Source organism: Panthera onca, chromosome B2, assembly GCF_046562875.1.
Source record: "Panthera onca isolate mPanOnc1 chromosome B2, mPanOnc1 haplotype 2, whole genome shotgun sequence".
In the NCBI taxonomy this organism is placed as follows: Eukaryota; Metazoa; Chordata; class Mammalia; order Carnivora; family Felidae; genus Panthera; species Panthera onca.
In genome coordinates, this window is record NC_138343.1 from 73,526,146 (window position 1) to 73,670,324 (window position 144,179).

Genomic DNA, 144,179 nt, shown 5'->3' on the forward strand with positions numbered 1-144,179 from the left:
TGCCTGAATGAAACTCGTCCTTGTTCTCAGCCATGTGTCATCAGAAGTAGAAATCTGGAGGTGGATGTGATCCATGTGCTGGCTCTTCGGAAATAATGCAGCTAGAGAGGCTACATACAAAAGATGTTGTATTTCAAGTCCCTTAAGTGGCTTTATGCAAAACAAGTCATGTTACACTGCCTAAAAGAAGACAAACCCAGCAGCAGAGTGTTCACAAAACAATAATCCATGCTCTTTCCTCCTCTACATGGTCTTTATAATAGTCAAATTAGCTTACATTATTTTGTTAGCTAAAACCTATAATAAAGATGTAGTAAGAACCTCTCACTAACTTATAACTAGAAATCATAGCTAATCACCTTGAAACATCAGTGTTTCAAATTGATCTTATTATAAAACTGACCAGAAGAATGGAATATGACACTTTCTTCTTCATCTAGGCTATTAAGAATATGCATTTTAGTTATAGCTTTGGATAAGTGTTATAAATTTCATTTCCAACTTTTCACAGCACCAGAGAACTAGAGGAAATTTAAAGAAAAAAGAAAAGGCCAGGGCTGTGTCAACAAAGAGCACAAATACAAGCTAATGTGACTATAGCAAATAGGTACTCCATGTTGGAGGGGAAATAGTATATATGTCATTGGCTTGTAAATATTTTGAATGGCAAGTTTTAAATTTCCTTTTTATAAAACCAGCTTTAAGAGAATCTGAATATAGTTGCCTAAACCTTAAACTGATAGTAAAAGAAATGCCTACCTCCATCATCACCTCCAACCCCATTTATGCACAACAAACTTACAAAACAGTTATAAAGCATCCCTTTAACTTAACAGATAAAAAATTCACTATGAAGAGTTTTTGCAACTTCCAGACTATAAAAGGTCATTTCCCAAGAGCCTAAAAAAATTTCTGCCTGCTGAGAAGTAATGATCACATGTTTGGCCACACTCTTTCCCTGTGTCCTGACAGATGATGCTCTGATGCTCACTTAATACTCAGCTCAGAAAATCGAACAGGGGCTTCTCCATCTTCTAATCACAAATCCCCACATCTGCTTTTATCCGTGCTTATGTACTGTGCTCTCCCCTTTGACAAGAAAAGGAATGTTGCTGCCCCTATGAAGCATCTCCCCTCACTCTCTGGCACCCAGTGCCTTCACCTGTACAAGGAATTGCTTTTGCCATTTTTCTTCTTTCCTGCAGCCTCTATGTATTCTTCTCTGAATGGTTCCATCCAAACATGGACAAGCTCGTGGTTTTCAAGCTCAAAAAATGAATGGCAGTGGCAACTAAGACAAACTCTCCTAATCCCACAGCACCCCGTTTCTGACTCCCTGTTCTCCTCTTCACAGCAAAACTTGAAACATGAATCCTTTCACCATCTTCACACCCTCACTCCCTTTTCCTCTGGTCTATTCTGTCTTTCTCCCTCCCCTCCACTGGCTGATCTTGCTAGGGCCACTGACAAGCTGTGTGGTGCCATTTCCAAGGGTCACATATCTGCCCTCATGTTACCTGGACTCCCAGGAACTCTCAAAGGGGTAACCACTCCCTCATCCGTCAAGCACTTTGCTTTCTTTTTCTTTTGTCAGTGACCCCACACTTTAGTCATTCTCTTTCTACCTTCTGTCAGTTTCTCCTCTCCCTTTTATGTTCCTCTTCTTGGCCCAATCTCTAAGGTTTGAATGCCCCAGGATTCAGTCTTTCCTCTCTACATTTTCTACCTGGGCTTACATACTAGTTATGTGCTAATGACTCAGGAGTCACGAGTTAGGACTCAAACTGCAAATAACCAAAAATCAAACTGTCCTAAGTAATAAAGGGGGGAGGGACTCATTGGCTGACATGACTGAAAAGTCCAGAGGCAAGGTAGGCTTCATGGTTCAATGATGTCATCAGCGAACCAGTTTCTTTCTAATTCTCTGTCCTGCCTTCCATGTTATTAGCTTTATCCTCAAGCCAGTGTGTCCCTTATGTTGACAAAATAGCTATGGCAGTTCCAGACTTTACATCCACAAATCATGCTGTCTGAAATAAGAAACAGGATTGTTTCATAGTAGGTTTCTCAATGCTCTCAGAAAGAGAAGAAACATTCTTTCTTAAAAGATCCCCCAAAATGTGGGGTGCCTGGGTGGCTCTGTTGGTTAAGCATCTGACTCTTGATTTTGACTCAGGTCATGATCTCACAGTCATGGGATCAAGCCCCAGTCTCCTTCTACCTTTCCCTCCCTGCTTCCATTCATGCTCATGCTCGCTTGCTCTCTCTCTCTCTCTCTCTCTTTCTCTCTCTCTCAAAAAAAAAAAAAAAAAAAAAAAAAAAAGATTCTCCCAAAATGAAACCCTGCATTTGCCCAAATTTTTCACAGACCTACTTCAGATCTGATTCTTTTCCATAGGGTAATGCCATGTACAGGATGGCTTAAATCCAAGTTTCCTGAATCAGTTACAATGTGAGAGAGGTATGCAAAAGGCCTCTATAAGCTTATTAATACATTTCTTCTCCATCTATGTTGAACTTAGGCCAATTACATTAAGATATATGTCCCTTATTCTTAATTCTTTGTATAGCCTTGCAACTTTCCTGTACAAAATTTTCATATTCTACATATTTGAAACCTCTATCCTGAAGGGGCTGCTGATTCTCTATTATTGTGCCTTGATTTTTATAACAATGTATCAATTGGAGAGGCTTGGAAAGAAATAGGATTTAATTCTATTTGGTTATGTTTTGGTTGAGATGTGAGAGTAAGATTGGACCAAATGGCTTTTGGATATAGGTCTGGAGCTTAATTTTACCAGTTTTTGTTGCTATCTATAGTAAGTGATATGAATGACTGGATTTAGGAAGGTTTGTGCTTCTATCATGTAGACCTTTCTCTTTCTTTGCATCCTAGAAAGAATTTTTGGCTGAATAAGTTTTATAACTAAAATTAGAATCTTTTTGTGTATACGCATTAATAGTGACTCCAAGAAATAATTGCCTATAAGGAGATGAATAGATTTTTTTAAATATAAATTTTCTCAAAAAGTGTACATCAGAAATTATAGTTCTTAAATTTAGACTTAAATAAATACAGAACAAGTGTCTTCAAATTATCTTGAACTCAGAAAGAATGGAAGTATGAATGTATTAATGGAGTGAATAAAGAACAAGAGTTGAGGGGCACCTGGGTGGCTCAGTCGGTTAAGCGTCCGACTTCGGCTCAGGTCACAATCTCGCGGTCCGAGAGTTCGAGCCCCGCGTCGGGCTCTGTGCTGACAGCTCAGAGCCTGGAGCCTGTTTCAGATTCTGTGTCTCCCTCTCTCTCTGACCCTCCCCCGTTCATGCTCGGTCTCTCCCTGTCTCAAAAATAAATAAACGTTAAAAAAAAAATTAAAAAAAAAAAAAAGAACAAGAGTTGAATCCTGGGCATTTACATGGAAACTAGGTTAATTTTGTAAAGCTGCATTATGTTTTAATACTTCACATATTTGCCTTTTAAGAAATATGTACATAAATTCAGAAATCCCTTGAGACATCTTGGACTGTTCAGAAACGGAGTAATTTACAGTCATATTACTTAAAACTTCTTGATTGCTAAACTACTTGGTGAAAAGTTAATCACATGACTGACTAGAAATCATTTTGGCTTACTGTATTTGAGGTAGGGTCACCTTAGAAAACAATCTTTATATTAATTAGAATTGAAATTACAACTAAACAGATGAAATGTGTTTTGAGTTCTTATCCAGAGAGTTTATAGATACTTTGAAGTAAACAAAATCTTAACAAAATGTTATAGTCAAGAAAGGAATAAGAAAAAAATGGCTCTGACCCTTTGTGTTGTCTCTATGCTGAATTCTGAGTTGGGAGATTTATTCAGTCTTTCTTGTCTTTCTGGCAGAACTATCCCCAGATGGATATCCTCCTATGGCAAATAGAGGTGCCATAGGATTTGCACATTGAGGGTCTCCTTATTGATGGCTAAAGAGGGATTCACGGGAAGAATTTGGGCTGAGGGGAAATGGGAGTGGAGAGAGGAAAAGAGAGAAGGAGAGAAGCTCATAAAATGTAGACATAAACCACACTAGATGGGAAAAAATTATACCCTGTCCAAAGTTACATGATATCATTTTGTCTTCTTTTTCCCTGCCAAGGAGAGATCTCACGTACATAATATAGGCCACTGGTGACTGTAGAAGGGTGTGGAATTGGAAAAGAAGAGGGTACCAGATATTGTGATGTGCCGGGAGCCCCAAGGCCTCATAATCCACACTTTGATGTTAGTTTCCTATTTTTGTTTTAAAAGGAGAAAAGAACTGTGATTATTCCATTAAAACATGAGTGGAGTTCATCTTTTATTTTGTGTGGAGATACAGAAAAGGAATGTCTTTGGGTTATTTTGGAAGTAGATTGACAGTTGGGGTAACAGCAGAAAAACAAAAACAAAAAAACACAAGAAGTTCTCTGAAGTTTTTTCTTTTGAGTAACTGAATGGATGTTGGATGCTACTGACTTAGAAAAACGGTTAAGACTGATTATCCTATATTGACATATTATTTTCACCTAGAGTCCATAGTTTATATTAGAGTTCATCTATTGTATGGGTTTAGATAAATGTATCCACCATGGCTTCAATTAAAAAAAAAAAGTTACAGAGAGGGAGGGAAGCAAACCATAAGAGACCCTTAAGGGCTGAGAACAAACTGAGGGTTGATGTGGGGTGGGGGAGGGGAGAAAGTGACTAATGGGCATGGAGGAGGGCACTTGTTGGGATGAGCACTGGGTGTTGTATGGAAAACAATCTGACAATAAATTATATTTAAAATAAAATAAAAAAGAGGCCTCATGCAAATGAAAAAAAAAAAAAAAAAGAAAAACGGTTAAGAAATAGGATTGGGGATGAGGATTGAAAATGAAGAGTTCTAATTTGGCCATGTTGACTTTGCAGTGTCTTCAGTAGTCCAAGTGAATTGCAGACATCACAAGTTCCATTGCTGCACTTAGAATGACCTATTCCTCTTTCACTGGGATGACACCCCCATCCACCCTGTCTCCCGAGGGTAAAGCCTGAATGTCATCAGAGACCAGGCCTTCCCTTCCCCTGCCAGCCATCACTAAGCTCTGCATTTCACCACCTTATTATATCTGAACTTCATGTCCAGCCCCACCTCTATGATCCAGTTCCCACTACTCTGTGCCTCTTCCAGTCATTAGGACCAAAAGAGTATTGTGTGTAACTGTAGTTGGGTGGTACCCATCATCACTTAAGACACAACTCAACAGATGATACAGATTTGGTGATCTGGAGTATTGTGCATTTTGTAAGTTTCTTTTTTGTATCTTCCTCAGGCACCCTAGTGCCAGCACTGCTCTCTGTATATTACAGTAATAATTAGGTGTTATCTGCCTTGCTGACATTTAGTTTCCTTGACCAGGAAAATGGGAAATGACAATAGGTAATGTTACCAGGGCGCCCGCCACATTCTGGTTGACCAGAGCTCCAGTTAAGGCATCCAGACTGGTTCCAAAGTCTGAAAAATGTCAGCATCACCCCGTTCAGCCCAGAGTTTCCAGGTGTGTCCAGCTCAAGAGCTCCAGCTGAACCTAGTATTTCCTTGTCTCTTTCAAGTTATAAAGCAAGAAGGAGGGAAGGAAAAGAGGAAGAGAGAGGAGAAGAAAAAAAGCTGTGTGTCTGTCATCTCGTGTCCACCCTCTCAAACATTATCATCATTCTAATATAGTATGATATTTGGATCATTTTCCTGTTTCAAGGAATGGATCTCCAGTGAATGCCAGAGTCTGCTGTATATATAACCAGTGTTGCTTATGGAATACAAAGAGAAGAGGTGATCATAAGTGATTAAAAATTGTTTCAATTCAATTTCTTCAGAAAAAGTTCTTGGGATGGGAGGGTCTGCCTTGGTATTGATGGGAGAAACAGAGATACCAGGCATGGCGGAAAGGAAGACAGAAATTATTCTGATTAGGGAAAATGGGGTAAAACCAGTCAGTTTAGAGGCAGCTCGTGAGGAAGTATGCATCAAGAGATGGGAACATACACATGAGACTGGTGTCGGCATTTAGCGGAGGTTAGTAGAGCCCATGTGCAGGAATCCGAATTTCATGCCTGAGGTAACAGAGAAATTCTCAGAGCAAATTTGACCAATTATCTGCAACCCCACTGCAGCAGCCATGGTTAGAAGCACACTTCCCTTCTGTTTTCCAGACCCCACCTCCATAAGAAGTTAATTTGTGTTGCACAACCCAGTCTTCTGGCTTAGACAGAAACATTTCAGTTTTTTTAGAAATTACCAAAAATATTTATAGCTTGACTAAGCTAATTTAAAACACATAGCAGAAGCATGCCGTGCCTTACGCTCTCTGGGCTGCAGCTGTGGGAGCGGCCCCGCGCCTCTCAGCCAGGGGTGGCTCCATCAGTGGGGACACCGTTAGCAGCACTCTGCATTCCTCAGGAACACTGCATAGATTACATAGGACCTCTTTGCTCACTAGGTAACTAACTGTTTGGCATGGATGCAACCGTTTCCTGTCACATTTCCTTCAGAACCTAAACTTTCGAGGCATTGGAGACTTGAGTAAGACTCTGCGCTGGTCTCAGGGTGAGGTATTTTGTGTCCTGACCCAGCAAAATATTTTACAATCTGTTTCCTAATCCTGGAAAAGCTGAGTCTTACCCTTGTATAAGTCTAAAATGTGCCCTAAAAAATGAAAGCAATTAAATAAAACAATGGGGAAAAGATTTCCTTTGTTCTGCTGAGAAGATTCAACATTTGCCCCAGGGCCACACCCAGCCCCGCTATCAGGAGTCTCCACTGAGTAAAGGCAGCCAAGGGAGCCCCGAGCACCTGAACCAGACACCAGACATTCTGCACCTTCCCCCTCGTCCTTAAATGGAAGCACTGATTATTCTTAGCTTCTGTAATATTAAGAGACACACCAAAAGTTCTCCAATCTCCATAAAACATAAAGTTGATCAGTTATAAGTATACCGGACAGACTCTTATTTTTCTGATTAAACTAGTAACGCTTCCTCTGGAAAAACTGTTTTGCCATATATTAGGGCACGGAAGGAGAAATAATTTTTTTTATTTTTGCTCCAAAATGTACATGGAGAAAAGGAAAATGGAAGAAGGGACGGGAGGGGAGGCCACTAGGAAGTGGGAATGACCACCAGCCACTTTTGTGCTGAAAACGAAGCAGATATTGGTTTCAACAGTGCATTCGATACATATATGCCTCCTGATAAAAGCAAAGGGAACAAAATTGCAAAGGCCAACATTATCATTGCTGTCAAGCGATATGCAAATTGTGGTCTTAAAATAACCCCGGCAGAGGCCTGGGCTTCACCCACACGAAGGCGACCTCTTTGCTAGGCTGCTCTTATTGTTTATACTAATCTCTGGTAAAGTGACCGTGGAGTTTCTATGAAGCGCAGTGTTGTGATTCATGACATTAAACAGATGAGAAAGGGCCCTCTCCAGAAATGAGCCTCTCGGCTGAGGCTGGGCAGAAAATAGCCTGAAATGAGTCACACCACATAAGACGGTACAAAAGATGATTCACTGGGTCCCAAGGAAAATAAATAGGAGTGAATGGCTAGTGTACCCAGGGAAACCCAGTCTCAGCGGGCAGAATTTATTGGTCTGCCTCACATTGAGCCCAGTCACTGAGGCTGGTGGGATGAGGTGCTGGCACTGAAAACGTGAAGGGTGGCAGTGAGGGGACAGCTGTTTTTGAGGTGGCAGCGCCACAGCGGCCACTTGCTTTCAGTTAAGGATCTTTGTGGCTGAGCGATACATCTGCCCTAAATGCTGTGAAGTATATGACGTGAAATGGTTTATCCAGAAGGCTGCACAGCTGGCATCGGATAAAACATTTGGAATCATTTTAGATGTACATTACCTAGAGGCAGCATTCCCTCCCCAGTGCTAAATTTAAACCATTCCTGTCATTTCAGACTCTCTAATGAAATCTGTTTCTCATATGATGTCTGTCTTGGAAATAGCATGCAACTCCGCACCATAAAATGGAAGAGAATTTGAAACCTACAAATCACCCATTCTTCTACCTTCCTCTCCCATGCGCATGCTTGTGCACACACACACACACACACACACACACACACACCCCTACCTCTCTCTTTTAATAATTTCACAACAGTAAAAGGGATGCATGGAAGTGATAAAGATGAGCTCCCCAGGATGGCGGAAGGAGAGGGAGGAGGTGACTGATGCCGGCCAATAACTCTCAAACAGCGGCACTGAATGACTCATGCAAAGGCCCAGAGGGATCATCGGTTCCCTCAGTCGCCCTTTAGAAGAGAGACAGAAAACGTGATATTATAAATGTTCCCACAGAATCACAGCTTTACTGGATCCAAGAGAACCACAGGCTTACGCTGCTGCTCACTATGCTGCGGGGTAAATAAGCTGATGTGCCCTACATAACTAGAAACCCAGCAGAAAACATTCAACACACACACGGTTCAATATCCAATGGGAAAGTTTATGTAGTCCGATTGAGTCTATCCTATTCTATTCTTGAATATTAAAGTAAGTTTTAAAACTTTCCAATATTTCCTCAATTTAAAGGCAAAATCAATATGTGAATGTTAATGTCCTTATCTCAACTGTAGATTCCAAAACTATTTTAAGAAAATTAAAAACCAACTTTAAGCAGAACCCAGAAAGAGTTCCACTTTGAAGCCTAAACACAAATGCTCTTTGCTATTCATAAAGAGGGGACTTGCTCACATCACTGATGATTAAAACACACAGTCATAGGAACACCACATCTTTAACTTTTCCCATATGTCTTGGTTTTGCATGATGATGATGCTACTGCTTACCATAGTTCTTCACCTCATCTGGAATTAGTTAGCCAAGGAATTGGATGCTATTGCAAGGGGGCCAGGAAAGATGCCTAGGATCCTGTCCAATGTGTAGCAGTGCTCATAAATGTCTATAAGTGTAAAAAAAAAAGGGGGGTTGGCAAGCCTTGTTTTGTCTGAATAACCTCCCTCCCTTCAGTGTGGCTCAGAGAGAGGTTTCTATGGCCCTCTTTCAAGCTGAGCAGACAGACAGGATACCAGCAGCCCTTATCAACAATGGTTCATGAAGAACTGGAAAAAGTCTTTGTAGGATGCCAAGGCAGTAGATCCTCTGAACACTACCTTAGAGTCCAAACAATCTGGGTTTCTGGATCTCTTGAATTTTCAGGTTTTTCTATCAAAGCAGTTGGCCAAACCTGTTGTGGCCACCACGCATTGTGACATTACATTGCTCAAATAGTTTATGTAGCTGAAAGCGTCCACTCGACATTTCAAGGAATGTGCATAAAGCCACTGGGGAAGAAAGTGGTTCTCCATAGGAAGTCCTTAAGTCTGACGTCAAACATCACTTCAGGTGTGAGAATGTCCTCTTTTTAAGCCATATCATCAATACTTCTAGCCTTAATTAATGCAAGGAAAACCACCTGCCATCTTCACTACCGCAGCTAAGAGCTTTAGCCTTCCTGAGATTCTACCATGTTTTTTCATCCATATTAAGTATTGCTGAAACACCCAGTCCCCTCACACATTTCTTGATGTGGGACTTGCCATCAAAAGTATAAAAGTCAATCCATTATTGACAAGTAGTGTATATCAGTATATACTGATGAATGCAAATTACTTTTGTATCACTTATCATATTACCTTGTGATGAAAGATCTGTGAACTCACAAGATCAATTGCAAAGTCATCTACAGAAAATATCTGCCTCTATTGCGACCAGATGATATTGCTATATTATCAAGCCGAAATATCCTATACTGGCTCTGTCCTACAAATTGGACTGCTAATTATAAATACCTTCTAGATGGAGTCAGCCCAAAGTAAAAGTTACCTCAGTGAAGGTATGTTAATGAAGGTCAGTTCATTCCCACTTGTTACTAAAATCTTTACTCAGTGCTCAGAACAAAGTTTGATCAATTGTCTATTGACTTTCAGAATGTACACAGAATCCATATTTTCTCTTTGATTAAAGCATGCAGTGATTAGCAGAGCAATATATACATACTCAGTCACTTAAATCTTTTTTGAAAGTATCACAAGATGCTTCAGAGCCAAGAGTCATGAAACCAAGACAAATTGTCAAACATAAACCAAGGCACAATTCTTAGGCATGTTCCTTTTCTAAGGAATTCCTTTTCTAATAGCAGTTTATAATACTGGCTGTCCCTTCAGGGTTTCCAGTGTTCCTGGTCAAGGCTGGGCTGTGCTTTCTACAGAGTAATCAGGGTAACCTGACGGCCACTGCCAATGTGTAAGGGGGACTCTGAGCTATTCCCTAGGGCATAGGTCCAGAATTCCACGTTCTGTTTTCCCAAGCAGCGAATAGCCTATTTTAGAACAGAAAATGAAAGGTGATTCCTACTTAGGTCAGAGAAGCTCAAAGAGCTTTGTGTTTTTTAAAAAAACAACTTTGATGGCAACCCACTGAGATAAGGATCAGGTGTCAACCAGATTCTCATTGGGAGATAGCAATCGTAGGCAGGGAAGGGCATGGTATGCCAACAAGCAGGCTAGAGTACAGCCAAACATTGGGGGTTAAAAGTCTGTACTTGGCTTCCTGCCGAAGTATCACTTCATGCTTTCATGCCACACATTTTATTCAATATGTGAAGCTAAATTCAGAATCATCTTCTTGTTAGTGTACGAAACTTCTGATAATTGAAGCCCTGACCATTAGAGCCAGTACTGTCTTTGTTAAAATATAGCCATTGTTATGTTTGGTACTACTTGGAATTATATTTTGATGGAAAAATCTGTATAAAATAAATACCAAATTTAAGTCATTAGGGCTACTAAGCAAGTTATTTTATCACCAAAACTATTATTCACAATTTCTTCAGTGTTTTTTTTTATTCCGTATGTTCTGTTAAATTGAGAGCATGCATTTAAATAGTATCCTGCACTAATCAGAGGTTTTGAAGCCCTTATTCAGTAGCCAGTGTAAAATAATTCACTATCGAATTGATTTTTTAAAATGTGTTCTGTGCAGATCCAGGCATCCTTAATACCTTTAGAAACCAAATTAGGTCCTAAGAAAGCATTTGAAGTGTGTGCCCGGTACCCAACATTTCTAACATTAAAATAGGATTAAGTTACATCTGTATACGGGCATAAAGAGCATGGAAGTAGTTCTATATAAAACATTCTTCTCAAGAATGGGGTGGAAAGGCAGGGGCTCTGAATAAGACATCAGCATTTACTCACATGACCATTCACAATGGGAACAAGAACTAAGCCTATTGGTGTAGTCCCATTATACTGGGGTGTAGGGATAGAAGAAAAAACAGAAAATAACTTGCCTTTTGCCTATCTTGGAAAGTGAATAGGAGTGCTGTTCAGTCAGGGAATTTTAAGCCTCAATACTTAAATGTATTGACATAGCTTTGGGGGGCGGGGAAAGGGGATTTCATTGAGGTTATTTTAAAAGTTCTTCCTTCTGTTCAAAGAAAAAAGCAGGGACAGTGTCCGTAAAGTACATTGCCATTCAGAACCACCACCACAACCACCCCACCACCCCCGCAAAGAAACAGAATGACTTCAGTCACCATATGTGGTTTGATTCCATCTAAGTATAACCTTAACAATTCTTGCTAATCAGTGTTCTAGTTCTATAAAAAGAAGTATAGTACTTTGCAGTCATTTCCTAATTAAAACCATGTGCAAGAAATGCAATGGTAAAGGAAAGGAGGTCAAATGTAGAATTCCTTGGAAGAGGAAAGTGCCTATTTTCTCTTTATGCTTTGACCTTTGCTTGATTTCCACTGTCTACATTCTCTAGCTCCTCACCATGATGTCCCTTGAGAGCTCAGGCCTGTCCTAGTTCCAGAAGTCTTTCAACAGTCTGTGCACTTTACCTGCCTCTGAATCCAACACTGTTGGATTTGGTGATGAGTCACACCGCCAGCACAAGACCCACTGGCTCAGATTCCCCCGTTGCCAAAACTCCCAAGGTTTGTCTAAACCCCACTTTGCCCATTCCCTTCTCCAGTTTGGCCTCATTTTCAAGATTGTGTCTCTGCCCAAGTTTCCCTCTATTTTTTGGCAGTTAGTTGCCCTGTCTAGTAGACTCTTTACCCTCAGAGACAAGCACTACATCCTGAGCCTGAGTTAATGGAAATTGAGCCCTGATGGTTCTCACCAACCCATAGCTCTTGCCTCCTGTCCTCTTAACCAAATAGGGGAAGATCATCTGGGATCATGACTTTTGTTTGCTGACTCCTAGATCCCAAGTTCTCAGTTTCTGTGTCACTATTTACTCACTTAGCTGGAGGATTGTGCAACTTTTCTCCAAGATGGTGAAGATAATCCCTCCTATCCTGCGTGCACTTTTTTTTTTAACTTGCATTTTGAAATAATTATAGGCTGACAGCAAGTTGCAAAAATGGTACAGAGTCCCATGTAGGCTCAACCAACTTCCTAAAATGGTGGTATCAAATATATAGCTAGGGGTGCCTTGGTGGCTTAGTTGGTTAAGCGCCAGACTTCGACTCAGGGCATGACCTCGTGGTTCGTGGGTTCGAGCCCCACGTCGGGTTCTGTGCTGACAGCTAGAGCCTGGAGCCTGCTTCAGATTCTGTCTCTCTCTCTCTCTCTCTCTCTCTGCCCCTTCTTGGCTCACTCTCTCTCTCTCTCAAAAATAAACATTAAAAAAATTAAAAAATACATGGCTACGGCTTATTGGACAATATATAGTGATCTAGCACACTATCAAAACCAGGAAATTGACATTAGTATATTGCTAACTAAAGACCTTTACATCATTTTTATTTTTTTAATTTTTTTTTTTAACGTTTATTTATTTTTGAGACAGAGACAGAGCATGAACAGGGGAGGGGCAGAGAGAGAGGGAGACACAGAATCCGAAACAGGCTCCAGGCTCTGAGCTGTCAGCACAGAGCCTGACGTGGGGTTCAAACTCACGGACCGTGAGATCATGACCTGAGCCGAAGTCGGACGCTCAACCAACTGAGCCACCCAGGCACCCCAAGACCTTTACATCATTTTTAAACCTTTATTTGTGTGTGCATACAGTTCTATGCAATGTTATACCATGTATAGATTTGTGTAACAACCACCACAATCAAGATACAGAACTATTCTAGCACCACAAAAGAACTCCTTCAGGCTGTCTCATTGTATCTGTGTTCATCCTCTCCCAGTCACACCATCAACTCTAGTCTCTGTCCTTTGCCAACCACTAATTTGTTCTCTATCTATATACTTTTCTCATTTGAGAATGTTATATAAATGAAATCTTACAGTATGTAATCTTTCAAGATTACATACTTTTTTCACTAAGCATAAGATCCTTGTCTATCCTGGCTGTTGCTTATATCAACAGTTCATTCCTTTTATTGTAGTGTAGCATTGTTTGGATGTACAAGTTTGTTCAATTGAATGTGGGATAAGGAGGGATTATGGCTGCCATCTTGGAGACAGGTTACATAATTCTGCAGCTAACTGCATAAATACTGGCACAAAGACTGAGAACTTTTCACACACATGTAGGAGACTGGGTTTGAAGATTTAAGTTGCTTCCAGTATTTTGCTATCGTAATTAAAGTTACTATGAGGGGCGCCTGGGTGGCGCAGTCGGTTAAGCGTCCGACTTCAGCCAGGTCACGATCTCACGGTCCGTGAGTTCGAGCCCCGCGTCAGGCTCTGAGCCCCGCGTCAGGCGCTGGGCTGATGGCTCGGAGCCTGGAGCCTGTTTCCGATTCTGTGTCTCCCTCTCTCTCTCTGCCCCTCCCCCGTTCATGCTCTGTCTCTCTCTGTCCCAAAAATAAATAAAAAACGTTGGAAAAAAAAAAAATTTAAAGTTACTATGAATATTTGTATACAGGTTTTGTGTGAACATAAGTTTTCATTTCTCTAGGATAAATGCCCAAAAGCGCAACTGGTGGGTCATATCTTAAGTGCATGTTTAGTTTTACAAGAAACTGCTACACTATCTTCCAGAGTGGCTGAACTATTTTGACATGTTCAACCAGCAAATGAGACCCAGTTTCTTCATATCCTCCCAGACTAGTAATTGGCATTATCACTAGTTTTCATTTTAGCTGTTGTAGTAGGTGTATAATGATCTCTCACTGTGGGTTTAATTGGCACTTTTCTAATGGTTAATGCTGTTGAATGTAGTTTCATGTGCTTATTTGCCATTTGCATCTTCTGTATGGTGAAAAATCTGTTTATATCTTTTGCATATTTTATAATTCTTTTTTTAGATGTGGTTCCTTATTTTAGATATAGTCTGTAGCTTGTTTTTCATCCTCTTAACAAGGTCTTTCATAGCACAGAAGTTTTAAAATATGTGAATTTTTTTTAATGAATCATGCTTTTGATGTCCTAGAACTTTACACTTACAGGAGAAACTAAGAACATATATTTGTATGTGCTTGAATCTGTGTAAAGGGGCTGAAAAAACACCTAATCTAATGAAAATGTGGGGCATCTGAAAGCAGGAACCAGAGGATGGGGGAGAGGTAGATGTGACTTTTCATCTTTTTATATTCAAGTTTTTAACAATATACATATATTAATTTTAAAAATGGAGCATGGGGGTGCCTGGGTGGCTCAGTCAGTTAAGCATCCCACTTCAACTCAGGTAATGATCTTGTGGTTTGTGAGTTCGAGCCCCATATTGAGCTCCTCGCTGGCAGTGCAAAGCCTACTTTGGATCCTCACTCTCTCCTCTTCCTTTGCCCCTCCCCTGCTCACACTTTCTCTAACTGGAGTTAGATCAGTTTTTTTTAATGTTTATTTTTGAGAGAGAGAGAAAAGGGGGAGGGGCTTAGAGAGAGGGAGACACAGAATCTGAAGCAGGCTCTAGGCTCTGAGCTGTCAGTACAGAGCCAGACAGGGGGCTGGAACTCATGAGCCACCAGATCATTACCTGAGCTGAAGTCGGACACTTAATTGACTGAGCCACCCAGTCACCCCTTCTTTCTTTCCTTTCTTTTCTCTTTTCTTTCCCTTTCCCCCTTCCTCTCCCCCTCCCTCCCTTTCTTTCCTTTTCCTTTCCTTTCGTTCTTTCCGATCAGTTTCAATACTGGCTCCACAGACTAGTTAGAGCTTGGGAAGGTTATTTTAGTTTTGTCATCTATAAAATTAAATGTAAAAATAGACATAGTATCAGCCGTTTTTATGAAGATTAAAGAAGATTATGTGAAAATTAATAGTGAACTAATTATGGATTGAATTATGAATCATAAACCAAAGTAAACTTTATATTTTAATATAAAATAGTTCAAATTTTTTTCTGTTGCTTCATAGTTATCTTTGGTGACATACTGCTCAGTTTTTCTAGGCTTTGTACTTTCTGAGAAATTACAGTGGCTATGTTTGTGGATTCTGCTCCTCTAATTAATGTTGTTTTGATATGTAAGAATTTTTTATTTGTGCTTATAATAAGATATATTCTTTGTGCTTATAATAAGCTATATTCTTTACATGAACTAGCAATCTCTAGTAGCAATTATTCTTAATGTATCAGTGAAAACCCAGGGCTCAGAGAGGTAAAGTGCCTTGGTGGTTTGTCTAATTCCAGAGCTTCGTATTTAATTTTGATGCCAGTGTAATCCAGAATATTCTCCATAGAACTCCAGTTCCTTAGGGGTATTGCTCAAAATAATAAAATAATAATAATAATAAAGTTCACTGGTTAAATGAATTTAGTATAAATTTTAAAATAAAGCACGTTGGAAAGGGCCCTTCTTGCGAGTCTGCAATGCAGAATCTGAGGAATACTATAGTCTTGAACCCAGCATTTCCCAAATTAAGTTTACCACAGGGGTTTTAAGAAATACACAGCACTATTAGAATCACTCAGAATTAGCATTCTATTGAAACATTTTAGGGGGGGCGCCTGGGTGGCTCAGTCGGTTAAGCATCTGACTTCGGCTCAGGTCATGATCTCCTGGTTCGTGAGCTCAAGCCCCACGTCAGGCTCTGTGCTGACAGCTCAGAGCCTGGAGCCTGTTTCAGATTCTGTGTCTCCCTCTCTCTCTCTGACTCTCCCCCGTTCATGCTCTGTCTCTCTCTGTCTCAAAAATAAATAAACGTTAAAAAATTAAAAAAAAAAAAAAAAAAAAAATAAAGAAACATTTTAGGGAGCCCTGCATTTAGCATATATTCTGCCCTATTTTCAAATACTTGATATTTCTGTAAACTAATTCTAATATAGCTTCACAAGAACTCCAGATAGTTCATTTACATGGCATTATAGCATCTTACTGATGAAAGTAATCCTGTGGCAAACTTAATAAATGTGCTTTAGATTTATGAAAACCCCAGAGGAGTAACAAGTTTTACACCAACAACTCTGAGGACAAATGGTGTTAAAGAGAACATAAATGTCCTTTCTGATAAGCCTGCAACTTTTCACCTTTAATCGTGTACTATCCTGAAAAGTTGAAGATAAGGTCTTGTTGTGGGGGCTGTATCTAACTAATGCAAAATAATTGTTTAACATACATACAAAGAATCAAATCTCAGTCACAACCTTTAATTCTAGTACTTTTTACCTATCTCTTCTTATATAAAGCTCTTAGAAACGTAAAACATTACATTATTTTCTGCCACCTTCAGCTCAAATGTCACTCCCTATATAGAAGAGAATGTACTCGCTAGTCCGTGTCCTTGAATTTTACCTTCTATGCAGTAGCTATTTAAATAAATGCTCGGTGATGAGTGTGGTGTTGATGATGAAGGCTTTAGACACATAGTTATGGACATGTATCTAACATAAAATAATACTAAATGGCTCTTTTTCTAAAAGTTTTCACGTCTAATGATTGCAAAATGAGTCAAACACACTATTTTATTGCTTATTAGACTAGTCACTGCTACGTTATTCTTCTTAAAAGGTAAAAGAAAATTCATCTTTTCATTTCAGCCTACTGTTATTTCCATTTCACTGGGATTGGAAATAAAAGGAATACTAGAGTTCTAAAACTTGCATGTTTTTCTATTTTTATTGATAAATGCAGTTAGTAATTTGTTTCAAAAACTTTAGGTTTTTTTAAAGAAACGTTAGAAACAATAGAGGATTTAAATGAAACCAGTGACATAGATAACAAATAGAACTTTAGAGATAAATAGCTATAAACTAATTTTCTCTAAAAAATTAATTGAAATTAAAATAACAGTAAGTTTTAGGGGCTCCTGGATGGCTCAGTCGGTTAAGAGGCCAACTCTTGATTTCGGCTGAAGTCATGATCTCATGGTTCATGGGATTGGGCCCCACGTCAGGCTCTATGCTGTCAGCACAGAGCCTTCTTGGAATTCTCTCCCTCTTTCTTGTCCCTCCCTCACTCGTGCTCTCTCTTTCTCCAAATAAACTTTAAAAATAAAATGACAATGTTTTATATCCTCTAAATATTATGGAAGGAATGAAGAATTGAGTTACAATGACACAATAATTATTTTTAATAGAACCATCTGTAATTTCTACCAATAGAATACTTCAAAAACGTTTAAAATAAGACATTCAATAGTGTCAGGCATAAGTTGTTATGAATTGAACTTAATTATGCTTTTATTTTCTATCTTATTAAATGACTTTTTTCAGTGAGGGTGGATATTACTACTTCCTTTGTCATAAAGTATACAAAATACACTTTTGTAATATTCCAGAACATGTTCCACAGAATTTTAAGACTTACTCATTAAAGTTATACACTATATTGGAGCAAAATTTAGCTTGATTTGATGTTTATGACTTGATGTAAAAAAATTTTTATTTTGCCTTCTAATTTTAAACTTGCTTATTTGGCACACAATAAAATGAAAACAGAAAAATAAAACTGATGAATGTACTTTGTGTAATTCTGTTTAAACATTTATCTATGTTTAAACATTATCCACCTACCAACTGTAGGTATGTTCATACAGAATGCAAAAAACGCTTACCCTTCCAATTCTTAAGCTAAAAATTTTGATACAATTCACAACTAAAAATTCTAAACTAATACGCCATCTGTTTCTATGAATCTGAAAGACAGTGCTTCATTTGAAGACTTTTATTAAACATTAAAATTTGGACTTTTGAACTCCTGGTCACCTGCAAAAAAGCTCTAATTTCTAATTTTAGAACACTTTTAAGATTCACATGTTCTTAAAACACAAACTTCAAAATGATTCCAAAGAAGAATCTTAGCCTGAAACGGTACACAAAACTGAAACCAATTTTTAAAATGCGTAGCTTTAATAGAAACCAACCCAGGTACTGATAAACTTTACCTGATTTTGTTAACTTCCTGCTTCATTTAGAGTTACTTTCTTTACCGACTCATATACCATATAGGAACACCCAGCAATTAATATGTTTATTAGAAAAGGGTCTAGGGGCACCTGGGTGGGCCAGTTGGTTAAGCGTCTGACTCTTGAACTCAGGTCATGATCTCGCAGTTTGTGGGTTCGAGTCCCATGCTGGGCACTGTGCTGGCAGCGAGGAGCCTGCTTGGGATTCTCTCTCCCTCCTCTCTCTCTGCCCCTCCACCGCTATCTCTACTTCAAAATAAATAAACTTAAAAAAAAAGAGAAAAGGGTCTATTCAAATATGCTTATCTACTGCTGTAACTTTATGGTATATTTTGGTAATTTATCAGAATACACAGTTATCTCTATATCATTTATACATCACAGTAGGATTCAAAAGTCTTTAACAAGTCTAAAAAATAGGGCTATGAAACAATTTTAATATATGCAAATAATCTAAATGCTTATGTTATATTCCATCACAGATTTTTGTCTTAAAATATTTGATAGCTATAGCAAATGAAGATGGAGGCTTTATACTTGTGCATCTTTGGAGACTGGGGCTTCTTTTATGAAGGAAACTTGGCTGAATAATTAGAGCTTTCATATTAACCAGGTTCAGTGTACTTGTTTTACAGTCTCAGATTTTAAGATCAAACACAAGTTAAATCAGTATTTATATTGAGCAAGAATTGTCTTTCTTTTCTATAAAGCTATCTACTTATTGTAGTTTTTAGTTTATAGTTAATTTTACAATTTTTAAATTATTGTAAAATAATCAGAAAAGCTTATAAGTCAATCCCTGCTAAAAAAGACTTGTACCAAAATAGTTGCTCTTTGACCCCAGCTCAAAGGCGATCATGTTCAGCTCTTTCAACCTATTTCTTCTTTATTTCAATGAGTTTTTAAACCACTTTATTGAGATGACTAACATGTAAAAAGCTTTACATATTTAATGTATACAACTTGATAAGTCTGGTAATGTGAAACCATCACCACCTTTACCACCTTCAAGGTCATAGACATATCCATCACCTCCCAAAGTTTCCTCCTTCCCTCTGTAGCAGCAGCAGCAATAGTCATTGTCATCGTTGTAGTGTGTGGGGGGTGGGGGGGGGGGGGCGCGGTAACAGAAGATCTACTGTCTTGGCAAATTTTAAGTATAAGATCACTACTGTTTGCTATAGATGGTATGCAGTAAAGTAGGTCTCCAGAACTTATGTATACAAAATGTTCTGGGCTAACTAGGAAAGGTACACACACACAAAATCAGGAAGCGAGACCATGCTTTGTGGACTGCAACATAGGGGTGACTAGTAGGACTGATGAGCTGATGAGATGCTATTGTGAGGTAAGCCTGATGATACTGAATTGGCTTGGGCCACAAGAACAAAGTACTGTGCTGAAGTCTGCTAAAAGCTGAAGTTGTCAGTTAATCCATGGTTCCTGAAACTCCTCAGTATAGATAACCAAATCTACTCTGAGAAATGAGAAAATTCTAAAAAACCAGGATACATGTGTTGGACCCAAAAGAGGTCAAACCGGAACCAGGCAAAGAGGAAAATCTGCAAGAACTAGAGCTTTTCTGTAGTTCCAGTCAAGTAATAAGTGGAGGCCATTCTGCTTTAAGTTTGATGGGATTCATACACATTTTGTCATCTTATACTGAGATTCAGTCTTAAGGATAACCCCCGGTTTGATCAAAGGTGAAGCTTGTATTTACTTCTTTTTCTTGTTATTCAGAGGTGATTTTCAAGAGGAGGCTGAAGATGTCTTTCCTCTGTCATCTTAAAACTGGAAGTCCTACTGCACACTAAATTGTGCCTTGAAAGTGTCTGTAAGTAAAAAAAACTTACACCGCTTCCAAATCTTTCTTTTATCATCTCATATGCACATGAAAGGATTGCAGGTTCCCTTAATATTTTAGCCTAACTTTAAAAGAATACTATATATATATTTGCCATCTATTTCAAATGCCATCTATTTTAAAAGGAGTGTATTTATAGGATTTTATTTAGGAGCTCCAAATGCATCCTAAACCAAGCTCCATATCTAAAGACGTTTGTAAATATTTTGAAAAATACTTGTATTATATAAACTCATATTCACAACTTAAAAATGTATCCAGTTCTGGGGCACCAGGGTGGCTCAGTCTGTTAAGCATCTGACTCTTTCAGCTCATGATCTCATGATGGTGAGATTGAGTCCCATGTGGTGTTCTGCACTGGGTGTGGAGCCTGCTTAAGATTCTCTCTCTCTAAAAAAAAAAAAAAAAAAAAGTATCCAGTTCATTTTTTGTGCAAATTAAACTCAAAAGTTCATATGCACATAATTAGTGTATAAAAGACACATAAAGGGAGAGCTTATAGCACAAAATACCTGATTACTTAGGAAATGATCTGTCTTGGATATCTGAAAATGAGTTTGGCCTTGTAATTTTTCCCCACACAGTTTCAGTATATACCATTTAACTTTTATTTTCTAACAGAGAATGTAACTAGGAAAAATTTTCTCATTGAGGTATAATTGACTTACGTTAGTTTCAGGTGTACAACATAATAATTCATTATTTGCATATATTGCAAAATTATCACTGCAGTAGGTCTAGTTAATATCCATCACCATGTATCATTGCAAAATTTTTTTCTACACACAATATGTGTGTGTGAACCACAATTTTTTAGTCATTCATCCATCAATGGACACGGGCTATTTCCATATTTTGGCTACTATAAAAATTCTATAAAAGATTTTTATTTTTCGTTTTGTTAATGTGATATATCACATTGTTTTACAGATATTGAACCATCCCTGTAATAAGTCCCACATGATCATGGCACATGATCCTTTTAATGTATCGTCAAATATGACTTGCTAGTATTTTGTTGAAGGTTTTGTATCAATGTTCACTGGGGATATAGGCCTGTAATTTTAGTTTTTTTGTGTGTGGTGTCCTTGCTGGTTTTGGTATTAGGGTGATGCTGACCTTGTAAAATGAGTTTGGAAGTGGTCCCTCTTATTTTTCAGAAGAGTTTGATAAGGACTAGTGTTAATTCTCCCTTAAATGTTTGGTAGAATTCACCAGTAAAGCTGTCTGGTCCTGGAGTTTTGTTTGTTGGGAGGTTTTTTGTTTTTTTTTTTAATTTTTGAAAAAGACAGAGTGTGAGCAGGGGAGGGCCACAGAGAGAGAGAGAGACACAATATCTGAAGCAGGCTCCAGGCTCTGAACTGTCAGCACAGAGCCCAACGTGGGCTGGAACTCACCAACCTCGAGATCATAACCTGAGCTGAAGTCGGACGCTTACCCAACTGAGCCACCCAGGCTCCCCTGTTGCGAGGTTTTTGATTGCCAATTCAATCTTCTGAATAATCAGTTTGTTCAGATTATCTATTTATGATTCAGTCTTACATGTTTCTAGGTATTTATCCATGTCTTACAGGCTTTCCAAATTGTTGGTATGTGTAACTTAGGTGATCCTTTGTATTTTTGTGGTATTAGTTATAATGTCTCCTCTAATTTTGTGTGCTTTTTCCCTTGCAAAGTCTTGCTAAAGGTTTGTCATATTTATCTTTTCAAAAATCAGCTTACTCTCATTGATATTTTCAATGGTCTTTTTAGTTTCTATTTATTTCCATTCCGATCTTTCTTTCCTACTACTAATTTTGGACTTCATTTGTTCTTTCTCTAGGTGTTGAGGGGTAAAGTTAGGTTGTTTGGAATTTTTTCCTTGTTTCTTGATATAGGCATTTATTGCTATGAACTTTAATCTTAGAACTGCCTTCGCTGCATCCTCTAAGTTTTATTATTTTGTATTATCATTTTCCCCAAGGTATTTTTTGATGTCTCTTTTGACTTTTTTGACCCATTGGTTGTTCAGTAGCATATTGTTTAATCTCCACATATTTCTGAATTTTCTAGCTTTCTTCCTGTGATTGACTTCTAGTTTATACCATTGTGGTCAGAAACGATGCTTGATATGATTTCAATCTTCTTAAATTTATTAAGACTTGCTTAGTGGCCTAACATGATCTATCCTGGAAAATGTTCCATGTACACTTGAGAAAAATGTATATTCTGTTGTTTCTGGATGGAATGCTCAGTATATCTTATTTTTTTAACGGTTATTCATTTTTGAGAGACAGACTGCATGAGCGGGGGAGGGGCTGAGGGGGAGAGAGAGAGAGAATCTGAAGCAGGCTTCAGGCTCTGAGCTGTCAGCACAGAACCTGACACAGGGCTTGACATGAACTGTGAGATCATGACCTGAGCCAAAGTTGGGTGCTTAACCAACTAAGCCACCTGGGTACCCCTGGAATGTTTAGTATATTAACTGTTAAGTCCGTTGGTTTAACATGTCATTTAAGGCCATTATTTCTTTGATTTCCTGTCTGGATGATCTTTGGAAAAAATTTATTTTCTTTATGGCAAGTTATAATTAGGACTAGTGAGTGGATTTTAGGGCACTTAAGAAAATTCAAAATCTTTTTTTAAAGTGTACTAAATATTTGAAATTAAAAGGGAATTGTAAGCAATTTACACATATTCCCCTCTTGCTATCAATTAGTAAAAAGCCCTCCATTTGGTGATAAACAAAATTTAAGCTTTTAAGTTTCTATAGCAAGTATGTTTGCCACTCTCTTCCAGTTACCAGCCTTCTTTGTACTATGAAAAATAACTCTATAGATTATCAAGCTAAGCATATCTTTCCTTTTCTTTCACCTCAAAATGGCCCCTATACTGTGGTTTTTTTAAACTTTAGCATGCATCAGCATCCCCTGGAAAGCCTGTTAAAACACAGATTGCAGGGTTCCACTCCAAGTTTCAGATTCAGTAGAACTGGAGTAGAGCTCAATAATTTGCATTTCTTACAAGTTCCCAGTAGTTTTGATACTGCTGATCTGGAGATCAAATGGAGAACCACTGCCCTATGATTATACTAAATTTTCCCCCTCAGTTTAAGAGAAAAATAAATAACATTTCTCTCCAATAAATTTTACTTTGTACTCAATTCCCTCTTCATCTCCATTCTGCAATTATTTCCTCTACCCCCAGCATCTCCAATCTCTGTATGCACTGACTTCTTCCTTTTGCCTTCTTGATGAGTAAAGCTCTGTTTTTAAAAACACAAAACAAGTGTGCCATCTACCATTTTTCTCATGCATTTACTTATTCACTGCCAAATTTCTAGATAATATATCCTTGCACCAAAACCTCTACATGCTTTTCATTACTGAATCATCTCTGAATTGAGTCCCAACAGGGAACAGGTAGCATTCTCAACTTGGGCAAATTATTAATAAACTATAAAAGTATGGGCAGGATGTAGAAAAACTACAATGCACGCTATAGTAATGTGACCATCAGAGATGGTCCTTTGGAGTTCCTAAATCTGAATCAGTAACAGGAAACCCCTCCTCCCAGAATTTGGAGAGAGACTGCCCCATTGGAGCAAGCTGCCTCATGGCAGCTATGACATTCTGGTGAGGAGCGTAACCCATAGCAACACCATGGAGGTAGAGACAGGAAAAAAAAATAAAGGTTCATTCTCTTTCCTCTTGTCAATATGCCAATATTATATTGGTGCTCCAAACTGCCTAAAGTTATCAAAATCCAGAAGGAAAATGAGCTGGTTGATAAAGTTCTAGACTTCAACCTCGTAAGAGAGAATAGCAGAGAGAAGAACAGAGAATGGATCTGAGGTGCAAATAGATAATATCCAGCACAGTCCAAACCTTTTGATCTTCACCTATTCTTGTCCTTTATTTAGGTAACAATTTCATTCTTCAACATAGAAAACAAAGTTCTGTAAACTGCCATTTCATAAGATGTTGGTATCAATTCAGTCATATCCTTCTCATTAACACATGGAATAATCTCCAAGATTCTACACGTGTTAGATGATAAAATACATTTCAACAAATTTAAAAGGTTTGAAACAATACAAAATAGGTTCTCCAAATTTAACAAAACTATAGAGAAATTCTCAAATATTTTGAAATTAATATACTTTTAAATAATCCATGGCTCAAAAAAATCAAAAGGAAATTAGAAAATATTTTGAACTGAATGAAAATACAACATATAAAAATCTATGGAATGTAGGTTAAACAGTGCTAAATGGTAAATTTATAGCTCTAAATGCCTATATTTGGAAAAAAGATATTAAATCAATAAGCTAGGCTTAAACATCTAGAAAAATAGCAGTAAATTAAAGCTAAAGCAAGCAGAAAAAGTGAAAAAATGAAGACCAGGGTTAAAACCAATGGAAAAAAACACAGGAAAAGATCAATGAATCCCAAAGTTGATTCTTTGAATAGATTGACAAAATTAGTATGATCAAGGAAAAAAAGAAAACACAGACTACCAAAATTGAGAATGAAAATGGAGACCTCACCAGCAACCTTACAGAAATTAAAAGGATTAAAATACTGTGAAGAACTTTGTGCCAACAAACTAGATTTAGATAAAGTCCTAGAGACATAAATTATTGAAACCTACTCAAGATTTAAATAAAAATCTCAGTAGGCCTGTAGAGAAATAGAAACTCAATCAATAATTAAAGATCTTCCCACAAAGAAAAGCGTACATCCAGTTAACTTCACTTGTTAATTCTAGCAAAGATTTAAGTAAGAAATACCAATCATTTATAAACAGTTCCAGAAAACAGAGGAAGGAATACTTCTCAACTTATTTTATGAGGCCATTATTACATGGATTCTAAAGCCAGAATAAGATAACAAAAGAAATGAAAACCACAGACCAATATCCCTCATGAATTACAGAAGCAAAAAACCTCAATCAAGTATTAGTAAACCAAATCCAATGCCTCTTTTGAGGTGCTGTTAATGGTGCATTTCTTGACTACTGGTAAATCACTGAGCTGAATATTTTTGTGTTGTGCACTTATCTGTGTTACGGTTCAAGATTTTAAATAAAATACACACAAGAAAGAAAAGAATGCCTAGTCTGTGCCTTCAAAGCATAAGTAGTTTAGTGAAAGATAAAGACTAATAGACAAAAATAATGGCAAAATATGGCAAATACCCTAAAAAGTATAAAGTGTTAAAAGGAAATGGGAACACAGTTAATCCATGTATATACTATCTTTTGTTTTTCTTTTGGTGGAGTATGGGGAGGAAAAAAAAACAGGAAAAAGTTTATAAAGAAGCAGAATCTGGGTTGTGTTAATCATGGATAAAGAGAATTTCAACAGGTGAAGAGAAAGAAAAATTTAGGCAGAGATCTGCATGAACAAAGCAAAATCTATTTGGGAGAAATATCAGGTCAAGTTTGGCTCTACCACCACATGTAGAGATTGGGGAAAAAAAACATCACTGGAAGGCCAAACCGAGGAAATATGCATTTACTTAAAGTGTAAAGGGAGTGACTTAAGTTTTCAAAGCAGAAACAAGACCTATGCTCTGGGGCTATTAGTTTGGGAATTAATAAGTGTATTGGGTTGGACAAGGCAGATGGAGAAAGGGGTAGCAGCTAAAGACTAAAGCAGTGGTTCTTAACCACATTCTCAACCTTTCAGGAGGAGTTAGATCAAAATGATTTTCATGTCATTTGCCTTTTTCTGTCTCAATCTCTCAAGTTTCCAGATGCTATATGACAAGTGACATTGCAACAGATTTGAATGCAGAAGCAGATCAAACCAGGCAACAAAGACCTAAACCTGAAATACTGAGTCATATATTTTTATATGTAAAAACAGAAAATGATTCCAATCTCCTTACTAATTTTGTTTTATAAAAATATTCTCATTAAAAATGTTATTTATGTTTACATATGATGGTTTCTGGTTTTTAAAGGAATTGAATTTTTACAGTTTTGACTTTGAATGCATTAAATACAAATAGATATAACACATAAACAAAAGCTCTTTGGAATTCTCAATAATTTTTATCAGTATAAACCTTTGGTCCTGAGACCAAAGGTTTGAGAATTTTTGTAAAGAAAAAAAGGACATAAAATGCAGTAGTAGTAAGAATGAAATGGAAAAGATTAAATAAAAGATATTGCAGAGACAGAATCAATAGGAGTTGGACAACTGATAAATGTAGGGGTCAAATGGGAAAAGAGAAAAAGTAGAATCCAAGAGTTCAGCCCAAATGACTTAGAAGAATGACAAATTGAGAGATAAGGAAATAAAAAAGATCAGGAAGTTTGGGGGTGTCAAGAATTCAGTTTTGACACAAATGAAATGCCAGCCAAGTAGAGAGATGACATGTAAGAAAATACAATACATAAGGTCTTAAAGATCTAGTTTGATGGTCATGTGGATAGGAAAAACCAGCTTGTTCTGGTATCTTACATAACTGAGCATCACTTCAGGCAAAAAAGATACACATAAGCATTACCATAAATCTTGGATCACTTGTCCCAATTCCTTAGTAGAAGGTTGTTGTAGTTTGTTCTGAAAACCTCTCTTAAATTGACAATTCTGGAAAGCTTCTTTCTGGATTACATTTATCTTTACTAAGTGCTTTTTTATATTTTCTCAGTCTTGGTTAAATTGTTACAGACAATTAGCAATTTCTAAGAGGCACAGCTGTAGGGGAATCGGACTGAAAGAAGACCTCATTCTCATTAGTCACTTTCTCTGGAATTCATTTTCTTCAGTTGATCAAATAGAATCTGCAGGGTTAGTCTATTAGGCTTTTTCAGATCTAAAATTTTATGAAACAGCTATTAACACCCTTATGAGCAAACACATGTACCCCAACCTCCAAAAGAGTTACAGAACCAACTTAGATATTAACTAGCAATATTTCTCAACTGTCTCTGTCATTTCTATATAGTAGGAAAGTCTTAAATTTGTTTTAAAAGCCATCTCTTCTGAACTTTTGACAGGTCCCAAATCCTAGTATTTTGTCAAAATATTTGACTTTACTTGACTGGTAGAGTTGTCAACTCTGCAAGTTTTCAGGATATTCTTATTTTATACCCCCACCTCCACGTAACCATCACCTTTCCAGGCTAAAGAGTTCTAGGATTGTTTTGGTCCACCTTAAAAACCTCTCCATCCCCTGATCCTTTAAATTGTCAATTTCTAGATTTTCTTCACTATTAGGTCTTAAAGTCAAGGGATTAAAGATGAATTATTATAGGCAGAATATTATTTTAGGGGGAAAAAAAAAACCTTTCACTTTCCTGGGCTTTTTGGTGGTAAAGTATTTAGGTTACTATTTTCATGGAATTGTTTACAGAGTTATAGTGCATAGTAGTGCTTCTCTTTCATTTTACTAGCAAAAGAACTCTTTTTCCCAATGAAATTTCATATAATACCTTATAATACCAAATGGGCCATACAGTCCAGTGCTCTGATGGAGGTTCGTAAAGGTCTGAAGCTCCACAGACTCAGTCAGCCTTTGTCCTTCCTTCACATCCCATCCAACAAAGATCCTTTATGGTGCTTCCTATAGGCAACGTGGAGTACACCATGAAAACCATCCCTTTATAGCATCTTTAAATGTTAAAGATGCCAATAAAGAGCTTCGAATGAAATAAATCCATTACTTCAGAAGGCCTCTTTACTGCAGCTTCAATAACATAAAATCCATTTTTTTCAATGTAGTCAAACATAAAACTGTTCACAGATGCATCTTAGGAAAACCACCTTATTTTAAGCAATCAAGGAGTGAATATACAACATCAACTTATTACATCTATTGTATATCAGGTGGAATAATTAATAATTCCTCCTATGGTAGATGTCAATATAGTATATCAAAGACACATTAGCAGTAAAATAGATCAATTATTTTTTATTGCACATTTGCTTACAAATTTACTGTTTTCGGTAGAGCTAAATCTCAAGTATTAATTTCAGCCATATTTCCATCAACTGAATTACAGCAGTGACTTGCCTCTATGTCCCCCTACGATTATGTTTCAGAAACTAGAAGATTAACCTTCCCAATCTGTCTAGTTTACTAGAGCACACATTTAACATTTGTTTTTAAAAAATTTAACCACTCAAAAACAAATAGCATACTGTAAAGAAAACAATGTTTATGTCTATTGATATAACTCAGGCTCAGAGAACTTCTGATTATATAATATTGTAAAGGGTCTTCAAAACTATTCAATTCTTATATGTATAATTAAGCATTTATTTTGGAAAATTTTAACATTTTGAGAAACTGATTCTCTCACAATCAGGCTTTTATAATGTTTCCCCTCCCCACCAAAAAACAACCCACAATGGCTCCAAATTTTATAAAGGAACCATTATCTTGGACTACATTTCAGAATTGTAATCATATTCTTTTCTCACTGGACTCTGTAGTTTAATGCAGAATGTGCTGTACAAATTGAAAAACTATGGCATTCGAGCAGTCTAAGCTTTAAATAGACCTAGAACATGATAGCCTGATCAAAAAAGACCCAAGAATGGAAACAACTACTGTAGCAAATACAAATTTTTGGCCATTAATGGATCAGAAATAATGGCTGATGCTCCTACTTTAAGCTCATCAATATCACATAAAAAAAGAAGAGTGACAACAGACATTTGGCAAAATCTACTTATTTATCTCAAATTCTCATGGAAACTTATTTTTTAATGCCTCACTCTTAAATTTTACACTTCAATCACTCGTATTTTTTAAGATTGTTCAGAAGAAATAATTCTACTTAATCTTAACCAGTAAGTTTTTCCTCTCACACATTTTTACATAAAAAGTTACTAAAATCACAATTCTGTGGCATTTGTTTTTAATCATACAAACATTAAATACTAAACTTCAGTAATTATATCCTTTCTTATTCTATCTAGAATGTTACCAAATTGTAAGAACTCTTTTCCACAGCTTTTCTTTATAACAATCATGATTTATGAAAAAATGCATTTCAACTCCACAGCAAATTAGCATCCATGCTTATTCCACATAGGTACTGCTAATGGTCCCTGTGGTGTCCTTTCAATAATGACAAACTCATCAGGGTTTCCAAATGCCTCATAGAAAACCAACAAATCTTGTATCGCATGCTCCTCGATCTGAAAGAAGGGTGGAAAAAAAAAACCAACAACAAGCCTTGCTTTACTATTTTAGAAGAATTATATTAGCTTCCCAATTTCCTTTTGTGGAAGTACCACTTTTTGTGAATACAATGCAGCAAAACTAAGTATCCTGCTATCCCCTTGGCAAGAAGGATTAAGGCCTAAATTAGAATAATCAGATACCTACCCAGCCTTGAATTTTAATCTTGAGCAGAAAGGAAAAAAACAAACAAACAAACAAACAAACAAAAAAACAACACCTGAAAATAATTGTTGGAATCCATTCATTCCAGTAACTTCAGTGAGATACTGTACAAGTCTTCTAATTCTTGCTTCTAAGCTCTCTGGGGCAACTGTGGGTCTTACCTGTTTCTAAGCCTGGTTCTCAAGTCTTTCAACTAAGTCTGAGGAATTCTAATAACCCTCTAATAGTTTCCCTTTCCCTTAAGTTTGCCAAAGTTGGTATCTGTGGCTTACAACCTAAGGACACTTACTGACACAGAAGCTGGGTGTAGAACTGGATATTGCTAAGTTTGTTATCGATCACTTTTAAAAACTAAAATGGTCTAAAGTATCACCAGTGCTAAAAAAAAAAATGAGCTTATGATAATTGGTTCTAAATTAATTATCCTGAATACTTCAACTGATACTTATTGAGTGCCTCAGTTTAATTTTATGTTTACATTTTAATGTAATAAATATACGCCCCTTTGCAATGAAAACAAACATAATTTTAAGACATGTGGATGATATGTAATGTAGTTCTTCCCTAAATTAAGTCCATTATAGGCAACTTATTTACCTGAATCAAAGCCAAGGGTTTTTCTCGACTTCTGATAAGAGCTGCTTCCTGCTGTAGTTCTTCTTCTACAATAGATGCAAAAGTGACGGGGGCTACCATGGAAGGAGCAGTCAATGAAGAAGACAGCCAGGGACTGAAAGAATAGTAACAATGAGTTTTCATTCATCTTCCCAAATTTTGGCATATAAAATCTCCTCTCAAATACTCTTCCACATTTGTTCCCAATGACCTACAATTTAAGGGGACTTGGAAGCTTTTGCATTCTCTTTATAGAATGGTAAGGTGAGAAATAGAAGAAAGGAGAGCTAATACTTTATTTGGATCAGTGCTGCAGAGATCAGTGCTGTAGAGATAACTTTAGAAAACACCAATAGGTGAGATGGAGCAGAAACAATATAACTAAACAGAAAGGTAACTAAAACTGTGGAGCAGACAGTAGTTAGATAATACATTCTATTCAATATCATACTATTCTCAATGTCTTAATATTATCTTTCAGTGCTAAGCAACAGCGTAGCTTTGAAGGCTCCAAAACTAATCAGTTAGCCTTGGGACTATCCAGAAGTCGTAAATCTGAAATATGGTTGCCTTCTAGTCCTGGAGAACCATGAGTGGAACATCTGCAAAACAAATGCCAAAACTGGAGATTAAGACCTCTAGTAATATTAGCAAAACTATTAACAGAAATAAAGAGGAAGAATTACGAATCCCTGAGTCAGGCCAGATTTCCCTTTAAAATTATAAGTAAAAAACAAAACACAAAAAAACTATACTCATAAAATCATGTGTATAAAATACCACAGAGGATGATCTTGCAAGAAATGGTCTATTTTTATAATAATATTCATATAAGCATTTACTATTATCAAACATACATTAGGAAATACAGAAAACTTTGTAAATAAAGTTCCACATTAATAGTTTATGAATAAAAGTGAAAAATTAGCACTGTTTCAAAATACATATAAACAAGATAATTAGCAGCCAAATTCTGTGAGCAACTATTATAGTAAATACTTTGATAAGCCAGGAATTAGAATATAGAGATCATATCTTATATTTCTATCCTATAAGAACTCACAAACTAAATGAGGAAGAAAACATATAAAATGACATAGTATAGCAGAAAATAATTTAGTATCTAACAAGGACTATAAAAATCAAAAAAGATTTGGTTAGGGGCACCTGTGGGGCTCAGTCGGTTAAGTGTCCGACTTCGGCTCAGATCATAATCTCACAGTTGGTAAGTTTGAGCCCCACTTTGGGCTCTGTGCTGACAGCTCAGAGCCTGGAGCCTGCTTTAGATTCTGTGTCTCCATCTCTCTCTTCCCCTCTCCCCACATTGTGCTCTCTCTCAAAAATAAACATTAAAAACATTTTTTTTTTTTTTTAAAGATTTGGTTATTTGAGAGGGCTTCATGGAAAAGACAGTAACGGGGTACAGGATAAGGGGGGTAGGAAGTATTCCTGTAAGGGAAAAACTTAACAAAGGTACTACAGAGACTGGCCTAATTGTGGAATTTTACGGCTAGAAAGGTACCCTAGAGACTATCTGGATTTATCCAATGCTCTCTTTCAGGAATGAGCAAATGTAGGCCTAGACAGATTTAAAAGAAAGTCAGAGAATGAACAAACAGGGCCTAAAATATTGACATCTTGATTTGTTTATGCAGTTACTGGGTATGTGTAGCACTATGGTGCTGAAAATCTGACTGATTAAAACTCAGTCCCTCCCCTCAAAAAATTTTGGGAGGAGAGATTTAAAAATCTATCTAAACAATGATGAAAGAACATGAGATAAAACAACTGATACCTGTACCAATATGTACTAAGTAGTATGGATTCACAGGAGAAACTGGTATACTATGGATGAGGGTATGTACTGCTGTCTTCACTGAGGAAACTGCATTAAAGCTGAGGAAGGTGGCACTGACACAGGGTTTTTGGTAGTACAGATACATGGAATAGTAAAAGATTCTGGTGGCTTAAGTAAAGGTAAGTTGTTCTTTTCAATAAATAGAATGATTGGCTTAAGAGTTTGGATGCGATTAAAAGGGATATAAAGTTAATAAAATGAACCAGTAGGGCCAGAGTACAAAATGCGCTGAAAGCTAAAATGTTCAGACCTGAAGTGTGGGCAAATAAATTTACTGAGAGTATTTTCATACACATTATCTCATTTAATCTTCATAATACTCTGTAAAGAAAGCAGCATGTATTATTCCATTACACTGATTAGGAAACTTAGACTCAAAGAATATTACATAATTGCCTTATTCACAGGTTGGGTAAGTAGCAGGGACAGCTGAAAGCTGGTCTTTTTTACTCAGAGTACAGTATGTTTTCCATGATCACAAATGCCTTTTTTCTATTATTCCCCTTAGTTTAGAATATATTCCACTACAAATATCTTCTTATTCTTTAAGGATTGGCTCAAATATCACCTCCTCTCTACTCCTAAAGCACTTCAACTACTATTACAGAACTTTACACACTGTGTTATTATTATTTACACGCCTGCCTTAACTGCTCGACTAGTCTCTCAAGGTACACACTGTGCCTCATTCATGTTTGTCTCTCAGTGTCCAGCAGGACATGTGGAACACAGTCATTTGTAAAAATATAATCAGGAATAATGAACTGAATCAGCCAAAGGATTTTAAGTATGAGATAAAAACTACAAAATAAATAGAAAAAATTCTACATTCTGATGGAATAAAGAGGTATCTTAAAGACTAAATGCAAATTCCCATGGTTAAGTTCCTGGAAAGGTTCTTAGGAAAAAAAAAAGTCCTAAAGTCAATAAAGTCAGTCCAAGACTGGAGATTAGAGGCCTTCCAGGGGCACTGAAGCATAGCATGGAATAAACACAGATAATGACTTAAGTGGTGCTCAAAACTCCCTCTGGTGTCTGGGGATCAGCTAAAAGTGTTAGACACTTGCAAAGAAATGGAAAAATATTGTGTAATCAATTATTATTCAATTAAGTAAGAAGCAGCAGCTACAAACTGTCTGTGAAAATGCTATGATACTGGCTAAAACAAATTGAGTATCAGGACTACACTATCTTATACAGGCCTTATTAAATCAAAGTTAGGAAAATCAGAGCTTAAGTATAACAATTCACCTGTATAACAGATTTTATAATAAAGTACTTTCATATACATCATCAGATATAAGCCCTATAATAAACCTGTATGACAGGCATTATTGTTCTCATTTCATGTGATAAAACTGGTTCAGGAGAGGTTCACAGAGGGCTACTATGTTAGACTGAAACTCAAATCTGTTTTATAAAATGGTAATCCCAGAAGTCTTTCCATTAATGGTTTTTCAATGGATAATCTCATTAGTTATAAATTTACCCAAACAACTGCAAGTCCATGAAAATTTCATCTTAGAATGAAGCAAAACTGTTAAACAGAGCTCTGATTAAACAAATGTCAAAACATGCTAAGTTTCCAGATAATAAACACAACATTATTAAGCTTTAGGTATTTGCAAAACAGACATCTCAATAGACAATCTATAAAATTTAGCCTTTTGAAAATAAAAGCAACATTGAAAGGCTGGCTAAAATAAAATCTTCTTTCAGAGATTTTTGTTCAAAGAACATTAATCTTGCCAAATTTAGACTTTGAGAATAAATTACTTATACAGTTAAAAAAATTCTGTATTAGCTTAATTATAAAGATTTTTATGTAAGTTTAGAGCTGATGTAACAGTTTTTATCTCACAACTAGTTTTCCTAACCAATAAGAAACACGAGATCAGTTTCTGCCCAGAATTACGTAAGGGGGTGTTTAAGTGAAAGGAATATGAAAGAACACACAAGTAACAATAAACATAAATTACACAAACCCATTTTCTACATTTTAAAATCCTCAAATAACATTGCCATTCCTAGATTTCTCTAGCCTCAGGGGAAAAAAAAAAATCACAGTTTCTACAATTAAAACAAGATGTAGGATTTGAGGAATTTCCTAAGATGAGTTCCATCATCCCTGCCATGAAAATTTCCTAAAGAATCATAGCATTTCTGCTTTTTGCTCTAACACTGTTTCCTCTATTTACACTATTTCCTCTATTTACACTACCCCCTCTCCTCTCTTCTTTTCAAAAACAAGCTTTTGAAATGCTTGTGGCAATGCAAATAGATCAATATTTTTCTAATACTATTCATATGGCCATACATATAATGGTCAAATATTTGGCACTGAATAAGAAAAGTGTTTATGAACTAAACACATCTCCAGCCCATGGCCATTTTTTCCCCTTCTCTGAACCACTCATCTATCACTTAAATCATATATTGCCTTGTGACTTCATATTATTATACTGTACTCCAATTTCATTCCTGACCTTTAATTTAACTTCCATGTAGTGCCTATATAGACTTACCAAGTAGATTTCAAATACATTTAAGGGACTAGGCCTGTATATAACACTTTTATATATACACATAATAGAGGCTAGCAGAATGTTGTGCATATATAATTTGGTGAATTAATATTTTACTTCACCTGTTTTATTATTTCCTTTTTAAAGAGCTCACTTATGGTTACACATTTTCTGTGATGAAATTAAAAAATGAAAGTCAAGCTATTTTACTCGTTAGTGATCAGATAAAACACAGTGCTCAGTGATAACTTAGAGCTATTTAAAACATTAACTTCCACTTACCAAACAGTCAAGCTATGGATGGCATGACACTATTATACACTCCTTTACAATTTCCAAACCAGTGTAACAGCAGATGCCACTTTTCACAATTAAGAGCCTTGATGTTATAGCACACTCTAGTGATCAACTATGAAACCACAGATCCTCCATATTTTTCGAGTTCTATGACAAATAAAGACTTATCCAAAGAAAATAAAATTTCAATCTACAGCATTAATATTCAAAATGTAAAATTATTACAAAAATGAACTTAATGTTCATATCTTACAATTTATATACCTAAGGCACATAACTCACTCATTAGAAAAAAATGTTACTTGAAACAATTTTACCTCATTTATTCATCTTTTTCTCACTGAGCACCTACTACATGCTAGAAAATAAGCGTTGGTAATTCAGTAAGGAGCAGCGATCAATCTTCTCTCATTGAGATGACTCTCCTCTCCTATGCTTTCATTGAATATATAGTTGGATATAAAAACATTAAAATACTTGTAGGTGAAAACACTAAACAATGAATCACACTAATAACAACTGTAGAAAGTGTGATGAATAAGAAATGCTATGGGAACACATAGAAAACTGACGCAGGAAGGGAAGTCTGACTTCTCCGTAGAATATGACTGAATAGAGACTGAAAGAAGAATCAGAGTCAACTAGTCAAAGGGTAGGCAGGTGGCCAGAAATAAATGGCATTTGAGAAAAGAACTAGAATACAGAGATGTTAAAAGAGAAAGAAGAGGTTGGCAGGAGCCAGACTATGTAGGCCTTAAAGGCCATATACAGATTCTAGCTTTCACCCTGCATTTCAGTAAAGAATATACTGGCTCAATATACTGGAGGAATGTAAGAAAAGCCATGGCAAGTACCAGTTAGGCTACTCAGGTGGCCCAAGTGAAAGATCACAGTAATATGAATGAGGGAGAAAATAGTGAAGATAAAGTTTACTATATGATCTGATAAATTTTCAACATCTAAAAATGACATGTCCTAATGGCAGACTAGATATTGGTCAGGAAAATAGAATGTTAAAGACTTGCAAATGCCATTTACCAAGGAAGAAAACTCAGGAAGAATGGGCTTTTTAAAAGAGAACTTTTGTCTTAATTTTAAGCTAAGTATTATGATATACCTTTTTGTTTCCAACTAACCATAAAATATTCCATTCTTCTCATTAAGACTGGACTTTTTATATGCATTTTTTATTTGAAATAGAAATGACAATGTCATCTTAGCTTTAGGTGTACAACTGTAATTCAACAGTTCTATACATTATGCTATGCTTAACCACAGTAAGTGTAGTCACCATCTGTCACAACATTATTACATATTATTGGCTATATTCCCTATGCTGTACTTTTCATCTCCATGACTTACTTATTTTATAACCCCAAGTTTATACCTCTTAGTCTCCTTCACTTATCTTGCCCATCCTCCCAACCCTCTCCCCTCTGGCAACCACCAATCCATTCTTTGTATTTATGTCTCTGTTTTTGCTTGTTTCTTTTGCTTTTTTAGATTCTGCTTATAAATGAAATGATATGGTATTTGTCTTTCTCTGATTTATTTCACTTAGCATGGTACTCTCTAGGTCCATCCATATTGTCACAAATGGCAAGATCTCATTTTTTTCTTCATGGCTAAATAATATTCCATTACACACAAACACACACACACACATCTTCTTTATCTATTAATCTACCGATGGACATTTATGCTGCTTCTATACCTGGCTATTGTAAAAAATGCTACAATAAATATAGGGGTGCATATATCTTTTTGAAATAACATTCCTGTTATCTTTGGGTAAATCAAGAAGAAAAAATCTGGAAAATTTTTGGAAGAAAAATCAGGGAAGGGGATGTTTTTTGTATATATTTAAAAAAAATTTTTTTAACATTTTATTTATTTTTGAGACAGAGAGAGAGCATGAGCAGGGGAGGGGCAGAGAGAGAAGCAGACAGAATCGGAAGCAGGCTCCAGGCTCCAAGCTGTCAGCACAGAGCCTGAGGCGGGGCTTGAACTCACAGTTTGTGAGATCATGACCTGAGCCAAAGTCGGATGCTTAACCGGCTGAGCCACCCAGGCGCCCCATGTTTTTTCTATATTTTTGTTTGATTTTATGAAAGGGGTATGAGAAAAAACATTGTTTGGTTTTGGACATAAAGTTTACAGTATTTCAGAACATCTAAGTGGGATGAAGATATCAAGAAGACAGTTAAGTAAGTCTGAAGCTCAGATGATAGTTGTGGGCAGGTGATAAAATTTTTGAATCTTTATAGCTAATAACTGAAGATAGAAGCTCATGAAATAGTGTAGAAAGAATATAAAGTGAAATGAGAAGATGACCTGTAATTGAACTTCAAGTAGAATGAGTCATAAAAAAAAAGTTCATGGTTTTGGCAATATGGAGGTCACTGCTGAACTTCGCCTCAACTGTTTCAGTTTAGTAATGGGCCTGGAAGCCAGACTGGATTAAGAAGTGATTGGGAGCTGACAGCCCTTTTGAGAAATCTGGCTGTGAAGGGAGTAAGGGATTGGTAATGATAGGACAACTGTTAGAAGAAAGTGTGGGAGATGACTGAGGGATTGATTACCTCACCCAGACCACAAGAGAGAGATTTGAGCATATTCAAAACCAGATGGGAGGTATCTACCTAAAAGGAAAAAGGCTGAATATCCACAAGAAAAGAAAGGGATAATTAGCAGCTTAAGGCTTTTGAAGTGGAAAGGAGTTAAGATGCCAGCACAGGTACAAATACTAACCTTAGATAGGAAAAATAACTCTTCCAGTGCAAAACAAGAAAGGAGGAAAAAAAAAAGAATACATGCAGATGCAGATTTGTGTTTCATATTAATAAGGAAGTTACATGTCTTTCTATTTAAAAGTGGGTCTACATCACTCATCACACAATTTACAAAAACCAATGGTATTCTTATTTCTTTTTATTATTGAAAAAGACTATATTCAGTTTTTAAGAGTATTATGATACAGGATCATTACTGAGTATAACAAAAGCCAACTTAAAATTTTTAAAAACCTGGGATTGAAAAACATGAGCGATAATGATTTAAAACATCTGTTTAGAATTTGTAAACATACACATTTATGAAATATATAAACAAATGCATGTGTATGTGTACAATGGCATTCAAATGAAGTTGAAAATAAACACTTTTACTGTGAGAACTTAAGAGACTGACTGTTACTTATGAATGGAATAAAATGTCCTTCCCTCAACATTGTTAAGAAAACACCTTATAAATACTGAATAGTTTGTCATTTTCAGTGTACAATAAAATGTTCACCAAACATTTGTTGGTATTTTTTTTCTGAAATACATTTTTAAAACTAATTAAAAATATACAAATACTTTTAATACATTGAAGATCATTGGCATGTTAACTTCTATTGCCAGGTTCATTCATTCTTACATCAATTCAAGAATAAAATTCTGCCATCTTTGTTTAAGTGAACTGTGCTCTTAAAGAATCTGTGAGTTGATTTTTATATCATTTATAATTACTTATTTCAGTCAAGATTTTCTTAATATTAGAGAATTAAAATATGCTTTGTACACTGAATTGTGTAAGGTTTTTCTTCTCTTTTGGACTGTGTTCTAAATAGGCAGGGGCAATGTTAATTTTATCACTGTAACTCTAGTACCTAGCATCATGTCTGATAGAGAGCAGGTAAGTCATGAAATATTTGTCAATTTTAAGACTACATATGTCTTACATCACACCCAATTCTGTATTTATGACCCTAACAAACCAGCCTTAATATTCTTACTTTTTCCTAAGTAAGCATATAAAAACGTTTATCTGTTTCATATGTTAGAGTTACATTTAAGATTTTTATTTTAAAATCATGTTCTACTAATAAAAGTTTTCATAAAGATAGAAGAGAGAGCAAATGATTTTTTCAGATTCTTTCTGATCCCTGATTTTCCATATTGTAAGTAAATGGCTCAAGATCTTTGGTCCCAAATATACATTTATCTATAATAAGGCAGTCAGTCATGACATAAACTACAAAAATAGTTTAAAGAGTTCATCTAAACCAGTAGTTTCCAATGTTGTTAGAAGACTTTGACAGTTCTTCAGGAGCTGCTTGTAAGGTAGATATGATAAGGTTAAACTAGTAATGGTTCCCACATCCCTCTTCTTGATTCAATCAGCAAAACATATTTGATAACATTGGAATTGGACATAAGATTTCATTTAAAAAAAGGGTTTAGGGGGAAAAAGGCTTAACAAATAGTGAAAAAAGGTTTATCATTACCTAAAACAATATTAATCTGGTCACAGCTGACATTTTTAATTATGTTTTTGTTTTGTCTAAAATACTTTAGGGATTAATATCTTTGGGAGATGTCGTATTAGCAAAAATAAAAAAAAATTCCATTTAGTCAACCAACTTGAAACACAGTTCTTTCTTCCAACACAGGACTATCTAATGCTCTAAGAATGTTCCTTTTTGTACAGTGATTAAGAGAATTTACATACCATGGCAAAGAAGCTATTTTTATTAGAAAATTGCTCTTAAATTATGCTTAGATTTTCATGTTCCACGTAAGCATTTAAAATACGAAACCTCTTTTAAAATACGCTGGACCTTTCAACAATAGCCAAATTATGGAAAGAACCTAAATGTCCATCAACTGATGAATGGATAAAGAAGTTGTGGTTTACATATACAATGGAATACTACTTGGCAATGAGAAAGAATGAAATATGGCCTTTTGTAGCAACATGGATGGAACTGGAGAGTGTTATGCTAAGTGAAATAAGTCATACAGAGAAAGACAGATACCATATGTTTTCACTCTTATGTGGATCCTGAGAAACTTAACAGAAGACTATGGAGGAGGGGAAGGGGAAAAAAAAAGTTACAGAGAGGGAAGGAGGCAAACCATAAGAGACTCTTAAAAACTGAGAATAAACTGAGGGTTGATGGGGGTGGGAGGGAGGAGAAAGTGGGTGATGGGAATTGAGGAGGGCACCTGTTGGGATGAGCACTGGGTGTTGTATGGAAACCAATTTGACAATAAATTCCATATTAAAAAATTAAATAAGATGTATATACAAAAATAAATAAATAAAATAAAATACAATGGACTTTAAAAACTTGTATCAAAAATAGCTAGAGAAAAAACTGGAAACACCCAAAGTCCATCATCTGTTTTATATCTACATAATGAACTACTACTCAGCAATAAAATGGAATGAACTACTGATACACACAGCAACATGGATGAATCAAAAACTACATACTGAATGATCCTACAGGTATAAAACTAGAATATACAAGGTGGTCTATACTGACACAAGCAGGTTAGTAGCTGCCTAGAGAGCAAAATGGGGTAGGGAGGAGGAAATTACAAAGGGGCATGAGGAAACTTCTAAGAATGATGGTTATATTCACTGTTTTGAGTGTAGCTGGTGATGGTTTCACAGGTACATATGCCAAAACATCAAATTAAATACTTTAAATATATACAAGCTTACTATAAGACAATTCTACCAAAATAAAGCCTCAAAAAAAAGACATGTTAATTTTCAGTGTAAAAGAATGTGTAAAAATCCACCTGATAAATTTTTAAAGATTTCAGAATGTGAAACTACCATAGAATTTTTTAAGGTAGAAAATGTGTAAGTTTAACTTATTACCTTTCAACTTTTGGAGACTGGGAATTTTCTATTCCTTTAAAACAAACTTTTTTGACATGATCTCCTGAACTGTGACCAGTAACAGATTTTTTTTCTTCTACTAAGAAATCCCGGAATGACTTAGATGAAACTGAATGTAGAGAAGATGCCCTGCAAAAGACAAAAGATCATGTTAAGACATCCATTTTTTAAAAGGTCAGTGCTAGAAATCACAATGGGAGAATGGGGAAAATGTACACCAAAAATTTTACAATATTATGTAATTAGTTTTTAAGGCGATGCTGGGTTCTTGCTGTCAGTTGTGAACTAATCAAAATGATGTGATTTAAAAAAAAAAAAAAAACAATGGAGACCAACACTGAAGATAACCCAGATGTTGAAATTAACAATGATATTAAAAACAAGTATTATAGCTATGCCTAAGGCAACAATAAAAAAATGTGCAGAATAAATTAAAGAATAAGCCCAGAGAAAAATAAAGAAGCCCAGAGAAAAACTATGAAAAAGAATAAAACAGAAATTCAAGAACTTTTAATTCAATATTTAAAAAACAAAATTCACTGGTGAAGGTAACAGCCGATTAGAAAATAGTCAGTAAAACTGAAGATAAAGCAATACAAAATTTTGAATCTAAACAGAGGGAAGACTGAAAAAATTTCCACCATGGTGACTTAGATAATATCAAAAGGTCTACCATAAATATAACTGGGAGTCCCAGAAGGGGAGGTGAGAAATACGGCTGACAAAAATATTCAAAGAAACAATGCCCAAGCATTCCCCAAATCTGGTAGAAGATACAGATTTAAAGACTGAAGAATTTTAGCAAACCCCAAAGATCAATCTAAAGAAAACCATACTTAGGCACATGAGCAAACTGCTGAAAACCAAAGATCAAAAGAAAATCTTGAAAGCATCCACAGAAATACAACACAGTATGAAAACACTTAGATTATTAGAAACAAGGATAGCCAAAAGACAGTAGAACAACATCTTTAATAAGAGGAAAGTAAGGAAGAAAACTATCCATCCAGTTCTCTATATGAGTGAACCTGGACAAGGATCCTTTCCCAAGTCAGGCTCTGAAATGATTACAGTCCTCGTTGAACTCTGATTGCAGCAATGTGAGACTTGAGCCAGGGGCACCCATAAGCAATAACTCTGTGAAGCCATATCCAGAGGATATGAGACAATAGGACCCAAAGGAACTATGAGACAATAAACACTAGTTGTTTTAAGTCATTATTTAGGGATAATTTGTTACAAAGCAATAGATAATACAAGATACTACTGGAATTAAAAAGATGATAAAGATTATAATAACTTTGTGCAAATAAATTTGACAACTTACATAAAATGGACAAATATCTTGAAAATACAATTTATCAAAGATAACAAAAATAGAAATAAAAAAATATATAGACCTAGCTCTATTTAAAAAATTGAATAATCCCGCAGTTTTTTTATCGCAGAAATTGACAAATTGATTTTAAAATTTATATGAGAATACAAAAAAAAATTAGATTTGTCAAAGTATTCTTAAAGAAATACAAAGCTAGAAGAAGATAAAACAAGTCACAGGAATCAAGACAGAGTGGTACTGACATAAGGATTAACAGATCAATGGAAAAGAATAGAGAGCTTACATATAGAACCTCATATATACAGTCCTTTTACTTTCAATAATTAAATTACCAAAGCAATTCAGTGGTGAAAGTAATTATCTATAATAAACAAATGGTTTATAAAAGAAACCTTTACCTTTATCTCACACCATATCCCCAAATTAATTCAAGATGGATCATATATCTAATGTAAAAGCTAAGTAACCTAGAAGAAAACAGACGACTATAACTTGGTGGTAGGCAAAGTTTCTTAGGACTTATATAGGAATAAACATCAAATACAGAAATGATGAATTAGACTTAATGAAAATTAAAACTCCTCATCAGAAGGTATTAAGAAAACAGAAAACATTTGCAAAACACATATGTGACAAATGACTTGTATCCAGACCATAAAAAGAACTCCTGGAACTCAAAACTTAAAAACACAAATAATAAAAGTCAAGGGAATTTCAAAAAGCGAAAAGGATTTGAATGTACACTTCACAAAGAAAGTATGCTAATGATGAATAAAAACATAAAAAGTACTCAGTATTCACCAGGGAAACACAAAACCTCAATGACAGGCTGCTACACACCTACCAGAATGGGTCAAATTAGTTGACAATACCAATGCTGGCAAGAATATGAAATAACCAATACTCTCATACATTGTTGCTGGGAGGATAAAATGGTACCACAGTGCTGTGGGGAAAGGACTGGCAATTTTGTAATAAGTAAACATGTATCTTCTGTATAATCCAGCAATTCTCCCTGGTATTTACACAAAAGAAATTAAAATATATGTCTATTAAAAGGCCTACACAAGAATGTTCAAACAGCAGCTTTATTCACAATAGCCAAAAACTGGAAATAGTCCAGGTGTCCATCAACAGGAATAAATACAAACTGTGGTATATTCATACCTTGGAATACTACCGAGTAATAAAAGGGAATAAACTATTGGTTCACACAACCCAGATAAATCTGAAAAACATGCTGAATGAAAGAAAAAACATGCTGAATGAAAACAGAAAAAAGTATATTATGTTTTGTTCTCATATAAACTTCTAGAATGGGCAAAACTAATCTGTGGTCAAAAAAGAAAAATCACCACAGTGGTTGACATTGATATGGAGAAGGGACCAGGATGAAAAAGAACTTTTTGAAGAAAACTTTCAGCGATAATGGTAATGCCCAGCAATTTATTAAATAAAGATAATAAACAATGACCAAGTGAGGTTTTTTTCTCCTGGAACGCAAGGGTGATCTAACACTCACAGGATAAAAGAGAAAAATCCTATAGAAAAGTCCTACAATCTGAAATATGACATATATTTAGGGATAAAATTAACAAAACACAGATAGGCATGATCTATACACTGAAGACTATAAAATATTGCTAAGAGAAACTAAGGAAGATCTAAAAGATATTACATCGTTCATGATTGGGAGACTCAATATCGTAAATTGTCAATCCAATTCATCTACAAACCCAAAACAATACCTAAAAAATACTAGTAGGCATTTTTGATAAACTAATCTAAGATTTATACAAACATGGAAAAATTTAAATTACAAAAATAATTTTGTATAAAAAGAACAAAGCCAAATAAATTATACTATCTGATTTCAATATTTACAAAAGCTATCATTATCAAGTCAGTGTGATATGGGCATAAGGATATATACACGTAGATCAAATGGAACTCAACAGGAGTCCAGAATTAGACTGACACATATATGGTCAACTGATTTCCAGCAAAAGTGCCAAGTAATAAAATGAGGAGAGGACAATCTTTTCAATAAATTGTGCTGGAACAACTAGATACCTGGTGAGGAAAAAAAAGGGGGGGAGAACAAAAACCTTGGGCTCTATCTTACCCTATATATAAAAATAAATTTGAATCACAAACCCAATCATAAAAGCTAAACTTATAAAACATCTAGATCAAAACAAAAACAAAATTTTTGTAACCTTAGTCAAAGACACAAAAAGCCCTAACATCAAGTAACAACAAAAAACTGATGCAATGCATTTTATCAAAATGCAGAACTTCTGCTCCTCAAAAGATAATGTTAAGAAAATGAAAAGCTAAACTACAGAGTAGAAGACAATATTCACAAAACATCTATATCTAACAAAGGTCTTACTTCCAGAATATAAAACTCTAACAGTACTATATTAAGAAAATAAATAGCCCAATTTATAAGGCAAAAATCTGAAAATGCATCCCAAAGATATGAAAATGGCCAATAAGCCCCTGAGAAATGTAAAATAAACCACACCTACCAGAATAGCCAGAATTAAAAAGATTAAGTGTACCAAGTGTTGGATAGGGTATGGACAACAGGAATTCTCACATACTACTGGCAGAAATGTAAAATATGACCATTCTGGAACACCTGGTGATTTTCTAATAAAGTCTAACATTCACTTAATATATGACCCAGCAATTTCAACCCTAAGTAAATAAAAATACAGGTCTATTAAGACTTGGATATAACTTTTTTTTCATAAAACAAACTGGAAACCCAGTATTTCTCAACAAGAAAGGAAGAAATTACAGATACATGCAACAACATGGATGAATCTCCAAAACTTTAAGTTGAACGAAGGAAACAGAATATACTGGACTTCTACCATTTATATAAAGTTTGAGAGCAGGCGAAAACTAAGTTATAGTTACAGAAATTTCATCAGTGGTGGCATGGGAGGAGGGTAGAGACTAAGAAAAGGTATTTGGATGATGGACATATTTTTAAAATTTTCATTGGGGTGGTGAATATGTAAATGTAAATACATTTGCCAAAACTTCTATATACAAAGTTAGTTCATTTACTGTATTTAAATTATACCTTGATAACGTTATTAAAAAAAGAACAGAATAGAAAAGGAAATCTGCACTCCTTCCCAAAAGACTAAAATAAAGTTAAGAAATTCCAAGTTTTGGTAAAGAGGTGGAAAAAGAACAACTCATAGACCACTGATGAGAATGTTTTGTGATATTCACTAAAAATGAATACATGCATATCCTATGACCCAGTTATTCCTAGTTATATACCCAATAGAAATGCAACTGCATGTATACCAAAGACATGAACTAGAATATCTATAGCAGAACCGATCCTAATAGTAAAAAAAGGATACTCAAATGCTAACAAAAATTGAATGAATATTTACACAATGGATATTAGTACTCATCAAAATATGAATGAGTTTCATAAATATAACATTGAACAAAGGAACACAATTCTATTTATATATATTAAAAGAAAATCTATGGAAAGAAAAGTCAGAGGAGAGTGGATGATAAAAAAGATAGTGGGGTCGGTGGCTGGGGAGGGGGCATGGCAGGGTGGCAGGAGGGGACTAGATACTGGTAATGTTACTTCTTGATTTGAATTCTGAGTGCGCAAGATGTGTTCAGTTTGTGAAAATTCAACCTATACACTTGTGATAACTGCACTTTTAAGTGTATATAATGTTTTAATAAAAAGTTACTTAAAATGTAAACCTAATTTTACATGGATAAAATAGAAATAAAAATTAAGTTGACCCTAAATACACAAAATTAATCACACTCACTATGGGTATAATACTTTGATAATTAAAAGTAGAATGTATTTTAGAATAATATTCACCAAAAACAGGCAAAAATTTAATCATCTATACAGACGAACTGAGCTTTCAAAGATCTCATACTCAGATTTTTATATCAGAATCTCTTAATAATCAATGCTTTATTTTACTATCAGTACAAAAGCAATTTGCAGGATAACAGTCAGGATTAGGCACACAGGCTCTGTTGCTAGACTTCCTGGGTTCAAATTTTGGCTCTGACCTTCATAAGTGGAACTTTGTGCTTCAGTTTCCTCATCAATTATATGAGGATACAAATACCATCTCCATCATGATAATGTTTGAGAATCAAATGTTAATTTATGGAAAAATACTTAAAATAGTACCTGTTACAGAGAAATGCTATGTAAGTCTTACTATCCATAATTTTCATAGCATTTAACAAAACTGTGATTTAAGAGAAAAAGAAGACAATGAGAACAAAGAAGTTCTGACATGAAGAAATATAATCAGTTATAATAGGCATAGGCTTAGTATTTTTCTAAAGTCTGAGAAAAATTAAAAAGATAACCCTTACTTATTATTTTGTACACTAGATCTACACCATATTCTTGGCATCATTTTCAGAATCCTTAACATTAGATAGTCAAAATTCTCAGCAATAATAATGTAAACAATTTCTAGGCCTAAGTTATTTTTTTTTCTATTTTCTTTACTCAGAAAACAAAGTGGCCATGTCAATAAGTGAATACAAATGCTAGCTGGATAATTCTCCAAAAAGTTAAACTCATATTTGGAAGAAACCTTAAAATCCATACCTAGATTAAGTTCATAAACTATGTGAGGTAGTCCATAAAAAAGTGAGGACTTCTAAAATCCTGTATCTTGTCTGAATAACTCATTTGTACCTGAATCTGACCTAATTACCAAATTATATTTGTAAAACACTTTAACGTGCATCCTGTCATTTAATTCTTACAATAACAATCCTGAAAGATAAGCATTTTTATCATCTCCTATGTTTAAAAGAAGAGTATAACCAAAGTGCAGGGATCACGAGAGATAAGGCAGAACCAGTTCTTAATGATGGAACCCATCCCTGCCATCTAGTCTACTGTTGCCTTCTGTAAGAAATCAAGACAATACTTCCTATAAAGTGCCAAAGATAACACAGATACTGATGATCCACACTTTGTTTTGCTATTGTATGAGATAAGCATCAATTCATAACAAAACTAAAAATTTTCACCAAATTTCTATTTGCTCAATAAAGATTAGATCAATACAAAATGTCTCACATAAGATTTTTCAACGTTTTTTTTTTTTTTTTTTATTTATTTTTGGGACAGAGAGAGACAGAGCATGAACGGGGAAGGGGCAGAGAGAGAGGGAGACACAGAATCGGAAACAGGCTCCAGGCTCCGAGCCATCAGCCCAGAGCCCGACGCGGGGCTCGAACTCACGGACCGCGAGATCGTGACCTGGCTGAAGTAGGACGCTTAACCGACTGCGCCACCCAGGCGCCCCCTCACATAAGATTTTTCTAAGAAAAAAGTTCACCAAAATTTAATACATATTATAACCATATTACAAATTAAGTTATAATTTATTAAAATATTAATGGCTAAAATTTACATATTTGATTAGACATTGTTGAATATACTAAATGGTTCATGCTTTGACTCAGTTTCAGCTTCATAATACTCCTGTGAAATAGGTACTATTTTTAACTCTATAGACAAGGAAAGTAAGACCAAGAAAGATTAAAAAACTGATCTAAGTTTACATTATTCCCAAGTAACAGATACATGATTTAAACTCAAGCAAGACTCACTCCAGAACCTAAGCTTAATCACTATACTGCTGTGCCATATTTAAAAGTTCTTTACTCTAAGTAAAACCTTAAATCACATCAGAGAAATTTTCCTTAGAGATTTGTACTAGAAACATGATCTACTAAGGTATTCATGCTAAAAATATTTCTTCAAAAGGAACTTACCTATAACTTGACGAAAAATTTTCCCAAAACATGTACATACACAAAACATAATAAAAAGTTAAACATATATACAAAAGAAATCACTCCCCATTTCTTTAACAACTCTTTCCTCCTCCCCAAAGCACACATACCTAACAGTTTCCATTGACAAGGTAACTATGGTGTAAAGTACAGTGTAACATTAGCAATTTGCGAACACTGCTGGCAAAAGTTCTTGCTGGAGAATCTACTGAATGTCCCCTGTAAGTAATTCATGTTTCTAAATACAGAAATTTCATAATGATCTGAAAAGCACAAGTTGTCAGATTTATCCTAGCAGTAATTTAGGGACTCCTAGATATAAATGATATATATACTTCTTAAAAACTCTGAATTTTTTTTTTTTTTTAAAGCTACTGATAATATCTCCTTTGGAACAAATGTAAGTAACAGCGCTTCCAAAATATCTTAAACTCACATGTTCATTAATCATGCTTAGTGGTTACCTATAAAAATGACTTACCCAGATTTCTTTAAATGAGTTCTACTATTCTTTCCACTGATGATGCCATAATTTGGAACAGTGTCTGATTTCCCATGATTTTGCTTTCCTAACCCAGGCTCTGGCTACTTGCCATCTTAGCAGCCACAGTAACTTTATGAAGAAGCATTTGTAGACACTTACAGCCACACTAAAACTTAATCAAGATTTTGTTTCTCAGCTACAGCAGCGCTGAAATTTTTGCCTTAATAAATAAAATTTTCAGCTCTAAAGAGTTAAACATTGAAATTAGTTTATAATTTGTGGGTTACCTGCATATGTAATTTGGAAGAATTTATATTTATACATCAAGCCAGGCCACAAAGCTTGCGCATTCTTCCACTCAAGATGGTGAGAAATGTATTATTTCTCCAAGTAAAACAGTTGATAATGAAAACTGGCCAACTCTCATATACACTTGGTGTTTGCACACTAGATTTAAATTCAGCCAATCAGAACTTATTCTAATGCAAGAAAACAGTTGTCTTTAATACATAATATTGCCACACCTAACTGTAGACAGCAGGAGCACAACTATGTACTATGAGTTATATAAACTAGGTGAACGAATCTGCCAACAAACTAGTGAAAATCCTTCCCATAATCAGAAGCAGACTCACAGGGCTAATTTGGGATGTGCTAAGAAGTTGCACCTTAACCTCAAGATAAAAACATAGCATAAAAAATCTTGTAAGGAAAAAAAAAAATCTCGTTAGAGGATTCTTCAGGATGAGGAAGATACACTTTTAAGAAATATCTTTAAAAACTTAAATCACTACAATACTGAATATACGTTATAAATACAATCTGTAAATCAGATTAAAATGCTAATTTAAGCTTTTCTTTTTATTTTATTTTATTTTTTTTAATTTTTTTCAACGTTTTTTATTTATTTTTGGGACAGAGAGAGACAGAGCATGAACGAGCATGAACGGGGGAGGGGCAGAGAGAGAGGGAGACACAGAATCGGAAACAGGCTCCAGGCTCCGAGCCATCAGCCCAGAGCCTGACGCGGGGCTCGAACTCACGGACCGCGAGATCGTGACCTGGCTGAAGTCGGACGCTTAACCGACTGCGCCACCCAGGCGCCCCTAATTTAAGCTTTTCTAATTTATTCATAGCACAGTAAAATTTAAATCTGACCAAGTTTCATTAGATGAACACTTACATGGGATACTCTCGGGAAAACAAATCTATTTCATTTTTAGTTTCTTCAAACATATACTACATATATTTGCACCCTATGTGTAAAAAGTATTCAACGATCAAACAATGATTATTTCCATTTATACTAAATATGGATCAAAATCCGTGAATACCAAACAACCATTTTATAAATAGGTTCTTAAAATCTCTAACAAATATTTTATTAGTTCCATTAACTTATAAAATTTCCATAACAAAGCATATGTATATATTTTATATGCTTATTTGATTTTTAGATACATATTGACAAATTAATACCTATATTTTACTAAGTTCCATCAGCTCACTGTACAATGAGTACAAATAAAAGTACATATATTCAGAAGAATTTAGCAGAAAGAAACTTTAAAAGATCCTTCAGATACCAAAAATATAGTCTCAAGAAGCCAAAAATGCACAAAAAGTGCATAAATAATTTTATAATTCACTTTGATAATAATTCAGAATAAAATTATAATTAAACTTACTTGGTATCCTAAGATACATAAAATGATTAGTTTGTACTTTTTAATTTTATTAAAGTATGGTTGACATACATTATATTAGTTTCAGGTGATTCAACATTTATATACACTGAAATGATCACCCACCATAATCTAGCTACCATCTGGCAGGAACATTGTTACACATTATTAACTATATTTCCTATTCTGCATTGTATCTATGTGTCTTATTTATTTTATGACTGGAAGTGTGTTACTTTGACTTTTTAATCCCCTTCCCCTTCTCCCATCTGGCAACCACCAGATTGTTCTTTGTATGAATGAGTCTGTTTCTGTTTTGTTCATTTGTTTTTTAGATTTTATATATAAGGAAAATCATAGAGTATTTGTCTTTCTCCTCCTTATCTCACCTAGCATAATATCTTCTAGGTCCATCCATTTTGTTGCAAATGCCAAGATTTCATTGTTTTTTATGGCTCATATACCACTGTGTGTGTATACACACACACACATACATAACACATCTTTATCCATTTATCCATCAATGGTACTTACTTGTATCATATCATGGTTATTATAAATATTGCTGCAAAGAACACAGGATTCTATATTTATCTTTTCCAATGAGTGTTTTCATCTTCTTCAGATAAGTACCCAGAAGGAGAACTGCAGGATCATACGGAAGCTCTATTTCTAATTTTGTGGGAAACCTTCATGCGGTTTTCCATAGTTGCTGTACCATTTTGCATTCCACCAATAGTGCATGAGAGTTCCATTTTCAACACATCCTCACCAACACTTACTATTGTCTTTTTGACAATCATCATTCTGACAGAAGTGTGGTATCTCATTGTGGTTTTGATTTGCATTTTTCAGATGATTAGTGATGTTGAACATCTTTTCACATGTCTATTAGTTACCTCTTTGTATGTCTTCTTTGGAAAAATGCCTATTCAGGTCCTCAGCCCATTTTTTACTTGAGTTGTTTTTGTTTTTTTTTTTTTGGATATTGAGTTGTAGGAATTCTTTATGTATTTTTGATATTAATCCCTGATCAGTCATATCATTTGTAATTATCTTCTCCAAATTAGTAGGCTGCCTTTTCATTTTGTTGTTCACACTGATGTCTAAGAGCTTACCACCTCCATTTCCTTCTAGTAGTTTTATGGTTTCTGTCCTTAAGTCTTTAATGCATTCTGAGTTTATTTTTGGATATGGTATAAGGAAATGGCCCAGTTTTCCCAACACCATTTGTTGAAGAGATGTGTTCTTTTCCCATTATATGTTCTTGCTTCCTTTGTCAAAGATTAATTGACCATATAAGCATGAGTTTATTTATAGACTCTGTATTCCGCACCATTGATCTATGTGTCTGTTTTTGTGCCAGTACCATACCTGTTTTGATTATTACAGCTTTGTTCTTTCTCAAGATTACTTGGGCTCTTCAGGTTATTTTGTGATTTCATACAAATTTTAGGATTATTTCTTCTAGTCCATGAAAAATGCCCTTGTTATTTTGATAGGGACAGCACTGAATCTATAGATTGCTCTTGGTAGTATGGATCATTTTCTGGGTTATTTAAAATGATGTGTGTGTTATCTGTTGTATTATGGGACAAAGTGAGCTTACGGTCCTCCTAATCTGCCATCTTCCCTGGGATCCTCCCCTACTTTTTGTTTTTAAATAATAAAAGTGAATAATGGCATAGCTAAAACTATATTACTAAGCCCAAAGCTTCCTCATGTGCTTAGTTAATTCTCTCAAGTTATAGCATATTTAGTATCTTGAGAGCTGATCCAAGAACTTTCTTTTTATCTTTTCTATACTTTTCTTAATATTTATTTTTTGAGAGAGAAAGAGAGAGAACAAGTTGGGTAGGGACAGAGAGAGGGAGACACAGAATCCAAAGCAGTCTCCAGGATCTGAGCTGTCAGCAAAGGCCTGACATGGGGCTCCAACTGACAAGCCATGAGATCATGACCTGAGCTGAAGTTGGACGCTTAAGTGAATGAGCCACCCAGCTGCCCCTCCATACTTTTCTTTAGGGAAAACACAACTCAATGTTCTAACAGCTATCCCACAAACCCTACAGAGGGTGACCAAATCAGTCTACCATAGTCTCATATATAGAAGGTGTGCACAAATACTGATGAATTTAAACATTCTACTAAACCCGTTCTCTCAAGTTTTACTCTCTTTTATTCTTTACCTGGGTTTTCCCACATCTTCCTTTACTTTCTTTTCTGTGATCATGCTTTAGATCTGTAGTAAGTGGTTCTGACAGGCTACAAAGAAAAGGGAGGATGGAAGGGGTGCAGGAAGTACAATACCCTATTTTATACACCTCAAAACTGCTATCTGACCTCTTTGGAGATTATTCCTATTAATCTCCAAATTACAGGTAAACTGTAATGGAGAAAATCTCTATAATAGCAAGTAAATACTCCTGCTTACAGAAGTGACAGTGAGGGGTGCCTGGGTGGCTCAGTTGGTTAAGCGTCTCACTCTTTTTTTTTTTTAACGTTTATTTATTTTTGAGACAGAGAGAGGCAGAGCATGAACGGGGGAGGGTCAGAGAGAGAGAGAGGGAGACACAGAATCTGAAACAGGCTCCAGGCTCTGAGCTGTCAGCACAGAGCCTGACGCAGGGCTTGAACTCACGAACCGCGAGATCGAGATCATGACCTGAGCCGAAGTCGGACGCTTAACCGACTGAGCCACCCAGGCGCCCCAAGCATCTGACTCTTGATTTCGGCTCAGGTCACAATCTCTGTGAGATCGAGCCCCACATCAGGCTCTGCACTGACAGCGTGGAGCCTCCTCAGGATTCTTTCTCTCTTCTCTCTCAAAATAAATAAACACTTAAAAATAAACAAGTGATAACGAAAACCAAGATTATTAACACTGCAAAGATATTCATGATGCATACAGAAGGACAAAGAAATTAAGGTGGTAAAAATTGTTTATCCAATTTTTCTATGCTATATATTGTTTCTTACAACAAATGAAAAAAATGTAAGGCTCCTTCCTTAAATTACTTTAGTAATACATGCTAATTAGAATACAAAGAAGAAACTGTATCTATACAAAACATTTTGAAATCTATAATAGAAAGAATGACGAACAAATGAACACACCATGGTGCATATGTCAAAACAAAAAAATTATTTCCCAAGGTCTAATTTTTAACTTAAAGAGAGGAGTGAAATACTTGAAAAGTTAGGAGGGAAACCCAGAAGCCAAGAACTACCTTAAAAGGTAACACACAGATCTCTGCCTATTTTAATAAAACTTAAAGCATACCATGCATTCACTGGTTTCGGAGTTTTTGAAGGAGCAGTTAAAGCTGTTTCCATGCTACTTGTTCCTGAATTATTTTCTTTGGTAGTCATTGCAATCATTTTTCGTTGCTTCTGAGAAAGTTTAACTCCATGAGAAATTATTTTGCTAGAAATTAAATGAATTAGCATTAATTTCTGCTTAATGGAGGTTACAGGTAATTATACTGCTTTCTGTTTATTTGATGTGATTTTACTATTACTGGATCAAAATGGCCATAAGATTCAAGAGTGACAATATCAGTTTATACTATCGACGATCAAACAGTTACTAAATGAGCCTTCCTACTAATACATTTACATCACACTTGCACCAGAAATAGTCCACAATGATACTTTAGAGGCAAATTTCTGACAACACCATATTCTACATGAGTTGGACTACCAACCAACTCAATCTTTGGCATGTATTTAAGAAATGTTATGAAGGCTATAAGCCTAAATAAAAAAGAGTTTATAACTTAGTTTGACATCAAAAGCAGAAAAACAAAAACAAAAAAAAGTCCAGTATGTCTTTCTAATTGAGTTTAACATCAAATGCAGAAAAAGAGTATAGTAGGTCTTTCTAATTCTTTAGGACGGAACTATAAAACAACATGGTCTTTCCTTTTTTATGAGTTTTTAACCAACCCCAAATTTGTCTTTGGTGTAGCTCCACATTTTTGTCTATTTTCTTCAATTTGCATGATGGTTCGGAGATCCATGACAGGAGGGCTGACAGGACTAAAATACATATAAAATTTACTTTACAATACAGTTATTTATCCATAAAGTCCAATACCCAAACTTCACTGAAACTATAAATTATATGTAAGATTGATAATGAAAGGATAATTTAGGTTTATTTTGTCAGCTGTGGCCAACTTCAAAAAGGATACTTTGAATGAAAGCTACTTTTATATATATATATATAAATAACTAAAATGCATCCAAAGCCATAACATAAAACTAAAACTCTTAAAAAAACAAAACCAAAAAAAAAAAAAAAAAAGCCAAGCAATAGAATAATTCTTATCTAACTTAGGCATAAGAAACTGAAGTTATGTTTAAATTCTTAACCTTTAAGATGAACAGAACTTGAAAATTATATTGTTTTTAACAAAATTCTTCCTACTGTCTACTGATACCAACCACAAAAATTTTAAAGTAAAATTTGGGGATGCTCAATAATATTAGAAACCCACCAGAGGAAGTTGTACTATAATGAGAAAAAACAAATTCTACCATCCTTAGAAACAGCCGATCTATTTTGCTGACTTTACATCAAGCCAATTATCTTAAAACACATTCAATAAAATAGTCTAGTGATTAGAAGATGCTTCTTGGGGTTCCCACAAATATGTTTACTTAAAAGGCAAAAAAAATTGAGACTGATTTCTAAACTACTTTTAGACTATGAAACAACATAAACTGGCACATAATCTGGTCTTCCAACTTTGCAAAATACAGCATATTTCAAAATAATTATGTAAATATAATTGGTAAGTCAATTAACAGTTTTAGCCTATTATAAACCATAGCAGGTGTATAAATATGAAGCGCAAGCTCAATAATTACTCTGAAAGAGTGCATTCTAATTATATCGACTCCTTCAATTAAAAAAACTGACTTTTCTAAATAAAAGAAAACTATGGATGCAATATAGGCAAGTTAAAAGCAGTGTAACATTGTTCTGAAAATTAACTGTGAATAACAATGTATTTTGTGAGATCTTAAATACCCCTTAACTTACTAAAAAGAAAAAAGAAAAAAAAAGAAAAAAAAAGATACAATAAACCTACAAATGACAAAATGGTCTTCCTGAATGGGAGTCTTAATATACACTATCAAAAAAATAGCTTATTATTAAGTCACTATATATCTAGATATAGATATCTGTGGGTTATATAGTATTTACTGGCATTCACAAATGACAGTACAAAGGGAACTAAATTCTGTCTGGGGAAAAAAAGTGCCTATTTTAGCTAGCTAGTAATCTGTATGCATCTAGGTAATTTTCTGTGTATTAGAAATTTACATTAATACTTTTTAAATGTGCTTCATTAAAAATTTCAATTTGACTAAAAATAAATAGTATTTCTCCAACTAACAGGTACAGAACAAAATGAAAATCCTACCTGAAAGAGCCAGCAACCCAACTGGAAGAGCTTGTAGTATCAATTTTGTTACTGGGAATGGTCTGTGGAGCAGATATGTTAAGTATTGGTGATTTTTCCCATGGTTTTAAATCTTCCCTAGAATATGCAGGAGGTGTACCATTAAGATATGGTTTAATTTTCCCCTGGAGGTTAAAAAAAAAAAAAAACAAAACAAAAAAAACATTAAAAAATAAATAATAGTAGACACCTATTGGTACTTAATAAATATTGGTTAAATTATATTAAAGCATAAAATCTTATAACAATAATCATCTAGCATTCTTCTACTTTAGCATCTTAACCAATTCTCAAAACTTCTAAGTCACTATAACCCAGTTACCATGAGCTTTGAGAATAATTTTTAGGAAAATAAGTTTGCACATTAAATTCCCATTAATATGAGCATTAAATAAAAATGTTAATAAAAGTTGCTGAAATAAGATATGAAGCAGTAACTTTAAAATTAATGTCCATGACTTTATACCAAACTTTCATTTTGTTTCATATTAATGTCATATAATTCATTCTGAATAAAATTAGAGGTAAATAATACTGACAGCTGAAAAGGAACCTTAAAACAATTGCCATTATAATAGGTCAAGGAAGTTATTAAAATGGTTATTTCCATTGCTAGGACAGATTCTTATTGCCAAACATTCACAGCATGCCTTTAATTTTCCTTTTAAACCTCAACTGTCCTCTACACCAACCTTGGTGTTAATACGAATTGCCCCGAAACCTCTATCTAGCTACATTAAAAAAAAAAAAAAAAAATTCTTGAGGCCTAGAAGACTAAGAAGAACAGATAAATTTTCCACTGTCTCATGAATTTCTCGAAGTTCTAATAGTTTTGTGGAGGACTAGGGATTAGAGAAAAATGACCTATATCTAATAAGTTATTTTCCTTTCCTGTACATTAACAAGTATGGAATAAAATGTTAAGAGATGTCTAAAAAATGGACTCTCCGGCGTGCAAATGGACTAGAAATTCTGCATTTTATGTCAATTGTGCTGGACCAGGAGAACTCCATTCCAGACTGTATTGCTCCCATTAACATGATAGAGGGAAGAGACTATGCAGAATTTGAAGTTAGGCTTCCTTTCAAAATCATTTTCCTCTGACAGTTCTTTGGTGTTAACTGACATTTCACAAAGTAAATTTCAAGTAATTTAGCTATATTTTTCCAGATGTCTATACAGTGTTGCTATCTTTTGCATCAACATTATATTTTAATTTACAGAAAGAGGATTAGAAATGTAATGTCGTAGAGGGCTGAAACTGCCATTAAAATCTTTAAAACTAGAAACATAATGCAAATTTGAGAAAACTAATACTACATATATTACTAATCATATGTATTTTTTTATAAACCAGCCAGGAGAGTATTTTAAAGTTAGAGCAAAAAATAATAAAAACTAAAAATAAATTATATAAAGATCTAAAATCTGAAGTTAAGAAAACAGTGCATTAATAAATAAAAACAAACCTCAATTTTATCTGACTGAAATCCTGCTGTGAAATCTGGGGAATGTAAATCTCTAGGACTACCCACTCCTGCATAGCTTCCTTCAGAATCTGATGTCAGCAGTTCTGGAAGAGATTCCACAGAATTGGTCTTACCAGATTTTAATAATCCTAAAAGGTAAAAATTTTAAAACATTTAAAATACAGTAAACATGTGTATATTACATTCAGTGAATTAAATAGAGCTAAAAGCTTCCATTTATCCAGATTTAATAACATTTAAATTATATTCACTGTATCAAATCTTGACAATTCAAGCTAACTGAAGAAAAAAGTTAAAGTAAAAAACTAAAACAGGGGACTTTAATAAAACAGCAGTTTTATCCATTTCAATTATACAGCAATTATGCAATAAACATTAAGGAAGACACTTCTTTGGGATGTGCTTTGAGAAGTGATTCAGAACTTCTTTCTCCCCATTAAAAAAAAAAAAAAAAAAAAGACAAAATTAATAAACTTCAGACCGTCCCCTTTCTCATCTGTCTCTCTGTACCAAGTTCTCTGCATGCATGCAGACGGGGATTGGCCTCATTCTGTGTGGGAGGAACACTGTAGCCTTTCTACCTCTCATCTAGTCAAAGACTGGATGACTTTGGCCCCGTAGCAGAGGTTATGCTGAAGCCAACAGTGGCCTGATTGACGGTTTTTACTTCTGGAAAGGGGGGTGGAATCTGTGGATTGACAGCTACTTTAATTAGCCTATTGCCTAAAGCAAAGGGCTGTTATGAAATGTACATACCATTTCTTCTCCCAGGCAAGCTAAACACCTGTTTCCCTGCCATATTTGGTATCCAGATTCATTAGTAGATCAAAGTCATTTCAAATATAAACAGAGAAAACAAACTTTTGCTTAAGTTCATGTGTTTACTTTCACATATTTCAAATTTAGTAGAATCTAAATGAGGTAGCAAAAAAACACATGACATGAGGTATAACTAAAAATTTGACTTAAAAATAAATAAAACACATTTTGCAACAATGTGGATGAACCAGAGTGTATTATGCTAAGTGAAATAAGTCAGAGAAAGACAAATATATGACTGCACTCATTTGTGGAATTTAAGAAATAAAACAGATGAATACAGGGGAAGGAAAGCAAAAAAGATAAAAAACAGAGAGGTAGACAAACCGTAAGAGTCTCTTAAATACAGAGTACAAATGGAGGGTTGCTGGTGGGGTGCTGGGTGGGGGGATGGGCTAAATGGTAGGCATTAAGGAGAACACTTGTTGGGATGAGCATTGGGTGTTATATGTAAGTGATGAATCACCAAATTCTATTCCTGAAATCATTATTACACTGTATGTTAACTTGGACTTAAATTTTTAAAAAGGAAAATAAATAAAACATACTATCTCTTATATATTTAAATAAGTGGATTTTCCTTAAAGTAAATCACTCTGACAAGATATATGCCTCTTTTGTTCCTGTCACTGCTCAAATAGTTTGGAAATAACATTCAGCACTCCCCCCATCTTTTAAATATTTTTAAGAGCAGCAAATTTTTAAGAGAGTATATTTAATGCCAGAATGCTACCAAAAGTCAATTAGAAATAAATCTAATGAATAAAAGGATGTTTAAACTGGCCAACAATTATTTTTAGTATAAACATTTTCACAGATGGTCTTCTAACATAAAGGATCACACAACGAAGTTTACTTCCAGAACAGGCTTTTTGGCCCCAATTAAATTTGACCTTTCAATCATTATCTGCTTTGGCCACAGAAAGAGTAGTAAAGCAGGAAGAATAAGAACTGGAATCAAAAAAAATAAATTCTATTTCTGTCTGTCACTACCTCAAATCACTGAAGTTTTCTGCACTTTTGTTTCCTCAGGTTTAAAGGAAGGGACAAAAATTTAGTTCATTACTAATGTCTCTTCCATCTCTGAAATATAAAGATTCTAACAAGTGTGCTAATAATACCATTATTTAAAACAAACCAAGTATCTGCTTTTTCCCTAAGTCTTTTAGGCAACTGAAAAATAACTAGTTTCATAACTTCCTGTCCGTCCATTTATTCATCTTTCCATCAATCCACCTACACGTCCTTCTACGCACTAGAGGTAATTCGTGTAACAGAGAGAACACAGAATCACAGAATTTTACATATTAAAAGGTCCTAAGTAGGAATCAGGAGATGTAGTAAACGGTTGAAAGACCGAGCTTCAGTGCTTCATCAATCAATCCAGGTATATTGTCTTTTTTATATCTTTCTGTGTTATCTAAAACAACTATTCTTGACATTGTTTATTCCTTTGAACATTATCAAACACATCAAGTACCTCATTTATAGATCATGTTAAATATAAAGACATTCTTTCTTTACCCTGAATGACAGCTTTTCTTTTTTTTTCCACAGGGACAAAATGTGTACTTGTATTTTTCAAAGTTACCTCATCAGGCTGACTAAGAAAATACTGCTGACAGAAGTTATACCTGTTTATGTCTTCCTACAGACACACATACTATTTCTTAGAGCCATACTGTAGTCTCATTGTGGTCACACTTCTGTATTTTCATCTAAAGAAAGTATTACAATTTCGATAGTTTAGATCTAGATCTAATCAGAGGAATCTAGAATGTGAGATAGTCTATACCACTGGCCTGAACTTTTGAAAACAAAACAAAAAGGTGTGAGAGGTGCTGCTCTAGTTAAGAGACTAAAGAGACATTAATAAGCAAAGGCAGTATCTATCTTCACAGGATACCAGGTGTTTTTTAAGGTTAAAACACAAAAGGCTATAAAAACATTCCTGGACAACTGGAGAAATCTGAATAGAGACTGTAATACTAGGTAATATTCATGAATTGATGTTAATGGTCTTCGATGTGCTAATGATATTATGGTTGTGTAGAAGAATATCCTTATTCTTAGGAAATTTGTATTAATTTATATTAAAATGCCATGCCTACAACTTCCAAGTGGATCTGTAAAAAATGATAGACTGTCTGGAGAATGAAGGAAGTGAGCATGCAACAGAAAGTCTATAAAAAATAGCAAATGTGGTAACAGGTTAACAATAAATTTGGAGGAAGGGTATCCAGATTTTCATTCTTTCATCTCTTCAGTAAAAGATTTTCAAACTAAACTGCGAAAACCATTTTAGAAAAACTACATAACCTTTACTTTCAAACAGCTCACATAATGCATAGATATAAAATATGTTGTATTCTATTACTGGATTATAACCTTCTAATGCACATGAATGGCAACTAACTTGGAGTACTGATGTAAATGAAATGAATCCATGTGATAATAGTGTCTCTGTCCTGTTTTGCCCATCACTAACAGTCTATGCCACTGGACAGAGTGGTCTCTCTAAAAAAAATTTTATCCACTCACATTATATGCCTTAAAAATCCATCAATCGATTACTCATAGCCCTCAGAATCACATTTAAATTCCTTAGTTTAGCATAAAATCCCTCCAAAATCTGACCATTGCCAATTACCACTTATCTACACATGCCCTATATGGCTGAAGCATGCTGACCAAAGCACAAGAAATATGCAGTTCTTTCCAGTGCCTCTAGCCTTGGGAGTATATTGCCCCCTTTGCTTCATATGTCTATCAGCGTGCCTCCTTTTCTTGGCCAATTTCTCTTCATTCTTCAAGATCCAACTCATGAATCATTTTCCTCAAGAGGTCGTTCTTGATCTCCTCAGATTAATATGGGCTTTTTTTTTTTTTTAATACATTTATTTATTTTTGATAGAGAGACAGAGCACAAGTAGGGGAGGGGCAGACAGAGAAGGAGACACAGAATCCGAAGCAGGCTCCAGGCTCCAAGCTGTCAGCACAGAGCCTGATGCAGGGCTTGAACTCACAAACAACAAGATCATGACCTGAGCTGAAGTCAGACGCTTAACCAACTTAGCCACCCAGGTGCCCCTAATACGGGCTTTTCTTTTGTGCTCTCAAAGCAAACTTCAATCAGAATATTTATTACAATATACGATCATTTTCCATAGCCTCCCTAAGACAAAGGCTATTTTCTTTCAGTAGGCCTGGCAAATGGCATACAATAGTATTTGATACATGTTAAATTAATTAGATAATAGAGACATGAAAGATTAGATCAGGAAATATATCCTAAGACACTTTCACTAACCTGTAGATGGTGGACTCTGAATAACGTCTGAAAGGTTATAACCTCCAGAACTATCCGAACGCTTACGTGTCTTCTTTTTTGCTCTTGTTTTTGCCTTCTTGAACATACTTTCCCTACGAAAAAAGCAAATACAAAATTCATTTTTTAGAAATAAGTTAGAGATTAACAGCAAAAGAACTGTGCATTTTGAGCAAGAGAATATACATATATATGTGTGAGTGTGTGTGTGTATAGCATTTTAGTCAAACAGAGAACACAAAAAATAGGCATGCTCTAGTTGCATTTATCTATGTTGCTCAGAGTAAATTACTCAGTTTTACTGAACCTCAGTGTGTACTCTTACTAGATGTAACTCTACTATTTCTGTGAAAGTTAGAAATAGGGAAATACTTTTAAAAGTAAATAATCAAATATCATAAACTTCAAGTAACCCAAATGCTAACAAACACTAGAAAAGAGGTTAAAAACAAATCTGGAACCTAACAGCAGTTTCTCAGTGGGCTACACAGTTAGTTACTATTATATATATAGTAAATGACTTGAATGCCCAAAGATTTTAACAAGGCATTTACCAAGTACAAGGTAAGTAATTCTATAACCAGTTGATAACTGAGCCTAACACACAGTTTGGAAATACTAAACAGGGCTTGTCATATGTTTGGCCACACTACAGGGAGATTATGTAGAACCTGGGATATTTTGTTAGAGGATTCCCAAACGTCAGTCACTATAGGTCATATCTCTTGAACCAGTCAGTAGGTTCTCTATAGAGAAAAATCCATAATGGCTGATGTAGTCTTGGTTCAATCTCTCCAGAGGGCAAATCTTTCAGCCAAGATGGAGGAGGAACAATCACTTGGTTGAACTGAGTTCAGAAAAAGGTCAATTTTCTTTGAAAGAAGCTAAAAAAATGATCTTTTTCAAATCTAACCACTCACCCTGGTCTTCATAAACCTGCTACCTCTAATTCTTAAAACTTTCTGGAATTCTGTTTTAGTTTTTTTTCCTAAGTCATTACTGCTCAGCAACCACTTTCCAACTTCCAAAACTATTAACACCTCCTAACTGCTGTTTCTCCTTTCCTGTTCTTTCTGCTCTAGTGCAATATGCCTTTTTTATTTATTGTAATTTTAGCAGGGTTTGGGAAGGTAGCTAAGATAAATGCATTTATTCAACCTAACATGTTAACTTAAAGGTTGTATTCCTTTTATATTTATAGTTAATTTTGTTACATCTGCAAATAATTATGCATTTACTTTCTTATAGCAAGACTAAGAATAAACATAAATACATACTTCCTATTTCAGGATTCTCCAATTTTCTCTTTCAGTATAAACGTGTTAATAGTGTCAAAGATCAGGGAGAGGAGTGGAAGAAGAGGAGGGAAGAAGAAAAGAAAGAGAAACAGAGCTTACGAATAATTCTGTTCCGTATTTATGTCTTCTTTCAAAAAGATATCTCCATCTTCTACTTCCAAATAGCTAATATCTGGTCCGTCCTGATATGGTGTAATGACTCTTCTATCCATTGCTGGAATCTATTTTTTTTTAAAAAGTCACTTTTTAAATATAAAATGTGTAAAGATTTTTTCAAAATAGGTATAATATCCCACTTGTTTTGATATGTGGGGACATTAACAAGGAAAAGTCTAGAATGCCTAATGACTTCCTACGTTTACAACAAAGGGAAAAATGATTAGACTCATTAAACAGATTATTCCAAAAAATATCAAAAGACACTTTCCATAAAAACTCATTATTAAATACAAATTAATCCAATTTGGGGGATAATATGAATCCATGTTTTTGTACCGTCCTGATGTTTAGTAAATTAACAAGTAATGAAAGACTTGAAAAGTCTTCAATAATTTTCATTTATAAAGGAATTAAAAGTTGTTAATCATTAAATACTTTCAATTATGATTATCATACTAACCTGTGGGATCTATAAAAAAAAACAAAAACCCTATGTCTTCATTTTTAAAATATCCTAATGTATTAGAATTTATTAGGAAATTATTTCAGTGAGAAGTCTGATCTAATATACTACTTTAATTTGATTATATTATTGAAAAAACATAAACCTTACCATTTTTCTATAAAACACAGAAAGATCCTTCAAAACACCATCACTTAAAACATCAAGAGACCTAAAAAATAAGATACAAAATTCTATTTTAAGGCTTAAGTAACTTAATACCTACCAAGATTTTCAAATCTGTTGAGACACTTTACACTGCTGAATAAGTACATTATTTTTAAAATCATCAATATGCCATCAATATGCTACAAATTCTTTTTGAAAGTATGTATAGTTATATATTTCAAATAAACAGGAAGATATATACACAAACATCTTCAGTAAAATCAAACCCTTAGAAAAGATTTTTATATCACTTATATCATAGCAAAATTGTAAATATAGTTCTTCCTCAACATCCCAATAAATCTCTTAAGTTGAAAATCTCTTAGGTCAAAAATACATTTAATATACCTATTTACTGAACAGCTTAGCCTAAACTACCTTAAACGTGCTCAGAACACTTACATTAGCCTTGAGTGAGCAAAATCATCTAATACAAAGCCTATTTTAAAACAAAGTGTTAACTACCTCATGTAATTTATTACTATATGAAAGTAAAAAATAAGTGTGTCAGTTGTTTACACCCTTGAAAACCCTGTGTGTCACTGGGAGCTGCGGCTCACTGCCACTGCCCAGGATCACCATAAATGATCACCAGGATCACTTATACTTTTCACTAGTATGCGGAAAAGATCAAAATTCAAAGTTCAAAGTACAGTTTCTACTGAATGTGTATCACTTTCACACTACTGTAAAGTCGGAAAATCCTAAGTCAAACCATGGTAAGTCAGGGACCACCTGTATTCATTTTCCACATCTGTAATCTTTAGTTCCTAAAGTATTATAGTGATAGAACAATGGCCTGTCACGATACCTGAATTCTATCTACAGCTATCACTGCTAGCAATTACCTGCATGACTTTGAGCAACTAACTTTATCTCTCTGGACTTTAGTATGTTCATGATGTATAAAATGTTTGGACTACATCAGTTGTATTCAAAGTAGATTTCAGGGAACTCTCCAATTCCAAAGAGATACTTTTAAGGCATCAGTAAAAACTTAAAGTTTACATTCTAAAATATATGTTAAACTATTTTTATGAGTGCAAAACAATTTGGATATTTAAATCTGTACCATACCAGTTTTTAACATTTTGAGGATAATTAACCTGTATGTTATATCAATTTTGGTGCAGCTCTCCTTTTTTAATATCTTTATACATATTTATTTATACTCCCAGCAAACAAATAGTTGTCTAGGAATGGTTAAATTTGTACAAATCTTTGTTTTAATTCAAGTTATGCATGTCTACTCATGTAAAATCATACAAGTAGAGACATCACCACAGCGCACGTCCCATTCTTAATGGTTCATCTGACACCTGTCACAATGTAACTATTGAACAATGGTAGTGACACACATCATTTTCCAATATCATATTTTTTTTTTATTTAAAAAAAAAATTTTTTTTAATGTTTATTTATTTTTGAGACAGAGAGAGACAGAGCATGAACAGGGGAGGGGCAGAGAGAGAGGGAGACACAGAATCTGAAACAGGCTCCAGGCTCTGAGCTGTCAGCACAGAGCCCAAGCGGGGCTCGAACTCACGGACCGTGAGATCATGACCTGAGCCGAAGTCGGATGCTTAACCGACCAAGCCACCCAGGCGCCCCCCCCCCAGTATCATATTTTAAGTAGATCCAGTGCTTGTTTTGCATTTTGGTTGATTCTTATCTGACAAATGAATGAGCTTAGTTTGGCAAAGCAAAGTAAAAAAAAAAATTGCTTTGATTAAAATCATTAATGTGATGTCAGCAAAGAAATTTATTCTGAAACCCTAGCGAGATTCTGATACCAAAATACCAGAGGCATTTTAAAATCATACTAATATCCCATAACGTTAATATGCACTTGAAAAGCATTTTCACAAAATAACAAAGCATTATACTGCCAGAAGAATTTCCTGTGAATTGAATCCTACATAGCAATTATTAAGAATCAGTGATTCACCTCTAAAAAGTAGAGCACTTTTATTTCATATTTTAGAGTTCGTTTCATTAAAGACCATCCCGACTTTGAAAGCTGAGATGTGAAAAACCTATTACCATATATAATAAATTATGTAGATCAAAATTTTGATTCTTTGAAAAAAAAGTGTCCCTGGGTTTTCTCATCTATAATATGAGGACATAAACAGAATCTATGTCATCATAAGGTTTACAGGAAAATCAACTGAGATCTATATAACACTTTTAGAATGCTGCCTGGCACATAGTATTAGTTATCATTATTATATCCAAAACAAAATACTGAAGCTTCATAAGTGCAAACTGACATGTGGAACTCTAAAACTTCTATGTTCACCAAAACACTCATTTTCTCACCACCAACTTTATAGTAATAAAAATTAGACCTTATATTAAAAAATAAATCTGCAAATTTATTTCACCAAATAATTCCACTACTAAAAATAGTGGAATGCTTAGATATAAAGAACACACTTGTAATTTTTTTCCCCACAAATTTCCAACAAAAATGTATGCTTTCCATTGAGGGCAAGAATTTTACTTATTTTGTTCACTCTTGTAGCTTAGCCGTGGCTGGCATATATCAAGCAAGCACTCAAATATTGATGGAATGATTGAATCCCCTTACATTTTTTTCTACAAAGCTGTAATTTGTCACTATTCTTTTAAATTGCTAACATGTCTGCTATTATGTATAAATAATTGCTTTTGCAACAGTCATACAATGTATGCACCCAACGTACCTTGCTTCAAGTAAAGCGGCCATATTCAGTCCTATAAACTGTAAACAAGACAGTTTCAATTGTTCAGCATTGTACATTGCTGCAAATTCCAGTAACATAGCAGCATTCTTAAGGGTAACTACAAAGAAAAGACAAAGTGAGACAAAAGCCATGTTACTACAGCAAATAATACATACTTATTTTTAAAGTTGTCAGGTTTGAACAAGGAAAACTGAAAGTACTTTCTTGCCAAAATAACTATAGTAGGGCAAATATAGAATGCACTTTTCATCCCCATGTGCCAAAGTATTTTAAATGATTGGTTATGAGGCAAAATAAACACACCAAAAGAAAATAGAGATGATATGTGTCACCTAAAAATTGACAATTTTCTAAGGATTTTAGAATAGTTTTAACTTTCACAAATAAACCTTCCTTTTCATTTATATAGACAGAACAGTCTCTTTTCTATAAAACTAAGAAGATCTTAAGATTAAGAGAAACCAGGGGTGCCTGGGTAGCTCAGTTGGTAGAACCTGCAACTCTTGATCCTGGGGTGGTGAATTTGAGCCCAACGGCACAGAGATTACTTACAATTAAAAAATAAACTATTTTAAAAAATAAAAAATAAAAAACGTCAAGAGTAACGTTAAGGGTAATTTAAAAAAAAGACTAAGAGAAACTGACAAAATCATTCTATAAAATATATTTACATTGAGTAATCCATCAAAATTTATGTGGGCATATTTACATAAACACATATACACACTATATATTTGGAAAATATTCACATTTAAATATTACTATATCAATATTCATGGCCAGTACAGAATCTGGTATAACTGTACAAAAGATTCTGGATTTTATTACAATCCTAGTAACTTTATGCATGAAGTGTCCTATTTTGCTAGAGACTATCTCAGAATATTCTACTCACCTAGTAAATGACTTTGGCTTTCCAAACCCCTTCATTCTTTATTTACTAAGAGTCCAAACCAAGAGAGGAACATAACTATTTTCTACACCCGGCTTACCCTATGTTTTTTTTCTTCCTTCTAATTCTGTCAAAAGGTGTAATTGCAGTCAATAATGGTTTTTGCTTCGCTCCTAACCAAACCTAATATGAACCCAAACTCTCCCATTTCACACACAAAAAAATGGATCATATAAAAACTTTACAGTTGTTCAGTTGAGAACAAGGATTACCCAATAATAAGAGATCAAACTTCTGTTGAACTCTTCTCTTGCTAAGTTCTAGGAAGATCAAGATATTCATTAATAAGGAAGCTGTGTAGCATGGACCGAAAAAGAATATCCAAGGAATGCCAGGAAAGTCAACTGAACAACTAAAAATATCTCCAATATGTATACTTTTTATTTTTAATGTTTATTTATTTTTGAGAGAGAGAGAGAGAGAGAGAGAGCGCGCGCGTGAGCGCGTGAGCAGGGGAGACACGAATCTGAAGTAGGCTCCAGGCTCTCAGCTGCCAGCACAGCACAGAGCCTGATGCAGGGCTCAAATTCAAAAACCATGAGATCATGACTTGAGCCAAAGTCAGCCATTTAACTGACTAAGCCACCCAGGAGCCCTTCCAATACGTATACTTTATTCCTGTAGTATGTTGTATCCTTTATTTTAATATATTTCCATTTTGTAGCTTAAAAGATTAGAGATGTTGGGGTTTTTTGTTTTTTTTTTGATAACCTAGGAGAAGTCTCTCCACAAAGCTCAAGAAAAGTAACTATATAAGACACCAGAACTAAGACAAACTATCAGCAAGAAAAAATTAGAAAATTCTGACAGGAAATCCTTTCATACTTCCTAAAGTATGACAATGTGACAATGAAGATGAACAAAGATTAACAAAGATAAAATTAGAAACTTTTATATCAGGCTAAGAAAATCTAACCTTTATCCTAGAGTAAGCAATTAAAAATACCTAAACACGAAGACACGATTACTCCCAACAGAAAAATTAAAGAAAGTAGACAGAAAGAGGACTTAAAACATTACAGTAACACTACACAGAAGGGATGTATAACAGTTACCTGAACTAGCATAGACACAGAATAAAAAGGTAGGGGGAAATATGATTAATAAATATAGTTAAGATGCATCAGTTCTGACAACTGGAAAAATTTGGACGTAAAGAACAAAAACAATACAAAAAATAGCTTTGGGTTTCAAAATTTCAATGTTCAAAAAGACAGCCATGCAATGAACTGAAATAATGAATTATTTATTAAATGAAGTAACGAACAGAGACAGAAATAAGAGTTTAAGGGAAAAGAGATAAGTTTTGATCAAATATATAAATAAGATGATTATATAAAAATTCTAGCAAGGGGGCGCCTGGGTGGCTTGGTCAGTTGAGCGTCTGGCTTTGGCTCAGGTCATGATCTCATGGTTCGTGGGTTCAAGCCCCACGTCGGGCTCTGTGCTGACAGCTCAGAGCCTGGAGCTTGCTTCGGATTCTGTGTCTCCCTCTCTCTCTGCCCCTAACCCACTTGCATTCTGTCTCTGTCTCTCTCAAAAATAAATAAACATTAAAAAAAAATTAAAACAAAAATTCTAGCAAATAGTAACAGATAGCTAAACACAGGCTTACAGCCAAGACCAGGACAGGAGTGAATAATTTCTTTGAGGGGCACCTGGGTGGCTCAGTAGGTTAAGTGTCTGACTTTGGCTCAGGTTATAATCTCCGTGAGTTTGAGCCCCATGTCAGGCTCTGTGCTGACAGCTCAGAGCCTGCTTCGTATTTTGTGTCTCCCTCTCTCTGTGTCCTTCCCCCACTCCTGCTCTCTCTCTCTCTCAAAAATAAATAAACATTAAAAAAATTTTTTTAAAATTCTTTCAAACTTTCATCTTTGTAATTTCAAAATAAATTTCATACCATCTTCATTATTCAAGGTTTCATGACATTTCAAAAAATTTACATATTTCAATTATCAGATGTACATATTTTCACATATTAACATGTCTGGAAAATGGATGTGCTTATTGTTACACAAAATAGCTTAAATGTTTTAACATTCTTCATAATTCAAAAACATAATGGTGCACTTTACCATATATGGTAAAATGGTAAATTTATGGCATCAAAAGTCAATGAATAATCCTGTATCAACCTGCAAACATAGTAATATTCAAATTCAAAAATACTTACGTTTCTCGGTTAATGCAACTTCACAAATCCCTTTCAATCGAGTTATGAGAAGCTGATCAGCCACCACAAGAACACTACAAATAAAATCCACATTTTGAGATTCTAAAAAAAGAAAGAAAACAAGCAAAACTATTACTTTGTACATTATACCTATGACAAAAGTTCAAGTAATTAAGACACAAAGAAGGAGAATTATAATGACTATTTTCTAAAGAGTAGCAACTATGATAAATAGTAATAATGTGAGACTTTTCTACCTTTTAAGTGGAAAGCTGTAAAGAAACACACCAAAATGCCTTGGTTCATACTAGGACCATAAAATGGGTAACTTGAATTGATCTTTTTAGTCTATAAAGCATTTAGTCTAAAATGACTGATTTATTAAAATCTCCCATATTATTAAACATTTCTCAATCTAATAAATAGAGGGAAAATTCAAATCTCAGTATCAAAATTATTATGTAGATATGTGTTAAATACATATAACATATACATTAAGAACAAATGTATATACAGGGAGTGGGGTGAATAATGCTTTTAGATGCTCATATTTGTTTTAAATAAAGAAGCCTAAGGAGCTGGGAGGCTCAGTTGGTTAAGCAACCGACTCTTGATTTCAGCTCAGGTCATGATCTCAGTTAGTGAGTTTGAGCCCCACATCGGGCTCTGCGCTTACAGTGCAGACCTGCTTGAGGTTCTCTCTCTTTCTTCCTCTCTCTCTACCCCTCCCCTGCTTGTGCTCTCTCTCTCAAAATAAATAAACATTCTAAATAAATAAATAAATGAACAAAATAAACAAGCAAGCAAGCCTAAGAGTACATTTTCCTTTTAAATTATAGGAGTTCCTTATTTAAAATAATCTTTCTCGTCCTCAGTACTATTAACGCCTAAAGCAGTAACCCTGAGCCACTGCCAGAATAACATAAATACAAAAACAAAACAAAACCAAACCACAATAGGAAGAAAAACAGATTAAGAAGAAAAAATGTCGAAAAACTATTTTTGACAAAAAGGGAAGAGGTGAACTCACTATGAATAGCAAACTAAGGACTACTTCCAGAATTCCTCTTCTCCACAAAAGCAATGAAGATACTAGGAAAATTGTCAACTTTTTCAAAATTCTAGAAGTTAGCCAAAGGCTTACAGTAATCTAGGGAGTATTGACTCAAGAAAAATGGCTGACTCTTGGTAAGAACAGTGAGCAATGGAGCACTGTAGTTTTTTCTATTTAAATCTTCCCCTTCCCTCCTCCAGTCTTAAAAACCAACAAGCCTGCAATCACAGTGAAAACGAACAACCAAAGCCACTGAAGACAACAGAAGAGTTACAAAGCAACATTATTAAAGATAAGTCATTATTTGACATGTGCGGCAGGGCTTGTCTTTATTTTGACCTGACTCAAAGCTTTTACTGGTGTGAACAGCCTCTTCCCCCAGGGTGTTTGTTAAAAACAATCAGTTGCAATTAATGTTGAAGCTGACTGAGACAATGATAATAGATGGAGCAAACAAGAAGCAGATAAAAAAATTTTTTTTTTTTAATAAAAGCTAGGGAAAAAGGATGTTAATGATTAGATGTTTGTATCCCCTGAAAATTCACATGTTGAAGCCCTAATTTCCAGTGTGGCTATATTTGGAGATGGGGCCTCTAAGAAAGTAATTAAAAGTAAGTGAAGTTATAAAGGGTAGGGCCCTGATCCAACAGGATTAGTGTCCCTCTAAGAAAAGAGATACCAAAGAGATAACTGTCTGTCTCCCTCCCTCCCTCTCTCCACAACACACACACAGAAAGACCATGTGAGGACATAATAAGAAGGCATTCATGTATAATAAGCCAAGAAGAAAGTCCTCACCAGAAACCAACCTTACCAGACTCTAATCTGGGACTTCTAGCCTCCAGAATTATGAAAAAATGAATTTCTGTTGTTCAAGCCACCAGTCTATCATATTTTGTTATGGCTGTCCCAGTTGACTAATACAAATGTCCATGGGGGCTTTGAAAAGTCCCAAAATATTGCTGTGAAACCAGAAGCCCACATGTATGTGGATGACTATATACACGCCAAGGAAAAACTTAAGGTCCTAAATTTTTACCTCTGGCTGAACTTGAGGCTCTGCTAAAACAGAAAATAAGAGCTAAAGCAGAGTCATGAACTGCTTGCCCGAAAAATGAAGGCATGCCCCAACACACACAAAGAACTCCATGGCAAAGGCTGGGAATTTATTGGTTTTAGGCATTTAAAGAAATTTCTAACTTATCAGCTGACCACTAAGCTAACCCAGTAGACACTTCAGTGGTCACACAAGACAAAGAATAGAGATTTTACAATATTAATCAGTTCAGAAAAGTCAAAAAGCAAACAGCAAAGACTTTTTAACAAACCCCAGGGAGGGAAGAGAATCTGACTTCAAAAGTTACCACATCATATTACTTAAAATGTCCAGTTTTCAGTTTGTGAGCTCAAGTCCCACATTGGGCTTGCTACTGTCATCCTGTCATCACAGAGCCCAGCCCACTTCAGATCCTCCCCCCTCTCTCTCTGCCCCTCCCCCACTTGCACTCTCCCAAAACATAAATAGATATAAAATAAAATGTCCAGTTTTCTATGAAAATTATGCAAGATGCAAAATACATGTTAAGTACGGCCCATCCACAGGAAAAAAAGCAACTAAGAGAAGCTCTCCCTGAGGAAATGAAGATGCTGCATTATTAAAGTTTAAATCAGCTATTTTAAGTATGTACAAAGAACTAAAGGAAATGTCTAAAAAATTAAAAGGAAGTATGAGGATAATGTCTCTTGAAATCAAGAATATCAATGAAGAGACACAAATCACAGGTCAACTGAAATAAGCAATCTGAAGAACAGAAAGAAAAAACAATGAATAAAAATTAATAAGGCATAAGAGACCTATAGGGACGCCTGAATGGCTCAGTCAGCTAAGCATCTGACTTCAGCTCAGGTCATGACCTCATTACTCTTGAGTTCAAGCCCCACATCGGGCTCTCTGCTGTCAGCACAGAGCCCACTTTGGTTCCTGTCTCCCTCTCTCTCTGCCCCTTCCCAGTTCATGCTTTCTCTCTGACTCAAACAAAACATCAAAAAAATTTTTTGAAACAAAAAAAGAGACCTATGAAACACCAGCCAGCATATCAAGATACATACGGGAGTCGCAAGATAAAAGTATGACCTAAAGAATATTTTAAGAAATAATGGCAGAATAGGGAAAAGTAAAATGTAGAGGTTTTGTATGCAATGGAAGTTAAGTTGTGATTAGTTTAAAATAGACTGTTTTATGTATACTGTTACATATATGTAAGCCTCATGGTAACCACAAAGGAAAAACGTAGAGCAGATACACAAAAAATGCAGAGAAAGGAATCAAAGCATACCACTACCGAAACATCATTCAATCACAAAGGAAGACAACAAGAGAGAAAAAGGAAACAAAGGAACTACAAAACAGAAAACTGACAAAATGGCATTATTAAATCTTTACCTATCAATAATTATTTTAAATGTAAATGGATTAATTCTCTAATCAGAAGACAAAGTGGCTGAATGGATAAAGAAACAAGATTCAACACTATGCTGCCTATAAGAGACTCAATTTACCTGTAAGAACACACATAGGCTGAAAGTGATATGATGGAAAAAAATACCCCATGCAAATGGTAACTAAAGGAGAGCTGGAGTGGCTATACTTCTATCCGACAAAATAGGCTTCAAGTCAGAAACAGAAGAGACAAAGAGGTTATTATATAATAATAAAGAGATCAATAAATCAATAGGATAGAACTATAAATACACATACAACAAGTATACAACAATGAAGCACCTAACTATATAAAATACATAAAATGAAGGCAGAAATAGTCAACAATACAGTAATAAAAGGACTTCAATATGGATATTCATATTCAAATACAGATAGATCATGGAGACAGAAAATCAACAAGAAAACATCAGACTTGACCAAAACTACAGACCAAATGAAACACATACATATGGAACATTCCACTCACAACAGCAAAATACACATTCTTCTCAGTGCACATAAACCATTCTTCAGGGCAGGTCATACATTAGGCCATGAAACAAGTCTTAACAACTTAAGAAATTGAAATGATACCAAGTATCTTCTCCAACTACAGTGGTATAAACTAGAACAGGAGGAAAATAGGGAAATGTGTAAATACGTGGAAATTAACACAGTAATTCAAAGAAGAAATCAAAGAGAAGTACAAAATATCTTGAGACAAATGAAAATGGAAATACAACATGCCAAAACTTATGGGATACAGCAAAAGAAGTTCTAATTCTGATAAATCTGATAAATGCCTTAACAAAAAAAGAAGATCTTAAAGAACCTTAAGGGTTTTATATAACAAGGAACTAGAAAAAGAAGTCAGCCCAAAGTCAGAAGGAAAAAATAATAAAGACTGAGCAGAAATAAATGAATTAGACATTAGAAAAACAAAAAAGATCAATGAAACTAAGAACTGGTTGTTTGAAAAGATAAAATTAACAAACCCTTAAGTAAACTGAGAAAATGATCCCTCCAAAAATTAAATCATAAATGAAAGAGAAGATATTACAACTGATATCACAGAAATATAAATCATTAGAGATTACTATCAATAATTATAAGCTAACAAACGGATAACCTAGAAGAAATAGATAAGTTCCTAGAAACATACAAGCTGCCAAGACTAAATCATGAGGAAACAGAAAATCTGAATAGTCAATAACTGAGTAAGGAGACTGAATCCATAAATCAAAAATCTCCCAAAAGTAAAGCTCTAGACCAGATGGCTTCATGGGTGAAGTCTACCAAATATTTAAAGAAAAATTAACACCAATCTTTCTCAAACTTGTCCAAAAAAAACTGAAGGAGAGGGAACACTTCCAAACTTATTTTATGAGGCCAGGATTATCCTGATACCAAAAGGAGTCGAGGACACTACAAGAAAAGAAAATCACAGTACGACACCCCTGATGAACATAGCTGCAAAAATCCTTAATAAGAAACTAATCAAATTCAATAGCACGTTAAAAAGATCATATACCACAATCAAGTGGGATTAATGCTTGGTGCAAGGATGGTTCAATACATGCAAATCAACAAATGTGATACTATCGTAACAAAGAGGAATAAAAATCAGGGCAAACTGATTTTCAGTCAGTTAAGCGTCTAACTCTTGATTTCTGCTCAGGTCAGGATTTCACAGTTCATGAGTTCAAGCCCCTCATCAGGCTCTGCACTGAAAGCACAGAGCCTGCTTGAGATTTTCTCTTTCCCTCTCTCTCTGTCCCCACCCCCCATCATTCTTATTTTCTCAAATACATAAACTTAAAAAACAAAAGAATAAAAATATGATCATTGCAGTACATGCAGTAAGTGCAGAAGACAAAATTCAACACCCATTCATGATAAAAACTCTCAACAAATTAGGTAGAGAAGGAAGATACCTCAACATAATAAAGACCATCTGTGACAAATCCACAGTTTAATATCATACTCAACAGTAAAAATCTGAAAGCTGTTTGTCTAAGCTCAGGAACAAGACAAGGACCCCCACTCTTGCCACTCCTATTCAACATAGTACTAGAATTCTTAGCAAGAGTAATGAAGCAAGAAAATGAAATAATCATCATCCAAATTGAAAAGGAAGAAGTAAACTGTCTCTGCAGGTAACAAGATCTTATATCTGGAGAACCCTAAATACACCATCAAAAATCTATTAGAAGTAACAAAAAGGGGCACCTGGGTGGCTCAGTTGGCTAAGGATTCCACTTGGTTCCAGCTCTGGTCATGATCTCACAGTTTGTGAGTTCGAGCCCCAAGTCAAGCTCTGCACTGACAGTGTGGAGCCTGCTTGGGATTCCCTCCCCCACACCCAACTTTCTCCCTCCCTGCATCTCTCAAAATAAATATAGAAACTTTAAAAAAAAAGAATGAACAAATTGAGTAAAAACTGCAACATAAAAATCAGTTGCTTTTCTATGTACAATGAACTATCCAAAAAAGTATTAATAATCCCTTTCACAATTATATCAAAAAGAATAAAACACTTAGGAATAAACTTAACCAAGGAGATAAAAGATCTGTATTCTGGGCACCTGGGTGACTTAATCATTTAAACATCCAACTCTTAATTTCAGCTTAGGTCATGATCCCAAAGTTTGTGAGTTTGAGCCCTAAGTCAGACTCTGCAATGGCAATGGAGAGCATCTGCTTGGGATTCTCTCTCCCTCCACCACTTGTGCACATTCTCCTTCTCAAAATAAATAAGTAAACTTAAAAAAAGAAAAAGATCTGTACTCTGAAAACTATAAAACATTGATGAAAGGAATTAAAGATAACAATAAATGGAAAGATATCCCATGTTCATGGATTGAAAGAATTAATACTGTTAAAATGTCCACTCAACCCAAAACAATCTACAGATTCAATAAAATCCTATTAAAATTCCAATAGCATTTTGCACAAAACAGAAAAAGCAATCCTAAAATTTATATGGAACCACAAAAACCCTGAATGACAGAGTAATCTTGAGAAAGATGAACAAGGCTGGAGGCATCACACTTCCTAACTTCAAATTATGTTGCAAAGCTACAGTAATCAAATACAGTGGAACACAACACGGAGCCCAGAAATAAACACTCATTTTACAGTCAATTAATCCTCAACAAGGGTATCAAGAATACAAAATGGGAAAAGGGTAGTCTTTTCAATAAAGGGTTCTAGGAAAACTGAATGAGCAAATGCAAGAGAATTAAGCTGGATCCGTACCATATAAAAAAATTAACTCAAAATGGATTAAAGATTAAACCTAACACCTGAAACTGTAAAACTCGTAGGAGAAAACAGGGAAAAAGATCCTAGTCTTGTAAATGATATTTTGGATATGACATCAAAACCACACACAATAAAAGCAAAATAAGCAAGTGAAATTACACGAAACTACAAAGCTTCTACAAAGCAATGTTGAAAACAATCAACAAAATGAAAGGCAACCTTCAGAAAGGGGAGAAAATATTTGCAAACCATATCTGATAAGGGATTAATATCCAAAATATATATATAAGAAACTCCTACAACTCAATAGCAAAAAAAAAAAAAAAAAAAAAAAAAAAAAAAAAACAAACCCACAAATAAACTCAGCTAAAAAATGGACAAAAGAGCTAAATAGATATTTCTCCAAAAAACACATACAAATGGCCAGCAAGTACATGAAAGGTGTTCAATGTGAATAATTATCAGAAAAATGCAAATAAAAAGTATAAAAAGTGAGAGGTGCCCTTACACCTGTTAGAATGGCCATTATCAATAAAACAAAAGATAACAAGTGCTGGCAAGGATGTAGAGAAAAGGGAACACTTGTGTGCACTACTAGCAGGAATGTAAAATGATATAGCCACTATGGAAAACAGTATGGAGGTTCCTCAAAAAATTAAAATATAACCACCATATGATACAGCAATCCCACTTCTGGGTATTTAGCCAAAAGAATTGAAATCAGAATCTTGAAGACATTATCATGTTCACTGCAGCATAAGTAATAACAGTAAGGATATAGAAATAGCCTAAATGTTCACTGATGGATGAATGGATTTTAAAAAATGTGGTATATACATACAGCTGAACACTCCATCACACCTATGACCAAAAATACTTTGTAACTAAAACATCAGTGTATTGCTTGACAAAGTATATAAACATAATCTCTTCATAAATTTTGATTCAATTCTTCGTCTAGTTCTTTTCCCTCAGATATATTATCACAAGGGGGAAAACAAACAAGAAAAAACTTTGTAAAGTGTTTGTCAAAACCATATTCCATATCATCAGTTCCTCATCTCAATCATGTAAGTAGTAGGGTATGAAACTGTTCAATCTAATCTCAACCATTATATATAATTCTTATAGAACTCATTTTCACAGAGGTAATGAAAATTTTCTTTATCCACTCCTTTACTGTTAGTAATCATCCCTATTGCTTATTCTAAATTAAGCCTCTGTTGATGGCTTATTTCAATTAAAGATTCATGTTGATTTTGCCATTATTCAATTATATCTTAAACATCTAAAATGTCCTCTTATGAATACCTTTTATAACCACAGCTTCATCAGTATAGAGGTAGTCCAAAATAACTTTCAGTATGTCAGAATGTATTGGCATTTCCAGAGCTGTACAAGTGGAAGCCTAAATAAAGTAAAATAATTAATTTTAAACTACAAAAAACTACATTCTGACTGGTACAGAAAATTCTGAACAGGAATCACATCAAATGCAAAAAAAAAAAAAACAAAAAAAACATTTATAAAACACAAAGCTAAAATGACATACGTTTAAAATGCCTTATAGCATGGAGTAGCAAGAAAAATTGAAACAAAAACCAAATACACTGGTATTCCAAATACACGTCTAAATAATAAAAGGGAAATTTTGATTTAAGAAGCCTTTCTGCAATAAGTTTTAATTCTAAATGCTGCTATTTTCCAGCAGGCTTCAGCATAAATCAAGTTTAATACAAAAATAAAATTAAGTTAAAATATCAGGCTCCCATTTTAAATTTCTTTAGTATATTATACTAAACATATAGAATATATTTTAAAAAGTATGATTACCAGCCATGTGTTTTCAACTTAAATCTTACCTCAATCCATGAGCTACTCAGCATACTATGAAAATATTCTGAGAAAAGAAAAAGTACAAGCTATTAGAACAGTAAAACAATACTAAAACCAACAAATCAGGAACTAATAAAAAGTATATTTACCAAGTCTGGCACAAAGAACACACTTATGACAAGGAAATTCCTTTCCATCCACTGATTTCATGGTCACATCACATAGAAATGAACTGAAAAAAAAATTTTTTTAATTGAAGCAAGAGTGATTTCTTTACATATTTAGCAAGTAGAAAATTTATTATAGGATTTGGCTTAACTTGATTTTGTCTTAATTAAAGATAGCAGACAACAAACAACTTGAGGGCATACATACAAATAAAGTACTTCATCTCCTTCCACTGGAGGAAAGATAAAAAGGGCCTTATAATAAAGAATATTTAAAGGGAACTGAATACAGATAAATATTCAAGAACAGACTTCTAATTTTCCTTTTTCGGTACAGGCCAGACCAAGTTTTAATAGTATAATAGTAAGTGACATCATGATCAAAGGTCTTTAAGTCAGTTCCTTTTACAACCTATTCTTTGCTAAGCACAATCTAGATATCTCCATAGTTTCTTTCTCCAGAACTTTTCACCTACAAAGTAAAAATACCTAAAAACAAAAACTTTTTTTTTTAATATGTATGTATTTTGGGGAGAGCGCAGGTGGGGGAGGGGTGCGGGAGGGAAACAGAGGATCCAAAGTGAGCTGACAGACTGACAGGAGCGAGCCTGATGTGGGGCTCAAAGTCAGGAACTGCAAGATCACGACCTGAGCGGAAGTCGGACGCTTAACCAAGCAAGCCACCCACATGCCTCACAAAAACTTTTTAATAAATTATATTCTAAATATTTTTTATTATTAAAAAACTTATACTAAAGGAAATAATCATCATAATGATGCAGAGGCATAATTAGTTTGGTTTTAGGGTAACACTATTTCCTACCTATTGAAAAATACAAAACTTGGGCCAAGAAAAAATAAAAATTTTTTTCATTTATAATGAAAAAACTGTTAAAAAACTGTTAAAAAACTGTTTAAATGTCTTACTGAGAAGTTAATATTTTATCCACTTACCTTAACAGTTCTCCAATATTTCTAGAAATGAAGACTAGTAAAGGTAAGGTATCTATTCACATATTTTGTTTCATATGTCAGTAAGAAGAGCTCTGTTTTCATAGTTAGGTTCAAAATCTAGAGATGAAAAGTTTGTCTTCATTTCCTAACTTACCATTTTTTCTGATTTAGCTTTGATTTGTTACCAGTTTTCTTCTCAATGACATTAATTTTTCCATTTTCAAATCTGACTCCATCTAACCTGTCAAAGAGTAGATAAAAATTAAGTTGATGGACCAAAACGAAAATCCAGCAAATTACAGTACCTTACATCTGAACCTAATTATATAATTTATATCACCTAGAAAAGTATCTCAACAAACCCTACTCTGTGATAAAAAAAAAGTACCATATATTCTCCTTCCAATTTTAGTTCAATTCAAAGTACAGTTGACTTGTGAACAATGCTGGGGTTAGAGTCACCACCAGCACTCCCTCCAAGGAGGTGATATCTGCATATAACTTTGACTCCCCAGAAACTTAATGACTAAGAGCCTACTGTTGACTGGAAGTGTTCCCAGTATCAAAGAGTAGATCTGTTTGTATGTCTGTGGTTCGTATGTTATATTCATATACATATTATATTCTTGCAATAATGTGGAAAAAAGAAAATGTTAAGAAAAACATAAGAGAAAATACATTTACAGTACTATACCGCATTTATCACAAAAAATCTGAATACAAGTGGATCTGCACAGGTCAAACCCATGTTTCTCAAGGGTCAACTGTATATTAAATATCGTCACTGACAAAAAACATATATCAAAATCATACCACAAAGCCCATTAGTGTTTTTATATAGGAAACAAGATATACACTCTTCCTCTGCTCCTACCCCACACATAAGGTTATACTTTCACAAGCAATATACATACTTTAAGAAAAACAAGAATTCCAAAGAATCTGGCTTATATGACAAATACTGTCTTAGGCATTTTACACATGCTATATAACAAAACTACATGAGATCACAATTATCCACCCCATTTTCTTTACTGAGAAACTGAAGTTCAAAGAAACTAAGAAATCTTGGCTCCAGCCAGTCATAGTAAAGAGGCACATATAGGTATTTCTAGTTCAAAAGATAGTTCTCTTTCCAGCATACCACACTGCCTACCATTCCAGATCCCTGTTATACAAACACCATAGAGAGTTCAAACCGACTAACAGCCTCCTCATCCTTTAATGTTTTAATCCTCATCCTTTAATGTTTTAATCCAGTGAGTCCTGCAGAGATAGCTTTAGAAGAAAGGAAAGAAAGAACATATCCATGTACCTCCCTCTACAAAGGAGGGTTGGGGAGAGAGTTGGGGGAGGGGAGAAGAGGAGTAGACAAAAAAAAGAATTTCTAAAAGAAGGACATAATGAGGTTCAAGAATAGATATTAAGGAGAGGCCATACCTACTACTCAAATTACTGAAACCAAATTTCTTTGCAACATTTTGCAACATTCTTACAGGATCATCTTCCCCAATACTTTTCCCTTTATTGGAAGATTTAGGTTTGCTTTTCTGCTTTTCATTAACTATGTGAGCTTGATTACTTCTGTAAACTTCAAATGCTGACTTCTGATTATCTTCATGGCAATTCATTTTATTTGAATGAGAATTCAGAGCGCTCTGATATTCTTCTGGTTTTTTGTTTAAGTTTATTCTTGGTGTGAAGCCATGAAGTAAAAAGTCACAAGTATCTGTGTATATAAATTGTAAAAGGTACTCAAACAAGTCAGGATGAACCTTCTCTATCACAAAGAGATGGCATCCTGCAGAATCTTCATCTTTCCGGTAAACATCTGCAAAGTCTAAAGTAGTCCCATCTGAAAGAAACAATTTTTGAAAAAAGTCAGAATGCACTGCCAAAATATATTTATGTGCAGGGAAGATTCTATTGCCAACTTGAAATGTCACATCATGTATGTTGTCCGTTTCATCTGTTTCCCTTAACAGTTTGCCAAACTCTTCAAAAAAGGATGATGAAGATACAGCTGGAATTTCATAAAGGCTAGAAATGAAACAAAAAATCATTTTTACTTTCAAGAAAATGAAAAAAAAAAAAAAAAAAGCATCCCTAGCCTTTTCTCCTTTCAAAGTACAATTTCTTTTTTAGTTACAAACTTACAAGACTTTATATCTGGTATTTCCTAAAATATAAGCATACTGCACAGTCTTAGATACTATATTACTCTTTAAAATGTTTCTATTCCTTTTTCTGTTTTTCTCCTAATCTAAAATGACAAGATTTAAATTTTCCTTTAAAAGCAGTGTTTTCTATTTCTATAGGGAAACACTAGGCTATAAATCCAAATGACCACTTCATAGAAATTTTCTAAATGACTGTAACACAAAGAACTATAAAACTAAAAACATCCAAAAAAGGGTACAGTTCTCAACCTTTTCTTTTGTATCCTTTTATTCTTTATCCTTTTAAGTGAAGAAAACCAAATATACAAAGAAATGAGCAAATACTTCAGGTATGATCCCAGAATAGGTCAGAAACTCAGGAAGTAAAGATAAACACACACACAGACATACAATCACTCCACAACACTGATTGTTTCAATACTGTAAGAATGTTATCACACCTTCCCAATCCACATTCCACCCTTCCAGGTAGGGGAACCATCCTCCCAGTTTGTCCTGGATTGAGGGGTTTTCCAGGAGATGAGACTTTTGGTGCTTTAAATGGGACAGACCTGGGCAAACCAGGTGGGATGGTCACCCTGCTTCTAGGATTTCTTCCCAACAGTACCCTATAAATATTTATTAAATATTTAATATTTATCTTAACCTGTCATCTCTCTACCAATGTGACTCAGGAAAGATTTGCACTGAGAGTCACACTACCCTACAGATGACTATATACTACCTCTTCTTTTATTAATTTTCATATTCAAGGGTTAGATATTTTTTCAAACTACATAACAAATATTTACATTTCTCAGAATCTGGGAACCTAGAGTACATCTTAAGTACTACAATATAAATAAATATTGTGCATGTACATATGTATCTTCAGTATTTTCAATAAATATCAGTTTACAAACGAAAAGAAACTCTCATCATTTCCTATAACAAATTCCACCTTTGAGTTATCCAGCTAATATGATTTTATGTCTAAAGTCTCTTCAAGTCTTGGCAAAAGCAGTTCAATTAAATTTGTTCCAGCAGCTACTGAAAACAAAAGAAAGGGATTATTTCTTCTAAAAAATGAAATTTAATATATACAAGTGTACCTTGTTTTAGGATCTGACTGCAGGATTGCAAAGTTGCATCCACTTGGATCTGTGCTGACACTAACAGCTCTATGGGCAAAAGTAAGTTTCTCAAGTCGAATTCTTTCATACACACTATTTATATCAGAGACACAAGACACATCTGATGAGGAATTATGAAGATTTGATAAAATCTCTGCTAAAAAGAAAAATAAATAAACTTTCATTAATGGAGGCTTTATTGAAGCTATTAAAATGGTTTAAGAGTAAAGAAAATAGAAAAACAACTAGAATATGGAAATATCTTTCATATAGAAGTCAGTCCTCTTGAAGAACTATATCCTCCCTCTCTTCAACACAATTTGTACCCTATGTACAGGTATTAAACAGGAAATTTTGGTGAGTCCATTCTCAATTATCCACAATTTCATCCCTTTCAGCAAAAACATCCTCCACACTGCAACCAAAGTTATCTTTCTAAAAAACAAATCTAGTGTTATACTGGCTTCTAAAATTCCTCAGCTTGCATTAAAAATATGTAAATTTAGCATCCTCATAATTTGTATGCTTGTTTGTTCCTCCACTTCCTTCTCCATTCTTCCATTTATTCAGCAAATATCTGAGTGACTACACTGTGCTCCTGTGATACAGTGATCATCAGTCTATCCCTTGTGATACAGTAGTGATGTTAGGCATGTCCCTACCATCTTGGAGTACACAATGTAGCAGAGAAGACAGATGTTTAAACAAATGATTGTATCATTACAAGTCAGATCAAGGCTATGAAAGAAAAGTATGAAATCTGCATGCAAAGAAATGACTCCAGCTGCAATATGATGAATGTTGGAAGTAATTAAAAATAAAAACAAAGAGATCATTTAGGAAATGACTTTAATAAGAATCCAGAAAAAAATAAATGATAACACTGAAGTTACTGTAGCAATGAAACTCGAGACAAGTGGAAAGATTTCAGAAATACTTGAGACTGAAGTGAAAAAACTTGGTGACAGATTGGATACAGGGATGGGTGGGGGGGGGGGATGTGAGGTGTCAAAGATAACCATTTAGTTGGAAAGAAAACATTGCAAAACAGATGTGGGAGCAGAGATCATGAATTCAGTTTTAGACCACTAAATATGGCTAAGATACAATTCCAAGGACTTCCTACATTTACAAGTCAAAACCTGCATTTTGGTTACTCTCTCAAATCCACTCTGTATCAGTCTTAGAGGGCTTTCCTAATCTTACTCTGATACTCAAGTTATTTCAGTTTCTGTGCTCTCAAAAAACCTAACATAAATATATTAGTATTTTTAAACTGTAAATATTTATATACATGTCTACTATCCCTACAAACTTACGAGTGTCTGAGAACAGGGGCCCATCTTACATATGTTTTGTATCATTAAAGCATAGTCCTATATCTGGCATGTAGAAAATATACTTTAAATGTTTACAGACTTGCATAATCTATAAAGAAATAAAAGAAATACAACAAATCATTAATCACCCCACTGTGGCTTTATGATTTCGGAGAATGTTTGTAACTGAGTATAAATGTGCTCTATATATGTTTTAGCATACAATAACTGATTTATTTATTCAACGGATAGCTTAATAAGGGACTACTATCTGTCAGAAAATACGCTGAATGCTAAGGATACAGTAAAGCAGTTAAGGTCCTTGCCATCTTAACAGTCTGATAGGAAAAAAGCATTAAAAAAATTAGTCACAAAGATAAATACATGAAAACAAATAAAAATGAACTGCATCATGAAAATACAAAGGGAATATGAGAAATGAAATCGGGTACCCTCAATTTAGATTATGGGATCTGTGAAAACATTTCTGACATATAAATTAAGCTGAGATGTGAAAAATTAAAAAAAGCCCTGGGACTACTGAACAAAACTGAAAATCTGAAGGTCAATGTGACTCGAGAGTGGTAAATGAAAGGGAGAGAAATCAAGATGATTTCAGAGACACAGACAAAGGTCAGAGCAAGGGCTGTAGAGGCCATGTTTAGCAAGTGCAGAAACCATTAAAGAGTTTTTAAAAACACAGGAATATTAGAATCAGATCTTAAAAGATCGCTCTGATAATCAGTTAAGAACAGATAAAAAGAAACAAGAGTACAAATAAGGCAACATATTTTTTTGCAGTTGTCCATGTGACATGGGCTATGGTGGGGCCAATGAACTGTGAAGAAGTAAATGTATTCTAGTTTCTCCAGAAGAAAAATCAACAGAGAATAATTATAATGAAAGAAAAAAGTTGCTAACCTAAGTTAAAAAACAATGCAAGTAATCCAAACATTTATAAATTTATAATCAGAAAAAATTAAGAATGAACTATATAATGAAAAGCTTCTATTTTCAATGGTGGCATCTTAAAGCTATCCTTTATATTCATCAAGGAATGAAATAAAACATCTCTATCTAGCAGCTGTTTAATACAACTACCTTTTCTTTTTAAAATTCTCAATAAATATGAAAACTTTATTCTTCCCATAATTTTCCCTTAAGTTATGAAATGTACTGTTTAAAAACTTTAACTGTATATATACATGTAAAAACAAAAGTACAAGCCACTCAATTCTCAACGTAGGGAGGAAGAGTAAAAATGGAGCTTGGAAGATGGTTCAAATGCATCTGAGGGGCACCTGGGTGGCTCTGTCGGTTAAGCATCTGACTTTAACTCAGGTCATGGTCTCGCGGTTCGTGGGTTGGAGCCCCACATTGGGCTCTGTGCTGACTGCTCAGAGCCTGGAGCCTGCTTCGGATTCTGTGTCTCCCTCTCTCTGCCCCTCCTCAACTAATGTTTTGTCTCTTGCTCTCTCTCAAAAATAAACAAACATTAAAAATTTTTTAAAAAAAGAAAAAAAAAAAAGCATCTGGGAAGCTGTTTTTTTTTTTTTTTTTTTTTAAACTTTACACTTCCCGACCCCTTGAGCCAAGGCTAGCAACAGTGTTATGTTCTATTAACAGTAGTGATCTTCTATTACTGATAGGAAGGAGCCGTGACCTCAAGATCTACTGAGACAGATGAAAGGTTGAAAACTCGATTTAAGTGGACTGAATTCACTCTGCTTACCTGCACACACACAAACCACAATCAAAAGAGGAGACCTAAGGGTAAAACCTAATAATACTTGTCAAACCTAATGATAAATACTTGCAAAATTAAAAAGTTAACTGAAAGGTACTTTATGTGCTACTCACGTATATGAACTGACCTTTCTTTTCAGAATTCTTTCTTTTTTCTTCAAACCACTTCCCTTTAAATCCTTCTCCATCCTGTGTGACAAATAAAATGTCTTTTCTATTTAAAGCAATATCAGAAATGAACACCTGGCGTGGATAGGCCCATCGACACTGCTTCAGGGAACTGCTGACTGATCTCCAGCAAAATACCTAAAACCAAATTACATTGGAATATAAATATATTCCCATACAGCATTTGAACAACCAAAAACTGAAATCAGGAAAGAGTATCTATAAAATAAAAGTTCTAATTAATGTTTCAATGTTCATTCTTCTATGGAAAAAAGATACTATAAAAATCTATTTTTAAAGAACTGTGTCTTTCAGAAAAAAGTATATCAAACAAATACGAAGCATTAAAAATATTTCAAAGACACTCCTCTTAAGAAGAAGCAATCTTCAGTATTACTTGTTTTTGGCAAACAGATTTGCTACAATGATAAAGAAAAAATTATGAAAGCTAAATCTGAGATATCAGACTTGTGCAGTACCATCTATTTGCAAGAATGAAAATCACCCTATGAAAACCCAAACTTTAACTCTCAAAAAAAAGATGTATGAATAACCCAATTATAAAACTAAAACAAAATCTTAGAGATAGAAAACTCATAATACAGTTATGGCTTCCAAGTGGTTCTGCAAATCTTAGTGTTCCTGAGAAATGGCTTAGACGCTGATGCTCAGGGATGGAGAAAATAATGAGAGGTGGGGTGCTGAGTTTCACAATCCAGCTTTATCCAGAGCAGCAACTCTTGTCTGCTTTATATATTTGCATTCCAAGAAAGATCTCATTTGAAAAATTAATACTGCTTAGTTTTAGAAGTTCAATCCCCTCATAATTAAAAAAACTAAAAATGGTTATCTGCCAAGGTCACTCAAATTTACATAAAAAAGACTATACTGATTGATTCCTTCAGAGCTTGGTTTTCATAGTAAGATTCTAATTTTGCAGAAAGTAAAAATCCAGAGGTATAAACTAGATCCATATTAATATAAATGAAACATATCCTAGAGTCAAATGTTTTTTGTACTATTTTGTGTAATCCCATGCCTCTGCTTCCATTAGTACAAATTAGAACTCTAATTCTAATATACTTCCCTATGTTAAAATGATCAACTATAGGTTTATATCTGTTCAGTACCAGTAGGTGGAGCTTTATGATTAATTCTTCAATTTCAAAAATGTCAAATTTTATAGCACTATGTAAACCTCAGAAAATATTCTCATTGTATGTTTCTACTTCATTAACAAAAAGCAATCTGTGTTTTTCTAGCCACAGTGTAAAATTCTTTATGTTACTAATGTATACTTTTAATTTAACAATTTCATTAGAGAAATGTACTGACATATTTGAACAGGGAACTAAAATTAGAACTCTACTTAAATGGAGAGAGATTAGAGAGTCATCATATAGTGATCTAGAAATACATTATCTTTTATATATGACAGTTACAGCCTCTGAAAATATACATACGTGTATATTTGTTTAAAACTAAATCTGTAGACCTACCCTATGACCCAGCAATAGCACTGCTAGGAATTTATCCAAGGGATACAGGAGTACTGATGCATAGGGGCACCTGTACCCCAATGTTTATAGCGGCACTCTCAACAATAGCCAAATTATGGAAAGAGCCTAAATGTCCATCAACTGATGAATGGATAAAGAAATTGTGGTTTATATACACAATGGAATACTACGTGGCAATGAGAAAAAATGAAATATGGCCTTTTGTAGCAACATGGATGGAACTGGAGAGTGTGATGCTAAGTGAAATAAGCCATACAGAGAAAGACAGATACCATATGGTTTCACTCTTATGTGGATCCTGAGAAACATAACAGAAACCCATGGGGGAGGGGAAGGAAAAAAAAAAAAAAAAAAAAGAGGTTAGAGTGGGAGAGAGCCAAAGCATTAGAGACTGTTAAAAACTGAGAACAAACTGAGGGTTGATGGGGGGTGGGAGGGAGGGCAGGGTGGGTGATGGGTATTGAGGAGGGCACCTTTTGGGATGAGCACTGGGTGTTGTATGGAAACCAATTTGACAGTAAATTTCATATATTAAAAAAATAAATAAATAAAATAAAATAAATATAAAAAAAAAATAATAAAATAAAATAAATATAAAAAAAAATAAATAAAAAATAAAACTAAATCTGGAGAAGGGCAACTAGGCAACTCAGTCGGTTAAGTGTCTGACTCTTGGTTTCAGCTCAGGTTATGATCTCACGGTTTGTGAGTTCGAGCCCAACATCAGGCTCTGCACTGATGGTATGGAGCCTGCTTGGAATTCTCTCTCTCCCCCCTTCTCTCTCTGCCCCTCCCCTGCTCACTCTCTCTCAAATAAACTTAAAAAAAAAAAACAAAAAACACTAAATAGGGGGAAAACTTTCTAATTATGCACCAAATTTTTATTACTACCTGTTTAGCTATTACTTTTTTTAAAGAGTAGTTACATATATCATATCTATTCAACTTGATATCTTTATCAGTACTCAGTATACATATCAAATAATCCATCAAAATCCCGTATTTCCATTTTAAGCGCAGTAAATGAAATCTGGAGCTACAGTTTTAACTAATGTTTCACAGGGCAGCTTTGTTAATGTCCTCAAACTTTCCCCGAAGTACCAGCTCCATATTAATTAGTACTAGATGTCAAAAAGGGAGAAATAAAGTCAATAGAAGTCATTATCATGGTAATTCATGTTCGCATTATCAGATCCTCTACAGCTATCAACTGAGAACAAAATTACTACATTTTTGCATAAATATACACTCACCCTTCCAGCTCCATCCATTGCAAGAATGCAGATTTTCTGACCTCCATTTTCCTTCAAATTTTCAGGATCAACCTTGTATTCCATACGCCCCCCAGAAACAAGAACTTTTTTCAAGTTTAGTTGCCTAGGTGAAAAAAAAATTCTACATTAATATGTTCTCTAAAATACACATGCTCGATTTTAAAGAAATTACTATTCAAACAATAATCTAGGGTGATTATTGTGAAAGGTAAAGGAAGATGATTTGGACTTTGGTATCCTTAGTCCCTTCTTTCCGTAAGTTTCCCCTACATAATGGCCATTTCTTTTTTATAGCAAGTCCTTCCCTCCCAAATGCCTCTACCCACACATATACACACATTTGACACTTAAAGCCCCACTTGCTAATGCACACGTTCACTCTATTTTAAGTAACTGATAAAACTAAAAGCTCCTAAGTATATTTGCAATTTAACAGAAATGAAAAACTAAATTCAAAATGAAACAAATTCTTAATTTCAAATATGGACAACCCTAAATAGCTACAGCTACCAGGAAAATCATTACTAATTTAATAACACATCCACTAGCCATTCCATTATATCTGCACGTGATATGCCCACAGCATTGTGTGAAACCTACTGCTAGTCCAGTCATTGTACTCCCTTTCAGATATTTTGCTTGCATTAAGATTTTTTATTTTTTACTTTTCAAAATTACTATGTTGGAACAATTTGTAACAAAAGAATTTTCTTAGTTAGAAACTTGGCTATAACATATTTACACAATTTAATGTTATTAATCAATAACAAAATCTAATATCCAAAAAAAACTACCTCATGATCAGAAAAAAAGCTAGTCAGTTCCAAGAAACATTTATGTTCACACTTTCATGTTTCTAAAACTGAAATATGACCTACAATTAATACCCTTCCAATTGTTACACATAGAAGCTAAATTGTGGCAAACTGATGGTTGACATTCTCTGCTCATAAGCTAATTTCATGGATGGAATCTGTTTATGAAGTACCATCTCATTTACAATAGCAAAAGCACATTTTGTTGCATTTCAAATTAAATGCCTGATTGCTTATTTAAAAGTTAGATGGCTAATCTTTAGAAATCCTGCACACTATTGCTTTCGCTAATTGAGCTATACTCTTCCAGGTAGTTGAATTTCATCTTATTTGTTCCAAGATGTATTTCTCTACTTGTATTTATTACTGTAATTATTGAGTAAGATAACATATAAGCCAATAAAATATTACTCTTAGAAGAATGTTTTTTTCTGAAAGTTGAATACTTTGGAATGACGCATGAAATATGTAAAGCAAAAAGCTGCCGTCAAACCAGAAATGGATTAATCGACTATATAAGATTGAAAATGTATGAAAAGTAAAGGACTCTTACCATATTAATTTATCTCACAATTGTTTTAATCACTTGCTCCTTACACTGTTCAAGATGAAATCAGAGATGACACCTTCTGGGTATGGCTTATGCATGAAAGATAGGGAGGGAACTCCAACTGGTGGACCTAGTGATACTTACACCTTAGTTCTAGGATTCCCTGCTTTACCTGGCTTTTTGATGAACCAACCAACTGCTGCTAAATTAACTGCATTCTACTAGACTTACTTTCAGTAACAACAGGCTACACAAATATAAAGATAAAAAATATACCACTTAGTTATAAATACATGGACTGAATCCATGGTATATGATTAACTATTTTTTTTTAAATAAAGAAGTGCATAACAAAAAAAAAAAGGGGTACACATGAACCAATGATGATTGTGTCACAAACCAAGAATTATGATTAATCTAGTTTTGTGTACCTGAAGCATTAAAAAAATGAAATTTATAGGTCACCCTTAACCATATGTTAAACATAATTCAGAAATACTGCTTTATAATTTACAGAGAATTTTAATTTTTTAATGTTTGTTTATTTTTGAGACAGAGAAAGAGTGTGAGCAGGAGAGGTGCAGAGAGAGAGAAAGAGACACAGAATCTGAAACAGGCTCCAGGCTCTGAGCTATCAGCACAGAGCTGGACATGGGGCTTCAACCCACGAACCATGAGATCATGACCTGAGCCGAAGTCAGACGCTTAACCGATTGAGCCACCCAGGTGTCCCTACAGAGAACATCTACTACATACATTCCCTGGATGCTTGTCAAAAGACTAAGGTCATCAAATGCAAAAACCCTTTCCTTTCAGATTTAAATTTTCTCCAATCCACTTTCTCAATCCGACACTTCAGATCATATAGCATAAAGCTGATAATCAGAGTTTTGCTGGAAGAGTTGAGTTATTATTAAAGTGAGATTTCTTTACAGAAATACACTTACTTAGAAGCCATCTTCTTGCACTGATAGTCTGTAAGTAAGTAAATATCTCCCCTCGTGGTAACACAGACTGTGGCCCCATCACTTGCAGCAACCAAAGACAAAGTGATATCCTTATGATGAAGGGCAGAGACCTGACGAGGAGCAGTTACATACTTTTCTCCATTGGGATCTGGCAAATAACCTAAAAATTTGCACAAATAAATCACAAAATATCCACTTTAAGAATTCAATTTTTTTTTCAGACATTGTCATCAAGATTTCTTACCCAGTTGTCCACCATTTAGTCCCATAGTGTAAACAGCTTCTCTAGTCCATAGCACTGTATGAAACCTGCCTGCTGCTACTCCAATGACTGTCCTTCCTTTCAGATATTTTGCCTGCATCTATTCAAAAAGACAAGACAGCAGTTTACTATGTATCTATGAACTAGTACAATTTTTACAAGATCCAGTTGATGAAGGTATCAATATATGGCATACTCACCATCAGTACCCCCTCGTTCTAATGACAGAATTCACTAACAGATCTCAGCACTAACACTGAGACTCCAACTGTTCTCAGAACACAAGACATTTTGATATAGCCATTTTAAGTCAGCAATTTTAACATATAAAAAATTGGCATGGTACACAAACCAAATCATTCAAACTATCAACAAGCAATATGCAAAACAGGCATTTTCATTTCATCAGAAAATGTACTTTTAAATTTGACACATTTAGGGTCTTTCAATGGCACTACTGACATTTTTAGCCAGATGACTTATTGACATAACATATCATACTGATTGTTGTGCAAATATTGGCACATTCAGGGTCTCTCAATGGCACAACTGACAGTTTTAACCAGATGACTTATTGATATAACATATCACACTAGTTGCTGTGCAAATACTGAACCACCCTTGCATCCCAGGAATAGCCAAAGCAATCCTGAAAAAGAAACACAAAACTGAAGGTATCACAATTCCAGATTTCAAGTTATATTACAAAGTAGTAATTATTAAAACCGCATGGTATTAGCATAAAAATACTCATGTATCAATGGAACAAAACAGAAAACCCAGAAATAAATCCACAATTATATGGTCAATTAATCTTTGATTAAGTAGGAATGAAAAAACAATGGGAAAAAGACAGTCTCTTCAAAAAATGGTGCTGGGAAAAATAGACAGCTCCATGCCAAAGAATGAAACTGGATGACTTTCTCACACCATAAACAAAAATAAACTCAAAAATGGATAAAAGACCTAAATGTGAGACCTGAAGCCATAAAGATCCTTGAAGAGAATACAAGCAGTAATCTCTCTGAAACTGGCCATAGCAACTTTTCTCTAGATATGTCTCCTGAGGCAAGAGGAATAAAAGCAGAAATGAACTACTGAGACTATATTAAAATAAGTTTCTGCACAGCAAAGGAAACAATCAACAAAACCAAAAGGGAACCTACTGAATGCGAGAAGATACTTGCAAATGACATATCTGATAAAGGGTTAGTATCTAAAATATATAAAGAATTGACACAATTCAATTCCCAAAAAACAAATGATCCACTCAAAATGGGCAGAAGACATGAACAGACATTTCTCCAAAGAAGACATACAGATGGCCACAGACACATAAAAAGATGCTCATCATCAGGGAAATACATCAACACTACAATGAGATATCACCTCACACCTGGAAGAATGGCTAAAAACAAAAACACAAACAATTGTTGGCAAAGATGTGGAGAAAGGGGAACAAACCCTCTTGCACTGGTGTGAATACAAACTGGGGCAGCCACTGTGGAAAACAGTATGGAGTTTCCTCAAAATATTACAAATAGAACTACCCTATGATCCAAGAATCACACTACTGGGTATTTACTCAAAATTTAAAGGAATACATGTACACCCATGTTTATTGCAGCATTATTTACAATAATCAAATTATGGAAGCAGCCCAAGCATCCATCAATAGATGATTATTCAGCCACAAAAAAAAAAAAAAAAAAGAAAGAAATCTTTCCATTTGCAACAACACAGAGCTACAGAGAATAATGCTGAGCAAAATTAGAGAATGACAAATACCATATGATCTCATTCACATGTGGAATTTAAGAAAAAAAATGAGCAAAGGAGAAAAAGACAGAAGTCAAGAAAGAGGTTTTTAACTATAAAGAACTGAAAGTCACCAGAGAGGTGGTGGGTGGGTGGGGAGATGGGTGAAAGAGCTGATGGGAATTAAACAGTACACTTACCCGATTAAAAAAAAAAAGGAAAATGAAGAAAATGAAAAAAAAAAAAGAAAAAAATTTGACATATTCAGTGCAGCTCTACTGACATTTTCAGCCTGATGATTCTTTGTTGTAGGGGACTATCTTGTAAATTACAGGTTTAGCAGTGTCCCTGGACTCTACGTACTAGATGTCAGTAGCACCACTCCCACCCCTACCCACAGTGCAACAACTAAAAATGTCTCTGCACATTGCCAAATGGCTCCTGGAGATGCAAAAATAACCCCAGTTGAGAATACTGGGTATGTCCAAAGCTCCAAGACAGCCACACAATGAGAATAAAAACAGAAATAAAATCTACCATTTCTAAAGAAATCTACAAAATGATTAAATATCCACAAATTCCACACTATAGAAAATGGATCTTCCAACCAAAAAGTACCACAGATTGGAGAGTACCTCTATTCCTGAGTAATACTTCCTTTTGATCCAGTATTCATCCACAATGGAAAAGCATTAGATTTAATAATTTACTAAATAAAAAATGTATATCTAATAATTTTAGTTTTTAAGTTTATGCATTCATTTTGAGAGAGTGCCACACGTGCGTGAGGGGGAGGGGCAGAGAGAGAATCCCAAGCAGGCTGTGCACAGCATGGAGCCTGATGTGGGGCTCAAATCCACAAACAGTGATATCATGACCTGAGCCAAAATCAAGTCAGATGCTTAACCAACTGAGCCACCAAGGCACCCCATATACCTAAAAAATTTAAATCCAGAGGATTAAACCAGTAAAGAAATTTAACCTCTGAAATACAAAACTTTATGAGCTGAAAACACGTTTGTTATTAAGTGATGATTCTAATAATATATTAATTTAGAGCACCACTCCTAGTTCTGTGAACTAGGTCTGTGAAATTGAGCAGTGGTGGCTGTGCAAATGGGAGCTGGAAATTAGAACAAATAACAGTGGCTTTTGAACGTATGTCCCCGCAAATAATCTTGCCAGGTAGGATTTCTGTGCAGAGGCATATTTTCCATGAGCCCAATAAGCTCAGGCTTCTGGGTAACTCATTTGGATAGCCCATTTTGCATTTATAAATTTCATGTCTTTTCTTAAGGACACCCTCAAAATTATTTGTTTCAAACCCCAAAAATGTGGATCCCCCTCTGTTTGTGAATACTTAAAAAGATGAGCGGCATCTGGGTGGCTCAGTCGAGCATCTGACTTTAGCTCAGGTCATGATCTCGTGCTTCACAGGTCCCAGCCCCGCATCCGGCTCTCTACTGACAGCTCAGGGCCTGGAGCCTGCTTTGGATTCTGTGTCTCCAATCTCTCTGCCCCTCCCCTGCTCACATTCTGTCTCCCTCTCAAAAAAAAATAAACATTAAGAAAAATTAAAAAAAAAAGCTGAATCAAAGGCAGTTTGGGGCCTAATTTCCCAAGTGCCTTCTTTCTTACTCCAAACAAATGCTAATTTATACTATGCTTAATGACTCCTGTGAAAAATAAAGTATATACCATGGAATATAAGTAAAATAAGTTGCATATCAATATCTTCCATCTTTTTATCCACACAGGTTTTATAACAGTCATCTTGTTGTTTTAAAAAAAAGAAGTTTACCTGTCTGGGTACATTACAACTGGAAGGTGGAGGAATAATTCCTAATTGATGAAAAATATTTAGTCCAAATGTATAAACACATCCATCTTCAGTCAGTACAACAGTATGATCCTTTGCAGCTGCCACCTGGGAACAATTATGACCACTCAGTCCTTCCACAAGCCTAGGGATCTACAAAGTAAAATTAGCTTAGTATAATATATTAGTCATTTATACAAAAATGCAAATAGAATCTGGTGATACTGTATCCAAAATGACAACACTGATAAATGGCTGTATCTATCATAGGTAAACCCTACAATTCAGCAAGGGACAGGTGAGTTTAATAGGATATGGACATTGGCTTATGAGTAAAATACAAAATCCCAGCAAGACATTTCAATAAAATAATTCAGTCCAACAAATGATTTTTGAGCCCTTATCATACACCCAGTGCAAATTTGTTTGGTATAAATAAAGGCAGCTCTTCAGCCAAAGTATTCAAGTACTGAAAAAATAAATAAAAATACAGGAAAATACAGGTGTAAGGAGTAAATGAGTTTTTAAGTATAAAAAAAAAGTCTCTGACACAACATAAATGAAGATGATAATGCCTATAATCTCACAGGACTGCTGTCAGGCTTAAGTTAAGGTAATAATACTGCATGAAAAGTATGACTGATGCCTAGAACATATAAACCCTCAAAAAATGGAAGCTGTTGTCATACCTCTCTATTCTTTGTAAAGCACCCTGTAATAGATGACAAATATACCAGTAATCCCTTCAAAAAAAGTTACCTTAAAAATACCTACTGAGGCAATTTTATTGAATGTAATGATTAGCAGGTTTTCTTCTAATTAGCACTAAGTTTTAGTAGCTTGAGAGTCAATTTTGTGATTATACAATGAGAATAAGGGCTCAACTTTTAGACCACAAATACTCTGATGAGAAGTTAAAAAAAAAACATATCCAACTACTTTAAGAAAAGCATTTTACAATTAGTCTGGCTTTTAAAATCTCAACTATGGAATTATTTTAAAGCTTATTTATACACTCTCATCTAAGTATTTGCTATAAGCAAAATATAATTTTTCTATGATGCTTTAGAATTGTGCATATCAAAATCCTATAATTTGAACATGATATATACCGGGAAACTGATTTTTTTAACTATATTATCAATTGGTATATAACTCTCTGCTTACAGTAGGTTAAAAATAATGTTTTTTTTTAGTTAACAGAAGCTTCCAGTTTATGGAAATTTTACTGAAGTTACCTAAAATGAGTAATGACATTTCAATTACCAAGCATGTCTGTTCATCTCCATGGCCTAAACGTCCTCCAGGACCATGACCACAGGTATAAACCTGCCCTTTCTGAGACAGAAATACTGAGTGAAATTTACAAAGCACCACCTAAGAGAAAACAAGAGAATATTATTGAATTTCTCTGAATAAAATAGGTTTTATTTTATATAAAAACACAAACTACAGAATATTGCTAACTTTACACTGGATGATAGGTATGTGTGGATTTAACTTTTCTCTACTTTGTACATGTTCTGTAATAAAAATTAAAACTATATATGCTTTATTTTAAAACTATCCCTAAAAACACTGATAAATAGGAAAAAGAACAAAGAAATTAAGCATATGTTTCCCACAGAAGAGACTAAACAAAGGGAAATATAAATATCAAGTGTTCAACCACAAAAAGCAGTAGCCAGCTGTTTCCCAGCTTTATAAAATCCCAAACAAGAACTGGGCAATGCAACATGAAACACAAAGATTAACAACTAGCAATATATGTTATTAAAGCAAACAGTGAAAATGCCTTAAGCATATTTTTTAAAAAACATCCTATGTTAGACTGGTGGTTAGTATGTCCTTTTAATATCTCTGATTTTGTCTAATATGTCTTTAATATCACTACATGGATTTAAATAATTTTATATTTATTTTCAAGTTTTACTCTTTTCCCCACTTCCTTTTTTACCTGCCATGTTTCCAACATCCCCCTTACCCTCTTGGTCCACACACTTATATACTCACAAACTCTTACCAGAAGATAAGGGTACTTAAATGACTGAACTTCATCAAAAGGCAATTAACAGGAAACCAAAAGCAGTTTTAAATACAGGCATATCTTGGAAATATTGTGGGTTTGGTTCCAGATCACCACAATAGGGAGAATTTCTCAGCAATGTGAGTTAAATTGATTTTTGGTTTCTAAGAGTACATAAAGTTATGTTTACACTATACTATAGTCTGTTAAGCATGTAATAGCATTGTGGCTTAAAAAAAAAATAACGTATATACCTTAATTTTAAGAATACTGGGGCCCCTGGGTGGCTCAGTTGGTTAAGCAACCGACTTCGGCTCATGTCATGATCTCGCAGTTTGTGAGTTTGAGCCCCACGTCGGGCTCTGTGCTGATAGCTCAGAGCCTGGAGCCTACCTCAGATTCTATGTCTCCCCCTCTCTCTACCCCTCCCCTGCTCACGCTCTGTGTCTCTCAATAATAAATAAACGTTAAAAAAATTAAAAAAAAAAAGAATACTATATTGCTACAAAGTGCTAACCATCATCAGATCTTTCAGCAAGTCGTAATCTTTTTGCTGGTGGAGGCTCTTGCCTCATTGTTGATGGCTACTGACTGATCAGGGCGGTGGCGGCTAAAAGTGAGGATGGCTATGGCAATTTCTTGAAACAAGTCAACAATGAAGTTTGCCAAATCAACTGACTCTTCCTTTCATGAACGATTTTTTCGGTAGCGTGCGATGCTGTTTGATAGCATGTTACCCACAGTAGAATTTCTTCCAAAACTGAAGTCGGTCCTCTCAACCCTGCCACTGCTTTAGCCAACTAAGTTTATGTAATATATTCTGAATCCTTTGCTGTCATTTCAACAATCTTCAGCATCTTCACCAAGAGGAGATTCCATCTCAAGATACCACTGTCTTTGCTCATCCATGAAAAGCAACTCCTCATCCCTTTAAGACTGATCAGGAGATTGCAGCAATTTGGTCACATCTTCAGGCTCCACTTCTTGTTTTAGCTCTCTTGCTACTTCCACCACACCTACACTTACTTAACTCTCTCAAACTCATCCACCAAGGCTGGAATCAATTTCTAACCTCCTGTTCATGTTAATATTTTCACCTATTTCTATGAATCATGCAGGTTCTTCACGGCATCTAGGATGGTGAATCCTTTCCAGAAGATTTTCAATTTACTTTGCCCAGATCCACCAGAGGAATCACTGTCTATGGCAACTATACTTGCATGAAGTGTATTTCTTAAATAATAAGACTTGGATGTCAAAATGATTACCTTGGTCCATGGGCTACAGAACGGATGCTGTGTTGGCAGACATAAAAACAACATGACAACAACAATCTCGTGGTGGCACATCTCCATCAGAGCTCTTGGGTGACCCGCTGCGTTCTCAATGAGCAGTCATATTTTGAAAGAATCTTTTTTTCTGAGCACTGGTCTCCACAGGTGGGCTTGAAACGTATATTTAGTAAACTATGCAGTAAACAGATGTGCTGTCATTCAGGCTCTGTTGTTCCAGTTGTAGAGCACAGGCAGAGTAGATTTAGCATAATTCCTAGGGGTCCTAGGGTTTTAAGAATGGTAAATGAGCACTGGCTTCAGCTTAGTCATCAGCCCCTAACAAGAGAGTTGCCAGTCCTTTGAAGCCTGGAAGGCAGGCATTGACTTCTCTCTAGCTATAAAAGTCCTAGACGGCATCTTCTTCCAAAAGAAAGCTGTTTTGTCTATGTGGAAAATCTGTTGTTTTGTGGAGCCACCTTCATTAATTCTCTTAGCTAGATCTTTGGGATAACTTGCTGCAGCTTCTACATCAGCACCAGCTACTTTACCTTGCACTCTGATGTTATGGATACAGCTTCTTTCCTTAAATTTCATGAACCAAACTCTGCCAACTTCAAATGTTTCTTCTGCAACTTCCTCACCTCTCTCAGCCCTCACAGAATTGAAGAGAGTTGGGGCCTTGCTCTGGATTAGGCTTTGGCTGAAGCAAATATTATGGCGAGCGTTTGATCTTCTATCCAGGTGATTAAAACTTTCTCCATTTTGGCAATAAGGCCGTTTCACTTTCTTATCATTCACGTGTTCACTGTAGTAAGCACTTTGAATTTCCTTCAAGAACCTTTTCTTTGAATTCATAACTTGGTTCACTCTTTGGTTCATAAGGTCTAGCTTCCAGCCTATCTCAGCTTTTGACACTTTCCTCACTAAGCTGAATCATTTTTAGCTTCTGAATCAAAGTGAGAGACATGCAACTCTTCCTTTCACTTGAACACTCAGAAGCCACTGCAGAGTTCTTTTTTTTTGTTATTAAAAACAATTTTTTTCAATGTTTATGTATTTTTGAGACAGAGACAAATGAGCGGAGGAGGGGCAGATAGAGAGACATAGAATCCAAGGCAGGCTCCAGGCTCTGAGCTGTTAGCAGAGAGCCCAACGTGGGGCTTGAACCCATCAACCGCAAGATGATTACCTGAGCCGAAGTTGGGACACTCAACCACCGAGGCACCCCCGTTGCAGAGTTCTTAATTGGACTAATTATAATAATTTGTGTCTCAGGGAATAGGGAGGCTCCAAAAGAGGTAGAGACACAGGGAACAATGGACAGTGCAGTACACATTTATCAAGTAAGTTCATCATCTTATATGGATGCAGTTTGTGTTACCCAAAAACAACTACAATGGTAATATCAAAGATAACTTATCACAGCTCACCCAGAAGAAATACAGTTGACCCCTGAATAACATGGGTTTGAATTTCAGTGAACATCCACTTATATGCAGATGTTTTCCAGTACATACAGTACAGTGCTTTAAAGGTATTTTCCAGGGCACCTGGGTGGCACAATCGGTTACATGTCTGACTCCAGAGCTCAGCTCAGGTCATGATCTCACAGTTTTGAGTTCAAGCCCCACCTTGGGCTCTATGCTGATGGCATGGAACCTGCTTGGGTTTCTGTCTCTCCCTCTCTCTGCCCCTCCTAGCTTGTGCTATCTCTCTCTCAAAATAAACAAACTTTAAAAAATAAATAAATGTATTTTCCTTTCCTATGACTTTGTTAATAATATTTTCTTTTCTCTAGCTTACTTTATTGTAAGGATATAGAGTATAATGTATGTAACATACAAGTAGTGCTATGTTCTCAGTAAGACTCCAAGTCAATAGCAGCTAAGTTTTTGGGAAGTCAGAAGTTATGCACAGATTTTTGATTGCATGAGGGGTCAAATGCCCCAACCCCCAAGTTTTTCAATGGTCTGTATAATACTAAGGAAAAAGTTTGAAATACTGAGAGAATTACCAAAATGTGACACGGAGACATTAAGTAAAGAAACGCTATTGAAAAAAAATGGCAACGAAAGACTTAATGCAGGGTTGCCACAAACCTTCAATTTGTAAAAAATGCAGTATCTGTTAAGTGCAATAAAGCGAAGTGTAATAAAACAAAGTATGCCTGTTTGTGTACCTACATACTTAACCCTTCTGCCACACTTTACTATTTTTTTAATGTATCTAACATTCAGTGTATTTATTTTACCTTATATAGTATTTAAAAATTCTGTTCGCTTACTTTTAAAAATCATTTGCATTTACATTTCTTAGGCCATCTATAAATATTTCTAACTTTGGATATAAAAAATGATTAAGAAATAAAGAAATCTTAGGGGCGACTAAGTGGCTCAGTTGGTTAAGCATCCCACTTCGGCTCAGGTGATGATCTTGCAGTTTTTGGGTCTGAGCCCCGTGTCGGGCTCTGTGCTGACAGCTCAGAGCCTGGAGTCTGCTTCAGATTCTGTGTCTCCCTCTCTCTCTGCCCCTCCCCTGTTCATGCGCTATCTCTCTCTCTCTCTCTCTCTCTCAAAAATAAACATTAAAAAAATTTTTTTAAAGAATTAAAGAAATGTTAGGATTATCAGAAATTGACTTAGAAAAAAGTCAAGCTCTTATGGAAAGTAAGAAAATTAGAAGCTGAATTGCAAGCTCTACTTACACATATCCTTTAACTACTTAGTAAATTCTGTGAATATGTACACTTATGGTAAGTTATGTATAAAGTCATGATCTCATTTAGCTGTATCACAAATACCCAGAAAGTCTAAAAACCCAAAATTGTACTCAAATTTGTAATACAAAGATAGCATTTGTAAAGGAAAAAAATTTGAAGCCAGAAATACATTTTGTTCAATTTTATCTCCAATCTTAGAATGCCACTCTATATTTCTGACTTCTATTAAACAACCAATACCAGAGTCTAATAAGTCTTCCAACTTTAAAACCTCCGAATTTCTTTTTAAATCTTTATTTTTGAAAGAGTGAGAGACAGAGAGAGAGAGAGAAAGTGTGAGCATGAGAGGAACAGAGAGACAGAGAGAGAGGAAGACACAGAATCCAAAGCAGACTCCAGGGTCCAAACTGTCAGCACAGAGCCTGACACAGGGCTTGAACTCATGAACCACGAGTCCGTGACCTGAGCCTAAGTCAGACGCTCAATCGATTGAGCCACCCAGGTGCCTCAAAACCTTGAGTTTTGTTTTGTTTTTTTTTTTAATTTTTTTTAACATTTATTTGTTATTGAGAGACAGACTGTGAGTAGGGGAGGGGCAGAGAGAAGAAGGAGACACAGAATCTGAAGCAGGCTCCAGGCTCTGAGCTGTCAGCACAGAGTCCGATGCAGGGCTCAAGCTCACGGACTGCGAGATCATGACCTGAGCTGACGTCGGACGCTTAGCCAACTGAGCCACCCAGGTGCCCCAAACCTCTTGAGTTTTTTTTTAAGGAGATAACTAATTACAGCTTTTCACCTTAATTCTCTAGAATATACTGTGCTAAGATTAATAATCTCAGCTAATTCACTTGGTTCTATAGTACAATATCAGCCCCTTTCAGTGGCTAATGGGATTCTCTATATAACTGGTGCTCAGTAAATATTCCTGTAAAACTTGTCTTCTCTTTTCTGACTGTACTTTACACTGTTTTTCTTCCTCTCTAACCTATCCATAATGCTTGCTTCAACCCTCATTCTGTGGTAAATAAAATTCCTTAATCCTTAATCTCTTCACAAAATATTCTCACTTCCTTGCCTTACGTGTTGCTTTCTCCTTAAGTGTACTGTTTCATGTATAAGCCTAACCAAGTGGAATATGCTCATTTCCTCTGTAACATATATATCTTAGGATCAGAAGGTAGTCAGTCTCTGGTTTCCTAATGCCACCATTTCTTCCTTCACTAGCTTAAAAATTCTTGTTCCTGAAAACTCTCAGCTCATGATAACTACATCATATATTAATTCATAAAAGGAAAAGAGTTATCTTTTGTAACTGCCCTAATTGTGATCAATCATCAGTGGCTGCTAATGGGTGGAATAGCATTTTAAGAATTCTGAGGACCTAGTCAATCTCAGGTGAACACACACACACACACACTGCATTATAGAAAAAGAGGATTATGTCAACAGTAGCAAAATCCATGGAAGTGGAAGATATCCTTCAGCATAATGAAATAAGCCCAAAGACCAAACCTTCGCAATTATATTAACTAAAATTTTATAATTACTCATATTTAGGAACTCAGGTTCCCTCCCGAAAACTAATAACAATGAGTTGCAATAACAAATTCACTTGAGAAACAATGTAAAGAACTCTTAATTTTTGTGAAATGGAAACAAATGCTAGAAAGTCAACAGAAGCTCTACCTTTTTAAAGCTAAAGTAATATCTCTATAGTGCCTTCTAATTTAGAACCCTGCTTGCACAAACATCTCATAGTTTTATGGTATTTATCACAGTCTAGGTAGGATTAAAGCTAACAACATCTAAAACAGAATTAGTGAAGTTCTATTGATCAATTTGTTTATTAAAATGTTATCATCCTTTCAACAAAGTTAACACAATCTAAATGAAAAAAAAATAAACTATCAAACACAATAGTTCTTTTTAAACTCTGAAAGTACTCAAATTATACTTCAAACTACCTGCTTGATATAAACCCCACTCCTGGAGAACAGATCCACCAATTCTGGATGGTGTTTGCTATTCTGGCTCCCATGACCCAGGGTGAAATTTGTATTATCTCCCCAAGTGTAGACATCTGTAGGATCTAAAATGTAAAACAAATACCAGTTTTAGTTCAATCTATAGATACACTCTACTAATCAGTTTTCCTCAACATAGACTCTTTACAGGAACTAATTTAACCATCATGTTTAGAAAGATGCTGCCAACATTATCACTTACATTATGAAACTATTAACACATTATCTAATTCTAGGAATAGAAACAGAAAATCCAAATCAGCACAGTCCTGTATCAATGTTAGGAATCTAACATTTGTTCCTTGTTTCATTAGCAGTTAGTTTAACTGCCAAATGAGTAAAATATCACCTGCCATATCCATTTAGTTGCCATGAAAATAATACCTATAGTTATTTAAATATAGGATGTTTATTACATTATATATAATATATAATATAAAGGCTCTAGATGAAGCAAATGTGATATTAGTTACTGTTCCTACAGAAACATTAACTTTAATAGTTTACTCTTGATAGATGCAAAATCACACCAGTGATCAGGGTAATACCCATTAAACTGGGATAAAACTTAATCACAGCTAAGTTTTAAGTCTTCATTTTTATTTTGGAAGGCGTATAAATTTTTCGACTAGATCTATAACTGTAACCTGCAATATAGTACCCAAGGTAGAAATAAAAATGAAGAATGTGTCCTTGCTTGTTCACTAGTTAAATGCAAATTATGGAGAGGCTCCATTTAAAACTCTTCTCCTTTTCCACCAATTTCCATTTCCAAAGTTGAAAAGCAAACAAATTGGAGAAATAAGTGAAATCAGAAGGATGTGAGGGTAGAAGAATCACATCCTTTCCCTCTCTACCTCAAGTACTGATGTCACTTTCTGGATGCACATTAATTACAGTAGTTACAATTCCAACTGTCTTCCCACTTAGGCTGTGTTCTTACTCTAACATAGTATAAATTGAAATTGAAAATGCAAAATCAATCAGTGTTCTGAATAAAACCCTAAAATTATCAACCAATATACACCAAAAGTATTTTTACCAAAGTAAAAATTCCTTGCAGATATCCACACACAAATTTTCTCAGGTATTTTTTTTTAACGTTTATTTATTCTTCAAAGAGAGAGAGAGAGACAGAGAGAGAGAGACACACACACAGAGAGAGAGAGAGAGAGAGAGAGAGAGAGACAGAGAGAGAGAGAGACAGAGAATGAGCTGGGGAGACACAGAATCCGAAGCAGGCTCCAGGCTCCAGCTGTCAGCACAGAGCCGACACAGGGCTCATACCCACAAACCATGAGATCATGACCTGAGCCGAATCCCGAAGCTTAACCGACTGAGCCACCCAGGTGCCCCTTCTCAGATATTTTAATAAGAACAAAGTTTCATTAAAATTTTCTAAGCTATACCTTAATGGGATATATTTGCAGAATTTTCTTACCAGTAGTTTTGAATACTACATGAGTTGGTCTATCCTTCATTACAAGATCCAAAGCTGACAAGCCTTCTTTGTCTTGAATATACAGACTAACACCATGCTAAAAAAAAAAAAAAGAAAGAAAGAAAAATAGAAAACAAATATATATAAATATGTTACCTCCTATGCCCACTCACATTTTTCGCACACACAGAAGAGAACTAAGAAAAATAAGATATCTAATTCTTAGAATATAAAAGAACCAGAAAACATTAAGAAATAAAATAAGTAACATTTAAAATCAAAATGAACTAGATGTGAAAGTTTAACACAGTAAAGCAAGTCTGGTTGCCTAGAATGCTCTAGCTCTGGTCTCTCTGTCTGTGCCTGTCCATGTACACATACACATTATGTATTTAAAGAGCCATGTTCCATGTCTAGTCCAGTTAAGGGCTATAAAGATTTCAAGGCAATGACAGAACAATCATTCTATTAGAATTTACTATTTATATAATGTGATCACCTTGGCCCCATCTCTTTTTGCCTTGAATGTTATTATACCAAGTATTTACATTTAAGACAACTATATTCCTTTATTTTTATATTTCTATTTATATTCCTCTATATTTCTATTTGTGTGATGTAGGTTTTCATCTTAGTATCGTTTAATTGTGGCTTCTCTAAATCACATATAATTAATGGTATCTTAAAAAAATCTGAGGATGTGTGTGTATATGTGTTTTAAGGATGAATTTAAACTAATCTTTAATTTGTATCTTCACAGTTCAAAATCCAACACAAAATAGAACATTTAAAGCAGTTAGCACACCCCTACCCCTATCACCATACTTTTGTATCTTCTAAAATATGGTGCAAGGGGGCAGGAGGGATAGAAAGCAAGGTTCGATTCATATTATTGTTATTTAACTGTAGTTTTTAAAATATAAAACATTCTTTTCAAAAACAACTATTACTATTTGTTGATAGTTTAATAAGACATTCAACTATTAGACTTATCCTTATTTTAACTGGTGCAAGTCATCACAGCCCATCTGTACACACAGTTCACCTGGGTAGTTACAGGCAGAGATGAACTATGAAGTTATTAAACTCTAAGTGTAATATGTTGGAACACTGTTTTAGGTTACTTAAGAAAGAAGAATCTCCTCTTACCTTGAAACAATGGATTCCTAATACACTAAAACCAATTCTAAATTCATTGTGTTCTAGATTCATTGTGTTATAATACTTGATTACATAAGGACTGCCAATGAGCAAAAAAGACTAAAATGAGCTATGAGCTAACCAGTAAAAAAAAAAAAAAAAAAAAAAAAAAAAAAATTAAATCAGAAATGATCTAAGATCTTAATAAATTTAAAGTTATATGTTACCTAGTATTTTTTTTTTTAATTAAATGTAATTAATCCATATGAGAAGACCTGAGCTTGACCTTTTAAGAGTAACAAAGGTAAGTTCCAAGATAGGGTACTCCAAGCTAAGAATTTAACAAATGGGATCCCAGAAACTGAGATCCCTAGAAAGTTTATTTTGCCAGTTTTATAAATTTTCCTAAACTTTATACATACCAACTAGATCTTAGTAAGACTACATACATTTGTATCATTCTAAGTAGCTCCAATTGCATAAGACTACATTTATTTATTTATTTACTTACTTACTTATTAGAGCTCCCTAGATATGGGACTCATATTTTCTAATATGCTCATCTTAAATTCTAAAGGTTGTAGGACCAGTGTGTAGTCTATCCTACTTATTTAAAGATCAACTCTTGGGCTCCTGGGTGGCTCAGCTGATTAAGCATCCAACTCTTGATTTTGGTTCTGGTCATGATCTCACCATAGCAAGATCAAGCTCCACACTGGGCTCCACGCTGGGCATGGAGTCTGCTTAAGATTCTCTCTCTCTCTTCCCCTGCCCCTCCCCAGGTCACATACATATACACACTCTATCTGTCTCTCAAAAAAAAAATTGTTTAAAAATAAATAAAATACAGATCATGCCTCCGAAAGAATAGGTAGATTCATTAGTTTGTTAAATATCATCTAAGTATATACCAGGCTTATAAGCCTGAGCATTTGTTGAGAATATCTACAACAAGGAGCAGATGCGCTTTATATAGCTATTCCACTAGAAACCATTGGTAACACTACTGAGATACCTGTCTGCAAATACAGAGAACTGTTTTGACTGTCTTCCTCAAAAACAAAGCATATGATAAAGATTGGCATGCAGATAATTTCCTTGGGAAAAGATCCTAGAAAGTGAGGGGCTAGGAAAGTAGATAAAAGGAGGAAAAACCAACACAAAAATGTGTTATCAAGTAGGCCACTACTAAGGAGACTTGTGAATGATCCTGCCAGGGCATTCCGGAAACCTTATACAATATATCACTGAATAATTCTCCAGTCAAAGAATAAAAGGGCTAAGTGTTTACCTTCATTAGCAAACAGTTGCTCTAAAGGGGATTTAACTCTCCTGTATTTTTGGTCGGTTATGCATGAATGCCAAGCTCTGGGGCATAAAATAAGGGGCATGCATTAGATGCTAGAAACAAGGTGCAGATTTACACCTACACAAAGCTGCTAGAAGCCTATGCACAGACGTGAGGCCAAAATGACATGAAGTGGTTCAGCAAAAGTATCTGATACACCAATTTTTCCAAACTTAGTTTTCCAACTTAGTTATGAGCTAAGTTGAATGAGTTTAATATGGCTCTCTCACTATTGCTGCCCATATACTGCCAAAAAAGGGAGGATCAAAAGACTATCTTGAGATTATAATTTCCAGTGGGATAAATTGAGATATACTCTTCTCTTCTTCTTTCAAGCCTATTCTTTAAAGATTTGGAAGTACATTTGGATAAACTGGCTAGATGTCCTCATACTAGAAAAAACAGAAAAATAAGCATTCTCTTATATTCAAAGGACATGGTTTTAACATCATAAACTAGAATAATTTTAATAAACTGGTCCTGCTACCTAATTATCCTGGAGGAGGGAGGTGGGAAGGTACTTCATATCAGTTCTATTTAGTTTATAACCATTCTATTTGAGTTTAAGGAGATTTGTCTTGCTTATAATTTGACAGTGAATTTTATTGTTCTGGTTCATGACTGGTCTATTCTGCGAGGTATCGGATATCCCTTCTAATAAAATATCTTTTACTTAGGTAACCGTAGTTGGTTTCTGTTTCCATGAAATAAGATATCTAATACACCAACACTTATTGTCCCATTTGTTTATTTAATTATTTGGTTTTGGTCTATCTCCTTCTACTAAAATAAAAACTCAAAAAAAAAAGGATTCTGTCTGTTGTGTTCATTACACATCCCTAGGACCTAGATTAATGCCTGCCACTCATCAGGCACTCAAAAAAAAAAAAAAAAAAACAAAATTGTTCCAAATAGTATTATAGTATTGCTATAAATAGTATAGCATTTAATCCACTAAATCCTATGATTTAGTTCTTCTATTTACAAATAGAAAAAACTAAAGTTTTTCCAGAACAGTACCATAAATAAACCACCAGTATGAAAGAATAATGGTATAGCAACAACAGATACAGCAAGACCCTACAAGCATAAACAGTCTTTGCCAGGCACACATCTTGTCATAGAATCAAGGAACCAAAGAAGATATGCATAAAATTCGCTGCCTCTACTCCAGCTTTTGATAGACAAGAAGTTTCTACTGAGGTGGTTGCTGTTGTTGTTGCTGTTGGCAAACAGGAACTGAAAGTATGGGTTTATATTTATTGTACAATTTATTTTGGCAATTAAAAAATCTTACAACTATAAAGTTTTTAATCAATGCAATTTATTTTAAATGTATATTTGTGTATGGTCTCTTTCTGACAACCATAATATCCTAAGGGCTATAGTTGACCAGAAGTAGAACTGACATGAACACTCCTATAACTGAAGCTCTTCCAATTAAACAACATTGAAAGGTCAAAGGACAGAAGAATATGCTAAAAATCAAAATGCAGATAGCATATGTTGAGACCTGAATACTAAAAGGATAGGAAAGATTTCTGTGGGAAAATTTTATCAGTGGAACACATCCACTGTTAGATACCTATCATTGATCAATAGGGCTCTGATGATAACAAAAGACAGTCAAACCAAGGGCAAGGAGGCCCAAGGCCCAATTTCCTGGCTTCTCTTAGCCAAGGAGAAAAGAATGATTAAGGATTTCTAAAGGAAAATGAAGCCCCAAAGAGAAGGAAGGCCCAAAATTCAATCCAGACGCTATTTCAAACTGAAGCCCCAAATCCTGACACCTGAATAACAACCCCTATGATAACAGAAAATCCAAGGACCCCCTCAACCTTGATGAGACTAGCGGTAATCCAGCTTTCTAGCAGATACTTGAAAACAGCTGAGGTTTTAGAGGTGGGAAAGGGTGAAAGTAGAGCTGATAAAATGCTTTAACTCATACCAACTAGCTTCCTATATAAAATAAGATTAAAGTAAGGGAATTAAACCAATATTCAAACATTTTACCTGGTAAGAGGAATTAAATTAGCAAACATTTTTAAAAATCAAAAATAGATGAAGACCCTTAAGCTAAGCTCCCTAATGTGACCAAAAGTTCCCTGAGGATAGGAAGTGTTTTGTTTTTCTCTGTGTCCTCTGCAAACATGACAAAATGCCTATACAAAAGAAATTTTTCAATTTTAATATCATGATGTCTGATTTTGAGTTTTTCATGTGCATTCATTAGTGAAATGACATTGAGGTATATCTCAAAACACTTCATTGTTTGGCTATAGAGTACAACACACCTAAATTTAATCTACTTGATGGGAAATTTCAAATAAATTAAGCTGACTCTAATCATTAATGTTTTCACAACTAATTTTATCTTAGCCAAACAAGAAATAAACATACTACCCAAAAACAGTCCCTAAATGTTATATTTCAATAACTAGTACCCTTTTAAAGTAGCTAATAATAGTTACATAAAAAGCGTATTTCTTAAGAATACTAAAAGATACATAATACTGATTAAATGATAAAATGTGTGGGATTTACTTCAAAATAGTATGAGATAAACAAAGTCAGTGGGGACATATAGAACACAAAACTAGCCAACAGTCTATTATATATTGTAAACTTTGGTACATCACAAAAAGTTTAAGTAAAAATATATATGGGATTTGAATTCTAAAGAAGAGTAGTTACAATAGAAAAAAATACCAAACAATTGATAAGAACAAACTCAAATCTTTGGAAAGTAAGTGGAGTCTTTGAAAAAGACTAAGAAAAACATATGCCAGACGAAATAGTTTTAAATAAACAAATGACACTTACCTTCAACAGTGACCAAACACAATCAATATGTCCATAAAAAATGCTTCTGTGCAAAGCTGTCCATCCTGATTCCTTGTCTTTCACCAGCAGATCCACTCCTTTTTCAATAAGCCAATCTAATACTCCTTTCTTTCCACAGGAGGAAACAAGGTGGAGAGCGTTTCTGCCAAAGGCATCTTTGATAGTTGCAGCATTGTAACAATAACTGGAGAGAAAGGCCTTTATCTGGTTTTCATTCCCCTTTGTTACTACAGAAAGGACATCCAAAGCATGTTTCAGGGATCGACACTTTGATGTACAGTCAGGGATGGAAGAATTCATCCTAATTGTTTTTAGACTGCTTAATTTTAGTTCAAGATAGTCCGTTAAGACTAATTTTTAAAAATGAAAAAGCCAAGACAAAACGGTGCTATTCAGAAAGATTTATAGAGAATAAATGACCTTTTTAGGATTATAATTTAAACCCTCACGGTAGTAGTATAAAACTATATACCTTTATACAATTTATTTTGGCACTTTAATCAAAAAATTATAAATAGCTCTATAAAGTTTATATCAAATACAAGTTCTTTATTAAAAAAAAAAAAAAAACTTTCCACAGTTTATAAATTATTCCTGGAGTCAAGCACCAAGGGGGAGTGAGGAGGGGAACTCCCCCCTCCACACTGTCTGGTCCTTTTAAATATCCATAATTGCAAGGGTGACCTATAAAAAAAAAGGGAAAGAAAAAGTAAAAAATACAAAATCCACCTCTTGCTCTCCTCAAGTACTTTACAGCCACCTCCATATTTAAGTGCCCCTAATTCCTATTTCAAAAAAAATAAAAGTCTATCAACTTTTCACCTTCACATCCACAGTATTCTAGAACTATACTAATCATTCTCTTCTCCTTTAATCCAGTCTCCTGTTTAAGGTTAACCTCTGTATCTGTATTCTGGAGTCCACCTCTTTGCTTCCAAAAGCTTCATTCCTTCTCCCTTACATTTTTACACTTTTATTAGCTATGTCCCCACAAGCTATAAACACACTTAAATTTACCCTCTTTATAGCAATCCCATCTCAACCTTTACCCCCTAAAATTATTTAATTACCACCACCAGCACAACTCTCTCATCATTTGGTTTTTACTAAGAGCCAGGCACTGTGATAATGTTCTCTCTGCCTAGAAAGTCTCTACTATAAGAGGAGATAATAATTAAACATCAGGTATCAAAACAACTAGGTATCAACCTGGAAAAAAAAAAAAAAAACTTTACATACTTACTTTATACCTTACACCAATATAAATTCCAGATGAGTCAAAGACAAACATATAAATACCATAAAAGCACTAGAAGAGCATGGGTGACTCTTTTTTATAATTTCAAACAACAAAAAGTCCTTTCTACCTATGATCTGAAATTCAAAAGGTATAAAAGATTAATACATTTAATCAGTTTAAAACCTACATTAAAATAAGAAAGGAGAAAAAAACCTCAAAGAATATAACATTACTCCAAAAAAAAAAAAAAACAGGAAATTTATTTTATTTAAAAAAAAATTTTTTTTTAATGTTTATTTACTTTTGACAGAGAGAGAGAGACAGAGCATGAGCAGAGGAGGGGCAGAGAGAGAGGGAGACACAGAATCCAAAACAGGATCCAGGCTCTGAGCTGTCAGCACAGAGGCTGATGCAGGGCTCAAACTCACAGACCGTGAGATCATCACCCGAGCCGAAGTTGGACGCTCAACCGACTGAGCCATCCAGGTGCCCCAAAAACCAGGAAATTTAGACAGATTTTAAAAATGAGACTCATCTCACTAAAAAAAAAAAAAAAAAAAAAAAAAAGCAAATTGAAACTAAACTGAGATACCAGGTAACAACATGGATGGATCTACAGAGTATAATACTACGTGAAATAAGTAAGTCAGAAAAAGACAAATACTATATGATTTCCCTCATATGTGGAATTTAAGAAACAAAACAAATGAACAAAGGGGTGGGGGGAGAGAGACAAATCAAGATAACAGACTTAATCACAGAGAATAAATTGATGGTGATGGGGGGATGGGTTAAACAGGTGATAGGATTAAGGAGTGCATTTGTCAGTGATGAGCACGGGGTGAGTCACAGAACTGTTGAATAACTATTTGTATACCTGAAACTAATATACCAGTGTATGTTAACTAACTGGAATTAAAATAAAAACTTAAAAAAAAAAAAAACTATGAGATACCATTTTTTATCTATCAGAATAGCAAAGGTTGGTATTACTACGTACTGACAGGATTGTAAGAAAATAGGTTTCCTACCCCATTACCAGTGAGAATATAAACTTATACAATCTCTTTGGAGAGCAATTTAATAGTATTTATGAAAATGTAAAGTGTACACTTTTTTCTAACCCAAGCAATTTTACTTCTAGGAATTTATCTTAGAAAAATATATCCATGTGTGAAATGGCATAAGTATAGGATTATTCACTGAGTCACTGTTTGAAATAGTAAAGTGTGGAAAAAAACCTAGTTAGAAGTAATTATGTTATGTCCATGCAACAGAATAGTATTCATGTATGAAAAAAACAAAGTAGCTATATATTTACTGATATGAAATAATCTGCAATATATACTTCAAAATGTTTTTTAAAATGCGAAGTATATGTAATATCATTTGTGGAAAAGATGTATATGTATTTACATGTTCATGCTTGAAAATGCATGGAAGAAGTCTAGAAGAATACACAAAAGAATGGTTCCTCTGCAGAAGGGCACCAATGGTTGGAGTCAGAAATGGAAGGCAGACTTTACCTGCATTTTACTAGGAACCACTTTTAAATGCTTCACCATGTGCATGAAAAGCTATTCAAAAATAAACATCTAAAAATATACATAAATGCTAATATATTGATTAGAGAGGATATAGAAAATATAAAAAAAAAAACAAAACTCAGCCACCATATAAGAGCCTCTAGCTTCCTTTTTTTCCAATATGCTACGCTGTCTGCTTTGCCCCATTCAGATCTGGAGAAATGAAATACTATTTGTAAACTATCTGACAAACTACTATTCTTCAGTTTCTTTACTTCATGTTAGAAAACTAACTACTGATATATTAGAAATTTTATACCTAGAGTGGACTACTTTACAATCAACATTTCTCCATCATCTTTTTATCATCTCCTAATTTTTTTTTTCAGTATTTTTGTCCTCTGGATTTTTTTTTAATCTCTGGATTATAAGTAACTAATCAATCCATTTCATAATGGCTATATTTTAAAGATTTTATAATAGAAATTCTATGTACATTCTCTTCTCCAAGGTATCAAACTATCATAAATACTTAATAGAACAAACAATCCTAAAATTTGTATGGAATCACAAAAGACCCCAAATAGCCAAAGCAAGAGAGAAAGAACAAAGCTGAAAGCATCATGTCCCCTGATTTCAAACTATATTACAAAACTGTAGTAATTAAAGCAGCATGACACTGGCATACAAAGAAACACATGCATCAGTGGAACAAAGTAGGCCAGAAATAAGCCCACGCATAAATGGTCAATTAACTTACAACAAGGAACCAAGAATATACGATGGCAAGAGGAGTCTCTTCAACAAATGGTGCTGGGAACTGGACCCCTATCTTAAACCATACCCCAAAATTAACTCAAATGCATTAAAGACTTAAATGTAAGACCTGAAACCATAAAACTCCTAGAAGAAAACACAGGCAGTACACTCTCTGACATAGGTCTTGGAGAGGATTATTTTAATCTGACACCAAAAGCAACAAAAGCAAAAAATCAACAAGTGGGAACACATCAAATCAAAAAGCTTCTGCACGGCAAAACCATAAACAAAACCATAAACAAAATGAAAAAGCAACCTACTTTATGGGAGAAAAATTTTTGGAAATCATACATCCGAGGGGCATCTGGGTGGCTCAGTTGGTTAACTGTCTGTCTCTTGGGTTCAGCTCAGGTCATGATCTCAAAGTTCGTGAGTTCAAGCCCCACATCTCTGTTAGCGCACAGCCTGCTTGGGATTCTCTGTCTCCCTCTTTCTCTCTGCCCCTACACTGTTCACGCTCTCAAAAAAACTAAATAAACTTAAAAAAAAAATCAGATATCTGATAAAGAGCTATAATTTATATAAATATCCAAAGAATTCATACAATTCAAGAGCAAAAAAACCAAACCATCAGATTTAAAAAATGAGCAAAAGATCTAAACAGACAATTTTCCAAAGAAGACATACAGATGCCCAACAGGTACATGAAAAATTGCTCAATATTGCTAATCATCAGGGAAATGCAAATCAAAACCACAATAAAATATCACTTCACTCCTGCTAGAATGGCTACTATCAAAAAGATAAGAAATAACCAGTATTGCCAAGGATGTGGAGAAAAAGGAAACCCTGTACACTATGGGTAGAAATATAAATTGATACAACCACTATGGAAAATAGTATGGAGGTTCCCCCCAAAATTAAAAATAGAACTACCATATGATCCAGCAAATCCACTTCTGGCTATTTATGCAAAGAAAACAAAAACACGAACTTGAAAAGATATATGTACCCCTATGTTCACTGCACAGTCAAGATAAGGAAACAACCTAAGCATCCATCAATGGATAAATGGATAAAGAAGTTACACACACACACACACACACACACACACACACACACACTGAAATATTACTGAGTCATTCATTCAAAAGGATGAAATCTTGCCATTTGCAACAACATGAATGGACCTCAAGGGCATTATGCTAAGTGAAATAAGTCAGAGAAAAGTAAATAGCATGACTCTTTCATGTGTGGTATCTTAAAACAAAAACAAGCTCACAGAGAACAAATTGGTAGTTATGAAATTTGGGGGGGGGGGGGCAGGGACAGAAATGGATGAACCAGTTATTTGCTTTTTCTTGTTTTAAATAAACTGAATAAATTTTAAAAATAAAACAAATTCTCCAAAACACTTTTTTTAATTTTAATTTTTTAAATATACACTTTGAATGACAAACAGTTATAAGAAGGTTATTTAGAGAGACACATATGAGTTTACTATACGTGTAGGGAAAACTGTGCACCATAGACAGGTATGAAGCATCGCCAATCTGCACTTTCCACTCCCATTTCAAACCACACTAAGAATAAGAAGTCCTAAATCTAACTGGTTCTTCGCTAGTCTGACTTCCCCATCTGGAGATGTCAGTAAAGAATTAGAGTACTTCTAGTCCCTTCTAGTTCTAGTTCTGTTTCTACTGGTCTGCATGTTTTATAATTTGATATAGGCTTTCTAACATCCCACCTTAAAGTGTTGGTGTCAAAAGCAAAGCATTTTGTAGTTAGTTAACATAAAGAAAAAGGCGCCAAAGCCTGAAGTGTTTAAAATGTGAAAACTGGAAAATAAGCTATACGGCAAAATAGTCACTTGTAGTTAATTTCATTCTTTTGAGGCTCTAAAATTTTTCCACCTTTGCATTTTCAGTCCATTCATAATACCTGAAAAGAACTACTTACCAGCAAATACCTCACACACTACACAAAAGAATTAAGGTATAACAGAAGAAAATTCCCTAATATGTTACTATATATAAACATTTTAATGGAAAAAAAAGAAATATCAAATGCAAAAATGGTAGCATACTAAAATATATGGAGAAACATACAGAATACTAACAACATAAATAAGGAAGTGACTAAGAGCTAATGTTTCTTAGCGTCTTACATATTTGGATTCAAATATAGCAATGCCAGCTGTTACCAGTTATGTAACTCTAAAAATTACATAATCTCTCATTTCTTCATTTGAAAATGGAGACAATGTCACCAACCTCAGAAGGTTACTGTAATGATAAATGAAACTACTAAGCACTGTACCTGAAAGTTCAACAAACAGGCGTTCAACAAACAGCAGCTTTCATTACTATTATTTCTTCAGTAACAAAAGGGTAACAAATTTAATCTCAAAATTCATGTTTGAACTTCACTGTCTCTGCTACCTGGTTCCCATGCATACTTCTACAATTAAACCACATATACTAAGGTTATCAAAATGACTTCCAAATTGCTAAATCTTTAAAGATACTTTCTGTTCTTACTTGACTCCCCTGCTTTTGAGTCATTAACACTGCATTCTCCCAAGGCATCTAGAAAGGGATACTGAAAGCATAGGGAATTACTGAAACATTTAAGCATGGGCTCTCTCTCACCACATCTTCCAAAGACTTTGTCACCTCCCCTTACCTTCGCATGTTGGCCTTCAGTCTTCTTTTCCTTTCTACTTCATACTGTCCGTGGATAATTTCAATTTCTTTCTAGTTTTTAACTGTAACCTACATGCTCATAATTCCCAAATCTGTCTCCTACCCTCACATCTCTCCTAAATTCCAGGCCCGTATTTCCAATTACCAGTGTAAATGTTATTTATGCATTCAACAAATGCTTACTGAAGGCAAAGAAAGCAAAGGAAATATTTATTAAGCATCTAATATGTACTGGACATCTTACATCACAGAGAGGTTAATTAAGTAAGCCAAGAGAATCACTGCACCAATAAAAGAGGAGTTAGAACTCAAACACAGATCTGTTTAACAGCAAAGTTCAAGCTATTTCTACTACAATACACTGCCTCTCCAGTGCATCCACTGTATGTCACAAGGTACTAGGAATACAAAATAAATACGGCATGTATATTTCAGATAAAATGATAAAAGTATAGGCTCACGGATAACACTTAAGTGAAACTATAGCTCATTTAACATCTGTATTGAATGAGCAAAATTTATTACCTATCATAGTCTCTACCATTAAAGGGTCACAGTTTGATAGAGACTGATTTTTTTAAGGAATAAAAACATATTATAATAAACCTGGTAAAGATAAAAACAAGTGAATCATAGGAATAAGGAGTTGACGAGAGACATAGAGAAAATTTCCCATATTAGGATGAGCACAGGTTTCCCTGATAAATTCAGGGTAGGTGGACATTCAAGGCAGAGGGAACAGTAAATATAAATAAAAGCATGAGAATCATTTTAGTCTATCCTGAAAATTCCAAGTAATTCAGAAAACAGAAAAGCGTGAGGCCTAACATATACACAAGGATGGACCAGATTATGTAGACAGGCCTATGTGCCCTTCTTTGGGATAAAGAAAATGTGCAATTCAGAGACACATTTAGATATTTAAGCTCTTGAATTGACAAGATATGGTGATAACTCCCAGGTTTCTGGCCTGATGATACATAGGGCAGCCAAGCAGAGTTAAGGGGTAAAACTTTGGAAATAAGAAAAACAAAACAAACTTAAAGAAAGCAACAAATAAAAATTGAAGGTAGAAAGTTATTTTACATGTGAGGATTATGAAATGCTGATGGAAAACTGAGTTGGAGGAGTATAGCTAGCTACAGACAACTGTTCAGTCTTAAGAACTGGCCCACCACAAAAGGTGTTAGCCAGCAGAGGATGAGCTCTTAACAAAGGTCATAATCGTTCCACTTATCCTTGGTTAGGAGTTTAGGTATCTTCCTAAAACACAAATCTGATCATGCCATTCTCCAAACCCAATATCTCTATTTCACGTAAGGTTAGCCTTGTGATCTCAGGAAGAGGATATCAACTGAGTCTAGAGACCATGCAAAATTCAGACTCTAAATTCAGAACATCTGGCTCAGCTAGTAACCCAGGTACACCACTAACTAAATGATCCTAGGCACGTCACAATTTGCTAAGCTTCAATTCTCTCATTTGGAAAAAGGGGATAACAACTATTTCCCGAGTTGTTCGGAAAACTAAATGAGACAATTCATTCATATGTAAGCACCCAACAAATATTTAAGAGGAAAAAAAAAGGGAGGAAACGGGACATTATTGGTAAGGAGGTCGGAAAATGGCATAACTACATTAGAGTCCTTTCTGCTTGGAATCCTTTTCACCCAAACTTTTACAAGGCTGCTTAACATGCCATGGCTTACAGAGTGTCTACCATCTGTTGAACTTTCATACGGACAACCACGGTGCGTCACATAAATTTCAGCCTCATACTGCCCCTTTATATATGAGCACCTTCATTTTACAATGAGGAAATTTATGTGAAAGTTTAAGTAGCCTATACTCTAGATTCCACCTATTCTCCTCTACCCAAACTGCTCTCTCAAAATGCAGTTAGGAAATCTTTAATGAGAAGTAGAATAGTGTAGTAGAAAAAAATTACCCTTATTTGTAGCCATAAGAATTGGGTTCCTACTATCTAAAAGCTTGGCCAAATAACTTAATCTCCCTATTCCAGTATCTCCATCTGCAAAGTAGATGATAATAACTTGCCCTGTTAGTATGTACCTTTGCCTACACAAAGATTTTAAGTTCTTTTGGGGTGGGGGGAGAATACTGTATTTCATTATATTTCTTACTATATATATGTGTGTGCAATATATATATATAGTATATATACTTAAATATATATATAAGTATATACACACACATATATTCAATAAGTAGGTTTATTGGTAAAAACACTAATACTAAAACATCTTCCTTTTAAACTTATATACATTAAATTAACTTACAAAGCTACAAATTATAACTCATAATTGAAGAGTCATAAACATCTTTAATTCCTTGTGTTAAGTCCTGAAAAGAGTTCACGTAACAATTTTAAAACACAAGCACTTACTCCTTTAGGAAATTAATAATTTTGCTTTATCAATATTACATTTTAGTCTAACATTTTCTCAAATATTCTCTTGGTACAAAAAATAGGAACTTGAATACTTTATCAGTGTTTCACAACAGAATAATTGCCCAATTTTAGGGGGCAGGCACATCTCTACATGTGGCAAAAAGTCATTGACCTATTAATAATAACAAACTTTGATACCGTTTATAATAATAAGCCAAGTAATACTGAGCTCCTTTATGTAATAGGTAAATCCATTTATGGTCTATGGAACTTTATATGGTCCTAAAGCATAATGAGAGTAAAAGAATGTATTAAGTTCCTTCATAGAATTTAGGATACTAAGAGCCCTCAATGCAAGGTGGTTGTTGTTTTTTTTTAATTAAATAACGGAACAGCCATTTTTAAAAATTTCTTGAGGTAAATTCTGCTTTGAATAAAGTTTCTACAAATATCTGTAATAAGTTCTTTTTAGAAAACAGATCTTTCTGTCTTCATCTAATCTATATCAGTTTCTAAAACCAATTAAAAAGCAAGGAATTGAAAATAGAAAAAGGAGTGAGAAGAACAAGTAGCTATACAAGAATGTGAACTGGTACATTATGGGTAAAGAAACACAACCACTCATAAACGTCACATTCTTTCAGTAATTCTATAAATATCGAATTTCGAACGCTCTACTTCGAAGCATGGAGCGGCGGAAAGGGGCGGGAGTGCTATACCAATTTCTGCTTCCTAAAAAGAAACCCTGAGGTTTTATTAATATGTTGGAAAACAGTAGCCAAGGATGTCTGCTGAACTAAAACTATTTAGAACCGGACAAGACACAAGAATAAAAAGCCTCTATCGTCTCTGTCTCCCCCACCCCCAAAAGAACCGGTCCCTTTTCACCGGTCTTGACTACAGTCAATTCACACAGAACTTCACAGTTAGTATCCCCAAAGTGGACTAAAACTATGTGACCCCCAGGAAGGGATAACGCTCCAAGGAATGGCTTCAAATTCAAGGCTCCAAGGGAAGTGATAGGGTCAACTATCTGAAACTAGCAAGGCAGCAACGCTGGAGGGCGTGTCAGGCAGGCCAGCAACGTAGCACTTTGCTGAACAGACCATTCATTAGCAGAGCCACGCTGCGGGGAGGAGGGCGCTCCGACTCGGGCCCCTCCGCCCGCTTAGCGCCGTCTTGCACGAAGTGCGTCAGTCTCGGGGCCACTGGGTCTCTTCCCCGCGGTCCATCCGCGCCACTGGCGTCCCCAGTACCCCGCACCCTCTGGAAACTGAACACTGTCCCATCGCCCCCCCCGCCACCCCCCCAGGCTGAAGAGACGCCGTCGCCTAAACCCGCTCCGCACGGGGGAGCCGCGCTGAGCACTCCCTCACCAGTCGCTAGATGAAAGTACGCCGGTGGTCTCCGCGAGACGGACACACAGTAGCGCAGGGACTCATCCTTAGTGAAGACAACAGGAGAAACCGAACGATGCCAGGGGGAGGCTGGTCCCCACGCACGGGAAAGCTGCGGAGGCGACTGCAACCACAGCCGCGACTACAGGCACGGGGAAGGGGGCAGGGGGTGGGGGGGGAAAAGGCCGGCGCGGGCGGGACCCAGGAATAAGACGGGCGTTGATTGGCTGGGGCTCGTGTATGCCTCATGAGGATTGGCTGGTGTTTGCTCAGAAGGCCTCGCGTGGCAGCACCTAAACTGTGGCCTTTCCCGGGAATCCGAAGGGAACATGACCCCCCGGCTTTGGGATTATCGGCGCAACCCGGAGGTGGGGAAACATAGCAGTTGGGGACTCTCGGCCAACAGGCCAACAGCGGTGGTGGAAATGTCTCTTGCAGGGTCAGCCATGGCCTAGGCAGAAATGTCAGCTGCAGCCCTGGAATTCAGGATAAACCCCGGTGCGGCGAGGGCCCTGGAGACCTGGCGGAATGCCTTGGGCAGCCGGTCACCACGCAGCAGAAGCCAAAAGCGGAGGCATCTTGCACAGAAGAGTTCTTCCGTCGACCCAACTGTGGGGTCATTGGAAAGCCAAAGTCATTGTCTCGCGCAGAGACGCATCCTTGTCCTTTCCTGCCCGTTTCTACATTCAGATTATCTAAGAGTCACTCCCTTGGTCTGAATGCTTCACTGCCTTCTTAGATCGCTACTGTGGGACTTGCTGCCCGTTAGGGTCGCGTCGCTTTTGTGCCTGATCTCCAGGCTCACACTCTGCTTTCCCCCACTTAACTCTGCATCCAAGGCCGGTTTTAAAAGTGGCGGAGTGGAAAAAAAAGAGAGTGAGAGAGAGAGGAAAGAAAGTAGCAGTCTTAGGAAAAGGAGGAGGAAATCGATGCTAGGATACTAAATGGGAAAACACTGCTGCCAAATGTCTCATACAGTAGGCATTCAGTAAATGTTCAAGGAGGGGTAGTTTGACTCAGAACAAACAACACTAGCAGTTAGGAGTTGGCTGTACAGCTTTGCCACGTTGTCAATTCTACACGCCACTCTTTCTTCCATCTGTAAAACCAAGTTGGACTAGATGTCATTTCAGCTCTGCTCTCTTTGTAGCTGGTTAGTGAGGGGAAAGGGTAAATAGCTCTCCTGCTGCCCTTCCCAATACAATGTTCTTTCTTTGCCCTTATTCTCATTTCCGACTTTGAGGTAACAAAACCCAGTTAGTAATGTAAAAATTAAGTGATTTGAAAATAAGCTATATATGAGGACTTTTATATTAATGAAGAAACCAGTAATGAAAAGAATAATGTAAGTAAATGTATAGACCTGACATGAATTCAAATCTTTTCTCTCTTATAGATGTAAAGCAAGTTAATTAGCTTTTCTGAAGACTCACTTTCTTCATTTGTAAAATAGGATCGGTAATGCATTTTAGAAACAAAAATACATTCACATTTGTGGAAAATGTAGTTATATAGATAGAGTGGCTAGTACTTCATGAATAATCTTACTTTTATAAATCAGAAGGTATTTCCAGGGGCCCCTGACTGGCTCAGCTGGGAAAGTATGTGACTTTTGATCTGTTTGTGAGTTCAAGCCCCACATTGGGTGTAGGGATTACTTACAAACAAAATCTTAAAAGAATAAAAAGTATTCCCATAGCAGCAGAGTTATTCCAAAAGTCATTCATTCATTTTAACAATTACCAAGTGCAAGCACTGGAGATCCAATAGTGAGAGAAAACACATATGGACCTGGATAATCCCAATGTAAGAATAGATTGCAACCTTTACAAGTACTACAAAGAATACTATCAATTTAATCTGACTTCTCAAAGAAGTGACACTTGAACTATGATCCCAGGAATAAGTAGGAGATAACTAGACAAAGCAGAAAAGAAGGAACATTCCAGTCCAAATGATGTAGAATTCTCATTTCCCTGGAAAATTGAATGCTTTCACAGATACTGGTTATTTGCAAGAAATATTGAAATATTGAAATAATTGCAAGAAATTGTGCAAATGAAATACAATTAAGTGAAAAATGCATTGCAGATACTGTTAGGGAAGGAAGAGATCAAAACTAGCCATTTTGTGAGGATTTTTAAACATTTTTGTTTGTGTTTACACGTAAAAGAAAGAAGAGACAGCAGTATACCAATGATTATCTCAGTGTGGTGAAATTAGGGGTGATTCTTAATTTCTGTCACTTTGAATTTTATAATTTATTTTTCCTTGCAATAATTAAATGTTGACTTAAAAAAAAACAAATTTGCCCCCAAAAAATGGACTAGAATTTCTGAAGCAGACTTAAAGCAAGAAATAAATCTAGAGATGGCTTTAGAAAATTGCAGTGACGTAGACATGGAGGAGAATAGCTCAGGTATCAGGAATAGAGTTTGAGATGAGGCCAGAAGAGAGCACTACAGAAATATTTTTAAACAACACAGCATTTGCAGTACTCCCTAAATGTCATTGTTCCAAAATAAATTAATAGTGCTCTCCTTCATAATCAAAATGCGTTGTGCTGTCGTTCAAGTTGTATATAGGCAGTGCTGCCAGTGCTGCCCCTGCTTCAGCTGGTAACCTAAGAATGTTAGAACTTGTATAGTTCCATTGGATCAAAACCCAAACCTGATTAGGTTCTGCAAGAATGGTTATTACTGTAGGAAGGTCAACAGTGCAGCTGACCTAGTGATGACTGGAACCTTATGGTTTGGCCCTATTCTCTTCTGCTCCAGACCATTTTCCATGTGAGAATGCTTGGCCAGCCACAGCTTTCTGACACATACCTCAGCTTTTCCACTAGGGAAGACAGCACTGTGCCCTCTGCCTCAAGCACGAAAATTCCAGGGTCCCTGATGGGTTCATATTGGCTCAGTTTAGGTAAAGAGTCAAGGGTATGATGCTTGATGGCCTCTATGAGAGTCACCTTCAAAGCAGAATAATGAATAGCTCCCCCAAAGAGGGCAGGGGGCAGGGAAGACAAGATAATAGACAAGGTGTTTCTATACTATTAGATCCAGGGAATATTGCTCCAGCTACATTCTTTCTACTCAATGATTATCCTTCAAATCCTCACGTAGAGGAGGCTACCTCCTTAAAAATCTGTGAAGCCATCCCTGATGCACCTTCCTAACAGTTATCCCCTCCTCTCTACTACTTCTATAACTTATTCATGTTATTGTGTCACACTATATTATTCTTAGATTTACTATTTTACAGTGGATGCAGTAAAGGCAAGGGCTACAGAGGCATACTGCCCAAATACAAAATTTGACTCCTCTTCTTAGTAGTTTTGAGACCTTAGGCAAGTTACATAACCCATCTAGGTCTCTGTTTCCTCATCTCTAGTTTGTTCATAAAGTTCTTATGAAGTGTAAATGACATATCTGTAAATTTCTCAGTAGAGCTCTTAGCCCTTAACGAAACTGACCTATCTCCACTCTTCTGGTTGTATTTGTGGGAGAGCATTTGATGGGTGGGATGGGGAGAAAAGGAATGACCCACAAGATGGCAGTATTTGAATAGAACTTTAGAACTGTATAGGCATGAAAGCAGAGTCCACCAATGAATCTAAAACTTTAAGGCAAATACTGGAGAAATTCAAGGCAAATTGAAAGCCTACATGAAACAAGCAAACCTGTGAGAAAGCAACCTTATAAACTTGGCAGGCTTAGCATCATTTCATAATCAGGACAATCTGAACTCCCTAAATGCTCTCTCCCCTTTATGTGACTAAGAATTTGTAGTGTTCCTTTCTTAGAATTGCTTCTGTTCCTTCTTTACCTAACTACTTAATCAAATCAAGCTGTTAACACCACTGCTTCCTTTTTTAAAAAGGAGGAGAAAAGCAAGTTTGATTTAAAATGGCAGAGTGGGCACATGATACAACCTTCTCTTCATGCCATAAATCCCTAGACCTGGCAGAAAAGACATATTTTAAAAGCTTAAATTCAAAAGTGCATTAGAAAATAAGAAGTTTAGCTGTTGATGGTCCAGAACTTAGAATTTCCCAGAACTTATGAGAATGGATTGGACAGAAGAAAGGAGTAACAGCCCCAAACAAGACAGAACTGCTATAAAAAGGTAATAGCAGCACCAAAACGTGTTCCTCATCTTAAAGTATTTTTTTAATGTTTATTTATTTTTGAGAAAGAGTGAGATAGCACAAGTGGGGGAGGGGCAGGGAGAGAGGGGGACAGAGGATCCAAAGTGGGCTCCAGGCTGAAAGACAGCAGACACCCTGATGCCAGGCTCCTGAGATCATGACCTGAGCTGAAGTCAGACACTTAACTGACTGAGCCAGCCAAGCGCCCCAAAAGTGTTCCTCATCTAGAGGTGACTATTGGGAGCAAGAAAGGAGTCCAGACTAAGCCACAAGGTAATTAACTGGAGTCTCACAGCAGGAGAAAGTGAGCCAACTGAAGCTCCTCGGCCCCCTATCCCATGATGACAACAGGGTATCTGTCTCTAGATAGAATACAGGACCTTCAGTTTAATAGATGGGACAGTGTCCATGTGTCTAGTAAACCCTGGAACAATCAGGAAGCTCTTAAACACAGAACACCAGTCCCTAGCTCTTCCTGTTCAGCAGCATGCCCCACCGCTTCCTCATACATCTAAAGAAAAGACAGCTATACAGGCGCTGGTCACAGGTCTTACTCCTCACCCCAGAGTGTGCAACAAATTAAAAAGAAAAAAGAATCTCAAGTACACAGATGAGCACAGAAGCAAGAATTGCCAAATATTCGAGGAAAGCTAACATCCTGAGAGACAAATTTACAAATCCAAGAAGCTCAGCAAACCTCATGCAGAATAAATACAAAAATAACTATGCCTAGAAACATCATAGGCAGGGGCAGCTGGATGGCTCAGTTGGTTAAGCGTATGACTGACTCTTGATTTCAGCTTAGGCCATGATCTCACAGTGCCTGGGATCGAGCCCTGAGTGCTGAGAGCCTACTTGGGATTCAATCTCTCCCTCCCTCTCTGTCCCTATTCTGCTCCTGCTCTCTCTCTCTTTCAAAATAAATAAATAAACATAAAAAAAACCCATCATAACCAAATTGCTTAAAACCAATCATGAAGAGAAATCTCAAAGCATTCAGAGAAAAAAAATGAAATATTACATAAAGGAAGAATGATTTGAATCACCATGGATTTCATACAGTAACTGAAGCTGACAGTAAATCGATACCTTTAAAGAGCAAAAGAAAAAAGCTATCAACGCAGAAAATCTTCCACAATAATGAAAGCAAATGGAGATGTTTTCAAAGAAATAAAAATTAAGAAAAAGAGCAGCTATTGGAAGTGTCCCCACAAGAAATGCTAAAGAAAATTCTTCAGTCTGAAGGCAATGTTGCAGATGGAAACTACAAATTTCAGTAAGGAAGGAAGAACATGAGAAATGGAAAACACTCAATGAAATAAAGTCAATCCCCATGACAGGCATACCTCAGTGATAACTCAGGCTCACTTCTAAACCACTGCAATAAAGCAAATACCACAATACGACAAATACCACAAAAAGTGAGCAAAATACTTTTTTTGATTTCCAAAACATATAAAAGTTACATTTACACTATACTGCAGTCTATTAAGTATGAAATAACATTATGTCTAAAAATTAAAAAAAATATACACATACCTTAATTTATAAAATACTTTCTTGGGTTCCTGACTGGCTCAGTCGGTAAAGCATGCAACTCTTAAGCTCAAGGTCATGAATTCAAGCCCCATGTTGGGCATAGAGCTTCCTTTAAAAAAAGTAATAAAATAAAAAAATACTTTATTGCTACAAAGTACTAACCATCATCAGATCTTTCAGCAAGTCGTAATCTTTTTGCTGGTGGAGGCTCTTGCCTCATTGTTGATGGCTACTGACTGATCAGGGCGGTGGCGGCTAAAAGTGAGGATGGCTATGGCAATTTCTTGAAACAAGTCAACAATGAAGTTTGCCAAATCAACTGACTCTTCCTTTCATGAACGATTTTTTCGGTAGCGTGCGATGCTGTTTGATAGCATGTTACCCACAGTAGAATTTCTTCCAAAACTGAAGTCGGTCCTCTCAACCCTGCCACTGCTTTAGCCAACTAAGTTTATGTAATATATTCTGAATCCTTTGCTGTCATTTCAACAATCTTCAGCATCTTCACCAAGAGGAGATTCCATCTCAAGATACCACTGTCTTTGCTCATCCATGAAAAGCAACTCCTCATCCCTTTAAGACTGATCAGGAGATTGCAGCAATTTGGTCACATCTTCAGGCTCCACTTCTTGTTTTAGCTCTCTTGCTACTTCCACCACACCTACACTTACTTAACTCTCTCAAACTCATCCACCAAGGCTGGAATCAATTTCTAACCTCCTGTTCATGTTAATATTTTCACCTATTTCTATGAATCATGCAGGTTCTTCACGGCATCTAGGATGGTGAATCCTTTCCAGAAGATTTTCAATTTACTTTGCCCAGATCCACCAGAGGAATCACTGTCTATGGCAACTATACTTGCATGAAGTGTATTTCTTAAATAATAAGACTTGGATGTCAAAATGATTACCTTGGTCCATGGGCTACAGAACGGATGCTGTGTTGGCAGACATAAAAACAACATGACAACAACAATCTCGTGGTGGCACATCTCCATCAGAGCTCTTGGGTGACCCGCTGCGTTCTCAATGAGCAGTCATATTTTGAAAGAATCTTTTTTTCTGAGCACTGGTCTCCACAGGTGGGCTTGAAACGTATATTTAGTAAACTATGCAGTAAACAGATGTGCTGTCATTCAGGCTCTGTTGTTCCAGTTGTAGAGCACAGGCAGAGTAGATTTAGCATAATTCCTAGGGGTCCTAGGGTTTTAAGAATGGTAAATGAGCACTGGCTTCAGCTTAGTCATCAGCCCCTAATAAGAGAGTTGCCAGTCCTTTGAAGCCTGGAAGGCAGGCATTGACTTCTCTCTAGCTATAAAAGTCCTAGACGGCATCTTCTTCCAAAAGAAAGCTGTTTTGTCTATGTGGAAAATCTGTTGTTTTGTGGAGCCACCTTCATTAATTATCTTAGCTAGATCTTTGGGACAACTTGCCGCAGCTTCTACATCAGCACCAGCTGCTTCACCTTGCACTCTGATGTTATGGGTACGGCTTCTTTCCTTAAACTTCATATACCAAACTCTGCCAACTTCAAATGTTTCTTCTGCAACTTCCTCACCTCTCTCAGCCCTCACAGAATTGAAGAGAGTTGGGGCCTTGCTCTGGATTAGGCTTTGGCTGAAGCAAATATTATGGCGAGCGTTTGATCTTCCATCCAGGTGATTAAAACTTTCTCCATTTTGGCAATAAGGCCGTTTCACTTTCTTATCATTCACGTGTTCACTGTAGTAAGCACTTTGAACTTCCTTCAAGAACCTTTTCTTTGAATTCACAACCTGGTTCACTCTTTGGTTCATAAGGTCTAGCTTCCAGCCTATCTCAGCTTTTGACACACTTTCCTCACTAAGCTGAATCATTTTTAGATTTTGAATCAAAGTGAGAGACATGCAACTCTTCCTTTCACTTGAACACTCAGAGGCCATTGCAGAGTTATTAACTGGCATGATATCAATAATTTGTGTCTCAGGGAATAGGGAGGCCCTAGGAGAAGTAGAAGATTAGAGGGAATGACCAGCTGGTGGAACAGTTATAACACTCAAGATTTATTAATTAACTTTACCACTTTATATGGGTGTGGTTCGTGGTGTCCAAAAACAACTACCAGTGTAACAGCAAAGATCACTGATTAAAGATTACCATAACAAGTATAATAATAATAAAGCTTGAAATAGTGCAAGAATTACCAAAATGTGACACTGAGGCAAAAAGTGAGCAAATGCTATTGGAAAAAAAGGTGTCAATAGACTTGCTCAAGGCAGGGTTTCCACAAACCTTCAATTTGTAAAAAATACAATGAATGCAAAGTGCGATAAAACAAAGCACAATAAAATGAGATATGCCTGTATTCACAGATCCCGCATTCACGAATTTGCCCACTCGCTGAAATTTATTTATAAGTCAAAATTAATACTCAAAATGCCTTCACCGTAAATCAGGGACATATGCAGAAAAATGAAAAATTGAGCCGCCTAGTGCATGCACACTCCCAGCATGTTCCCAGCTGAGTTCAAACAAGATAAATGCTCTGCCTCTTTGTTTCAGCCATCATGTAAACAGGTGTCTTTTCCTGTCTATTTAGTACCAGATTGTTTGTATGTGTGCTTTCCTTGGTGATTTCACTGCTTGAAATGGCCCTCAAATGTAGTCTAGCGTTCCTAAGGCCAAGGCTCTAATATCCTTTATTAAGAAAGTTTGTATGTTAGATAAACTTTGTTCAAGCATGAGTTGTGGTGCTATTGGCCCCTAGTTCAATGTTAATGAATCAACAATATATATTAAATAAGGTGTCTTCAAACAGAAACATGCATAAAACAAGGTTATGCATTTATCAGTTGACAAATAAATTGTGACCCAGGCTCCCAGGAACCTAACCTTATATTTCCCCTGGGAGAGTATCCACTAATTTGGTATTTGGTATTTTTGGTGACTTTTAGAACACAACTATTTTAAATAACAAGAATCACTGTGCATAAAAGTTTATAATTTCTTATCAATGTCTTTAAATACATATGACTCAAAAGCAAAAACTATATTGCCTATGGGTTTATAATGAATGTAGATGTAGTATAAATGCCAATTATAGCCTAAAGGACAGTATGAAGAAAATAAATGGACTATACAAAGCCAAGGTTTTTATATTTTGCATGAGTTGGTACAATACTAACAAGTAGACTTTGGAAAGTTAATGATGCATACTGCAATCCCTAAAGCAGCTGGTAAAACAAAATAATGCGAAGAAGTATAGCTAAAAAGCCATACATAAGTTAAAATGGAATCATAAAAAATGCTCAAATATCAGAAAAAGTAAAGAAACCAGAAACAGTTTAACAAAAATCAATTAAGAGAAAATAAATAATAAAATTATAGAAATAAATCCATCCCTAGCAATAATTACATCAACAATTAGGTATTAAACACTACAAATGAAAGGCAGAGGATGTCAGAATGAGTTGAAAAAAAAACAAAAACCAAGTGTATGTTGTCCAAAATAAACTCACTTTGAATATAAAGAGGCAGGGGTGCCTGGGTGGCTTAGTAGGTTAAGCATTTGAGTGTTGATTTCAGCTCAGGTCATGATCAGTTTGTGAGATTGAGCCCTGCCTTACTCTCTGAGCTGATAGTGTGGATCCTACTTGGGATTCTCTCTTCCTCTCTCTGTCCCTCCCTGACACTCTCTTTCTGTCTCTATCTCTTTCTCTCAAAACAAATAAATAACTTTAAAAAAAAATCCATGACCTAAGCTTCCACACTAAGCAGTTAGAAAAAGAGCAAAGTAAATTCAAAGTGGGCAGAAGGAAGAAAAAAATAAAGAGAAACATCAATTAAATTAAATATAGAAAAACAATAGAGGAAATCAGCAAAGCTGAAAGTCATTACTTGGAAAGATCAACAAAACTCATAAAGTCCCTGTTACAGTTAGTTATCAAGAAAAAAATAAAAATTGGGACTGTCAAGAATTTCAAGTGTTTGAGATTGTACCCTACTTGCAAAGCTAATAAGTTAGCCTGCCAGTTTCATGGATACTGGCCAACTGAGATTCCTGGGTCAGAGACAGGACTTGATTACTCATGGTGCAGCAAGCAACATGAGCTTTATGTTTGCATCACTTCCATTTGACAAGAATGACACAGAGTGGCCCCGGTAGATGTTGCAAATGTAGTGGGTTGGCAAACCAACTAAGGAACTCCAAGCTTAGGACACTTAACATTTTAAAATAAACTGCAAACAAACCTGCCTTTTTGCCCTTGAAGTAGAAATTATTATACTGGACAATAATCAAACCTATCCTCTGCTCTGGAGGGAGCCACTATCACTATTTACCAAGGCTTTTTCCTGGAACAATGTCCTTAAGAAGATAGGGACAAAGCTGTCAGTGACTCAGCTCACAAGATGTGCATAAAAGTGAAGAGGCCCATGGGTAATTGTTTCTCAAAAAGAAGCTCAATTACCAGTATCAGGAACAAAACGTAGTTATCACACTGAAAAAGAAAAGTAAAGCTGGAGGCATCACAGATCTGGACTTCAAATTATATTACAAAGTGTCAGTAATGAAAACAGTATGGTAATGGCTCAAAAACAAACACATAGATTCATAGAACAGAATAGAAACTCCAGAAATAAACCCACAATTATATGGTCAATTAATCTTCAACAAAGCAGGAAGGAACATCCAATGGGAAAAAGATAGTCTCTTCAACAAATGGTGTTGGGAAAACTGGACAGCAACATACAAAAGAATGAAACTGGACCACTTTCTCTCACCATGCACAAAAATAAACTCAAAATGGATGAAAGACCTAAATGTGAAATTTGAAATCATAAAAATCTTAGAAGAGAACACAGGCAGTAACTTCTTTGACATTGGCTATAGCAACTTCTTTTAGATATGTCTTCTGAGGCAAGGGAAATAAAAGCAAAAATAAACTATTGGACTACATCAAAATCAAATGCTTCTGTACAGTGAAGGAAACAATCAACAAAACCAAAAACCACCCTATGGAATGGGAGAAGATATTTGCAAATGACATATCTGATATGCGAAGGAAACAACAGCGAAGGAAACAATCAGCAAAACTAAAAGGCAACTGACAGAATGGGAGAAGATAATTGCAAATGACATATCCGATAAAGGGTTAGTATCCAAAATCTATAAAGAACTTATCAAACTTAACACCTAAAAAACAAATAATCCAGTGAAGAAATGGGCAAAAGGCATGAATAGACACTTCTTCAAAGAAGACATCCAGATGGCCAACTGATACATGAAAAAATGCTTAACATCACTCATCATCAGGGAAATAAAAATCAAAACTACAATTAAGATACCACCTCACACCTGTCAGAATGGCTAACATTAACAACTCAGGCAACAACAGATGTTGGTGAGGATTCGGAGAAAGAGGATCTCTTTTGCACTACTGGTTGGAAAGCAAACTGGTTCAGCCACTCTGGAAAACAGTATGGAGGTTCTTAAAAAAATTAAAAATAGAACTACCCTACGACCCAGCAATTGCACTACTAGGTATTTATCCAAGGGATACAGGTATGCTGTTTCGAAGGGGCACATGCACCCCAATGTTTATAGCAGCACTATCAACAATAGCCAAAATATGGAAAGACCCCAAACGTCCAACGATGGATGAATGGATAAAGATGTAGTATATGTATACGATGGAGTATTACTCAGCAATCAAAAAGAATGAAATCTTGCCATTTGCAGCTATGCGGATAGAACTTGAGAGTATTATGCTAAGCAAAATTAGTCAGAGAAAGACAAATATCATATGACTTCACTCATATGAGGACTTTAAGATACAAGACAGACGAACATAAAGGAAAGGAAGTAAAAATAATATAAAAACAGGGAGGGGGACAAAAACATAAGAGACTCTTAAATATGGAGAACAAACAGAGGGTTACTGAAGGGGTTGTGGGAGGGAGGATGGGCTAATGGGTAAGGGACATTAAGGAATCTACTCCTGCAATCACTGTTGCACTCTATGCTAACTAAATTGGATGTAAAGTAAAAAAATAAATTAAATAAATAGCTCAAAAAAAAAAAGACATACAGATGGCCAACAGATACATGAAAAGATGCTCAACATCACTTATCATCAGGGAAACGCAAATCAAAAACTACAATGCATTATCACTCACACCTGTCAGAATGGCTAAAATCAACAACACCAGAAACATGTGTTGGCGAGGATGTGGAGAAAGGGGAACTCTCTTCCACTGTTGGTGGAAATGCAAACTGATGCAGCCATTGTGGAAAAGAGTATGGAGGTTCCTCAAAAAGTTAAAAATAGAACTACCTTATGATCCAGCAGACTACTAGGTATTTACCCAAAGAACATAAGAACACTAATTCAAAGAGATACATATACTCCTATGTTTATTGCAGCATTATTTATGTTAGCCAAGATAAGGAAGCAGCCTGTGTCCATAGATTGATTAATGGTAAAGAAGATGTCATACACACACACACACACACACACACACACATTGTAACATTATTCAGCCATAAAAAAGAATGAAATCTTGGCATTTGCAATGACATCAATGGAGCTAGAGAATATAATGCTAAGTGAAATAACTCAGAGAAATACAAATACCACATGATTTCACTCTTATGAATTTAAGGAACAAAAAAGACAAGCAAAGGAAGAGAGAGAGAGAGAGAGAGAGAGAGAGAGAAATCAAGAAAGAGACTCAACTATAGAGAACAAATTGATGGTTACCAGAGGGGAAAGAGATGTGAGGATGAGTGAAATAGGTGATGGGGATTAAGGAGTGCACATGTTGTAATGAGCACCAGGTGTTGTATAGAAGTGTTGAATCACTATATTATACACTTGAAACTAACATAACATTATGCTAACTAACTGGAATTAAAATAAAAACAAAATAAAAAAAATTTAGGTAGCCATCACTATAAATCCTACAGACATTAGAAGGAAAAATAAGAGAACACTATAAACAACATTAGGTTAAAAAGTCAGAGCCCTGGGTTGCCTTTGAAGAGTTGGAGATAGAAACTGGCAAAGAATATGAGGGGACTTTCTGAGGTGGTAGAAATATTCTGTACCTTGATAGGGATGTGGTTTACACAGGTGTGTGCATTATCAAAACTCAACAAATGTACATTTGTGCACTTGTAAAATGTACCTCAAAAGAAAAATAAATAGGAAACATATGAACTTAAGCAATAATTTTTATGCTGGAGGGATTGTCAATTGATACCTACAATTTACTACAAAATGTATCAAGAAAAATTATTTGGAAGAAAAGGTAAATAGGTGGTATATAAGTGATAAAGGAAGTATATTAAAAATATTGACACTATTGGGGTGCCTGGATGACTCTTGGTTTTGGCTCAGGTCATGATCTCACAGTTCGTGAGACTGAGCCCCTCCTTAGGATCTGTGCTGACAGCATGGAGACTGCCAGGGATTCTCTCTCTCTCTCTCTCTCTCTCTCTCTCTCTCTGTCCCCCCCTCCCCCACACACACACGTGCGTGCGTGTGGGTGTATGTGTCTGTGTGTGGTCTCATTCTCTCTCAAAATAAATAAACTAAAAAAACATGTTGATGCTGTAATCTTTTTTTTTTTAATTTTTTTTTAACGTTCATTCATTTTTGAGACAGAGAGAGACAGAGCATGAACAGTGGAGGGGCAGAGAGAGAGGGAGACACAGAATCTGAAACAGGATCCAGGCTCTGAGCTGTCAGCACAGAGCCCGATGAGGGGCTCGAACTCACAGACCGTGAGATCATGACCTGAGCCGAAGTGGGACGCTCAACTGACTGAGCCACCCAGGCGCCCCTTGATGCAGTAATCTTGATGGATACATAGTCTCACAGCAAAATTCTTCCAAATTTGTTACATGTTTAAAAAATTCAAACTAAAACATTGGAGGAAAGAGACTTAAAGACCTGTAAATCAAGTACACTGAACTTTATTTGTATCATGATTTGGACACATAAACTGTAAAACTATTATGAAACACTAGGGGAAATGTGAACACTGACTGGTTACTTGTTCATTGTTTTTAGGCCTGTGTAGGATATGCCGTCAGTTCCTAGGTCCCACAGTCCCTTACCACTTTGGTGCGTGCTACGCAGAATTAAGCGGCCAGCACCTGCATTTCTTTGCCTGAGGACCTTCCCTGCCTGCTAAAACCTTTGCCTACTCAGTATCGGCTTTTGGAGGAACCCACAGTATGACGTTGGGATGATGGCATTTTAGTTATTTTTTTTAAAAAAAGAGTTCTTAATTGTTGGACATATTAAAATATTCACAGATAAAATCACATTATCTGGGATTTGTTTCAAAATAATCCAGTGTCGGTAGGGAGAGTAGGTGAAGGTAGGGATGAAAAAAAATGGCAGAATGCTGATAATTGGTGAAGCTCAGTGATGGACGGGAGTGTTCATTATATACTATTGTCTACTTTGTGAATGTTAGAAATTGTACCGAAAATGACCGGTAGGGGCTAATGGTAGTAAAAGATCTATTGAGAGGCTTGAGCACAAACTCTGCCTGGCTTTATCAAGCAGACTCGCCCGAGAAAGATACTGGTTTCAAAGTTGACCAGAGAATCTGCTCTAGAATATTCACAGAAACCTTATTTATAATATCCCCAAACTAGAAGCAAGCAGAATGTCTTCCAATGGGCAAACAGTTAAACAAGCTATGATTTAATCTATACCTTGGAATACTATTTGACAATGAAAAGGAACTATCTATTGATAACACATAATGACCTGAATGGATCTGAAGAGCCATATGCTGGATGAAAAATGCCAATCTCAGATCATATATGATTCCATTTATATAACATTCTTGAAATGACTAAAGTATAGAGATGGAGATAAATTAATGGTTGCCAGGGATTAGGGACAGGAGGTAGTAGGTGTAACTATAAAAAGGTAGTAGAAAGGAGATCTTGCGGTGATGGACCACTTTTGTATCTGGATGGTGGTGGTGGTTACATGAATCCATAGATTTGCATAGACCTGTACACACACACACGCACAAACACACACAATTAAGTTCATGTAAAACTGGTGAAATTTGGGTGAGTTCTATGGAATGTACCAACATCAATTTCCTTGTTTTGAATTTGTGCTATAGTTATGTAAAATGTAACTATTAAGGGAAATTGAATGAAGGGTACAAGGGGCCTCTCTGAACTAGTTTTGCAATTTCCTGGGAATCTCTATCACAAAATAAAAAGGTTTTCTAAAAAGTAAAGAAATGGAAATAAAGTTTTTTAAAAAAGGCATTCAGATTTTTTTAAAGTAATCTCTATACCCAGTATGGAACTGGGACTCATAACCCCAAGATTAAGAGTCATATGCTCTACCAGCTGAGCCTATCAGGTGCCCCATGTATCCAAGATTTCAAAGGTAGTTAGGACGAAGGCACTAGCAGTTGAATCCCATATCCAGTGTTAACGATGCAAAAGTCCAAGCTTCCTTCATCCAGAAGTAGGCATGGTAGAGGCTTCACTGGAAAGCCCAGTAGCCCAATTATTGCCAGGCTATGTAGCCTATAAACCTGATTATAAGGCCCTCTTGGAGATTGGTAAGGTGCACAATATCTTAATGCGTTCCTTTTCTGCTTAAACAAGACAATATGGGCTCTGTTGTTGGCAGCTTTGAACACTGGCTGATTTTTATTCTAATCACTTTAATTGCATATCTGAATTTTCTGAGGCATTTTAAGGAGGGATAAATAAAGCTAAAATGTATATACATGGAGGTCACTCAGAAATCGCTGTCAGGCTACACATTAGTAAATGGATATATGATACTCCTCAAGAATTTCTTTGTTATGAGCCTGATTACAGCTACTTCTACTTCTCTAGAAGTAGAGAGAACTGGAACTTATGTCACCTTGCAACTATTAATGGCCCTGTCTTTCTGAGTTTTTTTTTTTTTTTTTTAATTCTGAAATCCTTAAGAAACCAGAACTCGTGTGTACTTCTGTGTCCAGAACACGGTTTTTTCTTCTATACTTCATTGATGATATGCAGCACTGGCCCTTTAAACCTCTTGAGTGGCTCATACTGGTTCTTTTTTTTTTTTTATATTAAATATAATTTATTGTCAGATTGGTTTCCATACAACACCCAGTGCTCATCCCAACAGGTGCCCTCCTCAATGCCCATCACCCACTTTCCCCCCTTCCCCACGCCCCATCAAAGGCACTGACCAAATGGGAACAGATATTTGCAAATGACGTATGAAAAAAGGGCTAGTATCATATTGGTTCTTAGAAGGGAGGAATTAAGCCTGGAAAACAACCCTACTGCATCAAGCACACCTTAAATGAGGGCTCTGTAAGGGGAATGTTGAGGGCTTTACAATTGCCCTATACTGCGAGCAGATCGGAATGCACAAGAGGACAGGCAAAGGACCAGAGAAGAGAGCAAGAGAAAAGAATGAGAAATGTAGTTCTGAAAAAAGGAATAAGACTTACAGAAATTATCTTGGCTTAAGTAACAGGAGAAGGAGGAAGAGAGCCAGGGCAGAGTCTTTAAGGACCTCACAGTCACAACTTCCTTTTATTATTGCTTTGTATCAAATGTGTATGTGGGTTTGGATCTTTGCAGGTGTTAGGACTTTGTACCTAATTTACTTAGGTTGTAACATGAAGAAGTTAATTTATAAAACTTACAAGAGCAGAACCACACAACTTCATTTGAATGGAATTTTTATTTGGTCCCAAACAGAAACAGTCAGTTTTATTTTATACCTGTCTCTTGATCTGAGTTTTACATTTGTGGGTAAAATGTAGCTAATTAAGCACTTCCTAAGATTTTATGTAATTGCTCAATGGATTTCCCCCAAATGGAGATGATAGGGTCATCAGAGGTATACACACTGTGATGTGCATAACAATTTCTTCTACATAGCTTTGTCATTGTTCCTTTTATATTTTCTAAAATTCTACCATTCATTATTCAAATTTTAAACAAAAAAAACAAAACAAAACAAACAAACAAAAACAACAAAAAACAGGGAAGTTGGGGTAGCTCTGAGTCTGCCAAGGGCCACCATTAACTACTATTATTACCTACTTATCTGTGGTGCTTTCCAGTTTAGAAGGTATTTTGAGGAGCCCCTGGGTAGCATCCGACTTTGGCTCAGGTCATGATCTCACTGTTCCTGGGTTCAAGCCCCATGTCAGGCTCTGTGCTGACAGCTCAGAACCTGGAGCCTGCTTTGGATTCTGTATCTCCCTCTCTCTGCACCTCCCCTACTCGCACTCTGTCTCTCTCTCAAAAAATAAATAAACATTAAAAATAGTTAAAAGAAGGTATTTTGACATTCTTTGTTTCCCATTAAGATTTTTGCTTCTATTCAACAATCCTGAGAAAGAAGTAGGGACTTAAAGGGTTATCAATAGGTATTAAATTAAAAAGATAATGCTTAAAGGGGTTAAGTGACTTGTTCAAGGTCACAGAACTAGTAAAAAGATCCCTCATCGTTCACCTCAGAAACAGAGTAAGCCTGCTGCCCTCTCTAATGCTAACAGATTAAATGAGAGAAAAGAGAGCCCAGGGGAATTTCCTCTAATCACCCCACATTAGCTGAAAAGCACAGATTGCCTTCTACTGCCTCTCAAATCCCATTGCACTTGCCATCTGTAAAATTCACTTGAGCTCTTCTTCATATTTTGTCTTGTCTTGCTTTTAAGAGTTTAATAAATGATGGATGAATAGTGTGTGTGTGTGTGTGTGTGTGTGTGTGTGTGTGTGTGTGTGTTTTAACTCCCTAATTATATAGTACAAGTATTAGAAACAGGAACCTAGACTTTTGTATTCTCACAAAATTTAGTGCAATGCAATGCTTACAAATAACTTTTTATTTGAATTTAATTAGAATTTAATTAGACTAGATAATAGCATGGAAAATGCTTCCCTTTGCTCTAGGGAAGTAAGATTGAGAAAAGGAAAATTTTAGTGAAGGTAGACCATGTACTTTCATGGCTATTGAATCAATCACCATCAGTCTAATTCATTCTTTTGCTAAGACATTTAATTCCCTTGACCTTGTTGTACATGCTCACCTCAGTCATAACCCTGGATCAACCTACAAATCTGCTTTCTTCACTGTTTACTTTGGTTAGGCTAGAGAAAAGGTTACAAGAAATAGAACATTTAACATACACTTGCTTAAATAATAAAGGGTATTTGAATGGAAAAGTCCAAGGTAAAACTGCCTTCAAATGAGGTTTGATCTTGCAGCTCAAATGATGTGAGCAATACCAATTTTTTTTTTTTTTTTTGGTCTTTTCACTCTGCTTTCCTCCAATTTGGCTTTATGCTCAGACCAGGCATTGCTCCATTGCTTTCTGGTTTTCAGTAGTGCTACTGAGAATTCTGATGCCATTCTTGTTCCCAGTTCTTGGTATGTGACCTATTTTTTCCCATTGGAAGCCTTAGGGTTCTAGAATTTCAAAATAATCCTTCTTCATTCTTATCCAGCAAGGAAAAGCAAATACGTGGTTCAATGGTTCACCATTGAACCAATCATTCTAGCCAGGTAAATTGAATAGACTGAGAAGTTTAAACTCAGTTCTGTGTTCTATATTAGAGCCAGAAATTGAATCAATTTTCCTGGGATCATATGGGTTCCTAGTGGGAATTAGTAGTTACTGGAAACAGGAAAATAGATACTATAGAAATAACAGACATGTTAGGTACTTTTCTTCATCTTGGCTGATAGGTGTTAATAGAAGAAACCAAATAAACACATGGAATGCACAAATAAAAATCGTGCTCTCCAGCACCTGCGGGGTTATTACATTAATCATTCCCTCCTTCACATTATACTATTAAGTGCTTTTCCTCAGTTTAACTTGATCAAGTATCTCTTTTCACAAAAAAAGAACAAAACTCACTCAAACCAATGAGATTTAACTACTACCTTGTTTATCTCCCCTCCCAATCGAGTATATGAAGTCTACACACAATGTAAAACAAAATAAAATGAAACAAAATCAAGGCCACCGAAACCCATGAAATATCAAACACTTCCTCTCCCAGATAATGGGAGTGACTTTTCCTTCTTTACCAATCCTCCTTCTAGCCTGCCTTCCCTTTAGATAAGATTTATTGATATACTTAATCATGGAATTTCCCTTTTTGATAGTGAATAAATCCTCATTTTCTTATGTTCTCCCCAAAATTACCCTATTGACGATCAAATCTGATAAATAGGATTCTAACACCCTCTTACTGAAACAGCTCTATGTTTCTCATGGTGAGTGTTCCTCCCCTTTGCAATGAGTAATGAAATCAACTTGGTCAACTAAAGGTGTATTTCTGGTGGTCTTTGGCTGGAGGGTGTTGGCAGTCCTCACTGCATCTGTTGGAGTCCATTGAAACATCCCTCATTTCTCTTCTGAATTACTTTAACATCTTCAAAATGGTTTTCCCTGTCCTCCATCTTATTTCTTCCAATCAACATTCTAGAGTCCTTTCCAGGGTGATATGAAACTCAAATATGATCATGTCACTTCCATGCCCCCGTATTCCTAAGAATAAAGTCTGAATATTTTAGCCTGGCTTGTGACACCCTCCTCACAATCTCACCTCCTGTTCAATTAGTCACCACCTCCTCAATTCCATTTCCATGTAGCAGTCTTGGTAAATTTGCTTGAAGTTCTCCTAAAGCAAGTTTCTGAATGCTGGCATGGCCTTTGGACCTAGATGCTTAGAAACCTTCTTCATCTAGTTAATTTTTACTTGTTCTAAAGACTTGGCTCATGAATTTTCTTCTCTGAGAAACCTTGAATATCCCCATGATTATTTTGTATTTATTTCTCTCATTGCATGTATCACACTGTACTGTATGCACTTACTTGTTTTCCTTACAAGGGAACCAGCTTTATGAAGTCCACAATCTTATTGTGTTCATTCCGGTATCCTTTGGCAGTGAATCATACCCAGGGTTCTTCTCTTGTGAAGTCTGGAAATGGAAAAGGGGAGTGGGGTTAGGTTGCTCTGGATTGAGGCCAGCTTTGCGGATATATTGCAATATATTTTGCAATGTATTGGACAATCCTGTACAAAGAATTAACTCCAAGAACTATTTCACTCTGAATGTCTATATCATTTCCATTGAGAAATACCACAGATTCTCAGTAGGTGTTTGCTTATTGAAGGAATGAATAAACATGAATGTATAAGTAAAATAATATAAAAATAAAAAGATAAATTAACAAGCAAATCAAGAGGGAGAAAAGCAGCCTGAGCACTGTGTTTAGAGTTGAAAGTATACCTCCCTAAGTGGAGGTATTAACTGAGAAATTCATGCTTTGACAACTTAAAATTTTCTCCTGGTCATAATTACTATCCCTTTCCCCAGGGGTTGGGAGTACAAGGTGCAACCTGAGTTGAAAAAACTAATTTAAGTGAAAAGATTGATAGGAAGACATCTGAGGTGGGAGATAAAACCAGACTATCTAGATGAGAGAGGGGAGGCATTTCTGTAAGGCTTCTCAGATCATTTGGCCTATGACATTTACCTCACCTTTTCAAGACAAGACCTCTTAATTCTGATTTGAACTTTATATTTAAGCATTTAACCCAAGCCCCATTACTTCAGTTTATTGTTGCTGCAAATTAAAATCCACAGGGAGCAGACATGCACTGTGGTTTTATTTGCCAGTGTAAGTACTGTGTGACTCACATCCTCCCTTCAGGGAAATCTTAGCTAGGTAAAACTTTTCCAGGGCTCAACTTTTCCTAGAATAACTTTGTCGTTAAAGACATAGGCACTGAATCAAAAGCTAATTGAATCAAAACTGTGGATAATTTAATCTGGAATCTAGACCCACTTAGTGCATAAATAATTGGTACCAAGTGTCTTTTATGCAAGGATGCCAACTGTTTCTGGGTCCCAATGTGATCACTTCTAGTTTTGAAGGCAGTATTTTAAATTCCCTCGATCTGTTCACATATCCAATGACATAAAGATTTCATTGTAATACCAACCCACAAATAATAGCTGATGATCATGATCGAATCTGTACTTCAAAAAATAAGAGGCATCCTTAAAAACGTCTTTAAAAATTTTTATTCACTCTTTTTATGGCAATATTTTTTCTAAACTTCTAATTTCACTGAAGAAAATAACAGTAAATTCTCATAAGGATGAAGTGAAGGACTTCTGTTCATCTTCAGTCATTACAGACCCAGTGTATCTCCAATCATAGCTGTTCTATTTTTTCACTTACAGTTTAAAAGAAAAAGAGGAAAAATCTTCCCTTTTTTTGCCTTCTTTTGAGGCCTATCAAATAGTCTATGTTGATCTATGAGTGGGAGTTAATAGCTAATGTCTAGTGGGGTTTTTAGTACTGAGCCTTTTTGAAATATCTTAATTCACCAAATCCACTAGTAAATCCAATAATGGGAATGTTTTTAGGCACTCATAGTAGCTTGACAGAGAGATTTGGGAATAGACTGGATCTAAAGAAAGCATGGCCTAGAGTTATTCAGTTTATATTAGTGTTATGGAAGAGGATTCCAGATAAAGATCAGCTCCTAAGATCTGACTTTGCGGGAAGCTGCCATCTTTACCTATAAGAGAGCAAATCAGGACCAGCTGAATGGATGTAAGAATTACGTTAAATTCAATGAAACATATCTATCAAGCACATTACATATTTAGGCACTCTGATAGCTACTGCAGAGGATTTTTAAAAAGTAACTTATAATCCCATATGGGGAGGGGCGCCTGGGTGGCGCAGTCGGTTAAGCGTCCGACTTCAGCCAGGTCACGATCTCGCGGTCCGTGAGTTCGAGCCCCGCGTCAGGCTCTGGGCTGATGGCTCGGAGCCTGGCGCCTGTTTCCGATTCTGTGTCTCCTTCTCTCTCTGCCCTTCCCCCGTTCATGCTCTGTCTCTCTCTGTCCCAAAAATAAAAATAAAAAACGTTGAAAAAAAATTAAAAAAAAAAAAACAACAAAAAACAAAAAATAATCCCATATGGGGAATTAGATAGATACATATTATCACTGGTGGTAAAATGAAATAGTACCATGAAAAAGAGACAAGGGCAATGTGAAGCTACAAAGGAGAAATCACAATCAGTTGCAGGGATCAGAAAAAAAACTTCGAAATAGAGTTATCTATAAAGAAATTTAGGGATGAAAAGGATTTTGTGGAACATCTGAAAGATTTCTTGTTTCCATGATTGCCAATGCAGTGAAAAACTATAGAAGAACTTTGTAATGGACCAAAAAGATCACTGGATGACTTCAATGGAACACTGGGTGCATTAGCTGAGTCTATAGGGTCACTTGGCCTTTCGCTGCCTTTGAGCTATTTCACCATTCTCTAATATGCAGATAATCAAAGGCAATGCAGATAACTTCTGTTCATAGATAGGCAAATCTGTTTTCTGGCAGGTAGCCCCTTCTCATTACCTATGTTCAGCCCAGACACCTCAAGTAGAATCCTGGTGTCACAGCTCTAACACCATGGCCTCTCCCACTGAGGTCTTTCCTTACAGAGCCTAATGTTCAAGCAGGTTCTGATCTCTCTCCCAGTGGAGGCCCTCATATCTCTGCTTCCCAGCTCCTGCCCATGCACCTTCCTCTCACTTCTGTCCCTAACACCCTGTCCTTTTTTTGAATAGACAGTTATACTGCCTCTTTAAACCATGCAACTATAGGCCATGGATTCTAGCCTGTGAAGATACAAATACCTGCTTATGTTTATCCCCATGTCCCTTTCTCTTTAGTACCTGAAGCATGAAAAACCCCTCTAAAAATAAGGAGAACTATAATACAAGGGATCATGAGTGCCTTAGAGTTCTCTGAGGTTGTCTCATAAAGTGAAATATTCTTTTGCCTCTTAATTATGTCCATAAAATCCATGAAATTTTAATAGAAGTCAATATGTTCTAGAAATATTTTTTGGACACCACAGACATGCTTTTGCTATTTTGAAGTGGAGTAAGAGCACAAAGCCCACGGCCCAACATCTATTCCTGTCATTATTACATGCCATTAATGAAAGCAGAGCAGAGATGAGTTGACAGGTTCTGAGAGGAAGGTCCTCATGTTGTTGTTGTGGTTGTTATTCTATCCTACTATTGAGTTTCATTCTTCTACTTTTAAGGGCAGCACACAATAGTGTTGTATTGGTAATTAGAAAGTTCAAGAACTCAGAGAAATCAGAATAACATGGAAGGAAGGCTTTCCTTATTATATCACCTGAAAGAGAGAGAAAGAGATGCCAACACAGATTATGCATTGCTCTAATTGAATTTCTGTATATGATTTGATTCTTTATTTTTGCCATATTTAAGCTGGTAAGATAGTACATTCGTCACAACCTTGTATCATACCTTGTTCCAGTTATGTTTATAAAATAATTAAACTGCCTTCATGAAATTATATGAAAATTAAATGATTACATTTTAAAAAGGGTTGCTAGATCCTGTTCAGTTTCTAACCTATAATAAACTTGGCACCACTGGAGAGGGTTGGAAGGGAAACATACAGTGAGCCTTGCTTGGCAATCTTCCACTAAAATTCCTGCTGTGGAAGATTGGCCCTTTCAAATGACATCAGATACTAAACCGGTATTTAATTAAAAATCTTTAAATCTACAAAGATCTCAACAACCATTTAAATCTCACGGCATGTCAATTCTAGGTACCAATTATAAAATCACCGCTAATGCCATCAATAAAACAGAAGCCTTTGAGTTGATACTTCGGGGATGCTGAAACCATAGAGGTCAAGAGGTCACTATCCTGTTTCTGAAAGGAAAATTCTAGAAGAGTTTGGCTGAAATTGAGAACAGAGGTTTGAGTCTTCTTGAATTGAAACTGCTCTTGACAGATGTGCCTCATTCAGTTGCTCTCATTCTAAATAACATGGTAAAATTTGCCGTTCTGAAAAATTATGTTCATTTTCACAGTTATGGGTAACTTAATGAAGAAAAAATTAAGGCCAAAGAAACCCTTTCATAAGTGTCAGGGAACTGAGAAAGGAAGATCAGATTTATTTAAGGAGAAATTTCCAGATGATGGCTTTTATTGGGAAATTACAGATTTAGCCCCTTGGCCCAGTAGATATAACGATATCTCAGCTAACATCACATGATTTCTGAGCGTCATCCATTTAACTACCTCCTACTAATCAAAGCTTTCTGGATTTGCTCAGCATGTTTCATGTTTCAATCCAAATTCACGGCTATTAGTTTATCCACATGATCAAGACAGAATGAAAGAATGCACAACTGGAAGAGGTCCTGAGAAACCCGAAGCCTCTGAGGTAAACATGCTAAGAATTCACCTCTCTTACTACTTGGAAAGCGGGTGATAATTGCCGCAGGCAGATTTGAAGAGAGACCTGCTAAGAAAGGTGGAAGGTGCTTTGGAAACAGCAGCTGATAAATGTGGGTCAGGAGACAGGCTTAGTCCTGCAAGTATCTCATGGCCAAAGGAGCTACAAGTTAAAGATCGGTCTTTGAAAGGGCAAGTTGATGCTGGGAAATACAAATAAGTTAGACAGTTTCTGATTGAGCTGTTATTTTTCTAATTTTTGTTTTCTTTCCTCATGTGTAGGGGGAGGGTTGTTTATTGATTTTGAACTTTGCTAACAGCGGGCTAACTTCTAAAACTCTGTCCTTACAGATGTCTATCTCTTTAATAAGTGTACTTGAAGAAACCTTTGCTTCTTCCTATTCATAAGATTTAAATTTTAAGAGCCATAGATTTAAATGAGAAGAGGGGAACAGTGTTCTATTTGAAGTAGCATGATCATTGCAGTTTCCTTAGATTGCTAACATTTCCTATTCTTAGCAGAATCAGTGCTTTGTTTCAGCGAGACACACAGAAGTGGACCAGCAAGGAAAAGTCTAAAGTTAAAATACTATGGCTGTAAGTGCTGTGAATTTTCGGATTTTTCATCTTTTTTTTTGCTCTCCGCAAACCAGATTAAAGCTTAAAACTCTCAATGACACCAAAAAGAGCCCCCAGGATTGCATTCTCTTCAGAGGAGGTTAAAACAAAACTAGAATTAAACCTGGACTAGACTCCAATAGTAGCAGATGTTTTCTGGGTTTCTTTCAACAATCCCTAGAGGAAAACAGAGTCCTTTTTTTTTTAAATGTATCTGCCACTAGATGGCACTATATAAACACCTTTATTTCCACTTTTCCCATCTTCCCAAAGTAGTCAGGAAGGAGGCAAAATATTAGGTAAGGTAATCTGTTCAGTCTTTTAAAAATTGCTACAGTTTATTAATTTAACTAAATCTTTAAATTATAGGCCTAAATACCTTATAACCTATTTGCCGTACCTTAATTTCCTATCAGCAAGTACAGTTCAATTGATTAGAGATTGGCTCAAAAGCAGCTTTAGATTTGTTGTGTCTATTTCAGAGAGGAAACTGAATACTAAGAAGGCA

General features: G+C 35.5%; 1 protein-coding gene and 1 long non-coding RNA gene across 5 annotated transcripts; one reads left to right on the forward strand and one right to left on the reverse strand.

Annotated features, from left to right (window-relative positions):
* Positions 1-28,067: 28,067 nt before the first annotated feature.
* Positions 28,068-119,230, reverse strand: IBTK (inhibitor of Bruton tyrosine kinase). 4 transcript variants are annotated; one of them, XM_060616030.3, is made up of 28 exons: positions 119,032-119,230; positions 108,992-109,696; positions 103,681-103,777; positions 102,180-102,304; positions 95,463-95,573; positions 94,179-94,349; positions 90,602-90,719; positions 90,337-90,517; positions 88,004-88,127; positions 85,191-85,368; positions 81,977-82,151; positions 80,146-80,745; positions 78,860-78,946; positions 77,734-77,816; positions 77,611-77,648; positions 77,060-77,156; positions 68,949-69,050; positions 65,803-65,920; positions 63,038-63,098; positions 62,365-62,486; positions 60,950-61,062; positions 56,800-56,903; positions 55,292-55,455; positions 53,805-53,897; positions 53,140-53,283; positions 40,484-40,633; positions 30,128-30,260; positions 28,068-29,322 (listed from the first exon to the last, which is right to left on the reverse strand). In XM_060616030.3, the coding sequence occupies exons 2-28, from the start codon at positions 109,310-109,312 to the stop codon at positions 29,191-29,193; spliced, it is 3,942 nt and encodes a 1,313-aa protein (XP_060472013.1). In that variant the 5' UTR covers positions 109,313-109,696; positions 119,032-119,230; the 3' UTR covers positions 28,068-29,190. The 4 variants fall into 4 exon arrangements, with proteins under 4 accessions (XP_060472013.1, XP_060472011.1, XP_060472012.1 ...); XM_060616028.3 differs by having other exon boundaries at positions 56,800-56,948; XM_060616029.3 differs by having other exon boundaries at positions 81,977-82,154.
* LOC132667326 (uncharacterized) lies at positions 40,594-62,359 on the forward strand. The gene is made up of 3 exons (XR_009605089.3): positions 40,594-40,678; positions 59,197-59,631; positions 62,280-62,359. It is a non-coding gene; the product is annotated as an uncharacterized LOC132667326 (long non-coding RNA).
* Positions 119,231-144,179: the final 24,949 nt, after the last annotated feature.

Coding starts and splice junctions, on each gene's coding strand:
- IBTK (XM_060616027.3), bottom strand. CDS start 109,312: ATGAATTCTTCCATCCCTGACTGTACATCAAAGTGTCGATCCCTGAAA. Junction 90,720..94,178: donor GTTGTAATGTACCCAGACAG/GTAAACTTCTTT, acceptor CTTTTTGAATAG/ATGCAGGCAAAATATCTGAA. Junction 88,128..90,336: donor TGCAAGAAGATGGCTTCTAA/GTAAGTGTATTT, acceptor TTTTTCACCTAG/GCAACTAAACTTGAAAAAAG.